The 144,179-nt window shown below is 36.5% G+C and overlaps 3 protein-coding genes across 5 annotated transcripts; 2 read left to right on the top strand and 1 right to left on the bottom strand.

The window, feature by feature from the left end:
* The first annotated feature begins 2,779 nt into the window (after positions 1–2,779).
* LOC140171521 (uncharacterized) lies at positions 2,780–50,116 on the top strand. 3 transcript variants are annotated; one of them, XM_072194789.1, is made up of 17 exons: positions 2,781–3,260; positions 19,408–19,500; positions 23,490–23,579; positions 31,642–31,860; positions 33,634–33,756; positions 34,405–34,809; positions 35,452–35,847; positions 36,201–36,328; positions 37,373–37,522; positions 38,246–38,374; positions 40,199–40,397; positions 41,741–41,940; positions 42,973–43,155; positions 44,896–45,005; positions 45,634–45,896; positions 46,536–46,602; positions 47,288–50,116. In XM_072194789.1, exons 1-17 carry the CDS (start codon positions 3,149–3,151, stop codon positions 48,150–48,152), a joined length of 3,732 nt encoding a protein of 1,243 aa, XP_072050890.1. In that variant the 5' UTR covers positions 2,781–3,148; the 3' UTR covers positions 48,153–50,116. The 3 variants fall into 3 exon arrangements, with proteins under 3 accessions (XP_072050888.1, XP_072050890.1, XP_072050889.1); XM_072194788.1 differs by having other exon boundaries at positions 34,405–35,016; XM_072194787.1 differs by having other exon boundaries at positions 2,780–3,260; positions 34,405–35,847.
* A 10,282-nt stretch (positions 50,117–60,398) lies between these two features.
* Positions 60,399–70,245, top strand: LOC140170886 (uncharacterized). The gene is made up of 4 exons (XM_072194090.1): positions 60,399–60,630; positions 69,133–69,372; positions 69,740–69,841; positions 70,046–70,245. The coding sequence occupies exons 1-4, from the start codon at positions 60,399–60,401 to the stop codon at positions 70,243–70,245; spliced, it is 774 nt and encodes a 257-aa protein (XP_072050191.1).
* A 7,651-nt stretch (positions 70,246–77,896) lies between these two features.
* Positions 77,897–108,441, bottom strand: LOC140170885 (uncharacterized). The gene is made up of 25 exons (XM_072194089.1): positions 108,438–108,441; positions 107,024–107,398; positions 105,686–105,934; positions 104,471–104,602; positions 103,361–103,507; positions 102,740–102,865; positions 100,982–101,128; positions 99,722–100,048; positions 97,042–97,109; positions 96,605–96,815; positions 95,013–95,306; positions 94,610–94,903; positions 89,131–89,436; positions 86,525–86,739; positions 84,863–84,950; positions 83,412–83,488; positions 82,721–82,757; positions 82,449–82,546; positions 81,359–81,516; positions 80,387–80,522; positions 79,419–79,553; positions 79,162–79,261; positions 78,572–78,648; positions 78,081–78,215; positions 77,897–77,947 (listed from the first exon to the last, which is right to left on the bottom strand). Exons 1-25 carry the CDS (start codon positions 108,439–108,441, stop codon positions 77,897–77,899), a joined length of 3,987 nt encoding a protein of 1,328 aa, XP_072050190.1.
* Positions 108,442–144,179: the final 35,738 nt, after the last annotated feature.

Raw genomic sequence — 144,179 nt, 5'->3', positions numbered from 1 at the left:
TGGAAGGTATTTCATCCCCGCACCAAAATAATTGAGGGGGCTGAGCCCCCGGCTCCTAAGCATATGAAATAAGGTTCTATGATCATTTCCTAGGACCGTTTAGTCATTTCTGATGAAGTTTCCCTGAAGTCTCATGTGTGGTGGGCTCCAATCCATACCACCGAGTGAAAAATGAGAACGCCGTTTCTAGAACCGTTCTTGCTCTTAAGGCGTGGGTATGAGCGTTTGGACAGTATTTATTGTGGAACATTAGAGCACATCAGACATATCGAATTGCATTCTGAATACGAAGAATGTCCTTCTGATATCAAACAATTTTGATTTTTTGAAATTCACAATGTAATACAGATTTTATGGCAACTAAAAATTGATATGTTTGATATTTAACAGTACTCGAAGTAAACTTTATAAATCTGATGATATGTACTTAAAGTGTATGTAGGTGGGATGAAAAGCCGACGATCAATTGAAATCAAAATGTGCAAATGATCGTCGGCTTTTCCTCCCAGCTACATACACTTTAAGAATATATCATTAGATTTAATTTGTCATAAAATTTGTATTATTAGTGAATTTCAAAAAATTATTTGATATTAAAAAGACATTCTTCGTATTCAGAATGCAATTCGATATGTCTGATGTGCTCTCATGTCCCACAAAAAATACTGTCGAACCGCTCAAAACGCTCATTCTAGATCCCTTAACGATGAGCATAATATGCGACAACTCTCATTTGTCTCCCTCACATTAGGCCAAATAAAATAATTAAAAAAACGTGTTTCATGCCCCTGCCTCCCGCGTCCTTTTTTTTCTGAGATTTCTTCAATAATATTTTTTATTTTTTGAATGCCTTGCTAATAGACAAGAAACAGTTTTTAAAGGGTTTGGGATAATTACAGGGGGCCTACCTCTCAGAACAACACATAGAAAAATACCTCCTCCTTTTTCCAGGCATTATTGTATACACTAAAACAGCTCTAATTATGGTAAATCCACTGTAGTCCTTTGATAAGTTCATGATCTAAATCTAGTAATAACTTGATATTAAAAATCGTACGAAAGAACTTTAAAAAAAAAACACCACCAGACAACTTTTACTCTGTTCATGCGTTTAACAAAAAATAAATAAAAGAAATGAATGAATAAATAAATAAGGTTTGTCTCAAAGCTCACGAGTGATGTTAAAACGAATGCGAAATGCGATTTTTTTTATTGTCTAGTAATAACTTGATAAATATTTGACGAAAGAACTTTAAAAAAAAACACCACCAGACAACTTTTACTCTGTTCATGTGTTTAACAAAAAATAAATGAATAAATACATAAATAAATAAATAAATAAATAAATAAATAAATAAATAAATAAATAAATAAATAAATAAATAAATAAATAAATAAATAAATAAATAAATAAATAAATATATAAATAAATAAATAAATAAATAAATAAATAAATAAATAAAGGGAGGGGGTACAATGACTTTTATAAGGCCAATCAAAAAGCTCACGAGTGGTGTTAAAACGAATGCGAAATGCGATTTTTTTTTATTCCCGACTTGGTATTTTTATGGTATTTTGAGAAAAATGATTTTCGCCGGAAAAACTATTTTTTTAAATAAAAAATAATTTCCACATTTCTTTTGTTTTCTTCAAATCTCGCGATTTTATACAAATGCGCGCGCAAGCTTTGAGAAAACCCCTTTTTTGGCCTAATTAGCCTATGACGTGTGTGCCCCTGGTGTCTGTTGTGTTCTGTCATGTTTGCTCAGATCTTTTGACTCGTATGGCTTAATATTTTTGTGTTTTTTCTATTTTTCTGTCTCGGTTAGTAGCATGAGTGTTTTGATTTGCACTGCGCCGTGACCCGAAAAAAATTAATATGAACTGAACTTGAGAACAAAAAGTTGGTGGTTCATTTGGCGCTTCGGGCAATCAAGTCCGTGGTCTGTTGATTTTCAATAGGGACATCCAACGTACGAGTATACGGTGACGTCAAATTCAGTTCTATTGTGATAAATATACACAGGATTATTATAGTCTATTCAGGAAATAATAATGCCCTCACCTTGAGGGAACAATTGTGTTCAATCCGGTTATCACTGATTCGGAACAAGGTTATGCGACAATAGCTGCTTTCAGTGAAAACATTTGGATAAAACGAGCGATTTGTTATGAAGAACTGTAACTGTTGTGTATTAAAATACATACATCGTTAATCACGCACACAAACTTCGACGGAGTAAAATCAAAGTTAAAACAAATAAAAACCCAGCAAAACGAAAAAAAACTAAGTAAACAAACAAACAAAAAACAAAACAAAAAAATAAAAATAAAAACAAAACAAAAACAAAGCAAAACAAAAACATATAAAACAAAACAAAACAAACAAACATAAGACAAACAAGACAATAAACAAACATGTTTTGAAAGAAGAAATTCGAAAAATAAATAATAATAAAGTATTGGCGACATCATAATTATTTTCAGTGCACGAGTGATGCAACAATCCGAAATTATTTTTGCCTCAAATGCATTTGGTCTCTGGCAAATGGGAAAAGGAGATGAGAAGATGGGTCAGTGATTTACAAATTTTTTTCCCATGATGTGCATTATCGCGCATTGATGCACTGAGTCAGTGCATCAATGCGCGGTGGTGCACATCATGGGAAAACAACTTTGTAATGCTCAAGTACCGAGACCTATATGTTGGACAGGGCAGCTATTGCCAACAAATAAGTGGTTCAGTCTTGCACGTCCTGTCAAACTCATAGATAGTGCATGCTACCGAACGTGTTGCCAAAACCAATGCTTGTGTCAACTTTGTGATTGATATTTTGAACTTGAACCAGACAATATAATAGTAAACTGAGTATAGCAAAATCTATTGTGTTCCCTATGTTTGGGCAGTTTCCTTCGAGTCCACATAACTCTAGTGGTGAATCATTTTAATTTATATAATTGGTATATCGCTATACCACAGCACAGTTTAACACCTCATACAGGAAAGAGATGGGCGGCCAATAAGTGTTAAATATGAAACATTGCGAAATGCGTGGTAAAAAGACAACAAGTGAATAATTGGACTGACGCTAACTACCTGTGTTACTATTTATACCAATCAAGTGTATGAATACATGGATACTACATAATGTGGACTAATTATATGGATAAAATGTACAATTGGATATATAAAATGGAATATATTATTGTGTTGATGGTTTTATTGACTTTTAGTGGAACTTATGTTTTGGGGCAGCAAGGTAAGCGAGATAATTTTAATATAATTATAATCAAAAGAAGGAATTTAATCTTAAAGCCAAATCAACAACATGTTATGTGGGGTTATACAGTATTGCAGTTCCATTGGAATACAAACGTATTTAAGAATGTGTGCTATTGACGCTGAGTCGTTGATATAATTTATTTAAATGTAGATTTTAATCATACAGGCTTTACTTGTTAAAGCCATGTAAGATCTTTTAAAATGCATTTTGGTTCAATTTAGCGTAATATTTACACATGTCCCGACTCAACTGAACATGATTCCATCCATAAGCTTCAATATTTGTTTTGTGTGTAGGACATTGTAGGAATTTTGAATTAATGTCGTAATTACGACAATTAATGTCGTAATTACGACATGACATAATAATCCCCCATATAGCTCCACATATTATAGTAAGTGGGGTTTCGCTCATTCGCCTCGTTATTTCAGAATAAGTTGAAGTGACCAAGTTTAAAGCCTTAAGGTTAGCAACGATATTTCAAACTTTTGCGATTTGGTAGTTCACATCATATTGCGAATGGTAGTGAGATTTGGCACAAATTGCATTGATCATTTCATAGCGAGGGTGTACATGGTGTAGGAGAATTCAAATATCACAGATATAGGCCTACTTTTGTAGGTTCCGTGGTTCCTGAGTTATGGTGTAAAGAGGGCCAAAACAACAACACCTTTGTAAAACGTACATAACTCATTAACAACAACAAATCAAGCAAGTTTTCAAAGTATATGATTTGTAGAATGAACTTTTGCAAAACGTCAAAGTATTATTTTTCAATTGTGTATTGAGTTATTGAGTTTTTTCTGGCTGCTTCGACCAACAATACCTCGTCTACCCTTAATATACGATTCCTGTCAAATTTTAATTTGGTTATTTTTTGCCAAATATTATAAGACTGTCAGGTAATTTTGTTGGTCCTTTAAAGCTAAGAGGTAAGATGATATAGCAACCTCACTTTTATCCACATCTTATCCGCTTAACAATGGGGGATTTTAACTTAAATTTCAACTTGCTTTGTTTTCCTAATAATACAATGAATTCGGCTGAACCCAGTTAGGTGTTACTAGTAGTTGGGATCCGGGGTTGGGATATGTGTAAACATTACAATTATGCCACAAAATCCGGTTGCAAAAAATAGCCCAAACTCATTTTAAAAGCTCGTATCTTATGGCTAGTTTGATGGTGTGGGAATTAATATGAAATAATTACACATTGGAATAAAATCACACCGAAGTGAAATCTGTAAAGCAGTATTCAGACTTTTTATTGTACGTAAAATATTGTATGTGGCCGTGTGTCCTGAACTCGCCACCCTTAGCGTTACATCATAAATATTATGAATTTTTACACCAACCGGGTTTCTAATTAGATTATCTCGACAATCATCAACCCTAAACTAGCAAAAGTATACATTTTTGGAAAGCTGAAGGCATCAGCAATTCCAATATATACATTTTAATTCATTATACAGGGTGACCTGCAAGTTATACAGGGTGGAATAAAAAGATTTTGATAAAAATGGGTCACTCAATCCATTGCTTATTACCAACTTACAGTAATAAACTGGAAGTAAACAACATTCATTTGGTTAGAGGAAATGGAGAGCCAACTGACTTCGGAAGAAACCAAAATCACAGCTGTTTGGTAATCTCGGAATATAGGGTGTCCCAACGTATGTTAGATTTTTTTACAATTCAACATATTTTGAACCTAAACATTTTCCCCTAACCCATACAGGAAAAATATGTCCATATTTAGATTCCTCGTCAAATTTCCCTTCAGAAAATCTATACTTTGACTATGATAGGATAAGTAATTAAAATTTTACAGTAACTTTCAGATTTTGAAGACATCTGCATTACTTACTACAGTGTATAATATGACAACGGGTAGTTTTGTATGGAAAAGTTTGCATTTTCTACACTAAACCAATCATAAATGATTAAAAACAATTAGTAGAATTGTTTTAGCTGTAAGGCCGTGAGTCGTTTAGATGCTAAATAGAGTCCAAATCCAATTTACAGCCTTTACAGAAGCAGATTACGCACTAAAAGGACCAATCCCATAGAGTTTGTGTGTACCACATCCCCCACCACCACATCCCCCACCACCGCCACCCTGCCCATTCTGAATTATATGAAGCACAGTGTCAGTATTAAAGAAGTTCAAGTATTTCTTTTTACAGGGTTGAAAGTGCATTTTATTTAGCAATAAAATGAGACCACAAGCATGACAATAACTTCTTGCTTGACAGAGATATCATTATTTGTTTTGAGTCGACTTTGGCAAAATGTAACGTCGCCACCTTTTTTTGGTGGCGAGCTCAAGACACACGACCATGTAACATATCTACATTGTTTAATCTATTGCTGTTTGATGACGTAAAATCGATAATATATTTCTGCTAGATATTGTATGTAACATATTATCGATTTTTCGTCATCAAACATTCGTTAGAACTTAAACATTACTGGAAATAGAATGGCAATAGATTAAATAACGTAGATATGTTACATACAATATTGTACGTCTAACTAATACTCGGAGTCTGCATACTGCTTTACTCTTGACAACTATTTGTCAATGCTTTATTTAGTCATGATTTTCTTCCCAGTGCAGTACAATACAATATAATACAATACTACAATACAGAATATTATTATTAGGTTAGCATTGATTAAATGAACTTTCAGGTACTTTCTAGGTCGACTAGATACCCGATATGTCTGTCATATAATCTACACTGATGTGTTGTTGAATACATTTACCTATTTATTTTTGTGTTATCATTACTTGCTACGTGACAGGTGTAAAAGTGCCAATTTTTACTACGTGAAAATCGTGTATTATACTATAGCAACCAATATGTAAACATTAACATAAACTTAAAGTTAGTAACTATTTTCAACTGCTGTGATTTGGTCGTTTGAAACATCCTGCGAATAGTAGTGAGCTTTGGCAAAAATTGCATTGATCATTTCATACCGAGCGTGTAGAAGGATTAAAATATCACAGATAATTATACATTTGTCTGTCCTGTGTTTCTTGAGTTATGTTGTAAAGAGGGCTGAAACCACATCACTTACATGTAAAATGTACATAACCCATTCACAACAATAAATCTATTAAGTTTTTAAAGTAAATGATTTGTAAACTAACCTTCTGCAAAACAACAAGGTGTTATTTTTCAATGATATATTGATTTAGACAATGAAAATCGATCTTTTTGGATATTTCGACCAATGGGAGAAATTAGATAGGCTGATGCAAGTTTCTGTTTTCAGGTCGAGGATAATATATTACAGTAGAGCTTTATTAAAACCCAAGTAGGCCTATCCGGAATTACAGAGGATATATATATCTTCCGATAGTTTCCTATATACTACACCTGGGTATTCACTATATAGGTTACTATATTATCACTTAAACCTAGGCCTATCTACCTAGGACTGGTGGAATCTAGGATTGATTGCAGATATCAGAACTGAGATGGGGATGGCCCCCTTCTCTGTTCGAATAGCTCTGACACTTATTAAGTGCACAGCGTTCAACACTTCCTGCACCCGGTTGGTCTACATGGTGTCCCAGAATGAGTTACACCGGGAAAGTTGAATTTTTTTTTTATGTATAAAGGGCATTATTATTGGTAGTATTGTTTTAAATTCTAAAATTTACATATATTTAGCTTTCGTAGGAATTTTAGATTTTAGAAATTGGTCGTTTCTTATAGAGGTTACAGGATATTGCGTAAAAATGGTGAATTCAAAGTTTTGACAAAACTACCTATTTTGAAAACCTGTAAAATTACTAACCATTTAGCACAAAGTTATTTGCACAATGTTATGCAGTAGGCTATATCTGTTATGTCCTGTTCTCACTTCTACTAAATAGTCGATATCTATCGATTATTAATGATATCACGCCAATGTCACGCGAAAACAAATCCAGCTATTTCCATGAACATGATGAAAGTCACCGTAAATAAGTAGGAGACAGCCTTTAGTGTGAGGGCAAAGACAAGTGTTTGTTCCCATTTGTCAATTTTTCGTTCCGCTTTTAGTCATTTTAATTTTTATTCTTTGTCGTCCCATTTGATCGTGAGAAATTTGTGGGGGATTTCCCCCCAGCTCCCTATGGGGACAAACACTAGTCTTTGCTCTAAAATTGCCGTTGAAAGTTCTTTAAGTTGTTTACTAGATAAAAGAGGAAATATATTATGCCTCTATCAAAAACAAAGAGGGCATTAAATTGTATTAATTCCGTTGACAAAACAAACATGCACGTTATTTTTATGCCACACTTCGGAAAAACAGATGTGAAACGAAGTACAAACGGACTATATCAGTTATAGACCAGTCAAAATTTGAGAATTTGTGCTTACTGGAGGCATTTCGTGTTAAAAGTGGTTAAACAAGCTTTTTTAGATAATTCGAGGGTGCTGAATTTGAAAATGCTGTTTAACCAGTTCAGTTTTGGAGTCTTAGCCCTCAAAATTCAAAACACAAAATGGCCGCCATTTTCAACATATTTTTGATAATAACTTGAATTTTAAACAGCATAGGAGGTTAAAAATGGTGGCAATATTCATGTTTATGATGCAGAGGAACCCAAATTGATTGTTACTGAAGTTTCAAGTGGTATGGTTTTGCCGCCATGTTGAATTCCAAAATGGCCGCCATTTTCATCAAGTTTATGCATTTCCTGCTTTAACTTGGATAGTAGGCAGCATAGAAGTTTAAAAATGATGGCAGTACCCATGTTTTTAATACCAAGGATTCCAATTTATCTGTTACCTACTATCTGTTGTAACTAGTCATGGTTGCCACCATCTAGAATTCCAAGATGGCCGCCATTTGCATCAAGTTTCTGCATTTCATGTTATAACTTGGATAGTAGGCAACATAGAAGTTTAAAAAATGATGGCAGTACCCATCATTTTGATACCATGGATTACAAATTATCTGCTACCTACTACCTGCTGTAACTAGTTAGGGTTGCCACCATTTAGAATTCCAAGATGGCTGCCATTCATTTAGCAATTTCTGGGCCGGGTGTATTTCAAAAAACAAAATTGTCATCGTTTTTATATAAAGGGTACATTACGTTCTGTGGCTAAATGCACTTTTAATTTAAATTTAATATTAAATTAGTTTTCCCTATTATACTTTACACCGTACAACTCATGAAACTGTCAACATTGGCACTTAATGTTACTTACGGCTAATTGTTCCCTTAGGATCTTGTAACTATTTGATTCTTTCTATTTGACCTTTCACTTTGTAGTTCAGTGATTCCTAACTTTAATTGATGCCTTTTAAGGCAAGAGTGCAGAAACAAGAGACTTGAAAGTCTCTTCTGTTTCTGCACTCTTGTTGGCTGTTAAATGCACACGTATGCACAACCATCTGTGCATGTTAGTTTAGCTTTCATGCAGCTGCAATGTTTATACATCCATTGGTACATTTGCATGTTGGTGGTAGATTCTCCTGTGGACAACCCTTTGAGAATAGTATCACACGTGCCTTATCGCATCTGTGCACATCATCTGGCATGCACCTTGCAAATGAATTGTGCTAAGAGCTGTCAACAATTGCTTGAAACACCTCTGTCTTTTTGCTGTAGCCAGCAAGCTGTGACACACTGTCACAACCAGTTATGAAATAGAAGCAAAGCTTCCACTTGGCAAGGCAGCAGTTCCTGATGGATTTTGTGGATTGGGATGTATTTGGGCTTCTTACAAATCCTGCCTTCATCCACAGCTGAGTGCATAGCATCTTGTCAAAATAAGCAGCCAGCAAGACAAGTATGTCAGTGTCACGTACTGAAACCAATACAGCTTCAGCATTTGTGTTAATGCAATGAAGTACAAAGTGAGTATCCGCCTCCTCATGGCCTCTAGGGCTGTTGTGTCCATCCCTGAATCTGAAGATCTAACTTCTGTTATATGCGCAAATCCTCCAGCCACTACAAGTGTTGTGGGTGCAATTGATACAACATTTGTCATAAGCTGTTGAGATAGGAGCGGCAAGATTTGCTTTATTCTCTCCAAGTGACAGAAAGTTAGTCCAGTTATTCGGTAGAGAACTTTGTGGTTTTCTATTACCCGGCATACTGGTCGATAGCCCGGGTTCGTTTTGTTCTGGTTCCAGTCTTGATGGAATCATGCTGTATCTGTCAAAGGTTACCTCAATCCTCTGAAACTCAGCCGCCACTGCTTATATGCAGACTCCCATTCATGGTAGCAAGTGAAATTTGAACAGGCATAAGTTCATGCTGCAGAATCTGGTCCACATTGTACGTCCTGCCTTAGAGGCTGTCACAAATCGCTCTAGAATGTTTCTATCTGCCTTAAGGGCCGTATTAGTGGTGTTGTTTATGGTGTCAAGTGCGCTGAAGATCAGGAGTGCCAAGCACTTTACATTGGTAAAATCGACCAATCCCTGCAGAGTCGCATATATCCCAACTTAGACGCGCTAGTTCAAGTGGCAACGATTCAGCAGTCTACAAACATCTTGAGGGCAGCGGTCACAGCTTTGACATTGACAAAGTTGTCATTTTGGACCGTGAACTATGTTGGTTCGAGCAGGAGTCAAAGAAGTGTGGGTACAAGCCGAACAACCGTCCCTCAACAGGAGCGGGGGCTTTAGAGTGAATCTGTCACATGGTTGGGATCAGGTCATCAAGCAACTTCCTCATCGATTGACCTGGGATGACCCTAAATCATCCATGGGGGGATAGGGGGGATAAATTCCCCCAATATTTTTGCCAGTTGGTCCATACAATCATCCCCCTCCCAATGTTGACGCCTGTATATGGTCGAATCCAACGAAAAGTGTACACGGCATGTTCAGGGCCATAACTTAAAAGTATTAATCAATTGGCATTCGTTTTTGTATTGTGTTTATTTGCCTTGATCATACGCTTCGCGCCATATATAATAAGACCCCTTCTGTGAAAAACTTAGACACAGAGACCCCAAAACATGCTATTTTTACCCATTTTTTCAAAATATTTCTTAAAGTATTTTTAAAAACATCTAAATTAGTTATGAAAAGAAGTCATTGGATTGAATCTAAATTGATTTCCTGAAAGGTGTGTATTCAAAGATTGCCTGTTCAATTTGTCACATATTTGTACATAATTATGAATTTTTTGTGATAATTTTTTGAGTGGTATTATTTTACATTACCTACGAATACAATTTTTCATAGCACTAGATATATCTTTAAAAAATGGAAATCACTAATAAATGCGCAATTGATACAAGCTTTCATATGTCCAATACTGAAATGCATTGCATTCGGACATCTTTATTATTGTGTTTAACTGCCAGAAATTCTAAATGGCACAAAGGTAGGTTTGGTAAAAAATATGCATTACCTTCGAATACATGTTAAAAGCTGTGTCATTTCCACGAAGTGAGAGAATAGTAAACAATAGTTAAGCAATAGGTGCAGGGTAATACACTCTTTATTTCTACCAAGTTTCAATAGCCTGCGTTTAAATATTTCTGAGATGTCAACAATAAAAGCAAGTATTCGTAGGTAAATTTCGGTAACCGAATGTTATCTACGAATACAATTTGACATCATAACAGTATTGTGAAACACCGCCATTCATGCCAATGCCCATATTGGTACATAACGAAGGCCTGTATGTTTGCTCTCAAATCATATGTCAATGAAAGTTGCGAATTCACACACATGCCCACCATGCAAACGTGAATACGGCTTAATTGTTGAAAAATATGTACTGAAATAGACGACGGTCTGCTCATTTGAAAGAAAAGTCAGATCCAAAGAAGATTAGAAGGGGATAAATACTTGGATTTGTCAACTGGTATGTGTGCTTCATTTTAAATGTTTACCGACCTTCTGGTTTCTGAGTAATTTGTGTCCAAATTGATTTATTCGAAGGTAACTTTTGACGTTTTCGCTAATGTTACCTACGAATACCATGGAAAAAAACGACTGTTCTCATTGCCTCATGATCTAGACAACACAGTGATGGGCCCTGGTATAAAGCTAATTGTAGTTGCCCTCAAACGAAAGGCCACACGACGTAACTGACTCCAAGATGGACTTCACAAGTCTGCAATAACGGTTTTAAGCGATTTGTGTGCAATTAAGCAAATTAAAGTCACTTTAGTGCCTTTGTTTCTTCCTTCAATCCTCTTTCAACAGCTGTGAACCGACATTATTAATACATGATAGGGTCTAAAGTATCAATAAACGCACATAAAGAAAATAATACATTCAAAGTGCTTTATAAAATGAAGTTTTGATTGCGATATCCACCAAAAGTCTAATTCTTACCTACAAATACTGAAATATTACTTACGAATACAGCATAATACATGACATGTGTAATGAAGTGTCCCTAACAATGAAAATTAATTGTCAAAAACTTTAAGCGGTACCCCAGGACACTATTATTACCCATATACGGATTCATTCAACAATTATTTATTATGTAAAATTGCTGATTAACTACTTGTATATCAAAATGAAGTGGTCAAAATCTTGCTAAAAGCATCAAAAAATTTTTGATCTAAGGTAATAGCATTTATTCATTTGGACGTACCATCTGAAAGAGATCTAAAACTACCATTTTATTAATTCATTACCATAATAGCAAAATTTAAACCTCTAAACTCAATATAGATATTGTTAAATCGCTCATGTTACCTACGAATACCCGGGTTTCTTCACCTTTTCATTGTATAAAGCGTTAGGTGTATGCGTATAATTCCTAATATTCTTGAAAACATATATCCTACTCGTTCTTATACAATGTGTAAATTGATTCATATTCATTTGATAAATAAAATACAGAAACTGACCTAAACTTCATTTTCAAAAATAAAGTAGCATAAATTGACTAAGATCATATTGATCGCGTTATAAAAATAAAAACAAATATTTTCTGGTTGAGCTAGCATTTTCCTGACACCCTGTGGTCTACATTACACGAAAAAAGCGTTAATGGGAATATTCCATTTGTTTTAGGTTGATTAGTATTGCGATAGTGAAAGCATCCTAGTGGTATTCGTAGGTAACATTGGGTTTTGATATCACATTTACTATCACACGTCCTGGATTTATTTTTCAAGATTAGTAATGGCACTTTTGGTTCCTATAAGGCCAATATGTCATCAATCAATGGGCAAAAGGAAAAAATTGTGGAGACATTTTTATTTCGGACTTTTATTTTTGGCCCGTGGACACTTTTGGTTGGATTCGACCATATGTGTGTTTCCAGCCAAATTAACATGATATTTGGCCATTTTAGACTAAAACTGTATAAAGTGCAAATGTTTGCATGCATTTGTCCCATCATCTTATTCTGTTGCCAAAAGGTGCTGGATTCACTATACTTCAAGAAATTTTTCGACCCCCCCATGTCGTCAAAAAGAAATCTATGCCACTAGCACTGGCCAAAACTTTGGTTGCAATATTCTACAGTACAGGAGATGGTACCCCCTTGCTGAAAACTTTGAATCATCCGAAAGCTGAGACGACTTCTCCTCATCGAGGTTGTCACGCTGGATGGTGTAATCTCGTTGTACACATACTAACTTTCCAATTGGGAGTGTTCCATCATCAGCACTTGCCTAATTTACTTGATAGGCAAGTTCTCATGTTATATAAGAGAGTACCCATCTGCCTAATGCAGTGATACTTCTTGTGATACCGTACCTACAATCCCACCGCTCCTCTTCCCAGTACCATTCAACCATTCTTGGCTATAATCAGGGGATACTTGGTTGACTTTCCGCCCGGACTCCTTTACAACGAAATTTCCTGCCTGGAATTCAAGGAGGACTTTTGGTGGACATGGTGGAAGGTAGCTCATTTCTGCCATATAAGTGGTACCCCATTTGGCATAGTGGTATGATCATACCTAAAAAAGAAAGTTAGCATCCTACTGAAGGCATACAAGTGGAGATCCCAGACACTATCACGGTGTGCTCGGATGAAAGCAAGAGAATGCTCACCATGTCCATATATTGCCAGATGATGTGGACAGATGCGATAAGGCACGGGTGATAATATTTTCAAGGGTTGTCCACAGTTGAATCTACCACCAACATCTGATGCAGTAAGGCTTCATACAAAGTATGCACATTACCAGGCTTGTATTTGGAAACAAGCAGTCACCATTTCTCCAATTGTCCCCAAAGTAACTGACATGGGATGGACCTACATAGATAGAACCTGGCTCCACAACTGATGACACTACCTCCAATTCCCAAAGCATGTCGCGAGATTTCGCGAGTTTCATGCATGTATGAATGGCAATTGCAGTTGCAAAAAGGCTAAGCACATTTAACAGCCAACAAGAGTGCAAAAACAGAAGAGGCTAAAGCCATTAATCAGAGTTTGGAATCACTGTACTATGAAGTGAAAGGTCAAAAAGAAAGAATCAAATAGTTGCAAGATCCTAACGGGAACAATTAGCCGTAAGTAAAATCAAGTGCCAATGTTACCAGTTTTATGAGTTGTACGGTGTAAAGTATAGGCCTAGTAGCTAAAAAGCGGCCATTTTGAAATCTTTAACCTTTTAAAATGCACTTGGACAACTAATTCAATATCACTGTTTTTGTTCTAAAGAAATTAAAAGTGCATTTAGCCAGAGAAAGTAATCTACCCTTATGAAAACGATGACAATTTTGTTTTTCTGAAACACACCCCAGAAATTACCGAATGAATGGCGGCCATCTTGGAATTCTAGATGGTGGCAACCCTAACTAGTTAAACAGATAGTAGGTAACAGATAATTTAGAATCCTTAGTATTAAAAACATGGGTACTGCTGTCATTTATAAACTTCTACGTTGCCTACTATCCAAGTTATAGCAGAAAATGCAGAAACTTGATGAAAATGGCGGCCATTTTGGAATTCAACATGGCAGCAAACCCATACCAGTTAAAACTTCAGTAACAATCAATTTGGGTTCCTCTGTATCATAAACATGGATATTGCCACCATTTTTAACCTCCTATGTTGTTTAAAATTCAAGTTATTATCAAAATATTTTGAAAATGGCGGCCATTTTGTTTTTGAATTTTGAGGCTAAGACTCCAAAACTGAACCGGTTAAACAGCATTTTCGTATTCAGCACCCTCGAATTATCTTAAAAAGCTTGTTTAACCACTTTTAACACGAAATGCCTCCAACCTTTTAATAAAGCACAAATTCTCAAATTTTGACCTGTCTATTATACTAATCCTGCTAATTCATGGCAGTCTCGGGGAAATAGCCCATTTTAGCAAGACTATCCATGCCTTCAATGTGAAATATTATACTACTGTCTGGTCATGGTCTGGCCTGCTGTATGATTGTTTCCCTGGGAATCGATGATTTCAAATGTTGATGTTTAAAGGTTTTTTTTTAAATTTTATAACTTCCAATAAACGCAGAAGTACCTAGATGCATGTATGAATCTTTTCACATCATACAAAATGGAAGCGCCATGTTCATATAATTTCAATTCATAAATGGCAAGTCTACGGATTATCTTAACTTCAAGTGTTTCATGTTTTTGTTATTTTTGACGAAAGGTGTGGTTATCATGGTTGTTTATATATGAGTATACCGATTATGAATTTGCAGGGAAGGGCACTTCCCTGGCATTTGAGGGCATATGTTTTAACGCGTTTACCGAATGTTACAAAGGAAATTTAGTTGTGGTTAGTAATAACCTTGGATAAGGGGCGCACCATTAAATTTCCAGGGGGGGCATGGTTGTTAAAAAAAAAAAAAAAAACTTTGCCCACTAGTGAGACGAAAAAAAAAAATTTTTGCCTCACTGATGAGTAAAAAAAAAATTTCCCCACCCAACTTTGTATAAAAATGTACATTAAAATAGAAAAAAATTAACTTCGCCGCCGAAGGCGGCGAAAAAAAAAATTTGGTGCTCTTGGAGGCGAAAAAAAAAAATTCCGCCGCCTTCGGCCGCGAAAAAAAAAAAATTCTGCCTGACCGAAACTCCCATGCCCCCCCTGAGAATCTAATGGTGCGTCCCTAAAGGAAAGTTAAATACTATTTACTGACTATCTTTAGCAGATTGTGCAACACGTTTCAAATACATTGCAGTAAATAGTAGAATGTACAATGCATAACAAAATCTGTAGTGAAAGGGCCATTTAAAAAATCAACAAAACTATTCTTCATAAAGTTTAGAATTAAACCGTTTACCTGAACTTACTTTTACAATTTGCTACGTTGCGTCTGATTCCACCAGACTTCATCAGGCAACTTACCTTCTTGATGAAGAAGATTCATGTATCACAAGACCAGCCTAGCAGGTCAATTGCCTGATGAAGTCTAGTGGTATCAGATGCAACGTAGCAAATTGTAAAAGGAAGTTCAAGTAAAAGATTCAATTCTAAACTTTATGAAGAATTAGTTGATACCTGATGAAGTATGAATATGATGATATCAGATGCAACGTAGCAAGTTGTAAAAGTAACTTAATCCCAGTTAGCACACCTCATGTTGTATCAACGTTGAAATGTCAACCTGATTTCTAAGTTGAGATCAGATTAGGTTGAAACCTCGACGTTGTATCGACATTAAAACAACGTCGAAATCCTAAACCTGTCAACTCACCGCATTCCAGTAAAAGATTTAATTTAACACTTTATGATTTTAACGACTGGATGACTGAGAATAACACTATTTTTTTACCTTACCAACTTGTTCACTTTTACATTGACATGAATTTAAACTCTCTGTCTGTGGAAAACGTATTTCTATTTAACAACTATTTCTTTAATATTTATATTTATTTGTTTACTTATATATATTTATTTATTTATTTATTATATCTCATTCATTCGTTCATTCCTTCATTAAATCTTTCATTCATTCATTCATTCATTCATTCATTCATTCATTCATTCATTCATTCATTCATTCATTCATTCATTCATTCATTCAAATTTACTAATTTATTTCTCAATTTCAAAATTATTAGAAATTTAAAAAATTGAATTTATTGTTGTAATATTCATTCCGGGCAACCAAACCTGACAAAAGGACTTTCCGAGGTGATCCGGAAGTTGCAAAACCAACACAAATTAATTCAATATGCCTACAGATCCAAGTTTACGTGTTGATATGTGCCGCAACTATTTCCAGACTGAGATCAAATATTTTCACATTTTATAAAAAGCAGTCCAATACCATACTTGTATATAATATAAAATCGACAGTATTCTGATTGATCTCACTTGACCAAATCGGACAAAGTTTAACATTTGGCCCCATTTGACCTTTGATAACCTCAAATTGATTTTTTTTTTTTTCATCAAGGGTTACTTGTACTACGTTTAAGCCAAATCGGACACTGATTTCAAAATTTGACCACTCCCACCCCTTAGCGAAAGTTTTCACAACCCTTTCGCACATTGTCCTGGTATACACTGGTATATAGGCTTCGGCCCCCTATATTCCACTGATACCGGGTCAAAATTAACCGGGAAATTGTGTTCCTCTCCCCCCCCCCCCACTAAGACCAGGAAGAAAATGTTATTTTGCTGCTCCCGATCAAGAAAGCTGGCTACGCCCCTGTATGTATCACAATGAAAAGCCCCATAATCACGTCAGCCTGCTACGCTTTTTGCCAAAGTCATTTTTTTATAGTTTTGAGAACAAAGTACAAAATATGGTTCAAGCACGCATTTAAACATATTTAAACATTTAAACAAACCTTTGCACAAGAGCAAATGATAATGATACAAATGAGAATAATCCGAAATAATTAGGGTGATTACGTAACTGATGCAGGCTTGAACCACATTTTGTTCTTTTTTCTCAAAAAATACAAAAAAATGACTTGGGCAATTAGCGTAGCAGGATGACGATATGCATGTAGATATGAATGTAACACAGGATTTGCCAAAATAAAACTTCCATGCTTATAATTTGAACTCAAAACGAACTATTACACTGCCCAACACAGTTTTTGGTGACTTTGGTTTGAGACTTGTTTTTAGGTAATTTGGGGTCGCTGATTTCAAATATAGCATTATTTTTTGCATATAACGTCAAATTTTCACTCTATGGTATACCCCTATTTATATGAGAGGGGCGTATTATCTGGGCCCATAAAGTTACTAAATCATATAAACCCAATTGAAAGTCAAAAGGTGAATGCATAAATATTGGCATGATAATATAAACTACAAAAAAATACCACAGAATAAGTCTTAATTTGGCAAGAAGATATACCTTGGAATGTTTGACACCCCAAAAATGACGGGTATAGTGTTGCAACCCATGAGAATAATATTTTTTTTAATTTTGATGTTTATGGAGGCCAAACTTAATTTTTATGTCAAAGTAATTAGTTTTATGAACATTTAGCAAAAAACTGCATCAAAATCGGGCGTTGCTAGCATTTTTTGGTCAAAATCTATCATTTTAGCCATCTTTCAGGATTTTTTCAGATTCTCTACGATAATGACGTCATTGTGACGTCATATGATGTATGTTGGTACTTATTTTGGTATCGTTGGATAGAGTAGACTCATAGCTATTCATAGGTACCCAATATAAGGGTTTACTGTAGAAAATCCAGGGGCTGCAACCCTTTGGTGGATGTGTTAAGTGATTCATGAAATTTCACCATTTTTCATAGAAAAAAAACTTGACGTGATAGGGCAAAACTGATACCATTTTTGAAATCAGCGACCCCAAATTAGTTAAAAACAACTCTTAAATCCAAGTCACCAGAAAAAAAGTTTAATTTTGTTGGCCAGTGTTATCAATCCATCAACATTACCATAATAGAAATGTGACTTTGCGCTAGGCATTACAATTGAACATTCTCTGTTTGCATCGGATGTTATGGCAATTCCACCGTGGTTGCCAAGCAAACATTAAACAAAAAGACCTGGAAAAAGTAGTTTCGAATTTGTACAAACTTTAGAACTATAACTGTTCTATTTATACATTTTGTATGTATAAGGTCATACAATTTGGGTTATGCTTGGTTCTTTTTCATACATTATTATTCGCATGCATACTCTCTGGCAATTAATTGTTTCCTTGATGAATAAAAGTTTGCAGTACAAAATGATTTTGTAAAAATATATTCAAGACTGTTGTAGGTATACGTAGTTATGCGATTACATGTAGTAGATATAGGGCAGGGCAGGTGCACCCAAAAAAGGTGACAGAGTCTCACTGTTTTTGCATCGATTGGTAATTAAGGGTATACGAGGTATTGGGCTATTCCATTTAAAACACACACTCCCCCTGTGGAATATTTTGGAAATATCTTCAACAGTGGGAGTATGAATTTCAAATGGAATGACCACATTAGCAGCTCCATTTGAACTTTATACACCCTCTGAGAAAGATTCAAACTGAATCTTCCACTGAGGGAAGGTGTGTTTCAAATGGAGCTGCTAATGTGTTTATTCCATTTGAAATTCATATTCCCCCTGTGCCAGATATTTCCAAAATCTTCCACAGGGGGAGTGTGGATTTTAAATGGAATAGCCCATTGTTGGTCGTCAGAGCCAAAAAAATTGATTTTCATTATCTGAATCAATATATTATTAAGAAACACTTTGGTGTTTTGCAAAAGTTCATTCTACATATCATATACTTTGAAAACTTAATTTATTGTTGTTAATGAGTTATGTACGTTTTACAAAAGTGTTGTTGTTGTTTCAGCCCTCTTTACGACATAACTCAAGAACCACATGACCTACAAAAGTATATTTGTGATATTTGAATTCTTCTACACGCTCGCTATTAATTGAGCAATGCAATTTTTGCTAAATCTGACTACCATTCCCAAGATGCTGTGAACTACATTTTTTTCTGCTGCTTCGATCATTAATACATCGTATACCCTTAAGTTTGCATAACTCAGCGAGTGCATGTGTGGAAGAATTCTAACATCACATACATACTTTTGTAGGTCTTGAGTTATAATGTAAAAAAAGGGGAAACAACAACACTTTTGTAAAACGTGCAATAAATCAAGCAAGTTTTCAATAATATATTGATTTAGACACTGAAATCGATTTTTTGGCTGCTTCGACAAACAATACAACATCTACCCTTAACCTTTATGTTTGTATAAATTTTATTTCTTGTCTCAGAATTTGAACAAAGCAGCACCGTGGTTGCCGGTAACGATGAGCAAATTGCAGATTACGCCATGGATGGCCAGACTCGCACGTGCTCCGAAACACGTAAGTAAAACTGACAGTGGCGGCGCTACAGGGGCTAAGGGGATATTTGCCCCCCCCCCCAATATTTTTCTTGACCTCCCCCAGTAGAGAACCAAACAACCAATGTAGGTGCAGGCAAAGTTCGATGGCCAAAAATTGCCAATTAGCCCACAGAAGTGTCAGGAAAACAGTACAAAAGTGTACAACGATGAAAATCACTGTGCACATAACCCAGCAAACACAAAAACGTTTTAAAAACGTTTAAAATAAGTTATATTTTGGCTTTTGGTTTAGGTAAAAACGTTTTAATAACATTAAAATGTCGGGTTATATAAAGGTCATGATAACGTTTTAAAACGTTTTCTATGAAAACACACTACAACAATATTTTTAAATGTTTTCAAAAAATGTTATTGTAAACTATTTTTGCAAACATTTTTGCCAAATATTGTGTCAATACTTAAATAACATTATGCTAAAATATTTGAACCCAGCAAACACAGAAATGTTCTTAAAATGTTTTTTTCAAAACCTTTTAATAACATTTAAATGTCGGGTTATATGAAGGTCATGAAAACGTTTTTAAAACGTTATTGAAAATATTTTGGGAAAACATTTTCGCAAAATATTTTTTCAACCCCAAAATAACGTTCTGTTTAGAATGTTTTGTATCAAGTTTTCAAGAATGTTTTTGGAATGTTATTATTATTTTTTTATTACTTATAATCTTTATTCAGGGTAGGCCCGAATCAGCTAACCGCTGGTCTTACCCGGGGCCCTGCAATAATACATATATACAAATTTAAAACAACATAGCATAAAATATTTAACTTCAACCACCATATCAACATAACATATCAACCATATTATAACAACAATATAATAAACTCAATACAGTGAGGCAACCTGCATAAGCACCACACAAAATATTAATTAGTGCTGTTTAAAGTGATGTCTCTTATACATCTCCTTAAAAGAAAGCAAATTTAGAGAATTTCTAACACATAGATCAATATGGTTCCATACTTTAACACCACTATAACTAAAAAGAATGTTTAAAACACTCGATATCATAACCATTATTGAGTGGTGGAAGAGCTAGCTGACCAGAAGTAGCTTGTCTAGTATTACGATCATGGTTATCACTTACAAAATTGAACTTCTTAGATAAGTACTGCGGTGCTAGATTATGCAGAGATTTATATACCATAAGTGCTTTAAAATACTGATTGCGGACTGAAAGCCGCTCCCATCTAAGTTCATTAAACATGTAATCCGAAGGAGTGAAAAAGTCAACACCTAAAATAATTCGCGCACACCGTTTCTGTAATACATCAAGTTTAGCAGTGTCATTTTTAAAGCGACCAGTTTTAATACCCTTTATATAACCCGACATTTAAACGTTTTCTGTCAAACATTTTTGTTTGTTGACGCAAACTGCTATCAGGGACAGCAGTTTGCGTGGTACTGTACCATGCAGTTTGCATGGTACAGTGTGTTGCTGTCTACCCCTGATAGCAGTTTGCATGGTACAGTGTGTTTTGCTATCTACCCCTGATAGCAGTTTGCATGGTACAGTATGTGTTGCTATCTACCCCTGATAGCAGTTTGCATGGTACAGCGTGTGTTGCTATTGACCCTGATAGCAGTTTGCGTGGTACAGTGTGTGTTGCTATCTACCCCTGATAGCAGTTTGCATGGTACAGTGTGTTTTGCTATCTACCCCTGATAGCAGTTTACATGATGCATTGTATGTTGCTATCCACCCCTGATAGCAGTTTGCATGCTGCAGTTTGTGTTGCTATCTACCCCTGATAGCAGTTTGCATGGTATAGTGTGTGTTGCTATCTACCCCTGATATCAAAAAATGTTTTTTAAGGTTAAAAAAACGTTTTATACTCTTAATATACTCGACATATATAACCCGACATTTATACGTTTTCTGACAACCTTTTATAACCTTTTGCGAATGATGTCGAAAACGTTTTGTGTTTGCTGGGAAGCAGACAACAACAAACAAAAACCGACGTTTCGAGCAGATAAACTGCTCTTCTTCAGGGACAGGCAACAAAATATAAAATCAAACAGTGAAAACTACATGCAAACAAATTGAAGTCAAACACTGAAGGCAAGTTCAAATAGAACTCGGTAGCAAACACGACAACAAGCTCAAAGCAAAATAAGCTGTGTCTGTACTCTTTGAAAGCAAGTTTACTATATAGTTGGTTTTTTTTGTTGTTGTTGTCCGCTTGTGCACAGTGATTTTCATCATTGTACACTTTTGTACTGTTTTCCTGACACTTCTTTGGGCTAATTGGCAATTTTTGGCCATCGAACTTTGCCTGCACATACATTGGTTGTTTGGTTCTCTATGTCTGCTTACGTGCATAGTGATTTTCATAACTTGTTCCAGTGCACTTTTGTATTCCTATTGATCCGTATTGTTTTTGCATGTTTAACACTTCTGTGGGCCTTGGAATTGGTAATTTTTGGCTATCGAACTTTCCCTACTTCTATGCCTACTTTTGTTGTTTTTTGTCCCCCTCTTTATACCGTCTAGTCTGTATTTTGTTTCCCCACATCAAGTTGGTATACCTTGTTGTCTACGGACTGTAATTTTATTTGCTTTAAATGTATATCAGTGCCTTAGTATAATTGTTTGGTTTTAGGCGCTTTATTAATTTCAGTTATTGTTGTTGTGGTTCTTGTATTCGCTATTGGCTCTACTGTAACATAGTCCCGGAACATAGTTTGACGTTTTTGGTATGTTTTGCCGCTGCGACAACGTGGCGGCTACAGAAGGTGCACGTATAGGCGTATCAACATGACGTTATGGCGCATCTACTGAAGATGGCTATTATGTGTTATCTTCTCAAGATGACGCTACTGAAGATTACCTTATGTGTTATTTTACTAAAGATAACTTCATGTGTGTATCTACTGAAGATAACGTGTGTGTTATCTACTGATAATGAATTATGTGTTATCTATTAATGTACCCTTATGTGGTATCTACTGAAGATGACCTTATGTGTATCTACTGCAGATGACATAATAGGTTATGTGCTGAAGATCTATAAATGTATTACCTGCTGAATATGGCTTTATGTGTTATTTACTGAAGATGACATAATGTGTTATCTACTGAAGATAACATATGTTCTCTACTGAAGATAACATATGTTATATACTGAAGATAATATGTGTTATCTACTGAAGATAGCATATGTTATCTACTGACGATAGCACGTGTTATCTACTGAAGATAGCATGTGTTATCTACTGAAGATAGCATGTGTTATCTACTGAAGATAGCATGTGTTATCTACTGAAGATAGCATGTGTTATCTACTGAAGATAGCATGTGTTATCTACTGAATAGGAAGTGATGTGTTAGGCCTATCGACTGAAGATGGCCATATGTGTCATCTACTTGAGACGGTAATTTGTATTATAGATACGATTACATTATCTGCGGTCGATGCATTGCTACCTATTGTTGCATAATACTGATTATCATACTGGCCTATTTACTAAAGCTATCTTTATCTGCAATTTAATGAGGATGTTATCTTTATGCTATCTACCGAACATAATTTAAGTGTAATCAACTCTTTATTCTTACGTTCTCATTAAAAATAATTAAATAAATAGTTAATTAATTAAATAGTTAATTAAATAATTAATTCATTAATTCATTATTAATGAATTAATGAATTAATGAATTCATTCATTCATTCATTCATTCATTCATTATTAATTAATTAAATTAATTAATTTATTAATTAATTAATTAATTAATTAATTAATTAATTAATTACTTATTAATTATTAATTAAATAATTAAATAATTATTATTATTTATTTATTTATTTAAATCTATTTATTTCTATTTATTTTTTTCTATTTATTTATTTCTATTTATTTATTTATTTATTTATTTATTTATTTATTTATTTATTTATTTATTTATTTATTTATTTATAAATGTTATTTCTTTGTCTTAATAGAATTGGAGTCAGATCCATGGTGGAGAGTTCGATTAGAACAGGAGTACCATGTTACTGCAATCAAAATAACAAAAAACGCAAGAAAAGCAGGTAAGTATACTATAACCATGGAAGAAAGAGATGAGAAGGAACCACAACGACTTCGATCGGCCAAGTTTTAATCCACTGATCTATTGACGCATGAAAAGAAAAGCTATCAATGGTACTTACTTTCATGTATGATCCATTTACCGCGATCGATGCTTGGCAAAATCATTACTGGAAAAAATTTATAACAAACCCATCCACGAACAAACAAACGCTACCCAGAAGTAAGATTATGAAATTTCACTGATGCTCTGAACATGTAGAGTAGCTTTGTTTTGGGATCTACAGTCAAACTGTTTTCTTGATCGTGTTGTGTAGAAAATGTCCTATAAAACATCGAAAAGGTAATCAAAATCGGCCGTTTTTTGCTGAGTTTCATCTTTAGCAAATAAGGTAAGATTTTGGTGACTTTTTCGATGAAAAATAGATGTAAAATGTTCTTAAATAATGCACAATGTTCCGGTTGAGTCCGGTACATAAAACCTGTTTAATTTAATAGTTTATATGTGTATAATCGTAACTAGCTAACTCGTTTCAGTGCCAAAGACTGCCAACTCTGAGAAAAAAAGTCATCAAAGTTCGGGAAAATTGGGCAAAATGGAAGAAAAAGATGTAGGCCATCAATGACCGATGATCACGTCACCAAAGAAAATCCTATAGGGTGCTTGCACGGAAGGTCATTAGTTCAAATCATCCTTCACACACGCTCCAGAAGACATGCAAATACATGGAATACAATACCAATCACCTATTTAACGCGGGGTATTGATCAAAGTAAATCCTCATGAATAACAATGTCAACTAAATGTCGGTAAAGGGAGTGGACAAAGTGAATGCGTTCGTTGTGGTTCCTTCTTATCTCTTTCTTCCATGCTATAACGCTTCAAAGAAATCGTAAGATTGATTGATTCATTGATTGATTGATTTGAGTCAGAATGATAAATATGGTCATGAATTTCGCATAATGACGAATATTATATTGTGCTATTCTATTTGAAGACCTGAGCGCAAGAAGACCGTAAGTCCACTTGGCCCCTCAACATGACACACTAAAGCTACGTATAGTTTCTTATGGTTTCATGATGTTTAATACATGTTCAAGGGTGAAAACATCATGAAAGGTTGTGAAAGATTTGTTTTGGCCCCTGAACATGTATAAAACATTACCAAATTGTACGATCTTATACGCAACTGTAATGTATACATGTTGATGGGCCAAGTGGACTTACGCTCTTCTTGTGCTCGGGTCTTCATTTGAAATCTGCCATACCCATGTGGAATAATTACTTAGGGTCTTCCATGCCTTTACCTATATATTTTCCACAACTGGAGTGAGTATTTGAACGTTACCCACTATTGTCTATTATATTTGATGCCCATACTCCATCTGTGGAATATATTAACTAAAGCTTCCACAGGGGGAATGTGGAATATCCCATTTCTATAAACGGTCCATATACATGCTATATCCCGTGAAGCGTTTGTTTTTCTGTGCCGAGTTTAATGTTACTGATCCGTCCAATCAAAATCTTACCTTACTATTACCATTTGGCTTGCTCGAGAAAGTGACGTCAGTACATGCGTAAGCGCGTGTAGTATTAAATTTCATGAGTTAACTCAAACAACCGGAGTGTTTACACACGTAATCAAAGGCGGTACATCGGTACACGCATAGACATACCACCTGTTTGTCTGGGGGTACACGCATGAAGTTACTGATATAATTACTGACGTCACTCTCTCGAGGAAGCCAAATGGCGCTTTTATAAGACCATAATTATGTATAGATATTTAGAAATGTGCACTTCAATTAGTTAGTTGTTGTTATAGTTAGTTAATTCAACTTAGTTAGTACTTTAGTTATACGTACTTAATTTAGTTAGTACTTATTAGTTAGCCTCTACGTTATTAGTACCTTAGTTACATAGCTACGTAGTTATAGCTGGCTATATCATGATATCATGCATTATCGACGTGTTTTTGACGTAATTTTGCCAATATGCCCTTGTTTTTATTATAATATGAGAGGGAAGTGATCGTTTGTCCAGGTAAGATAAGATTAAAACATTTTCAGCTACAGGACTCAGCAGATTTTGTATGCAAAGGCCACTAACTGGGGAATCATGGGATAGAAAAAAAAGATACAACCTATATTATAAAGAACCCTATAAAAATAAATGATAACCGTTCCTTATTGTTTACTTTTTACTTGTTAAGTTGTTGACGCGAGATCTTAGGCATAATTTTATGTGACTGTGCCGCCTTTCAATGCACATAATTTACTTCATACCGAGCAATAAAACCATACCATTTTCCACCCTTATGGGGCAGTGACGTAGGTGCGCATTTCATTGAGCGCAGCTTCAAATCGCAGGCGTTCACTCAAAGCGCTGGCGCGGCGTACACACGCAAGCGATTAACGCCGCACAGATGCTGTCACGTTACCGTGCTCAGACACCAGTACAAGGTCTTGAATCTTGATGAAATCTTGCTGAAACGTTCAAACTAAGCAACTGCCAGGTCTTATAGACCAGGTTAAAAGTGAGCTAAGTACCACTTGGAGAACGAGAAATTCTCATATGGTTTATCTGGACCAGTTTTGCATGGGGAACAAGAATTTCTTGGGTAAAAAGCCCGTAACCTGAGAACTTTTCCGTGAGGGCGCTTTTTTCAAAATGGCCGCCAAAATCCATATAATTATATGGTTAAATTAGTCACATTAGGGGCATATTTAACCAGATTTTGGATTTTTATTGATAGCAATGATGTACTACTAAGTCATGTTATTAATACGAATTAATGCGGCCATTTTGAAAAAAGTACCCTCAGCTGTGACCTCCTGTTACCTTCATATTAATAACCTGACTTAGTAGTACTTTATTGCTATCAATAAAAATTCAAAATCTGGTTAAATATGCCGCTAAAGTGACTAATTTAGCCATATATATGTTTTTCATTGAGTTGGCGGCCATTTTGAAAAAAGCGCCCTCACGGAAAAGTTCTCAGGTTACGGGCATTTTACCCAAGAAATTCTTGTTCCCCATGCAAAACTGGTCCAGATAAACCATATGAGAATTTCTCGTTCTCCTGGTCTATTACCAATTTGTTGTTTTATTGCTGCCGTTTAGAGCATAATCCCTTATACTGATATACTCACATTGGTTTAAGTGATATACTTATTATATAATAATGTAAGTAATAACCATAAACTGTCTAACGCTTATATCGCTCTCTATTATTTTTGTCCGTATTTTACTGCACCCAAAAAGTATCCGAACACTTAAAACAAAAGCAATATCTGAACGACGTAAATTACCAAATAAAGTATGAATTCTTTTAATTGGTTCTGGATATTTTGATACCACATTCGGCATGGTGTCACTAATTCCACAAGTTATATTAATTTGAATGAAAAAAGAGCACGTGCCGAATGACGTATAAAAATTGGGTTTTTGCTTGCAAATTCTGAATTTTGAATTATATTTTTGCTAAAAGTGCTTTGTATTTAAATTTGATGAGCTGTGTTGGTTAATTATTTTATAATTGTTAATATGGGTTAGTTTGCCCATTTTATGTTCATGATTGTGTATGCCCATATATATTTATGGATCCTATTGATTTAAATATTTTGTAAAATGATTTTGATGTGTATTTTGATGTATATTTTAATGTGACCCCTGGGCCTCATGGAAGAACAGAGGATACCTTAAGGCAGCTGTGTACTCTAGACATTGTTTCTTTCCCAGAATTGAGTTTTTTTGATATGTTTGTACTTTGTTATGTTTTTTATAAATACAAGGAATGAAAATCCAGATTTGTAAAATCCAACTGCAATATTTTAAGGATTTTATTTCACTATTCCACTCGTGTTTGAAATTAAAAAGGAAAGAAAATCTTTGCTGTACCAGCAGGGTACACGCGCGCAACAACGCATCGCGTTGCGTATGGCGCAATTTGTTAACGCAGAAATACGCTACGCATACGCGACGCTTATCTGCATGCGCGGCGCATCTTATGGAAACACCACGGAAGCACAAAAACCTAGTGGTCAAATGGCTCCGTTTTAGCTGATAAAATGTGGGTTCAGTTTCAAGTTCTTTCCCCGATTTAAATATCAAGTTATGAATGGATTTCGCTCAAACTTCTCAAGTGGCCGTGCATTTACCCGATGTTTATGTAATGTAAGGTAGAAAAATAAAAACTGCCGCATTCTCCTGCGAGATTCGATGAAAGTGCAAAATGTGACCATTTTAAACTTTAACGGCCATTATTTCAATGTTCATTTTCTCGGTAAAATGACGATTTAGGTACACGATAACTCAATAAATACAGCATCTATAGGTAAGCAAATATGATCATCGTAAAAAGCATGATCGACTCAAGAAACGGTTTTCTCATTTTTTTATATTTTAATCTATTTCCGATTTTAGGTATCATTTTGTGCAAATAGGCGTTTGTGAATTTTGAAAAGTTCAATTTGATGCCTTTTTGGAATGGAGCCTCAAGATTGAGCTAAAAACAAAATAAAATATTTTGGAAGAGTGTTTTTTTGTAATGATGTACCTAACAAATATTGCCAAAAACTCACTTTTTTGTGATTTTCTTCATAATTGTTGTTTATACCCCAAATCTGTATTTATATTAAGATTTATTGATGTCTTGCCTTCATAAAAATGTATACTTTTATATGTCTTGCGCGAATAATTACAAAGTTATTGCGCTTTTACTACATGCATGTCTGAGAGTACACAGCCTCATTAAAACATCCATTGAATGAGTAACCCAGGCAACAGAAGAAATAAAACAAAACAAAACAAATCAAAATGTGCAGAAGGAAAGTATCCATCTGTTACATTCTTCATCATTTGGTAATTTAAGTTTAGTGTTTTTAAGATATCATGCTTTTGTTTTAAGTGTATGGATACTCTTTGTGCGCAGTATATAATGTATATATATGTATATATATTAACTATATTGTAATCACTGTGTATTGTAATCATGATATCGCCTTATATTAGCGTCAGTGAACAGCGTGATTGGCCACCGGCTACCTCATTGTTCACATTTTACAACTTCTTGCACTTGCAATGCTTTAATAATAGAAGTAACCCAACCTTGTTTCTCTATTAATCAGTCTATATCGCACTGAACACACATTCGTAATCAGTCTATAGGAGACTGAATATTGAGTCGAAATTACCTCCTCTGTTGGTCAATGTTGCATTAAGGTTACTCTTGTGTTCTTGCCATGCAGGGCCCTTATCTTATTATTGGAACCTTATTAGTTGCAAGTCCCCACTATGGGAGTTTCCGGCCTCAGCCCTGCCGGGTTTGCGGCCTTGATTTTTTTTGTTGATACTGGTTAAAAACATCAATGCAGCAAGCCCGGAAACTTCCAATGGCCCCGCAGGGCAAGAATGCAAGGTGAATGCAACAACCATACCCCTGATCAGTATCCTTGACTCTACCCCTAAAGCCTACTCTCTAGAGGTAAAAGAGTGAAATTGCCTACATGTAATCGCTCCACGGTGGCGTACAAATTCACTCTTTTGAGAATAAATTGCACTATTTCCTGAGTGAACGTCTTTCCAGAATGAATTATACTCTTTTCAGAGTTAAATTTACTTAAGTTTTACTCTTGTCATTTAACGCCATTATAGAGTTAAAAGTCGTCTTCTTCACTCTTTTACATTTAGCATGTCTAGAGAGTATTAATTTGCAACGATTAAGGGGCAATGCACTCTCTGAAATGCAGTAACTTAATGCGATCAAGCAAAATGAGTCTGATGTCGAACAAAATCAAAATTCAGGTTTTAATTTTATTACAAAAGATATTTTGCTGAAAACCCCCCATCATATTTTGATTAATAGTTTCAGAGATATGATCATTTTAATGTTGCTCAGAGCAATGAAATATAAAGGAAGTTGAACACTATAGGGTCCATAACTTATAAGTTCCCCCTAATGTTTTTTGAAAGAAATTTTTAACTATTTAACGAAATGTAAAATTGTAAAACTTTATGGGTAACCTTATTTGTTTTACAAATCCGGACCAATTTGGAGTGTCATACACCATTACGTTCGGTCACAATGATTCATTATGTAAAAAAGAGGCAGTTTGAAAAGTTGAACCTTAGTCCATAGGAGTCAATTTTCAAACAATTTAGTATGTCAGGTTTGTTCATGTGTTTGTAATGGAAATAAAAATTAAAGTCTAGATGTTCAGTAGGGAATGTGTCCTCCTACACTGTGAACAAGTGCATTACAACGTCGGCGCATGCTGTTTATTAAAGTCCGGATCCGTTGCTGGTTTCAGCCAAATTCACTATTGACATGTCCTGATAAACAGACGTGACGTGACACGGCCACGAGGTGCTCTCGGCTGATTTTTCTCTCCTCCTTTCACCTGAAAATTTGTACTCAATTTTCAAATCGCGCAACTCCCATACAATGAGCAATTTCATTGACTGGTACATTTTCATCCCGCAAACCTATTGGTCGACCGCGAAGGAAATCGGGCAAACGTGGCATTTTAAAATTACTTTTCACATGTGATGAACTATTTATCATTAAAGAGAAAAGAATTAAACACCTGTTTTGCTTTAAAAAAAGAAGAAAAACAAAGATTAAGGTTTTTTTTTAAACAAACACATGAATATTCCTGGCGTACTATATTGTTTTAGAGTTGCCTCCTATGGACTCGGATGCAACTTTTAACACTGTTAAAAACGGTCTCTTTTGTTTACATAATGAGCCATTGTGACCAAACGCAATGACGTGTGGCGCTATAATTTGGACCATATGTGCAAAACAAATAAGGCTACCCAAACCATTTACACGTTTGCATTTCGTCAAATATTTTTTCAAATTATTAAAAAAATTATTTAGGGGGGAAACTTATAAGTTATGGACCCTATATTATTGGATATATCTCAAAATCAATCTTCCCGACATCCGACTCATTTTGCTTAATCGCATCACTATAATAACTATGATAGTTTGGTTCCGAAACCCCAAATATCGTCCTAACCCAAATGTAGCGTCCGCACAATGTTTTTGTTGTTGTTTCTATATCCTCAAGACCTACTGAATCAGAAACTGACGGGTACCACCTTAGCACCCTTGGTTATTTTGAGGTATCCATGATGGCCGCCACAATTGCTACCATCACACTCACCATGTGGAAGATTTTGGAAATATCTTCCACAGAAGGAGTATAAATTTCAAATTGAATGAGCACATTAAAAAGTAATATCACACACCTGCTGAGAAAGATTCAACATGAATCTTCCACAGAGGGAGGGTGGGTTTCAAATAGAGTTGGTTAATGTGCTAATTGCATTTAAAAATTGTACTTTGTTCGGCTGCAGCCAGCCTAGTTGATGCAATCTGATTGTGATGATTCACTATGTCAGCGAAATTACAGCGATTTGATCCCTCTGAGATCTGGGAAAAGGCGCTATATAAAACACCGCAATAGTTTTATTCAATATATAGCTTTTATATATGTTATGGCAACCATTTTGGCGGCCATCCTGGATATCTCGAAATGCCCAAGGGTGCTGAGGTGGCAACAGTCAGCATCTGAATCAGTAGGTCTTGGCGATATAGGCCACCAGACTATTTTTACAATTTTGACTAAAAAGACATTTTCAATCCAAAATGACCTTATTTGTTCAATAATTAAAAAGCTGAGGCCAATATCAGTTGTTTTAACCGTTTTAAGTATTTTCTTTTAATTTACAAATATCTATATTACAGATACTTATAAATTAAAAGAAAGAAAACTGAGAAAGTGTAGCAAACTGCCCTAAAAATTCGTTCTTGTCCGAGCAACTCGTTAATGGGCACACATATGCTTATCAACGATTTTTTACGGTATTTTTACGAATAAGGGTACACCATCTGACGCTATAGCTAACGCAATATTGTATCTGCATTTATCTCGTATTTTACTTAAGACGATACTTATTAACCACTGCTAACCGACTCTCATGTTCTCAAATATTTGATTTTTTTAATGACATTTTCGTTCTATTTTCTTTACATTTCCAATATTTAACAGACGAGTTACAGGGTGCGGAGTTTCGGGTCGGCTCGTGTACCGCAGAAAACGGATTATCAGATAACAACACCCTCTGTGGTACAATAAATAATCAAGGACAGGCCCCAACAATCACGTTGAATTGCCAAGGCTCAACGTATGGGCAGTATCTATTCGTAAACCATCGTGGAAATAATAAGATAATATCTCTTTGTGAAGTGGAACTAACAACAACTGAAGGTAAGATAGAGAGTCATTATTTTGTTACACCCTCCCCTAGCACTACCTGCCGATCTAACATTGTTTCGGATTGGTCAATTAAATTATATCTTCACTTTAATTACCCCATTTTTTTTGCGAAGTGAAGTTATTCTTAACATATTGCTGATTGGTCCAATTGATAATGCAAACTTCTTTCTGGCCAATCGGCAGGTAGTTCTCATAGGGTTAAGATTAAAATTGTCGTCTGCCGTTCCCGAAAAAACAGGTGCATCATGAAACAATTTGAATTTTTTGAGATTTTGATATAGTAACAAAGAGTGATCACTATTCTTTAAAATGAAAACAAACTTTGTTTACCCCGTGTATACTATCAAGACTATCAAGAAAATAAGTCGAGGGCTCTTTAAATAATGAGCAGTTGAGTGGCAATGTAGTTCTACAAAATGGCCTCAATCCAGATAAAAGATGTCCACCCCAGATATAATTTAGTGGTTTAAACTTTGATTACAACACAAAAATGTGCGTACCTGGAATTTTCAGTGGACAATTCGACTTTCATCAGCAGACTGGCAACCCAATTCAGAGGTCAGAGACCTTTCGGACACTTGACCCCAAAATTGGGTCGTACACTCTAGGTAGGATGTCAGATGTTGGAATTCCTGGCATTTTGGGTAGTTTTAAGGACCGGTCCAATATATTTTTAGTTGTGGAATACTGGTGTGCTTCATGTTTTTTCCACAATTCTAAGGTTTTTTGACACAATTTTTACTATTTTCAGGTGTTTGCTTACACTTTTTGACTGTGCATCTTTTATCTGGAATAGTCAAATAAAATATAATACATTTCTCCGATTACACAGCACTAGCTGTTGATTAACAGATGTAATAAGATTAATTACCATACTGGCGATAGCTGAAAACATTTTTTAAATAGTTTGTTCCAGCGGTTTCGATATGAGAAGCAAAAACCTGTGTAACAATGCCCCATAATATATTACATATACTTCCGGTGTGGATTACACCTATGTATTTTTTTGTTCACACCATTTAAACGAAAAATGTTTCTGGCGTTAAAATTCAGGTAGATTATGAGCAAAAAACACAAATTGATGAAGAAAAATAAGGGACGAGGCTGTCGATCGCGTCAAGGACCTTTAAAATGTTTTCGTAAACCACTTTCCGGAACAAGCAGTGCGGTTCTTATCTTGTTCTCCTGGTTTTTAATATGTTTACAGGCTTAAACTTTCAGCAAAAAAGTTTCAAAAGGGTTCTTTATTGTTCTCGCAGGAAAAACCTTCACGATTCTTAAAAAAAAAAGATCTTTGGTCACTCTGAGGAACGTTTTTGGCTGCAGAATCTGTAATGGTTCTTAAAAGGGTTACATTACAGGAACTTTTTAAGGGTTCAAGTGTAAGACTTCTCCAAGAAGGACCCTTTAGACCCCGTTTGAAACCGTCTTTTTTTCTTATATTGTTGCCTTTGTTGTTTTAATAGTCTGTTATATATTCTTTTGAGATTTATTAAGCCATGTTATGCCATTCATTATTTTTAGTTTCTTTATCGCCATTGTTTGTGTTTCTTTGTATTTAAATAAATAAATAATAAACAAAAAATAAAAAAATAAATGGTTACAAATAAATAAGAAATACACCAACATTAGTTGATCAAAATATATAGACATTAATTTGTCAAAATTGTCAAAAAGGGACGTTGGAGACAGACCGTATAACCCTTATTTTTCATTACGATAAAGCAACTTTCCTTATTATTACTATTTTGTTATCGTTTACAGTTCCAGCCAACCAGAAGTCGATGGTGTCATTTTCAAGCGCATCTTACCAAGTTGTAGAATCTGCAGGGTCATTAGACATAGAAGTTGCACGATCTGGGCGGACATCTTCATGTTTATCAGTCGGTAAGACTAACGAACATATTATACTAAACCAAGATTGACGTTATGTAAAGTCATTCTAAACGTTCACGAAAAGTAACTACCCTTTTTATATCTCATGCACTTTACAGGGGGAAATAGGGAAATAATCCACATAATCCCAGTTATATTTTGCACATTTTTGATAGTCCTCAATTTGTATTTTTATTCCAAATTATGAACCATAGCTGACAAAGTTGCGGTCATAAACACGAACATTATGAAGCACGTCATTCTTTGCCAAACTGTTTTGATTTGTGCACCCAATAAAAAAAAATGTTTTCATGCCAAGGGATTACAGCCCGTACTGTAATATTCATTTGGTTTTCCACTTTTTTATCCTATTTACTTACACTTTAATTTGCCATCAAATTTGTATCATATCGCGAATTTAAAAAACAAATATCAAAATTATTTAATATCAGAAGGACATTCCTCGTATACAGAATGCAATTCGATACACCTGATGTGCACTCAGGTCCCACAAAAATACTATACAAACGTTGCTATCCGATCCCTTAACTCTATGAACAAAATATTTCGAAATGTACCGTGAGAAATATAGGAATAATTACATAACGTTTTTATGATGAAAGAACATTGAAATGTGTAATAACCATTACCTTTTTTCAGCATTGGCAACATCACCCGACTCGGCAAGCAGTGGTTCCGACTTTGTTCCAACCGAAGAAGTACTTGAATTCGCTGCTGATGAGATAACCAAAACTGTGACAATTACAATTATTCCTGACACAATGGACGAAGGAACAGAAAGCTTCACGGTGAAGCTAGCAAATATAATAGGAGGAGAGCTCGGCGATATTCCTGAAGCTAATGTGCAAATATTAGAGTCGCTACCAACTACAATGCAAGCAACGACACCAAACGTTCCAACAACACCAGTAGCTCCTACAACAAGTCCAGCGATCCCCACTACAGCTTCGGCTGTCCCTACTACATCCGCAGCTGTCCCACCCACTACGCCAGCTCTCCCAACGACTCCAAACATACCCACTACTGTAATTGCAACTACAACAGGTATGCCAACAACTACAGCTCTCCCTACCACAACTCCAAACATCCCCACTACAAGTCCTGTTATTGCAACTACAATGGTTACAACTCCAGTTGTCCCCACTACAGCCCCAGTTGTCCCCACTACAGCTCCAGCTGTCCCAACTACTACTCCAGCTCTCCCAACGACTCCAAACATACCCACTACTGTAATTGCAACTACAACTTCAGGTATGCCAACTACACCACATATTCCGACTACAACACCCAATATCCCGACTACAACACCCAGTATCCTGACTACAACACCCAATATTCTTACTACAACACCCAATACACCGACTACAACACCCGATATCCCTACTACAACACCTAATATCCCTACTACAACGCCCAATATCCCTACTACAACACCCAATATCCCGACTACAACACCTAATATCCCGACTACAACACCAAATATACCAACTACAACATCTAATGCTCCCACCACCACACCTACCCCAATTACCACACCTGATATTATAACAACAACTTCAGTAAACCCAACAACAACTGAACAACTTATTGAGACAACAACCATTATTACCACACCTATATTGACAACAACAATGAACCCAACAACAACAAGATTCATTTCCACACCTCAAGAATTTTTTACAACAGATAAAGCCAACCCAAGTACATCCGAAGCCATAGTGGTTACTACATCACCAACTACATTGGCTCTTACTTCAAAGTCAGTCACCACCATGGAACAAATAACCACACCGACAATGCATGTAACAACAATGAACAATCCAACGACTCAGCTAACAACAAATGTCAAGAAGACCACCGACAGGTCCGAAACCACTACTACTTTAACTACACAGGCAACATCAGAGAAGACACATTCAGTTGAAATGACGTCATCCGTTTTGGAGACATCAAGCCATATAGTAGATGACTTCTGTCCAATGGAGACAACTATTGTTAATGGGTATGTTTTAACATGGCCCGAATCTGTTGCGAATGTGGAAGTAGGATCTGTTGAAAAGTGTGCCAATGAATCTAGTCAAGGTATGATTATTTTACATTATTCGGTTACGCATTACATAATCAAAAAAGTCACTAGTTTAAATTAGATGTTCTGAAGTATTACACCATTTTAGTCATAATTACACAATGTATTTAATGATGGAATCAAAACTCGACCGGCGGTTCCGCCCAGTCAGAGCCGGGTTTTTCTATTGTTCTAAACAATGGAACGCGGTGAAACCGGAGTGCTGCGTTTAAACACCGTGAAACTTTTGATCTGCTTTTCAAAGTATTTACGACAATTTCTTTAATAATTCAGGTAGTATACATCAAACATGTAACGTAATATTGGGATCAGCCAATATTTCAATTCCTTTATCTGCTTCTTGTTGCAGCTGGTGATTCTTTGGGTAAGCGTCTTTGTTTAAACTTAGATGGCACCGGGGCACAATGGCGTGAACCAACACTTCACAGCTGCACGTACCGAATGGATATAAACATTCAACTCGCTGAAATAGCAAAGGTAATTATAACAACATTAGGGACCACTGCTTGACGAGAATTGAACACAACTTGAATTCCCTCCTGGGGTTAGTCAATGGGGTGTCCAGATATCCAGGCTGTCATTATAGCTGGAGGCAGTATATGACACAAATGGGTCAATGAGTTACATAAAATGACTTTTGTGGCATTTAGTTGCCAGGAAGGTTTGCCTTAGGCAATTTGTGGTTAAATGTTGATCCCTCACTGCAAGAGTTATTACCGTCGATTTGGTTAAAAATGGAGGTTGAGACATGAACAATTCTGTTCGGGCAGTGGTACCTAATGAAATTGTGATTTTACACATTATACCGCTACGGTATGTCTAAAGTATAATTATTTATGTCCTGATATTAGGTATAGTGGTGAAGATAGCGCCTGCTGTAGTCCGGGAAATTCATGTAGTTAGGATTGGTGTTGAGGTCAGATAGAAGATAATGTTACTGTTGTAGGCAGGAGTGGTGTAATGTGGGGGATATTTCATGATAGTCCAGATATTTTGTTGTAAATTGGATATTTGGTATTGCAGTCGGAATATTTGACATTGTAGGCAGGGTCACGACTTGGTATTATATTTGGGATCATTGGATTCTGTAGTCAAAATATTTGGTGCTGTAGTCGGGATATTTGGTGCTGTAGTCGGGATATTTGGTGCTGTAGTCGGGATATTTGGTGGTGTAGTCGGGATATTTGGTGCTGAAGTTGGGGTATTTGGTGCTGTAGTCAGGATATTTGTATTATAGTCGTAATGTTTGTGTCATCAGGTATGGTCGCGTCGGGATATTTTGGGTTTTGAATATTTCGTGTTGATTAACATGGCTTTAAAAGAATTTTTGCTGTTAGATTAGTCAAGAGACGGTTTTTTAAGATACTTTTTGTGCAAATGATTAGGATTGCAAATTACAATGTACTAGCATACCGTACATATTGTGCAAGATTATTCCGCGCAAATTTCTTTTAGAATTGGGTTGGCCATACAAGGCTTCTCGAAACTAAAATTCTATTCATTATATGATATCTGACGCAGTTGACAATTACACCCGATAATGTGGAAGAGGTGTCCAGTGATTTGGCAGCAATCACCTCGGAATCGGATGATTTACATTCGGAAGGTCTCTACTCTCTACTAGAGATACTAGAACATATCGTGGATAATACAACCTATACATCGGTAGAGGTAAGCGAGTAATAATGTTTCAGGGACTTATAAAATTAGTGTAACAAGAACATCTCCCCATCATCGTCAAACGAGAGCGTCGTTTGGGAGGGACATCCTGATTGATGGATTTGTAAGAACCGGCCTGGTTACATAGAATAAAAGTGGGCATTGGGGAACTGCTTTTTAAGGAAATAACTAGTTGTAGATCTAAGTGACTTTGTAACAAAAGGACAAACATATCTTTTACGTACTATTATGAGAAAGTAAAGTTCTTTGAAGAAGTTTGAAGATGATGCAAGTGGGATAGAATGTTTCCACTTCTATTGGATCTGTATTAATGTGGGTTTTTAAACACCAATTGCGCTGGCACCCTTTATTAAATTAAAAATGGGTGGAGGGTCACACAAGGGCAATATAATGAAGAAAAGAAAGGTAACTTGCAGAGAAAATGAATAGGAGGACTTAAAGAGTGAAGGAACGTGAAGAGGCAGAAAAAAAAACGGGGAGAGAGAAAAAGATTAAAAAATCAGGACAAAGTGATCAGAGGCAAGAAAACGGTGAAAGAGAAGAGCTAGGATGGAATAAGTCCGCCCTGATGAAGATGAAATTCATATAATCAAGATCGCCTACCCGGAGCAATTGTTTTTTCTATACACCCATGACGTCGTATGTGTTGTAGCTTACTCGTAGCTATATCATTAACTGACATCATCAGTTGACGTAACCTTTTTTATTCTGTAGGTAGCAGCTTATGTGTTAGAAACCGTAGATAACATCCATGAAGTTGACGAAGACGAAATCCGTGAAGCCGAACGAGGTAACGAAACTATCAGCAATATTCTAGTCATCTTTGAAACTTTGGTAGAGAGGGTAAGTGTTCTTCTCCGGCCAAGTGCGTAAGCAAAAGAATTAAGATATTAGTTATGTTCATCCCTGTATATCCTTAACAAAGATAAATATGTCAACTTAAAACCAGCCGCCAATACCTGTACCATTTAGCTCGGATTTAAGACTTCACCTGTTGAAAATGGTTGAGAATTAAAGAAACGGTGATCTAAAACATAAAGGAAGTAACGAAATCAAAAGTTGCACTATTATGATCTAAACAACGGAAAGCACGGCATCAATATAGGGCACGTGATGGAGCATTTTGCATGTTCCTTGGGTTTAGGATCATTGTGGCTTTATTGCGAATGAGGTCTTAAATCCGAGATAAAAATGCAGCTTCTGGCTTCTGGTTCTAATTATGACATATCTGCCTCTGTTTAGGATATACAAGGGTAAAAAATAACTGGTACCTTAATTGTTTTGCAGACTGTAAAAGCATAGTGTGTAGAAGCACAGTATGTTTACATAAATAACATATCAGATAATTCCTTTTCACTTTGGTGGTACATGCGTTTAAATCAGTCTCTTCCTTAAAGCCATAGGCACAATGTACGATCTTATAACACCACAATTTAGGATTTGTGAGCAGATCTTGAAGTATTTTGAATGGTTTGTATTTCGCCTAGGCCTAATCGTAATTTTCAGGCATCCGAATAATCTGTCCGTAAAGACAACAATAGAGGTTGCTCGAAAATTGTTTTGCATCAGGATTTGCCGAAGTGAGAGCGAGTTGTCGCAGTGGTAGTTCCCTTGCCTTGCACCATTGAATACCGGGTTCAAGCCCGGTCGTGCCCAAGAATTGTATGTGCATTTCGTTTATCCGATCCATTTACGCTCTCTTAAAAACTTCACAAAATGGAATTTGAGGAGCTGCACAGATATTGGTAGATGTTACAATCTAAGTGAGGACAGGTTTGCGTCGGGTTCGACTGCAACCGGCCTTGTTGATGCGAACATTTTTTGATGATTCACCAGAAGCAGCTAAATTACAGCACTTTGAAACCTTAAATCATTTTGATACGGCTGTGAACAGGCATTATAGACCATAACTACTAAACTGAAAAATTATCCAAAAAAAGTTATCCAAATCTATGGGGGTAATGCGTACAATGTTTTAACAACCAAGTTACATTTATTATGTTATACCCAACGTGCATCATTGATGGTAACCACTCATGATAATGGGTGTCAATCGCGGGAAAAATGGGGAGCAAGGACGTGCAAAACGTCTGCAAAATTACAATATTTTGGTTTTTTTTTATCAGCCACTTTTTTCATAATCATAAACATCTCAAAAAAGTAACTAACCCCCCTTAAATAATGGCCATTATTCAAAAAGGGGCTATTGTATTGCAAATCTGTAAAATGCGTTGGAAGCAGAATTTATGTCTGCGCATTTTGACATCTCATTTGATACGATAGCCCAGAAAACAATAAAACACCGGTCAATTTAATAGTGATGTCCAGATTTTTTAAAAAGTTTCACTTACATACACGTTTTTACAATACAAAAACACTCAGATAACATTACACATATTTCCTTCCATTACACTGAATGCAAAATCAATAGAATTTACTGCAACTTTCAATTCTTGGGCTACATTAATTTAAATGTACGCTGTGACGTCAATATTAAGTCAATTGCTACAAATGAGGTGTTGTGCAGAAATAAATTCTGCTTCCAACGCATTTTACAGATTTGTAGATTTGTAATACAATCACCCGTTTTTGAATAATGGTCATTATTTAAGGGGGTTAGTTACTTTTTTGAGATGTTTATAAGAAAACCTTTATTCGTTTTCACAGGTCAGAGAAAATGGAAACAACCTGACATACACCGGTGAGCACCTCTCAGTAGAAATCAAACAGCTGCCACGTGAAGCATTTGATGATGGGTTGACATGGAAACCAGCTGAAGATGAAGAGGGATCTGGCAACAAAAGGGATGAAAAAGAAGAGGAAGCTACAATACATATTCCAGAATCGGTTTTGGAGTTTATTACAAGTGAGTTTGTTTTAATTTTATGAGTAAGATCTCAAGAATATTATGATGCATTCCTCCTGTGAGATAATTTTCGATTTCAACGGCATTAAAATTACACAAAAATATATTAGGGGAAATTACGTAGAAAGGTATTGGATAAAACAATAGTAAGGCATGAACGAATTTCTGCGCTAAGTATATTATGAACATTACCTATTTGCATATGAAGTTTATGTTACAACAGTAAAACTTCTCTATCTGTATATTCAATTTTCTTATCACCTTTACTATAATGTAGTAATACTCTTTCTACTTTATAGTTAATAATAGTTATACTGGACTCTTTTTACTTCATAGTAATAAAGGTGATACTATACTGCGCCAAGAAAGTATCCTTACACTTGGAAAAATAATCACAATTTCACAACTGAACCATATTGGGGTAACTTTGTTTTTTTTAATAGAGGCGCCATCTATTTCGGCACATTTTGACACCCTTTTGAATCCAATGTGACTTCAACAAGCAAAGTTACAAGCATTTGATAGTGACACACTGGTCTATTCAAAACTCCATGGACTAGAAATCTGGTTTGAGAGTGGTAAATGGCTAATTTGTGTGTGCCTTTAATTTAAAACAAAAGGAACAAAATAAAACTGAAACAAAAGAGCTGACAAATAAAATGTTATGAAAATTTTATGAAAAGTACAGAGAAGTAAAAACTGATATAAAGACTGCTTTAAATAAGGCTTCATTGAAGATATAAAGACTGCTTTAAATAAGGCTTCATTGAAGAAACTGTGTAGTCTCTTTGTTGCGCTTGTTGGAATCTTTTTGCGCCTTGTATAGGCCAATTTGTCACTTTTAAAACTGGGCCTTCGTCTATTGAATTGCTTGTAACATTACTTCTTGAGGTCACATTGGGTTCAATTTGGTGTCATAATGTGCAGGATGAGATAGTGCATCTATTACAAAAACAAATTTACCCCAATATGGTTCAGTTTTGACATTGTGATTATTTTTCCAAGTGTAAGGATACTTTATTGGTGCGTATATAATAAATGTGTGAATGGTACCATTTGAATTTCATTTTATAGCCAGAGGTGTAGCAAGAGTCTCGGGGGCTTATGGACAAGGAGAAGTACGAGGTCCTCTGTAATAACATCTCCTTTATCAGTCCTACCCATAACAAACTTCATTTTCGTTATTTCTGGGGCCCCTGAACCCTCTGGGCCCATGGACTTCATCCACCCTGTCAACCCGCTTGCTACGCCTCTGCATTTAGCATTAAGAATTAAGATATTATTCCGAACATATTTGTTATTTAAGTTTACAAAATGACATGTTTATATTTTTTTTTCTCCAGACGAGACAATAGGTGTGAGCTTTGTCATATACGACAACTCTCTATTATTCCAATTGCCACACGTGACAAAAGAAGAAGGCGATGAGGACAAAGAACTACGGCGTCAGATTGGTAAAGTCATTTCTGCGACTGTTTCAGACACCAAGATAGTTGGATTGCCATTACAAGATCCGGTTGTTACAACTTTTACGATACCCGATGTAAGAATATTTTTGGTTATACATTACGTTACCATTGCTTACCTCTGCTAGGTTGGTCTTAACCCTGAATATATGAAAACTTTTTGCCTCATAGCGGGCCTCATAGCTGCTAAATTATTGATCAAAAGTATGTGAAAATACGGCACTTGACAAATCCATTCGCGTTGGCGTCAAATTATGGTAAAAGTGCCAATTTTTTGGGAAAAAATGAAGTACAGGAGTACTGTTTCACTGAATGAGTAATTACATTTCAGTTCAGTTCAATTTACCATAGATTTGGCTGGGTAAGGTGGTAAAAATAATTAACCTAACCTTGTTGTGAATTTTGACAGTGTATTTTTAATCTATTTTTTTCACCCCCAATGCAAAAATTGGGGCACTTGAGACAAAGATCAGCTTACCAAATGTTGAGCAAAATGTTAATCAACATTTGTTATATTTTGTCCAATAACTTAGGCTGCTGATATTTAACCAGCTAAATGTTCAATGTTTGTGTTACCGATAAGAAACGCTTAAAATAGTTTTGAATGTAATGGTGGATGCACTGGATGGTATTGTTTTGGAATTGTGATTCATTTCACATTTTGCAATAATATATAAATAAATCTAAAATATTCAAATACTAATATGCTTTGTTTCATATAAATGATTCATTTGTGGTGCGATCAAGCAAAATCAGTCGGAACTTGGAACTATTAATTTTCAGTTTCGTATAGGATAGTAAACAGCATTTACAAAGCTGGATTTTGCAGAAAACCCCATTGAAATTGATCAACCAGTTCCAAAGATATGAGCAATTAAAGGGTTTTCAAAACAAGAAGAAACAAAGGGAAATATTTCTTTTGTTTGACTATATCTCAAAATCAATATTTCCGAGTTCCGACTGATTTTGCTTGATCGCATCACAAATATGTTGTATTCGAGGTATTATTTCGAAACTGAAACTAGCATTTTGTTTTGTATATTGAAACCACAGTAATATCGGCTAATCTTTCTCTTTAAAAAACACCAAACGATTTTAACACATTTCAGAATACTAACGACCGCAACGAAGTTCCTTTTGACAAATCGTTGCTGCAGTGTGTTTATTGGGACTTTGCCGCTGACAACGGTGATGGAGATTGGTCTACTACAGGATGTCAACTGGTTTCATTAGAAGACAATAATGAAGCAGTCTGCCATTGTATTCATTTGACGAATTTTGCCATTATACTGGTGAGTTCATTAATAAAAAATTTAGTTCAGGTATTTTGAGTTTCGATTTCATAATTCATACGAATCGAACGTTTCATATCGATTGTGGGTGTACAAAATGGAATGACGGATTTGTATGCAGGTGTTGTTCCCGTTTTGGCAGGATAGACTTTTAAGTGGGTACTACATCCCTGTGGTAAATTTGTGACTATTTTTGCATTTTTCTCAAAAAACAATAACACACTGGTAACAAAAGTTATGTAGATTATTGGGGCAAGGAATCCAATTACTACACTGAAATTTCAGTGACTCAAGACAAGCGGTTCAATATATATGATAGGAAATGAGGTACATCCCAGCAGTACCTTATTTCTTATCATAAATAACGAACTGCTTGTATTGGGTCACTGAAATTCCAGTGTAGTAATTGGATTCCTTGCCCCTATAATATACATAACTTTTGTTACCACTGTGTTATTAGTTTTTGAGAAAAATGCAAAAATAGACACAAATTGATCGAGGGGTGTAATACCCCCTTAATGGACACACATTATTATGCATAAAAGTATGGCAATATAAGTCCAAAACCAGTGTATATTGTGGTGAATTATTTAACTACAACCAATTGCAAATGCCACAATTTTCAGAATTTTCTCATATTCAGACCTCCCATAATTAAAAGCAAACAATACCAAATGATACCGCGATGCCATGAATAAGGGAAGAATTGCAGACCAAATTGTCACAAAAGAGGAAATGTACCATTTCAAAACACCGACCCCAACTTTGTTAACATGGTGTTTTTCATTTAAAGCAGCATTTTAGCTACAAATAAATAGTTCCTCATCTTATTACATGCATCGCACAGACCCATAATAATAGTAAGGTGGACCATGGCGGTGCTTAAGCTAGTGCCTCATTAAACTTTAAATCTTGTTATTAAAGTTCATTGAAATGCATAGATGTGAGTACTTGAAATCCTATGCACATGATGCAACTTGTTTTCTGCATCAAATTTCATAAATGACTTTATTTTCTGCTGAAGGACAAAAGTTGATGTTGCACACAAAAGTATCGCTACGTTTCACACTACAGGGTGTATCGAAATGAGTGGTACCCATCAGCTTTGTCAGCTAATGAAAAGCCTGATTCTACCAAATTAAACATATCCTCTTTAATTCCTCTGCAGTTTATAGTTTTATGGCTTTTTATTACATAAATAAGGATGTTAAACTCTATTTTATTTTGATGATGCATTCTTGTCTATACACACTGGATATTGATGGGTACCAATCATTTTGATACACCCTGTAGTAACCAACTCAAGGGACCTGACAGGTTTTTAGTAATGCCAACATTTATGACGAGGGATTACATTTTTGGAACCGAGTATAACAATATGGAAAGAAAAGTGTAAATTGTGTTCTTTTTCGGAATAAACAATATTGACGAATTGTCACTTTCAAATGACGTCACGGATGTAAACATCAATCTCCTAATTTGGTCTCCTATATGATGCCTATATGGTGTATAACATAGACATATAGATTAGAATTGACAGGAAAAATAAGGAAAATAATAAGAATTTTGGATGCTTTTTCACTTATGAGATATGAATGCCTTAATCAATTTTAGCTAATGAGGTGTTGCAAAATAAGCACTTCTGGGGTTAAATAACCATATGTCCTGAGTTACTGTATAGACATGTGTGATTTCTTTTTGTTTCCATAACCTTCCAAATGTGTTTTGTTATGTTTCTAGGATGCCAGGGGCGGAACTCACGATCTTGTGCTGGAATTAATCAGTAAAATTGGCTGTGCTATTTCCATCGCTGCCCTAATTATAACAATTCTTACCTATCTAAACATAAGGTGTGTTATTATTATCTCTCTATTTAAAAAAAAAAAAAATTGCACATGAGTAGATTTTGGATAAAACTGATGAGTATGAATATTATAAAGAATTAATAAATATTGTTCGTATAAATGGCCTTATACCTGTATACCTGCAATAATTATATAAATATTGTTCGTATATGGCCGTATACCTGTATACCTGTAATAATTATAGCTTTCTTGAACACTCTTAGAAAAAGGTGCAAGTTGGAACACAAAGGTTATTAATATGGAACCATCAAGGGTTCTTCCAAGGAACCTTTACATTAGGGTTCTTTGAAGAACCTAAATACTCTCATATGTTTACTCTTTGTGTTTATGTGTTTACTTTGTGTTTACTTTGTCGTTTAGGTGTCCTATACCTTTACTGTAAATGAAAAATTAAACACCTTGTAGTGTTTAAAAAGTGTTGCAGAAACCCTAAACACTTGGATTTACAGGCGTTTGATCACTAGTGATTTTTGATCTCACGCTGTGTTTGTTAGTATGATATGGATATATTCAATGTCAATCTTCAGAAACTGGACAATAAATTAAACACCAAATATACCAAAGATTCATACTTGCAACAAATCATTAGAATATAATTTTTTTCTTTTTTAAGGAAACTCCGGGACAAGCAGCCTCAGCGCATTCTCATTCATCTGAGCTTCTCTCTCCTAGGACTCTACGTTGTGTTTCTTATTGGTATTGAACAAACCCATTGGAAGCATGGATGTACCGCTGTAGCTGGGTTGATGCACTATTTCACATTGACTTCAATATCGTGGATGGCAGTGGAAGCAATTAATATGTATTATGTGTTCATCCAGGTCATGAATTCTCAAGTGTCTAGATTTATGTTGAAAGCATCCATTTTTGCATGGGGTGAGATGGTTTCTTTAAATCCTAGTTAAAGTTTATTCTATAAAAGGCCCATTCAGTGAATTGCTCATCCGGATGATCAAAAAAAATCATCAACATTCAGATTTTGGTACCTTTGTCATTGTCTTTGTCATTGTTATAGATGTGCCGTGTATAATTAAGACAAAATAAGGCATTTACATGCAATCTGTTATTTATATACTGTTAGTATGAATTAGCTACATGTATTTGAATGGCGCTTCAAATTCGTCAATACTACTGTTTTCATCGTTTTTTGCCAAATTTGTCATTTCAAAAATACCAAATGACAATTTGAATGACTTTAAGCAATTTATAAACAATTATAAATTTTTTTACACTTGCGCTGGGTTCACTGAATGGGTCGTTAAGGGATTGGTTGGTCTTACATCCTGGTTGCATTTCGCTAAAATTTACGACGCGCTGAAAGTCCCTCTTTACCCATCTAAAGGGGGTGGTATTTAATTTTCTTCGGATGTCTATTTTTGCCGAAGAGCTCTCGCTCGATCGGAGCGCCGCAGCCGAAAGCGAGACAGAGCTTTGACGCCGTGATAACGAGAAGAGAAGCGGCTACCGAAACCATACCATTCCAATTGTAATATGTTGACACTTATTTCTCCGCAGGTTTGCCTTTGCTAATAGTGGGACTCATCGTTGGACTAGACCACACTCATTACGTCAACGAACACCAGTAAGTGTCCTCTCAGAAGAACACACGACGGATCTTTGACAGCTTTTTAGCACTTATTCATGTTCAAATGTATAAAGGACCTGTAAAGTTTCGAATGCAAATACTTGATCCTTCTATGGACAAGAGAACTGATACTATAGAGTTTTCTTATAATCGCCCCTTCTAGCCATTGATAACGTTTTGGCTCGGCTAACTCCAATCAGGCCGGAATTAGCAAAGTCAGGCTACACAATCGTCTTCGCTTTCTGCTTACAGACTACACAATCGTCCTCGCTTTCACTTTTCCGCTTCGCTAATTTCAGCCTGATTGGAGTTAGCCGAGCCACAACGCCATCAACGACTGGAGGGGCCATAAGAAAACTATATACAGTGCTATATTTGCAGTACACATAGTCATACAGATAGATATTGTCATAAAATTAATGATAGGATTTTGGAATCTGGTAGGTCTGTAGGTCCGTAGAAAAAAACCAGTTAGGTTCTAGGCTCAAGGCAAGCCAAGCTTTAAATCTATAAAGCTTACTGGCACGCAAAGACAGTAAATACATTAAAGAAACGGTCACTTCCAAGAAATGAGTTGTTCTCAGTCTTTGAGTGAAATCATCTCAAAATAGCAGCCTAAATTTTGTATTTTTTTAAAACAATCGTTGTATTTACATGTACCGTTCTCTCTTTTCTTCCATAGCTGTTTCCTCCCACCAGGCATTGTCTTTAGTTTTGGTATCGTCTTCTACATAGTCCTAGTTCTCCTGTTTAACTTCGTTATATTCTTCATGGTGATGCAACGTTTAACATGCGGACGAAAGTCGAAGAGAACCAACAAGAAAATGGCGCGAGAAACCTGGAAACGCCTCCAAAACGCTGTCACTATAAGCGTTCTTCTTGGTTTAACCTGGATCTTTGGATTTTTCACGATCATTGATTCAGCAGTTTTTGAATTACAACTCGTATTTTGCATATTTAACTCACTTCAAGGGTTATTTATATTTTTATTATTTTGCGTGAGACCAAAAGAGGTACGGTTCGCCTGGCGCGCATGGTTCTCTGGTTCAACAATCAGACGATTTAGCATGAGTTCCTATCTCAGCAACACACGAAAGCGCACTAGTTCTTCTGGTTCTAGTGGCACAATTAGGAACAGACTGAGCAGTGGCTTAACTGGACTGTATAGAACCAGAGATAGCAAAGGGAATTTGACCAAGCTAAACTTAGGAGAAATACACCACCAGAACGACAAGAGCGTCGCAAATTCACTACCCGTAGTGGACAATGATTACAAAAGGTTTTCAACATTTAAAGAAGACGAACATTCAATAAACGAGGAAGCTAAGACAGAGAATGAAACAGTGATAAATGACATGAATGTAGATGAAACATTGAATGAAGAGAACGTGCAAGTCATGGATGATAATGTCCAGTTAACCCAGGAGGAGGATGGGAAGGAAGAGGAAGTGGAAGAAGAAGAGAGAGTGAGTCTCGACAGTGGTATTCCAAATGGAACTATCGTTGAAGATTATGATGGGAAAGAAACACTGATTGTTTATGTGTAGATTCTTATAATAGTCTTTTCGGAAAGATTACTCGAGTAAGACTAGTTATGGCATGTTACAACATGCTAAATTGCTATTTCGAACAGAGTATATACGATGAAATAGAGTGTTGAACAAATCTTAATTTCTTAAGTATGTAATGTGCAATTCCCCATGGCTGAATATTGCCTTCATATTTTAAGGGGTATTTATCGTAATTGGTTATATATCTTCGTTATATAGGGGCGAATACAGATTACTATAAACCATATTCAAACCTAACATATCTTACCTATGAAGTGTCTTACGCAAGGCGCTGAGCGCGGGCAGCGATAATGGAAACAGTCGATAATGTCGCCCTTATCGTGTGGTACTGTGGTACAAATGAGCGGTTTATACTTATCTGCAATTCGTTGCTATGAAGCAGTGGTGTAGCCAGTAGGAACCGGGATACGCTGTTGCTATGAAGAAAATCAAAAGTACTATGAATTTGAGAATGTATTGAGGCAAGTCAATGTTACATGACAGTTCAGTGACGCTTTAAATAATGAAAAAACAAAAAACAAATGCAGTAAGCCAAATAATTCAGGTACCAGTTACGTTCATCCCCTGTATATCCTGAATAAAGGCAGATTTGTCATAATTGGAAACAGGAGGAAATAGATGCTCGAATTTAAGACCTAATTTGTTGAAATTGTTCAAGAAACAAAGACACGACGATCCAAAAAACCCAAGGAAGGTGCAAAATGAAAAAGTTGCAGTTTGCCACATTGCATGCCCTATTGATTTGTACACAAAGCGTTCGCAAACAATAAAAGTAGCGCCGTGCTTTCATTGATTAGCACGAAAAACTAGCGTCGTGCTTTCATTGATTAAAACACAAAAGTGCAACTTTTTATTTCGTATCTTCATCAGGTTTTGGACTACCGTTTCTTTATTTCTCAACCAATTTCAACACATAAGGTCTTAAATCAGAGCTAAAGAGTACAGGCATCGGCTGCTTGTTTTAATTTTGACACATTTCTCTTTATTTAGGATATACATGGGTGAACACAACTGCTACCTTAATCCTTTTGCTTACTGTAGTGTACTGTAAATATTTGAATGATACTGTATATAAAAGGACGAAAAAGTAATATTTTGATTTTTATATTGTGAGTATAATTTTTCTAAGGCCATATAAGAAAACCAATGCAATTTGTACAAAGCATATGCAAACTTGTATTTTGAAAGTTGTAGTGTAAAAAGCCAAAGAAGTGACGAGACTTCGTTAATATAATTGCAGGCACGTTGTATCTAAAGATATTTGTAACAACGTTAAAAGTGCAAAAAATCAAGTAAGATATTTTTCAAATTTGCAAACTCATTTGCAAAGTAGATAGGCCTTGCTATAATCACATTTGTCATGCATTTTGCCATTCTATTAAGCATGTTAAGCAGCAATTTAAGCTTTAAAAATATGCCTGTGACTTTTATACCCACTTATACAATACATTAGTATTAAATTCATTGTCCATAACATTCCGATTTTTCTTGAAAAGCATGGTTCTTCCCATTTCAAAATTGGATCCACTTAAAAAACAGACTATAGTCCGTATACCTTCCTCAAGTCAGTAAAGTAAAATCACATTTTGAGATTTTCTAAAAAACTTTTGATTTTTGCCAGAATCTGTTATTTTAGTGGAAATCCCTGCATCATTTCCTTTTTAAAAATGTATACTATTATACTTCTCATCTTTACATTAACAGATACAATAAAATATCTAAATTACTGACTCGAGGATGGTATACAGACTAAAGTACGGTTTAGGGTTTGTTACATGAAAAGTGTACACATATAATGGTATATTCCAGTTGATATCTACACCTTAAGGGATCTAAAATGAGCGTTTATTGCGTTTCGACAGTATTTTTTGTGGGACATGAGAGCACCTCAGACCTATCGAATTGCATTCTGAATACGAAGCATGTCTTTCTGATATCAAATAATTTTCATTTTTGAAAATCACAATATAATACAAATTTTATGACAAATTATAAAAATTTGATATTTTTCAAATTTTGATATATAACAGTACTCGAAGTAAATTATATAAATCTAATGACATATTCTTAAAGTGTATGTAGCAGGGAGGAAAAGCCGACGGTCAATTGAAAATTTTGACCTTTCATATTGAAGATATGGATTTTTGAAGATAAAAAAAAAAATCCATATCTTCAATACGAAAGGTCAAAATTTTCAATTGATCGTCGGCTTTTCATCCCACCTACATACACTTTAAGTATAAATCATCAGACTCCAAGTACTGTTAAATATCAAAAATATCAATTTTTAATGATTTAATTATTTGATATCAGAATGACATTCTTCGTATTCAGAATGCAATTCGATATGTCTGATGTGCTCTAATGTCCCACAATAAATACTGTCCAAACGTTCATACCCCAGCCCTTAATGTGGGAGATTAAGATAATGTTTTCTTTAGGGGATGTATGGATTTCAATTGGAATAGTCCAAAGTGTAAGAATGCTTATGGGATTATGATAAAAACGTTTTAATAACATTAAATGTCGGGTTATATAAAGGTCATGAAAACGTTTTAAAACGTTTTGTTGGAAAACACACTACAACAACATTTTTAAAATGTTTTAAAAATGTTATTATGAAACATTCTTTGCAAATACTTTTTGCCAAATATTTTATCGACACTTAAATAACATTATTATGTTAGAATATTGCAGTAGGTTATGCTAAACAAATATGTCAGGCGGCATAGGAAGCGCAACACGTGACGTACGAGGCTGGCGAAGATACAGGGCTGACAGCCCCATTCAAAATACACGGTTAGCAATTACAAATGGAAAATTAACATACATGCAGTGTGGTACACGGTCGTACCCCGACGGTTTTAGAGTAAGATAATTTTGCTTTGACACCACATAACAAATTTAGAATTGTTTATAAAGATTTCATGATTATGTGTTAATCCAATGGCGAACTCAAAATTGGCGATATCGCTTCCATCACCGCCTGAAATATGTTTGGTATGTTTGGCTGCCCTCAACCGACCGAGCCAAATAATTGGAAATCTTCGGTCGGTTTTTTTTATTCAATCACTTTTTTAGAAGAAACCTTGAATTTGGACAGAATCAAGGATTTTTATATTTGTTATTCACTCATTTTATTTATTTAATGCATATTTGATTGAAAACAAGAAGCATTTCCATTTAAATCCAGTCCAAAAACACACATTTTTTCCATAAAATGATCCAGCATTTGTCAATCGAGGAAACCATGAAAAAAATAAACAAATAAAAGATCGACCTAACGACCCTCCAAATTTTTGTCTCGGAAGGGCAACCGAACAATTTTTTTGGCCTAAGCGAATGTTTTGAAGGTTATAAAAACGATGTATACCCTTTATATATCCGTTTTATAACCCGACATTTAAGCATCATAAGCACAGCATAGTATTTTGTCAGAATTCTACGATTCTATAATAATTAGTATAATTGGGTACATATCATTTGAACTCACTCTGTTTAAATGTGTTTGTTCTAAGTAACTAATAAGTTGCAATGTAGCCTAGGCCTATATATATTGCATTCCCAGCAAACACAAAAACGTTTTAAAAACGTTTTTAATAAGTTATATTTTGGCTTTTGGTTTACATAAAAACGTTTTAATAACATTAAAATGTCGGGTTATATAAAGGTCATGAAAACGGTTTAGAACGTTTTGTATGAAAACACACTACAACAATATTTTTAAAATGTTTTCAAAAATATTATTGTAAACTATTTTTACAAACATTTTTGGCCAAATATTTTGTCAACACTTAAATAACATTATGTTAAAATATTTGCACTTAGCAAACACAGAAATGTTCTTAAAATGTTTTTTTTTCTTTTCAAAACGTTTTAATAACATTTAAATGTCGGGTTATATAAAGGTCATTTTGGGCAAACATTTTTCGCAAAATATTTTTTCAACCCCAAAATAACATTCTGTTTAGAATGGTTTGTATCAAGTTTTGTCTTTGGAATGTTATTAAAACGTTTTATACCCTTTATATAACCCGACATTTAAACGTTTTCTCTAAAATATTTTTTGTTTGCTGAGCAGTAGATTATCAAAAAATGGTTTTTAATGTTATGAAAACGTTTTATACCCTTAATATACCCTTTATATAACCCGACATTTAAACGTTTTCTGACAACCTTTTATAACCTTTTGTGAATGATGTCGAAAACGTTTTGTGTTTGCTGGGTTAGTAGGTTATGCGACAGTCCTGAAGACTGATAGGAGTTACTGATGGGAACTAATCATTTTGATACAGCATGTATGACCACTTAATTGAAATCACTATGATTCGCTAAATTATGATCAGAAAATCGAAAGAAATCCATATGCAGTTAAACAGAGCTTCACAATTATCAACATTTTGTTTTTTTCCGTTTTGCTATGGGCTTTTTGTTTTACGTGCATTAAAGTACATTAGATGACCAGGCGGTACAGGTCACGCGTAACTTGGCATGAAGGCTGGCGACACTTTTTAGTTGGAAGTCCATTCGAAATTAACGTTTAATTAAAAAACAACATAACCCGGCAGATCTTGTTCTCGAGCTGTAACGGTTTTAGAATAACGTAATTTTGCTTTACATGTTAAACCTGTGAATATTCTCAATCATCCAGGTAGATAAGCAAAATAAAATAAGTATTAAATCTCTTCATCTGGACTTACTATTTTTGATGGCGACAGTATCGAGTCTCATCGAAGACGCATCAAGAGGCGGACTGATCAGGCACTGAACTATTGACCTGTGACACAGCTGAAGGTATGACGTCACAGGATGATAAGGATGTGCTAGTGATCGACAGGGAAAATAAGTGGTTTGAAAGAGGAGTCAAGGAGGCTATACATGTCTGGGGGAAGGAACCTTCGCTCAATCGAGAAGGGGGACGTTGCCACAACCTTTCAAGGACCTACCCCGACGACTTTCCTGTGATGTCATACCATCAACTGTATCTCAGGCGGGATCTCAGGTCGATAGTTCAGTGCCTGATCAGTCCGCCTCATGATACATCTTAGATGAGGCGCGATACTGTCGCTATCAAAAATAGTAAAAGAGGAAGAGATTTAATACTCATTATGCTGATTCCTCTTTAATAGCAAGAGTGTATCAATGCGTACCAAATGGCTTTAATTAGAGCGGTATTTTGACACACAAATTACAACTTATGAAGTAATTCATTGGTACATCTAAGATTCTAAGATTTTAGACCCACATGTTTAAATATTTTCTACTCAACCAACAATGGGGCAAGAATGTGACAAATGATTTCAACTGATGCAGTTCATCATTGCAGTTTTTTTGCCAAGCTGAAAGGTTGAGGGGAAGAAATTTTTGGCAAGCCGAAGGGCTTTATGGTAACCTCTTAAATAAGACGGTTTAAAGACGCATTGTAATTTATATCCAGGCCAGTGTGTCCCCAAAGTTTGGGTCGATCCTTCATGTAATCATTTCGTGTAAGCTAATCCTAACCCTAACCCTAATCCTAATCATGACCCTAATCCTAGTCCTAATCCTAACCCTAATTCCATCCCTAAACTAACCCTAAACCTAACACTAACGCTAACCCTAATTTCCGTGAGAAATCACATGAAGGAATAACTAAATTTTGGCACGTGCAAAAGGGTGGGGGAGGGAGGGTGGGGCTGGGCAAAAAACGTTTTTGACAGATCGAGAGAGCGGAACGCATGTTTTGACACGCCGAGAGGGGCAAGCGCAAACTTTAGCAAGCATCATTGATATTTTACCCCGGGATGGATCACATAATGATTGCACAGGACTCCTCTTATATTACTTTCTCTCAACTAATGATGATAATTTTAAGGATTTTAATCGGCCCATATATATATTAAAACAACATGTATTTTCCGAGTAATGATAACTAAAGTAAAATACTGAAATCAAAGTCTAGTTGCAATATAATAATATTATGTTTTTTCTGTACATTATTTAAGCATAAGTTTTTACGCTACTTGATAATAAACCAATTTCGGCAGGACCGAATATGGTAATCTTTTGTCTGCGTGCTTAATAATTAGAAGAATTGCAAAAGTAATTTTCATTTGATACCAATGCGCACAATTGGGCGCATATGCCCTTAAAAACTCCAAAGGAACCGATTTCCTTCAATGGATGCTGAATACAAGGCAATAGGATTTTCACTGCAATTTTCAAATCTTGGGTTGCGGTAGTTTAAATGTACGCTACGACATCAATATTGGGACTATTACAACATATGAGGTGTCACAATGCGTAGAAATAAATTACAATTTGAATGCATATCCCAAATTTGTCATAAAATAAACCGTTTTGGAGTAATGGTATTTCTGTCATGTAAAGGAAGCCATTGGCATCACCATGGACCGACTGAAATACGACCCAACTTCAGTTGAGAGGTTTTATTTAAACAATGATTTTAAAATTCTTCATGTTTGAATCCAACCCGGTACCTCTCGGTTCTTAAGCCCGGATAACAACTTCCTATCCTTGATAATACTTAACGGAATAAATCAATACTAATGTATGATGTCCTACTATATTAGCAATCGATCAATCTGTTCACTTAATCATCACGTCGTTCAAATAATCAAAAAATATAATAAATGATAAATAAATAAATAAATAAATAAATAAATAAATAAATAAATTAATTAATAAATTAATAGATTAATAAATAAATAAATAAATAAATTAATTAATTAATTAATTAATTAATTAATTAATTAATTAATTAATTAAATAATTAAATAATTAAATAATTAAATTATTAATTAAATAACTAATTAATTAATTAATTAATCAGTTCTCTCGATCCCCAAAACGTCATTAAGTAAATAAATATGGAAATAAATAAATAAATAAATAAGTAAATAAACAAATAAATAAATAAATAAATAAATAAATAAATAAATAAATAAATAAATAAATAAATAAATAAATAAATGAATAAATAAAGCAGCATCAGAAAAAAATATGTCATAGCAAGGTTTCGAACAAGCGACGATCAGAACAGCAACGAAGAAATCACAACGCCTTAGACCACACGGCCAACGAACCATACATCCTACTCCATGTCAGAGAAATATATTCACCTCTAGCGTTACACAATAGTGGCACATGCCTCGGACATATGCTTGTAGGCAAAGATTCTACGTAATAGAAAAGCACGAAAGGTGCATAAGGCTGCGTTCACATAGAAGTATACTATTCGGGTATACGCCCGGGGTATACGGTGCACGTTTTGCAGGTGCACGCGTATAGCTCAAATCGAGCAAGGCAATTTCATAGTACCGGGTCACATAAGGCTACGATCGCATAGAAGTATACTATTCGGGTATACGATGCACGCTTTGTAGGGGCACGCGTATAGCTTAAATCGAGCAAGGTAATTTCATAGTACCGGGTCACATAAGAGCTATTCGAAAAGGCCGTATACATGCGTATAGTATAGTATAGTGGGAATCGTGCGTGTTCGATTTTAGTGCAGCGTATACCGTCCTAATTTAAAAAACCTAAACCATATGTGGGTAAATTCATTTTTTAATAGATGCACTATCTAATTCTGCACATTATGACACCTCATTGAATGCAATGTGACCTCAAGAAGTAAAGTTACAAGCATTTGATAAGACGAAGAAAATGGGTAACTGATACTCGTTATTCGCTATATGAATACGCTCATTCGATCAGGCTGAGTTCACATAGTATACCCTATATGAATTCAGCCTGATCGAATGAGCGTATTTCGTATAGCGAATACCGTATACCGTATACTTCTATGTGAACTCAGCCTAAAGGGTCTATCCCTTGAAGTCATACTAACCAAATAAATATATAGAGGTCATTGACATGTAACCAATTCTTTGTATACCTTGATACAATCAACATATACAAAGAATTATATTATTAGGCGTTGACGCAATTATCAATGCGGGAAGTATAAAACCGTATTCGCCACTCGTGCCTTTTTTGAGTCTACGGCTGTTCCGAAAGCAGCCCTGAATTCAGAAGTAAATTTTGGCTTGTTACATGGAATTCAAAGTAATTATATCATGAAAAACCCACCGAGAGGACTACGATATTTATTCAGAGCCAATCTACATTATGTTATTCGCAAAAGCCGACGATCAAAGTAAAATTAGAAAAGGAGGAGGACCAGAAATCAACGTTAATTCCAGGTAAAACCCATCAGTAACGCCAAAATGCAGTCACAAAGTTTATAATATTACTAAATCACCAAAACGAATTGTAACGTAGGTATGCAGTAAAGAGTTGTATTAGCAATAATAAAGTATGTTCAAAAAGATTTGCCTTTGCCTTGTCGCCTTCTTGAAATATCACCAAAATATCAAATTTCTGAAAAAAAAAACCGCCCCAAAATTTAATTCTAACATGAACCTCCCAAAATAAATGCACATTTGCACTTGGTTACCCGGTCATTACCTGGCGTTGTGATTTGGGATTCCTCGTCGCTTTCTCTCTCTAGTTACCAGTACTTTGAGTTTGCCCTTACCCCAGCCCTTAAATGCTCTGAAGAAAGCATTTGCTAGGGTACCGAAAGCTCTGCTCTCTGAAAAGGACTTCTCTGGAGAAATATTAAAACCTACTCAAGAGGTGCGTTTGGTGTCAGTGGAAGTTGATCATTTAACGCGTCAGACCCACATCAATATTTGCTCATGTTTATATTACGTCATCTTCCCCCACTATGAAAACTTATAGCGTACCTATATTTCATACATGAATACGCTTAAATTTGTAGCAAATGTATCGACACGTTATATAATTATTAATTAGGCGTACTTAAATTCTTCACGCTATTCTTATCTCTTTTACACAGTTTTAGTGATTGACTTTTTATTAGTTTTTAGTTTTTAGTGTATTATTTTGAGTTACATTTTTGAACTTTTCCTTCAGATTTCCTTCAAAGGATACTGAATACAAGACGATAGGATTTTACTGCAACTTTCAAATCTTGGGTTGCGGTCGTTTAAATGTGCGACATCAATACTGGGACTATTACAACAAATGCGCTGTCATAATGCGTAGAAATAAATTCCAATTTGAATTTGTTATAAGATCTCCGTTTTGGAGTAATGGTATTTCTGTCATGTAAAAGAAGCCATTGGCATCACCATGGACCGACTGAAATACGACCCAACTTAAGTTGACAGGTTTTTAAACAATGCCTTTAAAATACTTCATGTTTGAAGAGGACCTATACCTTCTATATTATGACAAGCCAAAAGGCCCTTTACGTATTGAAACAACGCGTTGCTTTTGCCAAAGCAACGCGTTGCTAAGCCAGCCAATAGAAATAGAGCTTTTAGCAACGCATTGCTTTCCCAAGCAACGCGTTGCTTACATACTCAATTCAGAGGCATCCAAGCCTTAGCCAATCATATCGTCGCTTATTGAGCTGTTGGTTATGTCCATCCCGCCTTAGTGGTACTAGATATCCTGTAAGAGTCCCCGTGATTGGTTGTCGCCACAAGACGTAAAGAATGACAACAACGTGTTGTTGGCGAAAGCAATGCGTTGTTTTCAGAAGGCGAATGCAACGCGTTGCTTTGGGAAAGCAACGTGTTGCTAAAAGCTATATTTCTATTGGCCGGCTTAGCAACGCATTGAATTCGAAAGCAACGCGTTGCTTCCCAAAGCAACGCGTTGTCGCAATACGTAATGGGCCTTTTGGCTTGCCATAATATCATACATGACTACGCCTAAATTTGAAATAAATTCATTAAGGGTGGGGTATGAATCTTTGGACAGTATTTATTGTGGGACATTAGACCACATCAGACATATCGAATTGCATTCTGATATCAAATAATTTTGATTTTTGAAATTCGCAATGTAATACACATTGTATGGCAAATGATTAAAAATTGATATTTTTGATATTTAACAGTTCTCGAAGTAAACTTTATAAATCTGATAATATGTACTTAAAGTGTATGTAGGTGGGATGAAAGCCGACGATCAATTGAAAAATTTGACCTTTCGTATTGAAGATATGGATTTTTTTCCCAAAACACCTAAAAAATTAGGTCTTTTTGGGAAAAAAATCCATATCTTCAATATGAAAGGTCAAAAATTTCAATTGATAATCCGCTTTTCATCCCACCTACATACACTTTAAGTGTAAATATTTACTTCGAGGACTATATAATTATCAAAAATGTGAAAAATATCAAATTTTAATAATTTGTCATAAAATTTGTATTATATCGTGAATTTCAAAAAATGAAAATTATTTGATATTAGCAAGACATTCTCCATACTCAGAATGCAATTCGATATGTCTGATGTGCTCTCATGTCCCACAAAAAAATACTGTCGAAACGCTCAAAACGCTGATTTCAGATCCCTTAACACGGTATATAAATTATGAAATACTTTTTTACCCTCACATTTCTAGGACGGATCGATTAAACTGTTTACGTTATTCTTATATGTTTTACACTGTTTACTGATTGACTTTTTAGTGGCATAGTGTATTATGTTGAGTTACATTTTATGACCTATCTGTGCTATGACGACCGGGTATGACGACGACTTTGACAACGGTTGATTTTATTATCTCACCATTATCTAAAGATATTTCAAAGACCTCCCGCTTGGATCGAATATGAGTACCCCTAAATAATTGGTTTGTTGGTGGTAATCACATTGTCAATGTCACATAATAAGTGTGACCTGCTTGGGTAGAAAGCCAGGGCGCAATGTTCAAGTGTATGGAACATATTTTCATTAATTCACAAGGTAGGATATATAATGACAAATTCAACGTTGGAAAAACGTAAATTTTGTTTTTCGGAAAATTTGATAAACAGCCATGTGGCAAAGCCAGGGCCAGGGATGAAAATAAAAGGATGAACTATGCAAAGGGTTCGAAATTTTGAAGATCAAAACAGGCTCGAAATGTTAACAAAATGGACTCGAAATATTGATAATCAATGGGCAGTGTTGCATGATGGGAATGCAAAAAAATCAAGCCATGATTCATGTGTATGAGTGGGGCCGGTGGAAATTTATGTATATAAGTTTGTGTGGGGCGGTAGGGCAGTGGCATATCAAGTGGTACAGTGACGATGACCGTATTTGCCCAAAGCCCTAACACTAACCCTAACCCTAACCCGTTCCGGCAAATACGGTCAACTCGCTACTGGAGTGACAATGTTCCGCTCCACCTGTTCCAAAATTTAAATGGGACAGACCGTGCATTATCCGCGGGCTGCCCAGTTTGATCTTTGACCGGGACAAAAAACTTGCGTGATATTCATTAAACCTAGTGCATTGTTCCAAGATGGGATGCGGGTCATCTTCGCCAATGTATGTTAGTAATTCACCACCAACAACATCAAACAGTGACAGCACTCGACAAAATGAACCCACCACCTCCTTTAAAAGTCACAGCATTATCCTGGAGAGCAAAGACAGGTTGTCGATATCGTCATCCGTGACGTTAAGAAGCAATTTTTCCTTGATGTCTGAAGATGAAATGAAAAGACAAATCGATTCTGTAATTAATTATTTGAAATTCTGTGAAGCAATAGATAATGCAGAGTCCTTACGGGCGATTGAGTCATTGATGAGCATGATCACGCTGAGCTTCGAAAATAGCGAAGACTTTCCACTAGAAAGATTCATTGTTATAGAAGATTTTGTATACGTTTTTACCAAGGTCGTTAGATCGTACCACCAAACTCCGGCACAAAGTCCAGAGTGTGAAGACTCATCTCGAAGCTGTCAGGATAATGAACGACAAAATTTTGGACTCTAATATCGGAATTGACACAATTTGGAATTATAGAATTGCTACTACAAGAACTACAAGAGGTATACACAATAATGCGCAGCGATGCTGACCGAGCCCAGATTTTGCTAACGCTTTTGATCTTAAGTAATTGTATTTACGGACATCTTCACAATGACGATGGTAGATATGTACGCGAACATTTTCGACAGGGAAATGCCTATGAAATCTTAATGCAATTCCTGAATTCAAATGATAACTACTTGACAACATTTAGTGTTGTTTTACTCGCTTTTATCGTTGATGACACCGAAGGTGACGGGCTTGCAAAAACTGACCGCGCTTTTTCTCAGTTAGTAACTACATTAGAATATACAGTTGAATCACCCGATCACAGAATCAATTTCTATGTAAACTCAGAGTTTTACTTCTACGAAATGCTAGGTATTCTGGACACTCTTTATAAGTTAATAAACAATGACTCGTGCAAGAAGGACTTCGTCATACATGGAGGTGTAGGTGTTCTGGTTCGAATTCTTCAAGATGGTTTCACCGAGAATGCCAACGAATTGCAAATTACCGTAGAGATTCTGTGGAAGTTAACATTTGGGGATGTAGTTTGTAAAGAGATGGTGAAGAAGAAGATGGTGAACGCGGACTGCGTACAAGGTTTGTGATGTAAATAAACACAAGAAAGTATTCCAAAACCTGATCTTGTATGGCAATTTGATTGATACGGTCGTATGCATAATCTATATTAGCTCCAATTTGACACCATTTGCTACCAAACACTCTAAATTGAGAAAAAATGATACCCAGTATATGAAACTTGGTGCATTTACAGAGGTGAATTGCGGAGCATGACCATTGACTTAGCCAGAAACAACCGCTAGGTCATATCGATCGCAGCATGCCCTAGTCTTCAGCAGTAAAGCATTGTATCAATCTACGCCAATAAAAGGATTAGGGATTAATCTAATGTGATAATCACAACCAGGCACATGTAGCTTCCACGAGTGCAGAGACAGAGAGAGAGAGAGCCCATCCAGGCTCAGTGCACCTTAAGGGCACACAACTATGAATCAACTGGCGTAACTACCTCTTTCTCTCTTTTGTTTTTTTTAAAAAAAAAGATCACTTTCCTCACAAGGAAGTGAGGATAACACTACTAAACAACTACTACTAACAACTGACTTGCAGAAACCAATCTAACAGCTTATGTGAATGAAGACACTGCTGGTTAGAACACTCAAAATAGGCAATGTGCCAACAGTCAATAACATCAACAGTTCAAGAGTCTTTTTGTCTGCAATGACAAACTGACATTCAACATGAATGTAAAATGGTTCAAAGTTCAAAGAAGTAAACGTCAGTTCCAGAGTTTTCTTTTAAAATTCCAAATGACATACGTAAATCAGTTCAAAGTTCAATGAAGTGACCATATAGGAGGACACCGATGATGGATTAATGTCATAGTACACATTGACCTGTCCATTTAGTTTAACACATAGTCTTTCAGGTGCTCAGGAAGTTTGTGAGGGCGTGCGGAACGCCTTTGTGTGAGCAATGGTGGCATGATCTCAGGGCCAACCATACTAGCTTGGGGGATACTTTCACTAACCTCACTGCTGTTACCGGTACATGGATTAGACTGTGCAACCAAACCGGAGGTATTGCTGGAGCTATGACTGCTATCGCGCAAGGGATCGCGAGGATCTGACTCAGAACTGGGGTGTGAGTGATTAGCATTCCTGGGCAGGGGGTTACAAGTAGCAGGTGTGGACAACTCGCCAGGTATGAAAGGAGGCTCTGGAGGAGTACATTCAGGGACCACTTCAACAAACTCGGAATCCTCGGTGGGTGGAGACGACTTGGGAAAGGGACGAGAATCCAGGTCAGGATAATACTGGACCTTAAAGCACTCAGATTTCTTGATACGATAAGAATTATTCCGAAGCTGAGAACCCACAAATTTGCGGATGTTGCACCATGGGCCTTCGATAGTAGTGACTAAGTAGCGATCTCTAGCATGAGATTTCTTGCGATCTGAGTAGAGGTAGACAAGATCACCAACCTCCAACTCTGCTGCTGGGGAGGCAGAGGCTAATGGGGCCTTTGAATGAGCACTGTGTGGGTGGTTGGCTTTTCGCAAGGCATGCTGGGCCTGAATCATTTGACAATCAGTGAAAGGAACCTGCTCATTGGTAAACTGGTCTCGCTGAAACCACATCTCACGGGCTGAAAGACCTCGGGATCTGATGCGAGTAATAAGGGCTGCAGTAGCAATGGCAAGTGATAATGCTGTAGCCGGACCACCTGTAGAATCTTGTCTGAGCAACTCATCTTCAAGCTCACGAATGGCTTTCTCAGCAACAGGATTCTTGTTATTATTTTTAATACGACCGATCTCAACCGATAGATGGTAACGTGTGAGAAGTTTGTCATTGGCGAGTCGAACAAACCCTGGTGCTGGGTCAGTACGAATGACTGCAGGGGGCCATCAAGTGGACGAAGTTCAATGCACAATTGAATCAGGGCATCACGCAACGTGCCATGTTGTTCATTCTCGACAATGCAAGAAGCTGTGTAGGACGTTGAGGTTTCGCGCAGCACAAGGACTAGCTGGCGGCTGCGCTTCAGGATATCAGCTGCAAAAAGAAATGCCAACTGCATCGGGAGGGTCACTTGAGGACTGCTCGATCAATGTCTTAGGGGCATTGGACAGAGAAGCACACTGGTGACAAGTTGATGTCACTTGATCAATAGCCTTGTCCATATCAAGAGCATAAAAGTAACGCTGGGTCACCAAACTGAGCTGATGTTTGGAGGGATGGTCAAGTTGGATGTGCAGGGCAGTGAGAAGACCATTTAAGACCTGTCTGGGAACAACAATACAATCGCGAGTTGGGGACAATGGTTGATCACGACGAACAACAAGTAGGCCATCTCTAGCGATAGATGCAACCTGCAAATAGCGCTTCACATCTTTGACAGAAGTAGATTCCAACTATGATGAGAAACGTGTGGAAGTCGGTTGTAGTAGTGCTGTGTGTTTCTTCAAAGTACAAAGATGATGTCATATGCCAGACAGGTAAGTATCATCATGATTAGAGAGTACAGTTAATGTAATTTCTTGTGGACCGGCGGTTACCGGCAGTTGAACCACGTTCCATTGTATAGACAATAGAAAGTGGCTTCAACCGGACGCGGACGGAACCGCCGGAACCGGCGATTGACCACCGGTTGAGTTTTCATTTTGTATCATTCTACACTATTTTCATTTCACTTCACACTTTCAGAAGCTATTTATGCTCAAGAGCTGCGGAAGACAATTGGGGCATTGATTATGGAGGAAGACTGCCGACTAGATGGATGGTTTGGAAAGCTACTAAGACAGCGCAAAGTGTATAATGTGTACACCGATGATTTAATGAAGAAAAATATACCGGAAATCATTGACGAATTCGGAGTTCAAAATGGGGCCTTTGAATGAGCACTGTGTGGGTGGTTGGCTTTTCGCAAGGCATGCTGGGCCTGAATCATTTGACAATCAGTGAAAGGAACCTGCTCATTGGTAAACTGGTCTCGCTGAAACCACATCTCACGGGCTGAAAGACCTCGGGATCTGATGCGAGTAATAAGGGCTGCAGTAGCAATGGCAAGTGATAATGCTGTAGCCGGACCACCTGTAGAATCTTGTCTGAGCAACTCATCTTCAAGCTCACGAATGGCTTTCTCAGCAACAGGATTCTTGTTATCATTTTTAATACGACCGATCTCAACCGATAGATGGTAACGTGTGAGAAGTTTGTCATTGGCGAGTCGAACAAACCCTGGTGCTGGGTCAGTACGAATGACTGCAGGGGCCATCAAGTGGACGAAGTTCAATGCACAATTGAATCAGGGCATCACGCAACGTGCCATGTTGTTCATTCTCGACAATGCAAGAAGCTGTGTAGGACGTTGAGGTTTCGCGCAGCACAAGGACTAGCTGGCGGCTGCGCTTCAGGATATCAGCTGCAAAAGAAATGCCAACTGCATCGGGAGGGTCACTTGAGGACTGCTCGATCAATGTCTTAGGGGCATTGGACAGAGAAGCACACTGGTGACAAGTTGATGTCACTTGATCAATAGCCTTGTCCATATCAAGAGCATAAAAGTAACGCTGGGTCACCAAACTGAGCTGATGTTTGGAGGGATGGTCAAGTTGGATGTGCAGGGCAGTGAGAAGACCATTTAAGACCTGTCTGGGAACAACAATACAATCGCGAGTTGGGGACAATGGTTGATCACGACGAACAACAAGTAGGCCATCTCTAGCGATAGATGCAACCTGCAAATAGCGCTTCACATCTTTGACAGAAGTAGCTTTCTTTGAAGGGCGAGTGCCCTGAACTAGATGAGCATGTGTTCGTCGCAGATCTGGGCATTCCTGCTGAATAGCATGCCAGGCTGCTTTGCTGGCAAAGGGGAGCTTAGCTTTCCCGGACAGAATGTCATGTGCGGAAACACGAAGGAAAGTTGCTTCCTCTTCACGTTTGATAAAGGAGCGTATTTGACAAGTGGGCTCAGTGCAGTCAGGGGCATTACGACTAGCAAAGTCTGAGGGGGTGTTAGCTGATCCTGCAAGATGACGAACAGATGCTTGGAAACGACTGACAGTGGAGAGGAATGTGGACACGCGAGGACTGGCTGAAAACTCACCCCGGCAGAGCTTTTCATATGCCTGAACACAAGGTTTGCTGTCAGTGAGGATACATGTCTTGTGTTTGGACTGAATAACATAGGGACTGAAGTGCTTGGTGGAGGCAGAAATAGACAGCGCCTCAATTTCGTAGGGTAACCATGTTGGCTGTCGATCACGCAATTTAGCACTGAAGAACCCGGCGAGGAAGAGTTTGTCATTGCGGGAAATATACAATGTCGACCCAATGCTATGTTTCTTCACGGATCCATCAGTAATGATCCAAAGCTGATCATTGGGATGGGGAAGTGTGACTGCCCTAGCGGAAGACAGTGCTGCTTGAGCCTTGTGAAAAGCAGTAGTGCAGACTATCAGACCATGTAAGCTCTTCAGTTGATTGGTGCCCTGCAATAGCATCATCTAATGGGGCTACCAGACTGGCACAATTCTGAATGACACGGGCCAGAACCTTGTATGCACCGATGAAGGACCGCATGCCACCAACTTTGCTTGGAGGCGAGCAGCTGGAAAGTGTGGCGATGCTATGGGGGCTAGCACAAAGGGTTCCATTTGACCAAATCCAACCCAGAATTACTGTCTTTTGGGGGCAAATGACTGTTTTGGAAGCAGAAAGACGTAACCCAGACTTAGACAAAGCTTGCAAAACTTGACGCCAATTCTCAACAAGTTCATCCACAGTATTACCACCACAGTACAAGTCATCAGCGAGTTTTGCTACGACACCTTTCTCTAAGAGGTCACCAAGGACACGACACATCAGTTCCTCAAGGGCTGTTTCAGAACCTGGCATACCCATGGCACACCGTGTATACACACGCACCCCACGAAAGGGAGTTGCGACACCACAGTATTTCATGGACTCATGGGATAAAGGGATTTGGTAGAAAGCACTAGTCAAGTCAGTGGCAATCAAATACTTCCATTTGGCAATTGAACGCAATGTTGAGTCCACATTGGGCATTAGAGAGGGTTGTGGCTTGCTATATCTACCGACATCAGCAAATGCAGTAACCAGACGAAAGCCTCCATTAGGCTTCTTGACAAGAAAGGACGGGTTAAGGTATTCGACACACACACCGACATCTTCAGGTCTAGCAAAGACGCCTGCTTGTTCAGGCTGATCAAGCTTTGATTGCAGCGCTTGGAGTTTATCCTGTGCATACAATGGGAGACGACCTTTGCGTTGGGGGGGGTTGGACCGGTCCCATATTAACCACAGATTTGAAAGGGCCGACAGCACCATTGTAACCTGGGAAACTAGGGTCAAAAACCTCATCGTACTCATCGAGAAGACTGCGGAAGTTGGATTGCTCACAAGTGCCAAGTATACCATCTGGGTCAAGGGCAACAGCAGCTGAGTAGTTAACCGGTGAACTGGGCTTTGGGACACTGACTGATGCTGCTGCAGCAGTGTGTGATGGCTTAGAAGTTAGTGATGGTGAAAAAACAGTGTGTATCTGGCCAAGATGTTCATGCTTTCTGATGACAAGTGGCACACCAGTATTGTTGGGAATGCGAACCCTGCCTGCAATACTTGTGATAACATCAGGCTTGGGCCAGGCTTGTTTGGGCGGTAGGAACCTACCGAGCGGGGTATCAACACGGGGCTCAATGGCAAAAGTAGCATCTGATTCAACGATGTCTGCAGGGAGATTTACCTCAACGTATGAGCCTGGCCATATGGTAGTGTTTTGAGAAGGTCCACGAAGTATATGGGCACGACGAACAGTGTGCTGGGATTTGGGGCTCTTGTTGGCGCCATAAGTGATAATTGTACCATCTGTCAAGATGATTTGGTTCTTAGCAGGGCGAATTGCGACATCATTGCATTTCATGAAGGGAATACCTGCAAGGATTTCTTCGTCAAGGTCTCTAACAACTAGACCTTTAAAGACAAAGGAGTGTCTGTCACGAGTAAAGGTGAGGGTTGTTTCCCCAACTACCTTAAGAGGGGATGACCCATCAGCTTGACGGGCAGACTGCGAACTCTGATGAATGGGGCATCCTAATCGTTGGACAGTGTTTTCGCGAATGAGATTACCAGTGGATCCACTGTCAATGGTGATGCGGACCGCATGGTGCTTGTGGAATGCATCTACATAAGGAGACTGATCAACATGAATTCGCAGCGCTGTCTGAACATTGGGCTGCGCACAAAGGTCAGATTGGTCAACAAAGGCGCATGCTAAATCTGAGTCGCTGTCACAATCATCAAGGATGTTAAGCTGACGAGCGCGGGCCAGGTATTTTCTGTCCTTTTCAGGGAGGTACGAGCACTCGCTTAAGAAATGCGCATGGTCATGCCGACCAGCTTGCTCACACAGAGGGCAGGATTTCCCAAATGATTTCTTAGCTTTCAATTTAGGCATCGGTCTACGCTGACTACTAGTGCGCATGCTGCGAGCAGCATCGTTTGAGCTCAGCTCATCCAGGAGCGAATCCAGAGCTTGAGAAATTTCGGCTTTGATAGAAGCCAAGGTGCGGGATCTTAGCTCTGTACCGTACCGCTGCTTTACTAATCGGGGCAGATCAGGGTTTATAAGACGCAACCACGTTAACACTACAAAGTTTTCGAGTGTAGGCGTAATCTCCTCATCTTCATCGATGACTTGGTCATGGTGACTGATGCCGCCTCCTTCACGCATGAGGTTGTCTTCGGTGAATGCTACTAGACGCTGGTACAAGTCCTCTGGCCGTTCATCAGGGCCAAGGGTAATATTGTTGAACTCTAGGAAGTGGCCACCTGTTGTTTGGAAGCCAAAATGGAGACGGATGGCTTGCCATATCGTTTTCAGGCTGGTGCAGTTTTTGAGTATTGTATTTCGTGAGATAATTGGACAATAGTTGGCTATTTGTCCAAGCATAGAAAGCTCAATGCAGCATTTTTCTGGACTGCTGTTTTCCTTTGGGCTTCCTGTATGTCCTCACCGTCGTTAGTGAGACCTCGAAGAGGGGAAGTTTTTGACTTTTTGCCCCATACCGCTCCTTCATCCAAGTAGGGAGAAAAGCTTGGGTCTAATGACAGTGTATACTGGAGGTTATGTTTCCAGCTTTCAAATGAGTTTATTGTTTCGTTCTTTGTTAGAGGCCATTGCTTCGGCGCACGATGTGTTGTGGCCATTGCTGATTGTTTTTACACTCGTGTATGTGAACCAGAATAAAAGCTAATATGCAGCCTTGCAGGCTTAAGCTTACTGTTTTAAGCTTACTGGTCGCTCACAGTCTTGTGAAAGATCACACATTTAGGGTTCAAGATGACCACCAATTTCGTCAGGAAGGTCAGCTGAGAGACTTCAGAGATGACTGGTTTCGAATCCAAGCTGTCTCCACGCCAATAAAAGGATTAGGGATTAATCTAATGTGATAATCACAACCAGGCACATGTAGCTTCCACGAGTGCAGAGACAGAGAGAGAGAGAGAGCCCATCCAGGCTCAGTGCACCTTAAGGGCACACAACTATGAATCAACTGGCGCTATGCTATTTAAATTTAAAAACAAATGAATAAACGGGCACTTGGGATAGTCGACAGTGGCCCAACGCGGGCAAGCAAACTTGACCACGTTCAGCAATTTCGAGCTCGGGGATCGTTTCGATCTGCTACTTTTGAAAATTTACCAAATTTCATAATCAATCTTTGTCAACTGTTGGTAGTAAAGTTGGTATCAAGAGCTAACAAGATTATACACACGACCGTATCAATCAAATTTTCATAATAATATCAGTTTTTGGTGTAGGATGGGTTATATAAGTTCGGACTTTCTTTATGTGTTTATTTTTAGGACCGTACCACGAAAATATGACGTGGTTATTTTGATCATAGTGACGAATTCCAGATTACTGTAAATCGCCAATTGCCACACTACACTGATGAGTGCGGCGTAATCGATTTTTTTTGGACATACATATCTTGCGCGAGGCCCTCCATCACCCCCTTTTAATGGTTTTCGGTATTCTAGTATTGATTTTCTTTACGTGATAAAGACTGCCCTTCAAATTGTACTGGCTTGGAGTGCTAATTTCAAATTGAGGTAACATGATTTCCATGACTTTATATTACAGCAAGACTGTTTGGGCCTAAGTAAAGGCGTGTCCTTTTACTTATACGATTTAGAAAACGATGACAATGAAGTAAGCGTTTCTTCATGCAATCAAAAGAAGGTTTCTATCTTCTATCCTTGTAACGGGCAAATTTGAGTTGGTACGATATAAGTTTCACAGAAATATATTTTAAAAATCACCCACCGAGTTTTGCAACAACTTATCAGTGTAACAATCATTCGACTGCTCAGTGCCAAAAGTGGGTAAGTGCAATAGCTACCCTGTGCACATTTGGCAATTAACACACAGTATATTGTACACCTCCACATAGCAGCTACACACATGGCAACTATTTCACTTACCCACTTCTGGCACTGAGCAGTCGAATTGTTTTATCACTTGCTTCCGTTCTATCGTCCATTTCAGTGTTATTACGGTTGAGATCATCTCAAATGCGGTCTCTTCGAGTTGCAGGTACAGCGTTGCTATGGAGATCCGGTATTGTTGATTTAAACAGAACCATGTTTGAATCGAGATCGTTTGACTTCACCAAGGACAATTATGTGTACATCAGCTGCCAATCTGATATGGTTGACCGTCTTTCAGAAATTAGAGATGCACTGTTGAGTGTTGGATACAAAATTTGCGAGAGCCAATCTGAACTCGGTAAGAAAAGTAGTTGCTTTAGATCTATTCTATTCGAAGATCTATTGTGGAATGCAGGGTGTACGCTTCTTAGCTGCACGTTCCTGTATTGGTATTTAATGGTTTGTGGAATAATGTGGGGCCGCAGTGGTCATCGACAACCTGTAAAGTGTGCTGAGGCTTGTGGATTAACGTCTAGGCGTTGTGCCTGTGCGTAGCGCACTATAAATCACTGCGCTTTTTTTAATGATAAAGTCGGTACGTTACCTGATAGCTCTTATCATAAGGCGGTTAAAAAGGCCATAGATGATTAAAAACCCATCGTATCTAATCAAATAAAAGCCCAAATCCAAAGTAATTGACTACTATTTATTTCCATTATAATCAGACGGAAATAAGATTCCAACTATGATGAGAAACGTGTGGAAGTCGGTTGTAGTAGTGCTGTGTGTTTCTTCAAAGTACAAAGATGATGTCATATGCCAGACAGGTAAGTATCATCATGATTAGAGAGTACAGTTAATTTCTTGTGGACCGGCGGTTACCGGCAGTTGAACCACGTTCCATTGTATAGACAATAGAAAGTGGCTTCAACCGGACGCGGACGGAACCGCCCGGAACCGGCGATTGACCACCGGTTGAGTTTTCATTTTGTATCATTCTACACTATTTTCATTTCACTTCACACTTTCAGAAGCTATTTATGCTCAAGAGCTGCGGAAGACAATTGGGGCATTGATTATGGAGGAAGACTGCCGACTAGATGGATGGTTTGGAAAGCTACTAAGACAGCGCAAAGTGTATAATGTGTACACCGATGATTTAATGAAGAAAAATATACCGGAAATCATTGACGAATTCGGAGTTCAAAGTGGACTTATCCATTATGTGTGAGACAGGCCTCTCTCTCTCTCGAACGGAAATTAAAACTGAATAATTTTCTTTCGGGTATCAAAGGACATGGCTAGATCAAACCACTTTGTGTAGAAATAATCATTTTGACGGTCAAAAACCAGTAAGCCTCAACTCACGATCACCTGCTCCCACAAAATGAGCATAAAGTCTCCAGGGCACTATAGAAGATACAGTCATGACAAATTCCATAGAAAATAAAAGACATTGTGGAGGAAATGTTGATTTTTGAAGACCAAAGCAAGAAGTCAACTTTATACTCATTTTTGAGAACTGGTCATATTGAGATACGGCTTTCTGGTTCTGAACCATCGATTTGTTCCTTACATTTGACTTAATGTAAGTGCAAACCCATACATTCTCTACAGACAGGGCTGTAACTAAACGCTCTCACCAGTTTCACCACGCCTCTTAAATCCGCGTACCATGGTAAGTTACACATCTTGGAATAGTCCGCGGATGACGATACCCAATTTGTGGCCACATTGTAGAGCAGCAAGGGGGAGCAGTATAGTGTAAAAAAACCTTCGTGTAAGAGAGATACATCGACCTACATTATCATGAGCTATTTAGAGGTCAACATGTCCGTTAAGGCCCAGGGTGCAAGCGCATATATCAGATGTCAAAAGAGCAGAGAAAAGCCTCTTGTTGGTTTCTTGTACGACATGGGCAAGTAAGGACGGTGTCTTGGATGGGAGACAAAGTTGTGCATATGGATATTAGATTGGACCGACTACTCTGTTCGTGGTCACCAGAGATGCTGACATTACATCTGAAATATGCTTACTGTGCAATTTGTGGCGGTGGCAATTTGTGGCAATTCAGTTTTATTAAATGACTTTAAACTAATCTTGCATTTTTCATGTTTATTGCAGTTATTACAAAGCAAAATCACAAATATATTTCTTATGGCAATCATACTGTGCAAAGATTCTCGCATTACGTACAAAGTATGTGGTAACAGACACATACATGTTGTATAGTACAATAAACACGATGTCGTAAATGATATTAAATTCTTGTAAGTGACAATAAAATCAATTGTCGTAAGTGGCAATAAAGTGTCGTAAGTGCCAATAACATTGTCGTAATTTATCGTAACAGTTAGGGCCTAAACATAATGTCATGAAAGACAATATATTACTTACAATTTTCTTACAGTATAAAGGTGATGTGTACACAAATAAAGAATAAATGAATACAAACTATTTCAAGTAAGATTATCTATACACATTACAAAAGAAAATTAACCGGAATTCGTTTGCCCAGACACGTGTTAGACATGTACACGTGGTGCAGCAAGTGGGGAAAGAGAAAATATACGACATTCAATCTTACATTTTGTACTTGTGTCAAACTTTAATTTATTTCAACCTTATCATGTAAAGTTTAATCTCTTTGGCAACAAAATCTTGATATTAAAAAAGATTCAGTACAAACAGTATAAATACATGCTTATTGCAAGGGTGACGGGCTGGAAGCCTGTAGTACAAAGACCATACTTGTCATGCTTGGTTCTATATATTGATGTTGTTGATTGTAAAATATTGTTGGGGTGGGCTAAATGAGAAAAGTGAAAGCTGTGATTGTCAGGAATATCAACTTCCAAGTGTCATTTGACATTTTTATAGGAAAAAAACAGTATTTTTTATTTTTATATCATTGTTAAAAAGTGTTTGATGTTTTTTGATTTTTTGGGTCGGTCGTGTCTGGGCAAACAAATACTTTGTTTGGGCTTAAAAGGCTACATATCATTTGGATAAGGGATGGTTCGGGATGAAATAAAACTCGACCGCCGGCTGACCGCCGGTTACCGGCTCCCAACCGGGCCGAACTGCACGGAACCGACGCGGCGGTCGATCAATGGTCAAGTTTTGATATCATCCCTAAATCGCCAACATTGCTGTTAAGTACGATTGCGGAAACTAATTGTACTAAATCACCTAAGGTAGTGCTATATTCTGGTATAGATAACAGCAGGTTAGTTGAATTTTGTTAAATCGCATAAGTTTTAGTACCAAATTTTAGAACATTGCGTACAATTTTGCTAAATGACATAGGATGTGCTTGAATTACAAAAAGCCTAAAGTAGTGCTATATTCTGAGTACTAGATGATAGGAAACAGCAAATTGTGTTGATTTTTTCTAAATCACTGAAGATTGTGGTAATTTTCAGAACATTATCAGAACATTAAGTATGGAAATTTTCATCACAAAGTGCCAAGATTAGTCTGGAATTGGTCTGCATAAACCACACGGGTTATTAAATATTAATTGGGATGTGTCGAAAGATAGTGTGAAATAATTGTTTGATAGAAAATATGCTTTTCTTGAGTTTACATTATGGTGGTCATAATGTAGTGCATTAGCCTAAATTGGCGGATATAAGTAGACTGAATTTGAGTTTTGTGCGTTTAAAATTGTCAAATTCCTGGACATTATTCTGATATTATCAAATTTATTGAAGTTTGAGGTGATATGTACTGAAACTAAATACCAATAACTGTTGATCAGAACTGAAATGCACTTGTAATGTACCAGTTTTGAACGTGGGAGAAGCTTTTGAAAAAGTGGCTCTTAAAAGTGGTACTTACCTCAAAAGTTTGAATGGCTCCCAGGGCCAAGTGTCATAAACTTACTGTGCACAAACAAGCAGCATGAGTTCATTGGACAACCAGTAATCCGCACAGTTGTTTGTGTGCCGTAAGTTTATAACAATTGACCCCTGTGTGGGGGACATTCAACCTTTCTGAGTACGTACTACTTTTTAGAGCCATATTTTACATGTTTTAAGCTCCTACCATTTGCAATAGAAATTGTACATTGCAAGTGCATTAAGCTCTGACAAATGCCAATTGCTGACGAAATTTCGGAAATATCACCTCAAACTCCAATAAATTTGAGCATTAATCCAGAACAATGCTGCATAAACTCCAAAATTGTGTCCCCCACAAAGCTCAAGCTCAAGCTTCTTCGTGAAGAAATATTCCATACTTATTAATGTCAAGCCTGTATATTACATAATATTGGTCTATTGTTTTTTAGTCACAGCAAAGTAGTAGTATTTAAAAAATTCTAAACCCTATCCTGACAAATCAGTAAAAATAGTGCAAAATACGTGCAGCTTCCCAATATTTCCCCAACGTCTCTAATAATGAAAAATTGGTAACCGGTTGAAAAATCCGTGAAAAATATGTGTTGAATTACAGATTTTTCACGGATTTTTCAACCGATCACAGATTTTTTCTCCAAGCTGGCAAGTCCGTCCGCCCGTATTTCGTCGCCTGACTCGCATATTACATAACACCCCGCATAACACGCAAGCAATGCCACGAGTATAGGCTACCTTGTCCCTGCTTTACTGAACATATCTTGCACTAACGCTCTTTTTATATTATTTACATTTGAGAAGTTGTTCAACTAACTAATTTATTGTAGATTGCATAAGCTTTTTTGTCCAAAAATACTGCAACATGTCCTGTGTATATAAATATATAATCATTACTGAATACATAAGTGATCAGTTTCATGTTCAAAACAACAAACAAATTGTTATTAAAATATATACAGGTTGCTTTAAAGACCTCAGTAATCGATTCAAAAATAAAAATAAATCCCTTGAATGTAGATCGATGACGTCCTATAAACGTAACTAGTTTCGTTTCTCAGCCGACCCCCTCCCTCCCTGCCAGAAACGCAATAATGAAATGTTGAAAATTTTGACATAATAATAATAATGACATATTCTTCAGACCGATGTTTTTGTACAAACGTAATCGAGCATTTTTACCCCCTCCCCCCTAAACGAAACTAGTTTCGTTTATAGGACGTCATCGATCTTTTTGTTTGTTCCCTTAAAGGAATATACGTTAATCGAAAGAAAATAAAAGAGGAGAGAGATAACATTAAACATTTTACGTTAATATAGCATTTTTAGCAAGGGAAACTTTGATGATCAGACACTGGCTACCCCGTGTGCCAAGTATTACTGTATTAGTCAAGAATATTTCCTTTTCATATGAGACGTTATTTATCATTGTTTTTGTCACAATGGTTATTTTAGAATATATTTTTGCTCAGTATTACATAATGTAACATTTCTGAGTACATGTATATAAATGTTTGTTTAATACGATTGTTGGTCGATTGGATCTATTTACAGTCCAAGAGAATGCCAAATATGGAACATGAGTTTTGCATAATAATACCCACCTATATAGGACAATGGCTATATTGGGTTAATCTAATTATCTCCCTTTGTGGTAAGTTTACTTTTTGGTTGATTTAATTTTAAATAGATATTTTAATGTAAAGCTTTATTCAAATTCAAGAGGAAAACCAACTCCAGTTATTTTGGATAATAATGAAATATAATCCACTGTTACAATTGTTATTATGTTGATATAGAAAGGTCACAGTAATATGATGGTTACAAATTCGAATTTTAGATCATCACATGCTTTTGTACAGCCAATGTTACCAAAAGTTCTTACTTTCTATAGCTGTAGGCGCGTAGCTATGATATTTTTGCAAATGGTAGGGGTGAGGTGTACAACAGTCTAGTGAAAAATTAAAAATATTATGCAACCGTAGGTTTAAGTTTTTCAAAGGGATGCCAATATTACCGCTTGGATTGTGTTACAACTAGTTGCGGGCCAATTCGTAATTTGTTACGTGGGTACATATGGCATATCTTGAATGCATGATACACACGCACGGTTATGGTAATGGTAATGCCTGGTAAATGTTCGGGCTGGGATCGTAAGATTAGTGTTTTGGTTTTGACACGGCAGATTTACAGAAAGTGCATACTGGTCAAAAACACCACTGAAACTGTTTTTCTCACGTATACATCACACCATAATGAGGAAATGATAAATAAAAAATTAAAAAACTCGTCCAAGTAAATGTATCAACTGAAGCTTCGATGGAACACAGTTCATAATAAAAATATTAATACAAACAAATGATCAACTTCTAGCTCTCAATATTAAAGCTTCATTACTATGTGTAATGTGAGCAGTTTACAGTTCTAACATTTACGTCGTAAAATTTGCGTAGTCTTCAAACCCCGAAGATACACTCAGGCCATCTCATAGCAGAACTTGTACTGTGCCTGCGTAACAAAGTAGAATAAATGTAACAGATGAAAAAAAACAAGCAAAAAACAACAACATTTTAATGGTTTAATGATTTAATTTTATCATTAGGTCTTTTTTTCATCAGAAGACTTTTTTATTTCTCCGAGACAGCTTGCTGAAATAAATAGTACGTGTGCTTGATAGTATAAAGTGACATAAATGTGACGTCCCAATCACATATGCATTGAAATGTAGACATGATCTAAAGACGTTTTTACATATGCAAGGTAAAAAACAATGCCACCAACTTTAACAGATAAACAGAATGTTTTACTTAAATTTGACAAGAACAAAATATCTACTTAGGCATCGCCGCATATTGCAGGAAACAATTGTCGTCGACATGGATGAAATGTCTGTAAATATACAGATGGCTAATAGCATAAAAAGACGGCTAAAATTCAACCTTGTACTTCCAAGATGCATCTTGGATGGCCAAGATGCAATCTTGGACGCCTAAGACACAATCTTGGTCGTCCAAAAATTCTCGGTTGACTTAAATCGACGAATCGCACAACCAGAAATCACAAATAGACACAAAACATCTTGGACCTCCAATAATGAAATCTTGGACGTCCAATTTAAGTAAGGTATAATAATCTTAGGCGTATTTTGATCCTATCGGCCATCCATACAAATAGAGACCTGCCATTATAAGCCCAAGGCTGATAATGGTCGTCCGTCTTCTTCATCGTTTTCCCGCAACAAATAGAAAACGCGAAGCGGTTGCAACAGACATCTTCTTTCGCAAATGTTACTTGAAGTCAAGCAATAATACAAGCAAAGTAATACAAGCAAAATGAAAACCAATTTACCTCAGTGTGCACTATGTCGTAACGAGCCGTGCGCAGACGTTTCACGGCTTGGAAAACGTCGACTTGCTGTTCCTCTTTGATCTTATCCATTATTGATATTATTGCACAGAGTATACCACATCGACCGACACCATCCCTGGAATACAAAATCAAATTAAATCAAGAGCAATTGTATTGACTGGATTGCACTGTTCACGTTCACAGAAGAGTGCCCCTTGTCAACAGAGAGTCTTCAGTGAATGGCTCTTTTCAGAGCCACCAGAACATTAGCAGATAGGCGAGATCTGCCTGTTGAAAAGGGACAGTCTTCAGTGAACGGCTCTTTTCAGAGCCATTAGTAGGCAAGAGGCCGCATATATGTATCATTCTTAGGTACTTTACCCTGAAGAGGTCAGAGCTACTCCTGACGAAAGCTTGACAGTTCTAAACTTGTCCGACCGCGAACCCGATAAAAACTTACTAACTATTAGGAAATCCTTCTGTAAAATGCTATCCCACAATGCAAACTTCATATTAAAACTGTTTACCTATTGAATTCAGCATTAATTTGCTTATGAATATGAAGTGCTTGTAAAATATAATGTTTCCGTATCATGACTTTCTTACATGCACATGACAGTCATTCGCTGGTCTCCACTATCACGTCGACCTTCCTCAACGTGTTGTAAGAGCTGCAAAAAGGAGTCCGACGACTTGGGGAGTTCTCGTTTATCGGACCAATCATTGTATTGTATTTGTGTCACATCAAAAACTTCTCCCTATGGAAACAAATTATGACCGTTTGGTGTTAACTGCTACTATTGGACCGTTTTATCGTCACAGTTTTCGTATCTGTTCTCGTTCCCGCATTATCTTTGTTTTGGTGATCATGTGCCATAGCCATGATAGCCCATCGTCCCTGGAAATACTTTGGCAATTTGGAAAACCTGTTTATTTCTGCATCAAATTTGTATGCTTCGTAGTTATTTCAAATCTTCATGTGTTGAATGACGCTGATCAAACTAAACAAATGTAAGTTTTTAAATAGCCCATTAATACGTAAACGATAAAAGGACCCATAATAGTGGTAAAAGGGTATAATGGACCTTAACTTTATAGGCTTTGATATTGTTACGAGTTTAGTGTAGGCGCCTTAGATCGTCATTATTTTGACATACCTTGGTGTCTCCTCTGTAAAGCTTCAGTTTCCTTTTCACAACATTGTCGATGCGTTTCATGGATGTAGCTTCAATAGTAAACGCACCACATGTGAGAATTCCTTCATCGGGACAATAATGCCCACAGGTCTAAAGTAAATGAATAACATGACTAATAATTATAGACAAACCACCGCAACGCCACCACAAAAGTGACAACCCTGGTATTCTTGCATAGTAATCCTGGATGACACTCTTCATAGCTTTACACTGATCTAACCTGTTGCCCCTGGCTGTTGCCTTATTAACACTTGTTAGTGTAGCTTAAGCCTCATCATTTAGGGACGCACCATTAGACTTCAAGGGTGGGATTGGAAGTTAAAAAACTTCACCCACAACATGAGCAAAAAAAACTTTCCCCACCAAAAAAAAAAAAAAAGGTCCACACCTAACTCATAGTGTATAAATGTATGACTTTTTTTTGATTGTGTTAAATCCTACGAATTACCGTGGAAGGATCACCTTGAACAATAAATGAAGATTAAGCGGCCACACTCTGATCCCAAATCCAGAGACCACAAGGCACACTATACTAATCCAGAGAGATATATACTACATAAGGTGAATTTTCCCCAGCTATGTGCCAGGCGTGCCTATCTTAAAACGGATCGAAATATGTTCTGAACGTGATTTGAATTTGGATAAAAGCTTCGTATAGCGCTTACCTTGTCCTTTTTCTTTGGGTCATTGAGAGCAACTATGGTGTGGCATTTGTAGTCATACATCATACACCAGAAATCATTGACTGTGTTTTGTAATGGTACCTGGGTTGCCAGATACATGTTATTCTTGCTGTATCCCTGGGTGTGGGAGAACAATGTAAGGGGCATGACAAGTTATTTAATTACCACTTATTTTTATTGCATGGAAATGTAGTGTTCTGTTATGTCCCGTGGTACCTGTACAACGTTTCAGTTGAGTAACCTTTATGTTTTGAATCACCATAATCTTCTCCTCTTCCTGCTCCTCCTCACCTCCACCTCCACCTCCACCTCCACCTCCACCTCCTCCTTCTTCTTCTTCTTCTTCTTCTTCTTCTTCTTCTTCTTCTTCTTCTTCTTCTTCTTCTGCTTCTTCTTCTTCTGCTTCTTCTTCTCCTTTTTTCTTCTTTTTCTCCTTCTTCTTCTCCTTAGTTACACAAAGGGTTATACATTACATTGCAGAAAGTTGCATTGATGTAGTTGTTGCCTCCAGAATCACTGGTTGACATCAAATATGGCCTAGAAGAGTCAGCTGAAAATTTTTAAAAAATACCAATGTCAAATTTAAATTTGTGTAAAGACTTTTTTTTTTAAAGTATAATAACTACTTAATAACGCAAAGTCATTTAAGTACTATAAGAAATAATTTTAAACCCAAGTCTCCACATGCGTAAGTTACAGGTAGTGAAACAAAATCACCGACCATCCAGGATTTGAACCACGGACCTTCGGATCACAGGACCGATGCTCTACCAATTGAGCTAGTGAGTCAGATGGACAGGAGCATTAATGTTATTATCTATAGCTTTCAAGTTAACATTAGGTATTATTATTCGTTTTATTATTGCTTATTGGACAGGTTTGGGAAAGATAAGAAAAAAACTATAAAAATAAAACAGGTTCACAGGAAGTCAGAAAGAGAAAGACAACAAATTAATAATAAATATATACGAGTATACAAACAGATCAACATTCATGATGGAAAAATATGGGTTTGGTTAAAAACAGAAAAAAGTAGTTACGAACCAAAACAGATAAGACTTACGTGGGATCCGATCTGGATACCGATTCTTTGCCACATTTTCAGGCTTTGTAGCACCTGTACATCTCTCTACTGAAACAGCTGGAAACATGGCTTCAAGGGCCTGAGAAAGTAAGTTTACAAAAAAGCGGGTTACTTCAGAATTATGTCATTTCCCACTTTTAGCTAGGGGTTCTGTATAACAGGGGTCCTCATAATCTGCGTTACTATAAAATATGCAAAAATGACCACGTAGTTTCACGCGCGAACAAAGTACTTACGCCATGTTGATTGGACAACCACGTTTCATCTCTATTCACTCTGGCCCATGTTCGCTCCATATCGGCATTCTCTATCGTGGTGCCAGTACAAAATAAAGCTTCCAGGAGAGCATCATGGACGAATTCGTATTGAGGCTGAAAATGAAGAGGGTATTATTATCTACATTACGAAATTTATTTAACACAACTTTGTTGACGGGCAGTCTTATCAAACGGCGCAGCAATAGGTCGTCATTACCGTAGACAGATGAATATCTAGACCACCGACCGCCCATCCCTATCCACGGCGGAAAGGGAATGGGAAGCCACGGTGATTTTGGGAGTTATAACGTATAGGCGCGGAGAAATAGAAGCCCCTTAATGCATACATGTCTGTGACGAAAGACCGGCTCGTTTGCGTCTTTGTTAAACTTGATACTATGCAGTGTTGACTTCACTATATGTACACAGAAGTTGGTAGTCTAGATATTAGTTTGTCTGCGGTCGTTACCACATACGGACGAATAGCAGGCAACTATAAACGTCCACGTCCGTACCCGTTTGTATTATACAGAGGGCGACGTTGTCAATAATGTTAAAGTTCAGGCGATATAGGATACGCGACACGTGACGTTCGAGCTTGACGAAAATACAAGGCCCATTCAAAATAGACGGTTACAGTTATAAGTTGAAAAAACAACATACTTATAGTGGGGTACATTGTCGTACCCCAACGGTCTTAGAGTAAGATAAATTTGCTTTGATACTATATAACAAATTTATAATTGTTTGTGAAGATTTCATGATTATGTGTTAATCCAATGGCGACGTCAAGAATGGCGATATCGCATCCGCCACCACCTGTTAAAGTGCAAAGGTTTTGTCAACGGCGAATCGCCAAAGGCACTCAACGGGTTATTCTGATAAAGTTTAAAGTAATCTTGGATTCGTCCTTACGCGATGCTCACGACGGATGAGATTATGCTTACCTCTGTTTGAATCATGTGGACACGCCTAGACCGCATCTCGCACACAAAATTGAAGATGTCCAGTTTACCTTCCGCTTTCGCCATCTTCAGCATCGAGTCTATCGTAATGAATGTTCCTGTTCGACCAACACCAGCACTGAAAGATTTAAACAGAGCTGCAGTTAGTTTTTTGCAGATATTAAAATAAGTAATACGGTATTTGTATACGATATTAATAATTACTAGGAGTGTCGGCGCAATGGGCTGCAAATTATCATGTTGCCGCCATAGACAGGGTCCTATATGTTTTAAATACCCAACTATGGGCTTATTCAAGAGCTGCTTTTTCCCTCGTTATTTTCACATTTTGACACCCTTTTAAAATTGCCACCCTATATAATAAACATATATCATATTGGGCTCATTATTCAACGCAGGCATGACAGTAGTCTCGATCCCAGCCGATTTGTGCTCCTTCGTCACTAAACAAACCGTCTGGCGACAACCTCATAGTACGTCTTTCCTGATTGGCTGAATTAACTCATTAAAATATTGGGTTGCCAAATAAGGCAAGTTGATGGACAGCCGTGCGGTGATATAAATCCCCGTAAAATCAACACAATGTATGTGAGTACGCGCTGCGAGTCGCTGAGATGAAAGGCGATATCAGACGATGTGCGCCTCAGTGGCTGCAAGCTAGCGTACATTTTGCGTTTGCGGTATCTACAAAGTACGATGTTTGTGTCACGCCCTAATTCATCAGCCATATGGGTTCCATAGCCAATTGAAAACCTTTTTATTTGGAAATTCATTAACCAATCAGCGATCGTCATTTTGGGGTTGTCGCCAGACGGTTTGTTTAGTGACGGAGGAACTCAAACCGGCTGGGACCGAGACAAGCATGACAGCGGTTTATTTTAACATTGGAGATGATAATTGTGAGAAAAAAACTTCAAGATTGCAATATAAATAGATAATTTCTTAAGTGAATACCTGCAGTGAACTACAACGGGCCCGGCACTTGCGGGATTATATTTGTTAACTTCTTCCAGCAGTCGCAGTACAGGTCCAGCAAATTCAGGTGCTTGCATGTCAGGCCATCCAGTGAAGTGAAATTGTTTGATTTCACGCTTGTCAGCGTCATTTTGTTTCTACATAGCAAGACATAGAAACCGAGAGGAAATGGGTTGAGCTCAAATTAAAATTGTCAATATTACAAAACTACACTGCTAATACTTTATTACTCTATTAAATTCGTTTTACCAAAATTACACAGCGCTGTTTAGCTCAATCGATAATTTGTATTAATTGTATTTCCGATTCATGGTTAGCGGTTACCAACTACTGCTAAAATGTTAAATTTTGCATACCTTATCAATGTTAGGTATTTGTTTTAATATCAGTTTCTAGATTCATAAACAGCGCTGTGTAACAATTTAAACAAAAAACAATATTCGTATTCATTTTCGATTTATCGACCATGTTATTTGATAATTTAGCCTCACTGTGTTTAAGAAATCGTTTTTTGTTTTAATTAGTGGAGTGGACATATGGAAAGTAACGGTACTTACGTTTGTAACCAAAAAAGTTCGAATTGTGTAATTTTCCCTTTCTTCTTCTGTCTCATTTACTACAATAATGGAGCCGTACTTAATTGATTTTCCATAATTCGGCCAATATTTCTCGCATTTTTTCTGAACAACAAGAAGAAAAAAAATCCTGGTATAGAAATATTGTGTTGTAAATACACACATACTCCTATACAAAGAGATGAACAGAAATGGGTGAGACACAGCCGCAACGTTCATCTTCCAATGCTTGAGACTACAGCTAGCTAAGTGTAACACTACAACCGGAAGACAAATATCTTCTGCCAGCTGCTGGCCACCACAACAATACCAGTTTTGACAATACATTGACGAAAATGTAACCCAAACAATATGACTTTAGCTTGGTTTTGACGATTTATTTAGTTATTATAATTACCAAACCTGACCAAACATATAATCTCACCAATAAAAAGAAATCAATCAAACATACAACTTTACTCTTTTGGGGGCTCGATCCGGTCAGTTAATTGTACCTTAGGTCCTTCGATACATTTGGTAGCCATGATAATTGTCTGCGTGTTCTCCTGCCATATCATCCTCCACATATCGTTAACAGTTTGAGAGTTTGGACCTGCGAAATAAAGAATTTAAAATTGTGGAATTACATAGTGGCCGCAACTTGAGTACGTAATTGAGTGCACGTTTCACTAATTTCATTTTTACTCTTACATAATATATTTTAATAACATGACCATAAAACATTATTATGGAGTAGAAATGTAAATCTGTAAACGTAAAAACATACCTTGTGAAGCAATGTACGCGTTTGGCTTTCTATATCCCTGTAAGTAGAACACACAATAATGTCAATCATTTCAGCTCAATGACTAAAAAAAGCGCAGTAATTTATAATGCGGTACTCACAGGCACAGCGCCTAGACGTTGATCCACAAGCCGCAGCACACTTTACATGTTGCCGTTGACCATAACGGCCCCACGTCATTCCATAAACCATTTAACAACAACACAGGGACTTTGCAGCTTCAAGAGCGCACACCCTAGACAATCCACGGATGAACATCGCAACCAGGGTCAGCTCCCCGAGTTTCGTACGGGTTACAACGAGGCAATTAGCAGTAAGTTCTTTGTCCAGGGGAATTTCAAGGTAACTCAACTTTCCACGAGAGCGTACTAAACCACCGCCAGGGTTCGAAACCGCAACCTCTCGCACCATAGTCGAACGCCTTATCGATTGAGCTAACTTGACTGCTACAATATTGACTACATTGATTACTTATAAAAACAATATAATATCAAATAATTATTTAATGATATGTGTATTTCATATCATTTTGAGAACTGTTGGCGCAATTTTCCTTTACACAAAAACAATTCATATTGAGCATTGCCCTTCGCTCCACTTCATTTTCTCATTTTCAACAAATTGACTTTTCATCTACCTAACGGTAAAGAATATCTTATCAAACTTATCATACATCGATATAAGAAGCGTTGATGTAGTCCGAATGTGGGTCACCTTCCAACGGTTCCAAACACACTCTTGAATGGTCATCTAATGGAAAACAAAGTTCAATGACAGATAGTTATAGGCTGCAATCATTTACATATCTTGGGTCCATTTCACTCAATTTTATACGAAGCTTCGTAAGTCTGGAAATCGTTCGTAACTTACGAATATTCCCAAGTTTCATTTCACTAAGCTACGGTACCATTCGTAAGTAATAGGTATTTACTACAGGTACCCTTCGTAAAGTTACGTCTAGAATAATGGAGTATTTGAAACTTTACGAACGGTTACTTGAGTTACGAAGGGTTAAAGTTTAATGCATTCCAGGTAAGGCAAAAGTAAAGGTCACTCATGCGAGACCAAAGGTCCAGTTCACTTAACTTTAAACCCTTCGTAACTCAAGTAACCGCTCGTAAAAGGTATGAATTCCCAATACTACACTTTGATCAGCTCGTAATCGACGGGCCTAATAACATTGCGGATTAATATCAAAATATTTTATTTTGAGAATTGTCTTGTGACATCTCGCTAGAAGCATCACAAATTTTTCATTCAAGTCCTATACTTTGCCTACTTTCTTTAACACACAAAATATAGACAAGACAAGTCAAATAATAACACTCTTAACGTGGGTCTACTTTTCGGCGTAGTAATAAAAGCCTAACATTTCCCGCCTGTTACGAGCTGGTCAAACTATACTACTTTACGACGGCTCCCTGTAGTAATCCCTCTAATCACTATTACTTAGAAAGTTTAGTGAAATGGAACTTACGACTCGTCGTAAGTTACGAACGATTTCAAGACTTGATAAAGTTTAGTAAAATGAACCCAAGGCTCCCAGACACAAGTGCCCATCTCTATTTCCTTGGCGTTTGGCATGTTTGGACCAAACTCGTCTGTTCACTTCTTGTAGGGAATTACTCACCCCTCCAGCACAGCGAGTTAATTTTACCTTCCCAGCACCACACATGCCGATACCCATCTTTTATACCTGGGTTGAGGTTAATGGCCTTGTCTAAGTGAACAACATGACGGCACCGTTGGGGTTAGAACCCGCAACCTCCGATCATGTGTCAGAGCCCTTGCCTCTGCGCTATCGTGCTCTCTTCTAATGAGGGTGTTAAGTCAATAATCACCCTGTTTCGCAACAATAACAATATTATCAACCTTTCACAAATTTGCTTAATTATTGGTTAATATCCTCGAGACATGCATATTTTAATAAACTAGCAAGTACCGGTATGCCGTTCCAATTCTTTTAATTTACAATAATTAAATTACGAGGGAAAGCATTGGTGTTACGGTTTTTGATAGGAATAATAACATGAATAACATGATCATAATTGACTCAAAATCTAATTTACAATTATAAAGCGATAACGCTGGTATATAAGTCCTAGAAAAATGTCATGTTCTTACAAGTGATTGTATTTATGTATCTATTTTTCGTCGCATTCTCCTCTTTCTTGGCAAATGTCATTGCACTTTGCTGGTGAGTTGGCAATGCCTGATGGAAAAAAGAAGAAGAGAACAATGGCGTTCAGATTCTTTTTATTATACAGCCTGTCTCAAAAAAATTGTGCAAGTAAAAAGCGGCCTCTATGGCAATTAGAGAATACCGTTGTGACATAATGCTTACATCAACGTCACGGGCGCAGTCTTAGCTCTCAAATGCCATTTGTTCTGTTCAATTTGCTTGTGCCAATTTCCAGATATGTTTATTTAACAACGAAAGGGTAAATTCACAATTGTGCCACTTTTACTAGGGAAGAGGCTGTACACATGTAAATCAATGCTGATGTTGATGCGTCTAATGCACTCCTCCTTTCGGGGCGCATGCATTAGACGCATCAACATCAGCACGCGTGCATTATTTTGTCTAATATATCTCCCAACAAGTAATACGCGTTCATTAACCTATAACATGTATAAGTGCGCAATGTTTGTTTGTCTTTTAACATGTCTTAAGTGACTATAGAGAACAGCATTTACCATGATAAAATCATTGACATACACATGTATTTAATTTTTACAGCAGAATGTGAAATATTTATTTATCGTTTAATCTCTTTTAAGTGGAAAATAAGAATCATCATTCCTGCATCATGATAAAACAGTAAAAACAGTCAAAAGTTTGTATTGTGTAATTGATGCATTCTTTTGATTTCACGAAGGAACTCTTGATAAACTTGATGCTATCACTGTTACATGTAAAGCCCTCTTCCCTACTAAAAGTGGCACAATTGTCATTTTACCCTTTCGTCTTTAACTAAACATATCTCGAGATTAAAACAAGCAAATTGAACAGAACAAACGACATTTGAGAGCTAAGACTACGCCCTTGACGTTGATGTAAACATTATGTCACAACGGTATTTTCTAATTGCCAGAGAGGGCGCTTTTCACTTGCACAATTTTTTTTGAGACAGGCTGTAGTATAATTCGAATAATTGGTCGACCAGTATATTTACAAAGTGATCTCATTTGTTAAGGATATGTATAAACATACGGAAATATAATGTTTTCTTGATATAGTACGTGGTGGCACGAGAATTGTTCCTGGGAGGCAATTAATGTGGCTAAAGTGAATTAGATGGGGCCGGGGGTAACCGCCAATTTGTCTAAGATTATGCAAAATTTTAGTGGCCAAAATAGATGAATGATCCTCTTGAGGAATGTTTACCGGGAGGCAAAACTCTAGATGAGGATATTTCCGGCATGACCCCTTTTCATGCAGTTGTGGTCAATACAAGTTCTTATCAGGTAGGCCTATATACAAGTTCTCATCCCTGATTACCTTCATTTAGGAGTTGAGCCTCAACGTTATTTGACACGTTTGACAATATTTGACGTCATTGGATGCTTTCTGGCACAAAGAGGGAACTCCTTTTTAAATGTCCACTTTATTTTTTAAATGATTCCTTTTGCAAATGATATTGTCCACGTCAGGGACGGCTTCAAACCTCAACCACCGGTTCCGACCGGTTCCATCCGGTTGAAGCCGGTTTCTATGGTTCTAAATAATTGAACGCATTAGACGTTAAAACTTATATATAATAATTGTCTGTTTATCTTTGATACCTTATAGTCAAATGATAATTCGTGATCCGGTGCATCAAATCTCTTTGTCTTCACATAGTTAATGAAATCTTCCACTAAGACTGGTTTGTCTCTTGGATAGGACACAATAGGAACAACTGGTGTAACTATCGCACGAGGCTTCAACCTGTCGTCATCAGACGATGTCTCACCGAATGGAGCCACTTCGTCATCTTGCAATGCCACATTTACGCTGGCTGTAAGTCCGGGGATTAGTAAAGTGGAATATATACAAATGTTCAGTGATTACTTATGTGAACATGTTTTTTGTATTGCCAATCCAATGTACATAACCTTGTTATAATAAACTGAATAGGCCTACTGCTGTAAATGTGATAAAATAGACACATTTCATTTCTGTTGCTTATACAAACAACTTTGTTAGCATGATGCTAAGGTTGTTTAAAGTCATTAAGCTCAAGCCATACATTCCATCTAATACGTATCCCTGTTGCATTAGCCAAAAAGTGTCAGTGGATTTTTTTATTTGCGTAATCATTGGCACTAAACCAAATTATTGCACAGATTCCACGCATGCTATTTGATCAAATAGTCAAACCTAATGAAGGACAAACTTCAGTACTTACGAGAGACTGTCATTCGCGTAATGTTCTTGTTGTTTGAAACGTCACTTGTACTAGTAGAAGATGCGCTCATTTTCTTCCTTCTGAAAGTTATCCAAGTAAATAAGATAACCCAGAGTACCTGTCATACTTCCTCTTTCTTTAATTTAAATCTACCTACACATGACGAATAAAACCACCACTTCCTTCAAAAATGCCTGAAGTAAGTTCAAGTTAATTACTACGCATCAAACCGGCTTTGTACTTACATATTCAGTTCTTTATTGGTGGTGTGTGTAATATCAAGAAGCCTTTAAAAAATTGGGACCAAATTTGCACATCAAAACCTTTGGTCTATCATTGATTATGTTTAATACCTTTATATCAGATCTTTTACAATATGGAGAGATGTGTTACCTTTTCAGGAATACTACAGCAAGTAGGATACATACTAGTACAAAGATGACGGTGAAACTCACACCTATTGCCAAAGCTGTCGACCCTTTCAAGCAAAAAGTACACGTAAATGTTCCTTGTAAATACCGTATGTGACTAATTCCTTATAATTACTGACATTTATACAGCGTTATACTGATAATCTGCAGTGTTTTTTTTATAAATGATAATCATGTCAAATTAGAGATCCTATTTTTCGCATTAAAATTGTCTCCATTTTATTTTAACTAATTCTTTAGGGGATAGGCTTGCTTATATATATGTTTTCATGTTCTTCCTATCATGCTTGGCAAGATAGTTCATGCTTTGTATTTATTTTTGCCCTTTAGGTATTTCTTAATCTTTTGTTTTATTTAAGTGTATATCATTATGGCGTCCACTATATTTTGATTTATTGTTCCTTATTACCCACAATTCTCGGGCAAAAAAATTGGTAACCACAGATCGAAATATTCGGAAATACAAGAGTCATTCAAAAGTTCTACCTCCATCATCGCATCTCTATTATCTTACTTGTCAGGATATTGAAATTACCCATGGTTATACTCTTTAATCTGGGCTACAATGTGATTTTTGGTTGTGTAGATATGTTGGTTAAATCGAATACAGATTTGGTATGTCGGAAACGGTTAAAACTGAAGACAAAGGTTTAGTAAGCATCATATTGTAGCTTTGGATAATCTCCATAAAAATGTTTTTAAGATACAGCAGTCCAACTGCTTACTCAGGATAAATATTTTGTTCCTATTTTAGGTCCCTGGTATGTCTTGGGGCTTCAAAGCAAAATAAAATACGTTTTGTATGAGAAGAAATCATCGCCAGCTTTCGACTAGATCATGTTTAAGGGTAATTCGGAATTACATCCTTATTTTAAGCAAAGGGTACATTATGACGTAGAAATAAGATGAACAATTTGTTAGTAACCTTGTACATACTTACACAATACAAAAAACAAATAAAACTTATTTGACCCAATTAATACGACGTGAACCAACAAGTGCTCATCCGATCGAAGTCATCAACTTCAATGGAAAAGGTCAACATGAAGGCTATCCTGTACATGTATCGGGTTTGTTGTGCAAAAGACATGATACCCAGTAAAACTGCACTACCTGCAAGCATTAGATATTGGTTAAATTATTTAAAAAATAAATAAAGCAATTTAATCATTTTCAGAAATAAATCTGCAATGATTTCCACATAGATGTGGCCTACCTTTTTAATCAAACTTAGCCTTTCTTTTCAGACAGTTTCCGATGTACCAAATCTGTATTCGCTTTAACCAACATATCTGAACAACCACATTTTAATCAAATAACTTTGATTGTGTAGCCAAGATTTTAGAGTATAATCATTAGTAATTTCAACTTCCTGGTCCTTAAGATAACAGAGATATGACGATGGAGGTAGAACGTTTTGAATGACCCTTGTACATCGCCCACTCATCAACAATGAGAAAAAAAGGGGGGATGAGGCTGTCGATTGGATTACGAACCTTTAAATCAATTTAGACAATTAATGATATTGGTCTAAAATGACAAATTAATGATAAAACTATATCCATAATACCTGAAGAAGACGTTCTGGCGATTATAAATTGACTAAATGGTCCAGGACCAACTGAGGTGAGGGCTCTGATCCGGAACTGAAACTGTGTGTCATATGGTAAGTCTTCAAAGGTGGCATATGTGTCTTCTGTTGTACCGTTGACAGCCCAATCTGTGACCATGGCTTCTGAGTAGATATCAAACTGATATTCATACAGGGTAATGACACCATTGCAATTGTCCTCAGGTGGTGGTTGCCAACTGAAACTCAGCTGTCCTTTGGTATTTTCATCACCAGGCTCAATCTTTTCTGGTGGTGCATCAGGATCTTTGTGTAAATAATGATTTAAAATATTTAATAAGAAACATTGTACCAAAAGTGCTATAGCACCCTGAAATTAGTTTAGGCATATAATTGAACTATGTATAATTCTCAACAGCGTTTGATGCAACCTCTTTGAAATATTGGTATGGGAGATAAGCCCAATCTCTTAAATTAGTACATCATTTTTTCTAGATCATCACAGACCTCTGAATAACTCGAAGTCCATATGATATCAAGGAGGTCCCCCACCTGACCCCCTCAGATTTGCTTTATATTTTAGTCAAATTTGAGGTCTGTAGCCCTTACGGATTTTCTGTGGCAGCCATTTAAAGTTGGAGCAGGGGGGTCTAAATTTGGACTCAAAAGTTGCCCTTTAAATAAATGTCATCTTTGGGAGTCTGTGACTTCTTTACAAAGAGAGAGGGAGAGGTCTGAAACCTTGTATACACACTAACTGCATGTCCAATTTGTCAAAAAGTAAAAAAAAAAAAAATCTGTACTTACGCGTTGTGTCACGGGGTCATTAAATATGCAAAATGTAATGTTTTGTAAACTGGCAAGTTTACCCCCCTAAATTCACATTTTTTGTCAGATTAATTATATTTTGTTCTCACTGATGCAAAATCATCATCATCATCATCAGTCGGCTGCGGAGCAGGCAACTACAAGCTTTTTCCAACTAATGCGATCTTGGACAAGCGAAACAATTTTGTGTGGCTGCAGCATCCCTTCAGTATCTCCCAGGAGGTGCTGGACATACTGTAAGTACAGTGTGCGCGGCCGTCCAGGTTTCCTCTTCCCATGTGGTGGAATATAAAGCGCATATTCTTTCACAGGCTCGCCATCTTCAAGACGCAATATATGGCCGAGAAATTTGAGTTGATGAATCTTGACTCTGGCAACCAGTGGAGTGGTGTTGGTCAGGCTGTAGATGGTTTCGTTTGGAATCCGATCCATACGCTTGATGTTTAACATGACTCTGTAGCAAGATGTTGCAAATGCATTGATATTGTTTTTCATGTTCTTGGTAATTACCCATGACTCGCACCCGTACAGAAAGACAGTAACACACGTTGTCTGAAACAGCTTGATTTTTGTTTCGATTGGCAGGGACGGGCTTCTCCAAAGGCGTTCCAGTTTCCAGAAAGCTGCCCAGGCTAGTGCTTTTCTTCTTTTAGGTCTCCAACACTAGAGCCCATCTTGGAACCCAAATACCTGAAGTCTGTGACATGGTTGATGGTACTACCATAGACTTCAAGTGCTGGTTGGGCGTTACAGTTTGCAGTCATATATTCTGTCTTAGGTGCGCTGATTACAAGGCCTAGATCTGCTGCTGCAGTTGCAGTCCTAGTAAGCTGTGACTGTGCCCGTATATGCAAAATATGCAAAATATGCAAAATTTAGCATAAATGCAAAATATAGCATAAATACAATGCATATCTAAAAAATTGAGCTCACAATTCATTTACATTTCGAACAGCGCCCTCACGAAGATGAAATTTATTGCAAATTGAACATTTTCAGGGGCCCAAAGTCGATGTGGTCCACCTTCAAAATTTTTAAAACATCACTTTTATATGACTACTAGTCTTAAATTACAGCTTAGCTAAGTTCCAGTAATTGTCTATGTTGACTTCATATAAAACGACAAGCCCAAAGTTGACCATTTTCTTATGATTGCATGTACTGCAAATGTGCCGAATTTGGAAGGCTTAAAAGTCAAATTGGCCACAATATTGAAAATAAACGATTAGATGCGTAGTTATTGGCCCTATTTACTTTTATTTTCATTTTATTTTCAATATAAAGATTTTCTGTGGCAGCATTTTAAAGTTGGAGTAGGGGAATCTAACTTTGGACCCAAAAGTTGCCCTTTGAATAAATTTCATCTTTGGGAGCTTGTACCTTCCTAGTAAAAAGAGAGAGAGGTCTGAAACCTTGTATACACACTAATTGCATGCCCAATTGGTCAAAAAGTAACAACAAATAAATGTCTGTAATTGCGCGTTGTGTCACGGAGTCATTAAATAAGCAAAAAAAAAATGTAATGTTTTGCATACTGGCAAGTTTAGCCCCCCTAAATTCACATTTTTTGTCAGAATAATTGTTTTTTGTTGTCACTGATGCGATATATTGGACAAATGCAATGCATATCCAAGACATAGAGGTGACAATTTATTTACATTTCGAACAGCGCCCTCGCAAAGATGAAATTTAAGTTGCAAATTCAACATTTTCAGGGTGCCCAAAGTCGATGTGGTCAACCTTCAAAATTCATCATGTTCATAAAACATCACTTTTATATGACTACTAGTCTTAAAGTACAACTTTGCTCAATCTCAGTAATTTTATAAGTTTACTTCATATAAAACGACAAGCCCAAAGTTGACCATTTTCTTGTGATTGTATGTACTGTAAATGTGCCGAATTCGGAAGGTTTAAAAGTTAAAATGGCCACAATATTGAAAATAAATGACTAGATGCGTAGTTATTGGCCCTATTTACTTTAATTTCCATTTTATTTTCAATATTGGGGCCAATTTGACTTTAAGCCTTCCGAATTCTGCACATTTTGCAGTACATGCAATAATAAGAAAATGATCAACTTTGGGCTTGTCGTTTTATATGAAGTCAACCTAGACAACTACCGGGATTTAGCAAAGTTGTATTTTAAGACTAGTAGTCATATAAAAGTGATGTTTTAGAAATTTTGAAGGAGGACCACATCGACTTTGGACCCCCTGAAAATGTTGAATTTGCAATAAATTTCATCTTCGTGAGGGCGCTGTTCGAAATGTAAATGAGTTGTGACCTCAATTTTTTGGATATGTATTGTATTTAACCTATATTTAGCATCAGTGACAACAAAAAATAATTAATCTGACAAAAAATGTGAATTTAGGGGGGCTAAACTTGCCAGTTTACAAAACATTACATTTTGTCTTGCATAGTTAATGACCCCGTGACACAACGCGCAATTACAGATTTTTTTATACTTTTTGACAAATTGGGCATGCAGTTAGTGTGTATACAAGGTTTCAGACCTCTTTCTCTTTTTGTAAAGAAGTCACAGACTCTCAAAGATGACATTTATTTAAAGGGCAACTTTTGAGTCCAAATTTAGACCCCCATCATGCCCATACTCCAACTTTAAATGGCTGCCACAGAAAATCCGTAAGAGCTACAGACCTCAAATTTGCAGGTTTTTAATATTTTTACAGGTACAACATATGACTAAAATATAAAGCAAACCTGAGGGGGTCAGGTGGGGGACTTCCTTGATATCATATGGACTGACAAGTCTCTATATTACACTGTTTTGTACGCGTTCGAAAAAGGAAATACTTCCTTCATGTTCATGACACCACGAGAAGGCTAAATCCAACTACACTAATCACCAGAACATTTGACAAAAACTCGCACAGAAAACCCAGAAAACTCCATTAATCCTTTCCGATTTATTATTATTTTTTATGAAATGTCAGCATTTCTCTACCTAAACTTTAACTGCTGGAAATGATACACATGCAGTAGTTCCAAGTAGTATATAGTTCTTATTATCTCTCATGTAAGGTATCCATGCAGGTACTTCTGGTGGTTAGTGTATATAACCCTGATTTGTTTTGCGCAGGCTCCCTACTTGAGTGGCGGATCCAGAGCAGTCAGGGGGGGGGGGTCAACTTCCGAAAAAATGTAAGTAGTGACCTCAAAGCGGCCATCCCGGAGTGCTTGCGCGACGCAGGGGGTATCTGAGGGGGCATGTGGCCTCATAAATTAGAAACTTTTGGAAAATGAAGATAGTTTGAAAAAGCCTAAAATTGGCGAAAAGATAGCCCAATTGAAGCCATTTGTGGACAAGTTTTGACTTTTGACTTTTTGTAAGATGAAGACCTAATTGAAGCCATTTGGTGGACTATTTTTGCACTATTATTTTGTAAAATTTTAAATTTGAAAAGGCCGAAAACTAGCGAAATGACGGACCAATTGAATCCATTCGTGGACAAGTTTTGATCTTTATAAATGACCCGATATTGTTTTAGATAAAGTTGGGCACGCAGGGGTGTCTGAGGGGGGATTTGCTCCTTCAGTGAGAAACTTTTGCAAAATGAAGACCTAATTGAAGCCATTTGGTGGACCATTTTGGGACTATCATGGTGTAAAATTTTAGTTTGAAAAAGCCTAAAATATCAAATTTGCAAAATGACAGGCCAATTGAAGCCACTTTTTTCTCTGTTATTGGTTTAAACATCAAGGGGTGTTAAATACAGACACGAAAACGGGCACTTGTTTGTATACGCAGGGGGTGTCTGGAAATTTTTCAAAATGAAGGTCCAATTGAAGCCAATTGGTGCATCATTTTTACACTATATATCATTGCTTTTTAAAACAAAAAAGGGCCCGAACTCAATTTGTAAAATTTTAAATGTTACACTGACACTTTATAGGCCTAAGACTTGAGATTCGCAATTAAAGCATGCATGGATCGATGTTGAATTGAAGTCAGCAGGGAGTCCGTCAAAATAGGCCTACTGACTTTGGTGACAAAAAGTGACGGGCCCTACATATCGGCGGGCCCCCGTAATTTTCACATGCTTTTGGGCAGAGGACCCCCCTTCAAGCAAAATAGTCATAGGCCTATATAGATTAACCCGATTGCGATGTAGGCATGGGTCTACTATAAGTGCAATTTAACCTTTTCCCTTCTCCTTTTCTCCCTTTCGCTTCTTTTTTTTCTCCTTTTTTCCTCTTTCTCTTCTCTTCTCTCCTTTCCTCCTTTTTTGGGAGGAGTGGGGGGCACCCCTGAATCCGCGCCTGCCCTACTTAAACTTATCATGCATATCACGATTAGTCAGGCGGCATAGGTCACGCAACACGTGACGTTCGAGACTGGCGAAAATACAAGGCTGACAGCCCCATTCAAAATACACGGTTAGCATTTATAAATTGAAAAATAACATACGTACAGTGTGGTACATTGTCGTACCCCAACGGTTTTAGAGTAAGATAATTTTGCTTTAAAACAAAATAAAAAATTTAGAATTTATTGTGAAGATTTCATGATTATGTGTTAATCCAATGGCGTCGTCAACCGCCTGCGATTAGTGGTGCATTTGTACTTTTATGAGTAAAACTGAAATAGCACTTCTTACCTACCTGCAAAACCAGACTGACTTACATGATTCCGGCGTAGTAAATTTTGTTACTTCGGAATAAGGACCAGCTCCCACAGACGTATCTCCTCGTACTTGAAATTGGTATTCTTTGTAGTAATCCAGATTAGCAAAGGAGGCCTCCCTGTTGTCTGGTTCTGTCGATCCATATGTTGTCTCTCCACCTTCTAATCCAAAGGCGTATTCATATTTAGTTATCACTCCTCCTCGTGAGCCACACACGGGTTGCTCCCAGGTACATGTCAGCGTCATATCCTCTGATAAGTCTTGAGTGATGTTGCTTGGCTGTCCTTGAGTAGCTTAACATAATGGTAACGGTATTACAAAATTATTAAGCAACTTCTTTAAAAATAAACAGAATATCATTTAACACATTTAAAGCAAGTATATTCGAAAGTAGTTTGCTACCTGTTTCATTGGTTATCCCATTGGTAATCTCTGGTTCTCCCGAAACACCGTCAAATGTAGCAGACACAGCTATTTCATATGTAGAATATGCTTCTAGTCCATCTATATCAACACTCGTAGCCTCTGTTGTTTCATTTATCCACTGACCTTTCTCTGGTAGACATTGATCACGAAGTGTGAGTCGATGTGAGACAACGTAGTCAGTGATCACACAAGTTGAAGGGTGTGTCCAAGTAACTTGTAAGATTTCAGAGGATGTAGATATGACGGACATTGCTGATACTTTCTTCGGCGCTGTGAAGGAATCCAATAGACATAATAATAATTATACAGTTGTGTAAGTTCATACGTGCAGGTAGTAAACAAGAAGTAAACAGATTAAAACATTCAACTGCACTCACCAGGTTATGTTCCCAAATATTTCGGAACCAACCGGTTCCTTCCTCAGTGGGTGATGGTGTGTGATATGCTGATGAGCTAGATCAGTGTTTCTAGAAGATCTTCAACTATAGTTGCCTGTTGGTTTCATTGATTTCAGCAAGCTGTTGTACACTGATCTCAGCAGCATCTCACACATCATCACCCGCTGAGGAAGGAACCAGTTGGTTCCGAAATATTTGGGAAAATACCTTGGTGAGTGCAGTTGAAAGTTTTAATCTTTTTACTTCTCATAATAATAATTGTATATTTTAATGAAAATAAATAAAGCTACGGGGGGGGGGGGGTACTGATATAATGACATGGCTCCATTAAATCAACGGAATTAAAACATCACAGTTTTGCAGTATCTTTCAACCAGTTAAGAGGTGTTTCACATTATCATCCCTAGAATTAATGAGCCATATTTTGTAACACGAACAACGAAGAGGGGGTTGTTGCGACCCCCCTTAATTATCAATTATAAACGTCATACGGTATACCGTTATATTTCCTCTATTCAGTGATACCAAACGAACTACAAACATTTCCCACATAATGTCGCTATGATTTCAACAGCTAAATATTGCGATTTTCACCAAATTGTCTACAAAATATAAAAGTTAATGACTATTTTTACCCCCCAAGAGCAAAATTAAAATCATCGGGGCCTCAACACTCCCCATCCCTCCATGGTCATCTTTGATGACCGGTCCTACCCACGAGTAAGGTGCTAGGGTAAAAATTGTATTACCAAAATATGCGCAAAGGATGTATTTACGATTAGCTGAGGTTGTTTGGTTGTAAACGCGTGCGTTTTTTTATGACGGATAAAAACTTAAATATGATACCACACCTATAAATAGCAATTATGTATTATATTAAAAAGCAAAGAATTATAGTCCTGATTGAGCACATGTGTTTGAATGTTTAGCAAACATGGACATTGAGGAAGTACGGAGTTGACGACAATGTATCTCGATTCTATATGTTTATACACACTAAAAAACAAACGATATTTAAAAAAGCAGCTTTTTATACAGTAAGTCTAAAATGGAGAGCTAATTGTTGGAGCGTGCTCCCAGGTTGTACGGCCGGATTGAGCGACATTGCGTTTAAGTAGCATGCTTTTCTTTGAGTAGTTTTTAATAAATTTATATTTTTAACAGCCTTACCGGTAGTTGCTGTTCCAACATTGCTTTTAGATCCTGCATTGTCTTTATTTTCTGCTTGAATAGAAAACTGATATTCTGTGCATGGATTTAAGTTGCCTATCACTGCGTTCCTGGCGGTGCTATCTTCAATCTTCTCAGGTTCTGCTCCATAGGTAACGACGAATGCAGATATTCCTGATGTACATTTTATCCACTCGCTGCCTTCAGGAATCTTAAACCAAGATACCGAACGTCTTTAATTATATAATTGTTTTGCTTGAGTGCTATTTGTACCCACCTACTTGTAGTCGGTGTTACTGTTTATGCATTATTAAAAAATGTGCACTCGGTGTTGAATGCTACAGGGGAACAGGTAAGCATTATAAACGGATCCAAAACACCAGATCACCACTTACACACACACATCCCCACCCGGCTACATAATAGACTTTACATACCGTCCATTCTAATTGAACAGAATATGGTCCTTTAACAGTGGCACTAGTTATGGTCGGAGCCTGAGGTACTGGAAAATAAAACGTCATACAAATAATAGTTAGGGCTATGTCAACAGAACCGGATTTACATTGGGGGTGGGGCGTGGGCCAGGCCACATTTTCGAGGCCCCAAACTCACCACGTGGCCAAGCTTTGCTTATATAAGATCGACAGCGGCGGCGGATACATTAAAATTTAGAGGGGTACGATTGTTATGTCATGTGCCCCCAAAATACTCCATAATGTCCATTAAAAGTTATGGGTTTTGTGATTAGGTATCAATTTTCACTTGTTCTGATTTTGATCTCTATTAAGAGAATAAATCAGATTATGAGTCTACAAACTAGACCACTCCCACTGACTAAGAATGGTCTATACATGGAATGTTCAAGAAATCCAATGACAAATGCTAGTAAACAATCATATATAATGAAAACCACTAGAATGATCATGATTGCCACGGGGTATGATGAAGTGGTGGTGCTGTTACAGTAACCATGTACACATGTGAATGCTTCTGATTGGTTTGTGTTTATGTATTGAGCTATATTTAGAAATGATGAAATGTGCCCTAATATATAAGGCCTGGAGAATAACAACAGCGGCAATGTAGAGTTATACGAGGGAACACTGTGAAACTTATGTTAGCCAGTACAGTGGTGGTACAAAAACTACCATGTTCGCGGTTCTTGCATGTTAGAGAGAATTTAAAGTGGTAGCGAAAGCCAATAGTTCTTGTCGACTCTAAGAAGTGACAGACTGAAATATCTCCATCACCAAACTGTGGTATTTTGCTGGACTAACATAGTGTGTTATCTGACTGTCAAGTGGTGCAGATAGCTTGCTCAAGAGATTTGCAAACAGAGGAGCTTACGGTCAACATAGAAGACCACTTAGAAAAGATTAGCATAACAGCTATAATAGCGAAAACATAGTCTTCAGGACTTGAACTGATACTGTGGTAGACCAGGGGTTTCTCTTGGACAGACAGGCTCTTGGACATGGCCAGATCTTGCATCAAGAACTGAGACCATCAAAGGAATCTCATCAGAAAGGTAATCAATTAAGATATCCAGGCTTAGATAAGTAACCATAGCAAAAGGAAATCTGTGTAGTAATTCTTAATTCTTATATTGCGATCTGATTTAAAGTCTTAATGCACTAATTAATAAACAATATCATAAGTATATAGTTCTATATAACAAACAGTGTGTTTGATGTTGAGAGAACCCGGTAACAGGTGATTTTGGCCTGGGTCGTCTGTGTATATTTTGTTCCGATTTAAATAGAAAAAAAAAACTATTTCAGGCTATTGTAGCCCAAAATGAAGATAAATTTTGCTACTTGAAGGGCCAATGCGCATGAAGCGCGCAAAATTGTGCAATGTTATCGTATTTTGGCAAAAAAAAATCGTGTTTGTTCGGCTATTAATAGGAAGATGCATAGTGCAGTTTTTGGGGCCCCAAATTGTGGGGGCCCTGGGCCCGGCCCTATCTGGCCCAATGGCAAATCCGGCCCTGTATCAAATCAATTGTGTAGATGTTTATGTTAATTAATGCATTAAAAATAATGCATTGTACCTGTCCAGTTGAATTAAGGGGATCTTTAGTATGTCAAACATGTTTTGTAAACATGGCATATGTACTGAACTTTTTGACACGTGTCGCAAATATTTAATATCACCTGCTATAAGGGGCTCTGTGATTATAAGTCCTCGGGGAGAGTAAAATTGGGAACGAATTATTTTGCAAGCCGGTAAAAAGTGGGCAAGCGTGATTTTGGCACACATTAAATATTGCTTTCAATTTCAAAAGGTTCATATTAAAGTTTGATATGTGCTAAGGCGGGTGCGGGGTATTTTTTTGCAGGAGTCGGTGCTTATATTTATTGAACATGCCATAAATTCGAAACATTTATTCAAACCTAGCAGGAGATAACTAAAGTGCCATTTCATCATATTTACTCCTTAAGGGATCGGGAATGAGCGTTTTGAGCGTTTCCACAGTATTTTTTTGTGGGACATGAGAGCACATCGGACATATCGAATTGCATTCTGAATACGAATAATGTCTTTCTGATATTTTTTATAAATTTGATATTTTTCCTATTTTTGATATACAACAGTCCTCGAAGTAAATTTTATCAAACTAATGACATATTCTTAAAGCGTATGTAGCTGGAAGGAAAAGCCGACGATCAATTCAAAATTTTGACCTTTCATATTGAAGATATGGATTTCCCCCCCAAACAGACCTAATTATTTTTGGTGTTTTGGGGTAAAATCCATATCTTCAATAAGAAAGTTCAAAATTTTCAATTGATTGTCGGCTTTTCATCCCACCTACATACACTTTAAAGTATAAATCATCAGATTATAAAGTTTACTTCGAGTACTGTTAAATATCAAAAATATCAATTTTTAATCATTTGCCATAAAATGTGTATTACATTGCGAATTTCAAAAAATCAAAATTATCTTCGTATTCAGAATGCAATTCGATATGTCTGATGTGCTCTAATATCCCACAATAAATACTGTCCAAACGTTCATACCCCACCCCTTAAGACATGGGCATATATGTGTGACAGCAAAACTATTTTCATATTTCCTACAGGTTTGGTAACATTATACATCACTAACCTCCACATGTTGTTGTTGCACTGGAAATAGGCCCCATAATTCCTTCGTATGATTTTTCCGACATGTCATCAGAGATAATGTTACGAAATACAGTTAGAGCAAAGTCATATGTTGTTTCATGCCAGAGACCAGTTATTTCTTCTTCAGTATTCGTACTTTCTGCAACCGGCACTAACGTTTGTCCTTGTTGTGCAAGGTAGATTTGATATTTCTCAACCGGTCCAGTGCCGTAGTCAATGTTTGCATCCCAAGCATTCCATTGTATTGTCAATGTAGCACCACTTACTTTGATTATCTGCGGTTTGAATTCGTAAAGTGCAGGCAATGCTGAAAGAAATATGATTGTATCATTTTAAAATGAATCTATATCAATACTTTCGTTGCACCCCTATAAAATGAGATATTTTGAATAGTTTAACATGAACAAGTGGTCCCATTGGTCCTTCTTGGACACTTTTTAACCCTGAAATTCTGCGTTTTTGTAAAATGCTTAGGTAACGCCTTGTTAAAATCGCAGAAGCACGCTCTCGTCAAAGCCTTACAGCAAAATGCAATAGTTGATAATGTGTTTAAACAAGCTCGAGATTCTTGTAAAAAGCAGTTACAAAATCTACCGAGTAGCAATCTAGAAAACCAGCGATATTTGCAAGGAAGGTGCTACAAATTCGGCTACTGAAGAAGGAGTTAGAGAGTTAGAGGATTTCGCCAACGTGGGCAGTAATTTCAAAAGGGGAGAGTATAGTTGGTCTTCGTCGTCGTCTGGTTTGAAAGATTATATTGTCTGTCAAGTGGAATAAAGCGGGTAAACTGGTCCTCAAGACAGGAGTGAATGGCGAATGTAACATCGTGTCAGCATTGCAAAATAAAAATATATATAATGTTGTCCAGTCTGCAGTGTACTGCTCGGATACGAGTTTGGAGCTGGGCATTATTTCAGAGAGTTGTCCGGAATTTTTAGTGCAACAGAACATTGTAACAAGAACAAGAAGCTAGTGATATTTTAATATATTATGTTGTAGCAAGATCTGCGATTGTTGTATGATTGATTATGTACACACATTGTCCACTCTTTCATTACAGATTTAACTTTTCTTGGCCTGTACACCCAGTGGAATTTGTTGCGCCTCCTTATGTGTACTTGGGTAAAGATGTTTTTGGCGTAGGTCTTTCTAGAATCTAGATCGTGTCGTGTTACTGGGAAATTTCAGTTAGTGATATTGGATAAGCGAAAAAGTGCAGTATTCGTAACATTCGACATACCTTGTTGACAGTCGTTGCCTCCCCAACCATCAGCGCATTCGTAATCGGCACATACACCTGTCGCCTTGGTGCAAGTGTTATAATTCTTGCAATGACATTGAATATCGCATAAGGCGCCAGAATAGCCAACTGGACATGAATCTGGAACTGCAAATACGACAAAAATTTGAGTATTCTAGCCACTAAACCCTTCAATTATGAACAAAAAAGTTAACACGTTAGGCTTAAAAAAGTTATATCTCAAAGCTCACGTGCGCGTTCGTTTTTCTTAGCGCGTCCATGTCAGCTGAAACGGCATATTCATTTTTTATTTTTTCAAAAAAATTTTTGATAGTTTTTTGCCGCAAAATCATGAAAGTTTGAGACAAATTTGGAAGAAAAGTTACTTGATTCGATACGCTCATTGTTTAGGTATAAAACAATTGATGTTTGTACTTCAACTGTGTAAGTCAACCACAATTTCATACTGTGTACTTTTGAACACTCGAAAATGACATCTTAGTTCATAATTTTGTTTAAAAGAAATCTAAAAAAACAACATCATTCCGCATTCGTTTTTGAGATTACCATGGGCTTTGAAACATAGCATTGTTTTTTTAGCCTTATATTTCGTTTCCGATGTTAGGTTTAACCTATCAAAAGAATTAGCTTTTCCTGGTGCACTAAAAGGCTAAAATAAGAGGTAAAATTACCTAAGTAATCCTAAATAATCATAAGTCCATCCTTCATGCGGGTTGGTGGGTCCAGGGTAATGAACCCCAGCGACGCTTATTTTTGCTCTTACAGCAAAAGTCTAAGTGCTATTGACATCAAACATTATATTTAGATTAAATGTTTGTGATTTCTTTTCTAGTGGCAATTGCATGTTTGTACGATATGTGTTTTGGTGTGCAGCCAAGAATATTCCAATTTTGCATCACTGTTAAAAGGAGATTCATGAAAAAACAAAAACACCACCACCAACAACAATAACAAAACAGCATGGGGATTTAACATATGGGCGTTGTATCAACGCCCCATGGTAAAGCATAATTGGACGAGTTATTAACAACTCTTCTTATTACTTTGTACAGGATCAAAACGTTGTTAATTTGAGAAATTACAAATCTTCTTGTAAGGTTTAGTAGCATTGACTAAATTTGTGAATATTCAAAGTCATCCAGATAGATAAACATGATAAAATGAATATCGAATCTGTTCATCTGGCCTAAGTGTCTAAGTGACATTTGTCATGAAATAACCATGTGAATCAGACGATCTTTAGATTGTTTTCGTTGTTGAATGTTTCACCGTTGTTTATCACCATTAACAACTAGCATCCGACGCGTATGCGTGGTTTACTTTGCTCTTTTTCTGCCCTCGCGAAGTAAACCACGCAGACGACGCGGCCGTATCGTTGTTAAATATTTTTAATAAACGGTGTTGAACTATGATGAAACGTGGTTGAATTGAAGAAATGTCAAAAAAAGTAATTTTTCATATCATTTTTTAACATCTTATCTTACATCATCCCGTTATATTTGATTCGATCAAATTTTGATTTGTAAAGTGAAAAGTTTGAAATGGGTGCGCTTGTGTTAGGTCTTTATAAAACGGTGGTTTACTTTGTGCTCAAAGAAAACACCGTACATTATAAAACTCCAGAGAAACTTTCTTAGTAACTTAAAAATGTTAACAGAAATTTAGGTTTTTCATAGGACCTTATGGTTTGTACAAAAAAGAATTTGATACATTAGGAATAATAATGCTTATACATACCTTGACAACGATCACCGCCATATCCATTGTCGCATTTAGCAGCAACACCACAACCTTTTGCGTTGTCACAGTTGCCACAATGACATGTCAGTTCACAGTTAGCCCCATAAGATTTCGGAGGACATTCTTTTTAGAAAAATGATAAGAAAAATGCAAAGATTTTATTTTGAATATCTTTTTGGTTATCCATTTCTCATTAAAGTGGACGCACTAGTAATTGTGCAGGACAAAAAGAATGTCGAGTAATTATTTATTGTCATTAAGATTTTAAAGGGAACGTTTTAAAAGGCATAGTAAAATGCTTTCTATGTATAAATGTTGCAAGCTTACAAGATAACATTGAACCTAGGCATCTCACTTGCTTTGTTGATGTCGAGTCATTTATTCTAAACGATTCACAGTTATACTGGTTCTCAGAATATAAGGTATTCCAGAAACTCAAACAGTGTACCATCATAAGTTTTATACATATTCTGGTTCGTGATAGTTATGGTACACTAGCAGAGTTTAAGAACCATGACTAAGAATGCCATTAAAATATGATATAATCACATCAATTGTCAATTAACACATTTAACAGTGGATATTTTGCGTTTGGTTCATCCATACAGTATACATTACCTGCATCACAAATCTCGCCCATATATCCAGTGGTACAGGAACATCCAACAGGGTCAGGTACGCAAAATAGTCTGTCCCTACAATTACCGCCGACATTGTTTGTACATATTATTGAACATGTTCCTCCAAATAAGTTGTTACCACATGCTTTGAGACAATAAGAAAATTAGTATAAAAAATAAATAAATTTTGGATTTATAAAGCGCCTTTCTCCAGATCATAGAGGACTCAAAGCGCTGTAATTTCGCTGCAATGGTGAATCGTCACAATCGCATCAAAGAAATTATAAATGTCTACTACTTGGTATTTTATATAATACTACTAGTAACTACATGTTACCACTACCACTGCTACTAACATGGGTGAAAACAAAAGAAGTACCTTGACATTGTGTCCGACATTTCAGATAATAGGCTTACTTGTGATTTGACTTGTTTTGAACTCGGATCTCATAGGCTCATTACCTCGGTAAATGTTGGCAAGATATTCTCATTTGTCAGCAGGTACAAACTACTCAAGAAATTGAGGGAACACATTGAAATGACCATCCGATCAAGTTACACGGTCTGGAACGCTGGGCACGAGCCGGCCTGTGGCTTACTTCGAATATAAACCCTACATCAGTTTGTGACGTACCCGCCGCCTTGCCATCTAATTTTACATCACAATGATATCATACCCTTCGCAAGTTATCCAATTTTCCAGTTGACAACAATTGAATTTTAGGTCCAAAAAATCTAAACATCAGATTTCATTGGTGTATCGGTTTAAATAGTAGGAAACAACTATTTTAATACACATCTTTGGATGGCAACCACTCCATGGCCTTTCAGTTTGAAAGTATATACCCTACCCCGGGTAAGATAGAGTTGTCAAATTTTGTATTTCGTTACAATGTGCGCAAAGGATAGTTCTACAATTATATAGAGGCGTTTGGTCACTTTCTATAAGGTTAATCGTCAAACGAGGGTTAATCGTCAAATTCTGTCTCTTAAGATAATTGCATGGTTTCAGTGTATGTGAGGAAGTAAAAGATTTCCCATGATATAAATAAAATGAATGGTTATCATTTGGGTCTCTGATCTTGGTGGATAATAATACTCTACCTACGTGTTTCACATTGTTCTCCTTGGAAGCCAGGACGACAGACACAGACACCAGTAGATTCTTCACATATTCCGCCGTTATAACATGTGTCGCAATCACTGAGGCAATCTGAACCATATTTTCCTTTGGGGCAAGCTGTTGTAAAAAACAGGTATTGAAAACGTGTTTGAAAATCACTTGCTTATACATCAGGCACTTAAAAAGTAAACTGTGTCATGGTCATTCACGAACATTTAATGCGTTGTATTTACATGTCCAAAAGTCGCGTTGTGATATTGGACAGCAGTTGGATTTGGCAACCAACATCATCAATAATTGTGATGCGATCAAGCAAAATCAGTCGGAACACGGAAATATTGATTTTGAGATATAGCCAAACAAAGGTAACGTTTCCTTTTATTTCCTTTTGTTTTGGAAACGCTTTAATTGCTCATATCTTTGGAACTGGTTGTTCAATTATAATGGGGTTTTCTGCAAAACGCAGCTTTGTAAATGCCTCTTACTATCCAATAAGAAACTGAAAATGTAACATTTCCGAGTTCCGACTGATTTTGCTTGATCGCATCACAATTAAGCAGTGGCCATTCCATAATAATAAACATACATTAACATGGCACACAACCCGAAGGGATATGTCCATATTATTTTATGCAGAATTATAGCAGAAGTTAATTTCATCTACCACCTTCCGAATCTTGTGAAAGATTTTTTACGGCTGGATTCAAATCTCAATTCGTAGAATAAGATTTTTCTAATGGTTCGAAACACGAAGTTGTAGCCCTTTTTTATACACATTTTGTCTAACCAGCGTGGTACTTTATATTGCATTTCATGGACAATATTTCAGGTGTAATGGTTGCACACTAATTGTGAAAAGATAAAAGATCTATTAAAATATTATTTTGTATGCGTTTACCCAATTCTTAATATAGTTTACACGGTCATACACAGTTTTAATTTACGTTCGGTTTGATGTAACCTGTCTCCGAAAGACATCCAGTTTAGGTCATACAGTATAGTCAAAATTTCGGTTATGGATTTGTCGGAAAAACTTCATTAGACAAGCCAGTCGTTTACGTTTTAGTTCCGCATCTATTCATTTATGTGGCGACAAAATGTATCTGTATACGGATTATCCTATACGGTTGGTTACACATTTATATTTAAAAAAAAGCAAATACACCCCGTCCAGTGCCAGATATTTGCAGGCAAACCTACCTCTCACTATTAGCCTCATGATAGCATGCAGGCCATCCTCACGTTTACCATCTTGATGACACTCGTAGATACCAGCATCTGCTTTTCTAACATGAGTTATAGTCACTGTTTTCTTAGAGTTCCATGCTATTATAGGTTGCTCGTTGTGTCTCCATCTCAGATCACCAAAAGGGATATTCGTGGACACTTCAAGATCAACAGAGTCCCCTATGCTGACAGTTTTCGTGTCAGTTGATGATTTGATAGTGGCTGAATTAATACAGCAGAAAAAAATTATTTCGAAAAATTTGCCTGACTATAGAAATTGTAGTGCTATTTTAGGCTATCAGGAATATTTGAGCTTTTAAATGGAGACTCCTAATTAGAAACACGTACTATTAATAGACAATGGTGGGGTAAAACTGCGTATTTGAATCACATAAACATTACCAGTTGTTCACCATAATGATGTTATTGATGGCTATGAATAGGTGAAACCATTTTCTCGATTGTATGAAATAAACAATGAATTTACGCCCATCTTGCAAAATAGCTAACATTATTTTGCAAGATGACATAATATGTGGGCTCACTCTTTCCACGCACGGCACCATTTATGACGAAATACCACGACGAAATTGACATAAATTTGTAAATTACATCTTCCTTTCAGTCTGTTTTGGACCTAAATAGGATACGAGGAGTACAATAATAATTATCGGAGGAGTTACATACGATTAACACTTTAATACTATGACATGTTCATAGGGGTTACATTTACTTAAAGAATGTTCATTCTCTATAAAAGAAGCATATAAATTTGTCGACGGATTTTTCAAATGTAGAAAAGCATGGAAATTGACAGAAGTTGGGTGAACTACAAAATATCAAGTAAGTTGGACATATTGGAAAGAGAAAAGTTGGAGTTGGCGTCGGGGAAGGTATTAAAAGGACTTAAGTAATGTTGAAACTTTGTTTGAACTGAAAAAAAAAAGGAATTGAAAGAACGCAAAAATCAACCTTGATTGAAGTTAAAGTCAGTTTCAGATCTGGTATCTTTATTGCGCAAAGTGTGTTCTCGTTCAAAATACATCGTGCCTCTGGGAGTTAAATTCGGTATCGTAGTAAAAAGGTGATTATTGGATGTGATTTATACAAACGTTCAACTTTTTTTGCTCACCTTGTAATACAATTTGTAAATGTTCAGATCGTACAAATTTTATTCAGTTTGGATCATTCCAATTTTCTTTGGTATCATATTGCAACTAACATCATTTTCCACATGTTAATGAAAACATGAAATGATTAACTGCACTTTGCCTCAAATCGCTAAGCACAATTCAATAAGTATTTATTTACCTTGTTTCAATCGTTTTATAGTAGTAATTTTGACAGTATCACCACCATCTTGTGCCACCGCTTTTACATAAAAGGCCCCTATTCGTTCATTCCCTTCACTGTCACCTTCAAGTATCACATTGATTCGTCTGAATTCAGCTGGGGCGTCGTATGTGACTCTACTTCCTGATGGAAATCCTGCGTTGTCTATATTATTACTTGGCTTTTCGACTTCAGTACCGCGATCACCCGGCCCTGTATCACTAGTCCTACCAATATTAAAGGACCCACTCCTGTCTGCATTTGACAGGAAACCCTTGTATACTGCATCTGTATTAGAAGCCAAATCTACCAACAACGGAGATGTTTGTAAAACTGTGACATCTATTTTGTGCACTAAAATAAGAAGGAAAATATTACATGTTTTACATTGATTGTTGTCGAGTTTCTACATACGGTGTCTACGATGCTTATTGAAAATATTATACTTTTAGGTATTCATCGTAACTATTCTAAAATGCTTCAAATTATATAAAGTCTTCCTACCTGCTGGTTGAACTGACAATGGGGAGAAAATCCCAGCAAAAATAAACGGGAACAATCGATACACGTAGAGCTCCATGATTTAAAAAAACTTCGAATGATTTGAACTTTGGAACACGGAAATGCAAGGCAATGTGGACTTCGTATTAAAGGGGCACTTCGTGATCGACAACATTGTTCCCTTAATTTACTTCAATATTTTTATACCGTCCGAAACTTAGGACTGCAAAATGTATATGTGCAATGGACATCGTGCATTCACTTTCTTGTAGATTCGGTAGTTTGACAAAGATATCGTCCAATTTGTATTTTGCAGCGGCTTATGTGGCGCTGTAATATATACATGTAATTATGTGTAACTTGCAAATTCAAGTTTTTTTCGGGGATATCTTTTGCATACCATAAAAAAGGATGTTAAAATCACGAAATACCCCTTTAACACAGGCATACCACCGCTGTTCAACATGAATGTAACTACTGTATGGGATCGCCGTCCAATGACTGTGCTGTTTATAATAAATTGTATAATGAAAATAATTTTCACTATAAAATTTATATCGCTTACATCATTTAGGTAAACGTATTATTGATTGATTGATTGATTGATTGATTGTTGTTTGTATAATTATGTATTATGCATGTAAGGTGCACTATATATATATATATATATATATATTGTTATTCTTCATATATCTTTTTTAAAGAAAGTAATGTTATAGTAATCAAAACATTGCCGTCATTTTAACTATGTTAATTTAAATTAATGTCAATGTGGTCAACGATAAAAAGATTAGTTTTAATACTTGATTTTGATCATTTCTTGATCAAATTAGTTTTGCAAGTCAGTAATTATTTTTATCACCCTTTCACTCCGTATCATGTGTACCCGTACCCATGGTGCAGTTTAAATTTTACACTTACAGTGATGCGTTAGAGTAACTTTAATTGTACAGCCCGTACCTTCTTATTTGCTAAGAAGATAAGAGCTATACAGTAATATTATATGTATTTACATTTCGAAAACTACATATGTGACATTTTTGATAAGAGTATCGTTTTGAGTTTCAGTGGTTTCAGAGTAATGTTCGTCTAACGCGGAAATAAAAATGGTGTTATATATAACAATCATTAAATTTTTGTCATTAATAATTATAGATTTGAAAATTAGTAGTTACTCGAGAGTTACACGGATTTGGTGCACCCGGTGGAAATCGCGGAATGAGTGAAAGAGTTGCAGATAAGACTAATACTAGTTAAGTCAAAAACTTCAATTTGGTGACCACTCTCTGGTTAGTAAGGTTTGACGATTGATTCGACTTCCATGGACCATTTAGAAAAAAAAATAGCGCCCATGTCCCTCGCGAAAATCCGGCATTTTTCGCTAGAGCCCAAAATCCAAAATGGCCGCCGCCACCATTTTGAAAATTTAAGTTTTGAACCAGAGCACCTATAATCATGGACAAAGACACTTTTTCGGTACAAGGATTCCGATTCTGACATTAGTTTGACATTATGGCATCATTTTCACCCAGAAATCCAAGATGGTGGCCAGCACCATCTTGAAAAATTTAGTTTTGAACCAGAGGACCTAAAATCGTGTACAAAGACACTTTTTGGATAAGTCGACCACAAGGATTTCAAATTTGACATTACTTTGACATTACGACCTCATTTTTACCCAGAAATCCAAGATGGTGGCCGCCGGCGCCATCTTGAAAAAATAAGTTTTGAACCAGAGTACCTAAAATCGTGTACATAGACACCTTTTCCGGTAAGTCGACCCCAAGAAATCCGAATCTGACATTAATTTCACGTTATAACATAATTTTTGCCCAGAAATCCAAAATGGCCCCCATTTGGTAGAGCGTAAATGTGATTTTTGAATGAGAGCAGAAGCATAAGTGTGTCATTTCCGCCTTATCTGGGGTTCATGTCCCTTATATGGGATTTAAACTGCCTTATCTTGGGTTTACATCCTTTGTCTAGGGATAAGGCGCCTTATCTGTGGTTTAGACGGCTTTATCCTGGGTTTACGTTACTTACCTGTGGCTAAGATGCATTAACCTTAGCATATCGCAGTCTAAACCCAGATAAGGCATCTAAACCCCAGATAATGCGCCGTAACCCCAGATAAGGGACGTAGACCCCGATAAAGCAGTCCAAACCCTAAATAAGGAAAATAAACCCCAGATAAGGCATCTAAACCCCACATAAGGTGCCTTAACTCTAGATAAGGGTCGTTAACCCCAGATAAGGGTCGTAAACCTCAGATAAGGCATCTAAACCCAAGATAAGGCGCCTCAACCCTAGATAAGAGACGTAAACTCAGATATGGCAGTCTAAACCCCAGATAAGGCGCCGTCTGGGGTTTACTTCTCTTATCTTATGTTTATGTTCCTTATTTAGGGTTAATGCGCCTTATTTGGGGTTGGGACTGCTTTATCTGAGGTGTACGTCCCTTATCTGGGGTTACGGCGCCTTATCTGGGGTTGCATTCAATAATATAAGCCTACGTATACTTTAATTTTACTGTCACAAATATAATTATATAAACTTTTTCATAACCATTTTGTACTAGTATTTTGATGTAATAAATATCAGTATAATTTCGAGTTCAACTGAATGCGTTCATCATGATTAATAACATATTTTTATTTATCAAAAATCGACTATGGCATAGTCTAATACTAGCCTGTAATCATGTATAACTCCTAGTAGATACTGATCCAATAAAGGTTATATACCACTAATAGGCCTGGGTGATACATGGAAACACGACGAGTAACTCTTTGTTTGCATGGCATCTGAAAACACTTCATTAAAATCGCTGAAATTGATCACAAGAAAAGTCTCAGGTCAACCTATGTTGAGTTTTTGATCATTTGGCATCTAAATCATATAGTTTCACCTACTATTAGTGGCATTTAATTGTAAGAATTCTGAATATGAGAAAATTCCACCCGAAATTAGCAATTTTCCCATTGAAACCCGTGTTACATAATTAGTGGTGTTGAACCAATAGGAATGAGAAATAAATAGGAACAAAAGCAACACAATTGTTCTGAATTAAAACTTCATAGCCAATCAGTAACCTCATACAATTACACACACAAATTGTAAAATGTATAAAGCCGTATGCAGACTTTTTATTAGACGTAAAATATTTGATGTAACATATCTACGTTATTTAATCTATTGCCATTCTATTTCCATTAATGTTTAAGTTCTAACGAATGTTTGATGACGTAAAATCGAAAATCGATAATATATTTCTACCAGATATTATACGTAACTGGAAATAGAATGGGACTAGATTAAATAACGTAGATATGTTACATCAAATATTATATACGTCTAATACACGGAGTCTGCATAATGCCTGAGACATACTCATTGCATTGCTAAAGCACACAAAGCTGCTCCAAACGGTGAATAACAAAGAAAACTAAAATAAAGAGGGTATGGTGGTAATTTTTAATAACATATTGTTTGTAATGTGAATGAGACATTATTTAAATTTCTGTCTGGTAGAAATGTGTATGTTTATGTCAGAAATTTTATGACGACCGTAAGGTCTGTGGCGTCGGTTCATCTTAGGCTGTCGGTAAACAACTGGCCTTGGCTATCAATAATCGACAATAATTGTGTGTGAAATGCATGTGCATGTAGGCCAAATCTGAAGGCAAAACATATTTCCGTCAATTGAGCAACAAGTTTGTGCACCCCCAATCCGAAAACAAACCTGGCTACGCCACTGCGTAAGGTACATGACTCAAAAAGTAAAGGGAATTCCCCTTTAGACCTACCTTGTTTATGTACATTTGCAATATTGTGTGCGGCGGTTTGCGATAATAAAGCGCCCAATCTTCAATTACTCGTCCTTCTATATAAAATCATACTGAGAACCAACTCTCACACCATTTTTAGAGAATAATGACTTCATAAGTCATAAAATTGTAGAAGTTCAAAGACGTATCATTTACAACCAAGTATACTGACAAGTCTCATATTTTATCAAAAGTAGACCCAGGCGGCATAGGTCACGCGACACGTGACGTTCGAGGCTGGCGAAAATACAAGGCTGACAGCCCCATTCAAAATACACTGTTATCATTTATAAATTGAAAAATAACATACGTACAGTGTGGTACATTGTCGTACCCCAACGGTTTTAGAGTAAGATAATTTTGCTTTGACACCACATAACAAATTTAGAATTGTTTGTGAAGATTTCATGATTATGTGTTAATCCAATGGCGACGTCAAAATTGCGATATCGCTTCCACCACCGCCTGAGTAGACCCAGGGCCTGGTGTTTACTCAGTGGCGGCGCCAGGAATTTTTCCGGGGGGTATTTTCGGGGGTATAATTGGCAAATTTAGCGCAAAAATGCCGCAAAAGTGGAAATTTACGTGATTTTGGGGTTTTGCCTCAAAAATGGGGGGGCAAACTTGGGGACAAGAAAAATATTGGGGGGGGGGGGTGGGGGCAAATGCCCCTTCCCCACCCGTAGCGCCGCCACTGTGTATACTCCTGCCAAAAACTGTAATTTAAAAAGCCCTCCTTTTTGCGTGATTTGGCAGTGTCCCTAGTCTATTGACTTTATGCTAATACTGTTACGTTATCAAGTATATGGTATAATTTATACATTTATGGTGTGAAAGACAAGGTACATTCTTTGTGTGATCATCAAGAAATTCCATCTAAATATTCAATATAAGGGGTCAACGTTTATTTACAAACTGACCGACGCTCGTATCTCCTCTTATCTCGAGATATAACCTGTTACCTATTTAAACTTTGACTAACCCTAACTATAAACCCAAAATTATAACAAACACTGCAAACGGTATACAAACACACCCCCACACACACCCAACGTATGAGAACCGCATCTGATTAAAAAACAACCCACTGTATAAAGAGCGTAGTTGGCAAATGGATCCCAATTTGGCGTCAAAATTGTGGTATTAATTGGCAACACTACGATATCTTATCATTTTGTTGACTGATAGTTCTATTTAATCAAGTTCTTTGTTGATATGTAGGTTAAAGTATATTGTAACTACAAACGGGAACTAGAATTACTAGATGTATTGTTCCGGGTCATTGTTTTCTTGATTCCAGTTTCGTTGTTTCTAATGAACCAACTGAAATATTGCCAGAGCACATATTTAACATTTCAGAAACCTGATCTCCATCAAAATTAAATTATGTTTTCTAAAATTTACTTATAGTCAGTGATGAATATCAGTGGCCAAATTTGTCCAGTTTTATCCATTTAAATAAATAAATTTAAAAACAAAAAACAAAGCTGCAGTGCACTTAGAAATGAGGATCATTCAATAAGTTCTACTTGCTCGTATCACTTTTGTTCTGTGTATGGCAAACTCTCCAAACTCAGCATACACTGGAATAGCAACTACAGCGTGTATCAAAATGATTGGTACCCATCAGGTCTTATTAATTATAGACATGACTGCCACATCAAAATGCAAAACATCAGATCCATCTCTTTTGTAGATAACCGTTAGTAAGAGTCCTAAAAAACTGATGGGTACCAGACATTTTGGTACAGCTTGTACAAATGAGGGCAAACGTATGTTGATATCTTTTTCAGATTTTGTAAGTGACTTTAGATTCAAAACAAGATTTGAAACACCGGAAACTGTGAAACTTCGATATGCAAGTGTTATGATTATGCTAACAGATTATATAACTGAATCAACATTACACGTGTAGCCAGACCTAAAGATGTCTAGTAATAAAATGGATTTTAACAAAATTATTACTGTTATGTCTGAGTATAGGAATCTGCTTAGATACAATCTGTATACAATGCATTTTAAGTTATGTCTCAGAGCGGAACGTTTTTAAATAAAGACACCCAACCACTTTTGGTGCCATTTCCATAGCAGGTTAAAATGCTCCAAGTAAGTCCTTTTTGTAATACATACAATTTCTGAATAAATCTTTTCGAGCATTTTAAAGAAAAACGTTAAATTTGATAACAGTTCTTATCTGCTCTTATCTTTGCTTCTTGTCGGTGTGAAGCAGCGTTTTTGCCGCACCCACCCTGTATTCTCTGACTATTGACCTACTTTTTCACATGCCGCAGTGTTGAGAAAATATTCGTGCCGGTTATATCCCAAACACCCACAGAGGTGATAGTTTACGGCGAGTTTTGTAATTATTACTTGATTTTGATATGTAAATAATACGATAAAGTCGTCATAAGCAGTAATGTGTTTGTATTAAAAGAAATAACAAAAATAATTATTTAAGTAATAGAAATACTATTTGGAAATTGCAGCAAGATTTGCAGATGTTTTTATTTGAACAGTACCAGTTCACCAGTTTTGCTAGTTTTCCTAATCTTTGGGCTAAATTAATAGCATCGTGAAGGTCATATATATCATTTTATACTGACAGCTTCGGCATGTACTTAAATACAGCTTGTATGTGCATTGTGTTCAGTGTGTACATAGGCTATTTACTTTTCAAATCTTGTGACAAATAGTGCTTGGTGATGCTTATATAAGGTATTATAGACAAATTATTAGAATGCATGTGCACCAGTAGAAATGGCCCAGGTTGAATAAAATAAATAAACATATGAATGAATATTTTATTCCCTGGATTATTTTTGTTGGGACAAAATAATGATATAGTTTGACGCTTTGAAATACAGTTATGTTAATCATAATAAAGTTACAAAGTTAAAACTAATATCGAAATATTGTAAAATCAAACATTTCCCCTCATAAGTTGCAATACAACATATTGAGGAAATTGATATGACAGATTTTTAAACTTTGATATGGAAAGATACCCTAGCCCTGTTGTCTCACCAGAGAAGATGAGCAGAAGTCTTTCTATCTGATGATAAAAAAAACCCTCTAGGTATGATTACGAAAATGTTTTAAATAACTATTATCTACAAACGTTTTATAACCATGTTTTATATAAAATGTTAACATAAAACGTCTTGTGTTATGATGTGAAGGGTTAATATAAAAACAGGGAAAATCTGTTCCAACTGACCAGCAGAGAACAAAGGATAAGCAATAGATCAGATAAAATCAGGGAAAATATGACACAACCTCCAATGGGGAATAACAAACGTATAAACGTATAAAGTTAAAAACTCTTTTAACTTTGTTTATACGTTTTGTGTTATTCCCCTATTGGAAATCGATGTTGTGTCATATTTTCCCTGTTTTTAATTGTGAACTTGACTTACTCATTCTTTCATTTCTCTTGACAATTTTTCATTTGCCCACCCTATTCCTTTTAAAGGAATGTTTATTGTAATTCTGCATACTTTGCAATGGAATGCTTCTTTTTATGTCAGCTTTGATTTAAGCCATCTGAAGTGACCAAATAGTATTTTATGGTCAGTCTAATTTGGTCTACTATGTTTTCTTTGTAGATACGAGGAGCGGTCATTAAGTTCGTAGTCTAACAAAAAGGTACTTGAAAGAGGACTAGCCAAACTGTTTCTATCTCACTCTTGAATATGGTCACTGCTTACCATAATGCACCCATCGCAATGTTTCTTCACACCTTCTATGTCAACAAAATGACGGTCTAATTCCAACGGCTCCATGAGCCATTCTTCAAAGTATTGATCACCAGCATACCAGATATTATGATGGTAGGACTTAAAATTCTAAAATTGGTTTCACTAACTAGAGGCCCTGACTGGACCACAATATCGTTCTTGTTTGCTTCTTTAATTATTATCAATGCCACTGTACCAGCACGTATATCATTAGTGGTGACGTCAACAAGTCTTTTGGACCTTGGATGATTTTCAAGTATGCGCATTCAATCCTTGAACTCTTATGATATTTCGTTGCTGGTGAATATCAAGGATTTCAATACCATTCACTGCAACTGTACATTGTTAAATTGCATTTGAGTTTTTATCATCGTCGGGAGAAAATTCCAGAGGTAGACTTCCTCGGAAGAATGCCCTACCCATAAACAGTGATGCAAAAATCTAATATTTTTGCGGTAATGTTTTGAAGGAACAAGCTTTCAAATGAGATCAAATTTAATACCATGTGACAAAGTAGCATACCTCGTTCTACGAACCTTTTGACCGCCCCTCGTATGTACAGATTTTCGCCATTTCTGCGATAACGAATTCCGATTTCATTTTTCTTCGATTATAACAAATGTAAATATATATTAAAATAAAAAGTTCTCCCAAGCTAGACAGTCCCTAGGTCATAATCATGAAAAGGGTTTCTAAGTTATTTGCAGAAGCTGATATATGAGAACTTTTTGAATGACCTTCGTATATTTCTGCATACCTTTCAGTTCTCGAGTTAAGGCCCATAATATATAAATATTAAATTTTTCGACATTTTGCCCCTCCCGAGAAAAATCTCAAGCCATCTCTCTTATGTGTCAGCTTCATTTGCCTCAATAGTTGAATACACATACACATACACATAAACCCCACCTCAAGGTGCATTATGGGAATTTCAATCACAAAAACACACGACATTATAAATACGCTAAACAACGTTATTATTTTGATCTTGTTGTATAAACACACCATTATCTTATACAAAACGAATCAATATGTATACAGTAGGTGACAATAATTAACGAATAATATACACAACTTTGAACAAAATTATTTATAAACCATGTTTAAGCAATACTTTATACATACGATAAGTACCATAGAAAAATCTCTGGGAAAACGGGCGAAGAATAACAAGGATTTTACTAAACGAAAAGAGGTGAAATTTACATGCCCATCTTTCAAGTAATATTTTTAATATGGTGTTAAACTTCTGGTGTTAAATATCTATGTGATGCGTGTATTGATTACGAACGTAAATAAGCTCTGAATAGATCTATGGGTGATGCGTCGTTCACAGTAAAGATATGTATGTGATATACGTACTAATGAATGGGTAACCGTAGCTTACGTCGCTGAATAGCGCTGTATGTGAAACACAAAATTAAGAAAAAAAAGAGCAAATAGTAGTAAACTGTAGTAAAAATTAAAATTTGTGTGACAAGACAAAACATGCAAAAAGGAGGCAATAACAAACAATAGTATACAAAAGAGATATTTACAGATGACATAAAAAATGAAAGTAGCAGAGGAAATAGCGTAAGATATAATATTGCCCACAAAAAGTATCCATACAGTAAAACAAAAACAATACTTTAAATACACTAAACCTAAATTACCAAATCAATACTTTTGTTCTGCATATTTTATACCAATTTGAATTTTAAAAAAAGGAACATTTCAAAAGGGACATATTTTGCATATTTCATCTTTCTGGGCGATTCCAATGTCTGGTTATATAAAGGGTATACAATAAAGGGTATAAAACGTTTTAATAATATTCAAAACACATTATTGAAAACTTGCTAAAAAACTTTCTAACATAATGTTATTTTAAGTTTTGACAAATATATTCTAATAAAAATGTTTGCCAAAGAATACTTTTTTAAGTGTTGCTGTAGTATTTTTTTTTCAAATAAAACGTTTTAAAGAGAAAACAGCCACTAGTGGACTATTGCATATGGCTCATTGTCATTATTTTCACCATCAATTGCCATCTCTTCGTAATTGTGTTTGTCCTGTACTTCATTAGTCACTACGGCATTAGCATAAGTGTGTCTCATTGGAGGATAAACATCCTCCGAAGCAGGTGGCTTGTTCAATTCTTGGTATTGACTATTTGACTCGATGGCGGGAGATGGTGCAATGTATTTGGCATAACCGTCGGTGGATAGCGCAACTGGTGAAGTTGAATTCTTTACTTCTGGTAATGAATCGTTTTCCTCAGGTGGGTTAGAAATATTTCTGCCAAAATAAGTACACCGCACAATACAATATATTATAGATGGGGAACTATACGTTTTAAAATGCTAATACCCTTCCCGGGTTTTTACGGATGCTCCGTTGTCTTTGTTGATTCTGCGTTTTATAACAAAAAGAATGCTAGCTAATGCTGGTAAAGACAAAATAAAATGTTCTGCGAAAAGCAGAAATATTCTCCAAAAAAACAGACATTATGTAAACAAAACAGCCAATTCTGTACAGACACCCTGATAATTATTTAAAGAACCTAATAATTACAAAAGTTTCATCATCATCATCATCATCATTATCATTATCATTATCATTATTATTAATATTATTATTATTATTATTATTATTATTATTATTATTATTATTATTATTATTATTATTATTATTATTATTATTATTATTAAAATTATTATTATTACTATTATTATATAGTGTAGCCACGCTCTACTGTTTAAAGATAGAAAAAAAAGAAATACTCTATTCACACCATTTTACTTACTGTCTTTTCCAACAAAATAAAGCTAAAATGATGACAGTAATCACAAGAATACCAACGGCTATGCTGAGACCGATAACTACGGCGTCATCTGAAATAAATTATAATATGATGTTGATGGATAAATATAGTCACCTGAAAGGAAAACATCAAATATGAATCTTGAAAGTAACCTGTCATATATGTTATATCTATCTTTGGTTTTGATGTATCTACTCGAGCGCTGTCTAAGTGTGTAATTATCAATGGTGTACCGGATAAAATTACAAAGGTGTGCAAATTGTAAAATCCCGCTACAAAATGCCCTTCTCGGGGTGCATGCGCAAAAAGCGCGAAAATATTTGCAATTTTAAAGGCTAATTAGACGCTCAAAAGTATATGTCAGGTTTAATTGTTACTTATGAAGGGCATGGCGTTATATGGCCTCGAACGCCATTAATTAGGGCATCATCCATATAGATACTTGACAGCGTTATGTTCACGAGCAGGCTAAAAATCATATTATGTAGTATTATTGTTGTTGTTGTTGTTGTTGTTGACTTTGTAACTATTATGAGTAAAACTGACATATCAGTTATGGCCTAGCTTGTGTGACACTCACTTGATTCAGGCTTAGTAGCTTTCGTTACTTCAGAATAAGGACCAGCTCCCATAGACGTATTTCCTCGTATTTGAAATTGGTACTCTGTGTATTTATCAAGATTTGTAAAGATGGCCACCCTGCTGTCTGGCTCTGTCCATCCATATGTTGCCTCTCCACCCTCTATGTCTTTACCAAAGGCGTATTCATATTTGGTTATTACTCCTCCACGCAAACCACACAAAGGTTGCTCCCAGGTATATGACAGCGTCATTTCCTCTGATACGCAATGCACGATGTTGCTCGGCGGTCCTTTAGGAGCTAAACATATATACGATCTTACAAAATTATTAATCAACGTCTTAAAAATAAATAAACAGAGTATCATTTAAAACGTTTAAACCAGTATTCGAAAGTATTTTGCTACCTGTTTCAGTAGTTATCCCATTGGCAATATCTGGTTCTCCCGAAACCCCGTTAAATGTAGCATATACCGCTATTTCATATGTAGAATATGCTTCTAGTCCATCTATATCAACGATCGTAGCCACTGTCCTTTCATCTATCGGTTGTCCTTGCTCTGGAAGACATTGATCACGATGTGTGAGTCGATGTGACACGACGTAGTCGGTGACCACACAACTGGATGGTTGTGTCCAGGTAACTTGTAAGATCTCAGATGATGTCGATGTGACGGACATTGCTGATACTTTCTTCGGAGCTAGAAAAGAATAAAATAGACATGGTGATAATTTGTACTCCTTTTAAAATCTGTACTCCTTTTAAAGGAAAAAATGGAAACTACGAGTACAATTACCCATTTAGCATGGCAGTTGTGCAACATCAGAATGATCCACCAGTTTGATCAGCAATCAATTACGAGTTGGCTTTCCAAGATTAAATCTTATAAACAAGTACAGACTTGATATTTAATATGTCAATTCCAGACCAGTATTGGAATTTTGCGAACAAATATTCCATATTAAATGTCAAGTCTGTATTTGATTAAATTTCAAAACTTGATTTCATTCAGGAATTGTATAGCTATTCATGGTTGTAGCCCACGACAGTATTGTAGGGTAAACAAATGTTTTTTAATGTAAATAGGTTCCATATGTTTCTTCCCACCAAATATTTAATTGAAAAACATATTTTTATACAGTAAGTCTAAAATTAAGATGAGCTTATTGTTGGTGCGTGCCAGACTGAGAATATAGAAATTTTTTTCACTTGCCTCGCTCTCATCTTTTCAGTCAAAGCAACTTTTGCCAAAACACGGCAAAACGCAAATAGCACACCACGGGGTTTTATTCGGCGCTTTATCTTATCCGCGAACTGCACAATTTTCACCACCTCGCGCGCGATTAAGTATATTGACTCTTATTGAATTGACTGTTTTTATAAACTTACCGGTAGTTGCCGTTTCAGGATTGCTTTTAGATCCTGCATTGTCTCTATTTTCTACTTGAATAGCAAACTGATACTCTGCACATGGAGTTAAATTATATATTACTGTTTTCCTGGCGGTGCTATCCTCAACCCTTTTTTCAGATGCTGTTCCATAAGTAACGACGAATGCAGATATTCCTGATGTACATTTTATCCAATCACTGCCTTGAGGAATCTAAAATTAAGACACCGAATAACTTGAATTAAATATTTGGGTTGATTTACTGCTCTTTGAACCCACTAATCGTAGTTCGTGTACTGTACATTATTTTTAAGAAGTCGTTGGTTAGAAGTGCTGTAATAATGCACCCGGGTTGAATGCTACCATGGCTATAGGGACAGGAAAGCATTATAAAGGGATCCAAAGTCGGCAGTGCACAATACCCACCCACCCCACACACCCACACACCCCAGGATACATGTGGGGTACCTGAATATAGGGTACGGCAGATATCCATTGAGGAACAACAGACTTGACGTTTAGTATGGAAAGTTTTTTTTCGCAAAATTCCAAGACTGATCTGGAAGAGTCTGCATAAACCGCACGGGGTAAATATTAATTGGGGTGTGTCAGGAGATGGTGTAAAGAAATTGTTTGACAGATAATGTGCTTTCCATTAGTTTACATTACGGCGCTCATAATGCTGTGAATTTGCCTAAAAAAGCGGATTTAAGGAGAATGTATTTGATTTTTGTGGGGGTAACATTTCTGAATTTGAGCAACATCATTCTGTTATTATCAAATTTATTGAGGTTTGATGTGATATTTACTGAATCTAAATACCAATAAGTGTTCGTCGGAACTAATATGCACTTGTAATCTACCAGGTTTGAAAGTGGGAGGAGCTTTAAAAATATGGCTCTGAAAAGTGGTACGCAGAAAGTTTGAAAGAGTCATATTTTAAGCTCCTCATATGTTCAAAAAATTGGTACATGGCAAGTGTATTTCAGCTGTGATGAATGCCAGTTGCTGACAAAGTTAAGGAAATATCACCTTAAACCCCTATAAATTTGATAATAAATGAACAATGTTGCATAAAGTCCGAAATTGTGCCCCCCCCCCCACAAAGCTGAAATTCAGCCTCCCCAAATCCGGCATTTTAGGCAAATTCGCAGAGGATGATTTAAGCACTTCCCAGCACTCCACTGCGGTTAGCAGCTGTGTGAGTGAACATGGCACCACTGTCCGGGACCACTGCATAAACGTGCATGGTTAAATTTGAATTTGGACTGATGTATTTACAATAAAAACATATTCAAAATGTCGGTCGATTTCACATTTTATGTTATCTACAGAAGGTGTGAATTATCCTTCATGCATACATCACTTTAGATCTGAAATCGACCAAGTAATAATGACACACGGGCAATTCTAAAACAACATCTTTTGCACAGACTTCAATTGGATTCGAGAAGTTAAGTGGTAGTTGAAACTCGCGTGATAACACTTTTACAGTGCATGATGGGGCTTCCTTAAATCATCCTCTGGCAAATTCGGTACACTATGAGCACCATAATGTAAACTCATGGAAAATCATTTTCTATCAAACAATTATTTTACAACATCTCCCGATAATTAATATTTAGCCCGTGCGGTTTATGCAGACCCCTTCCAGACCAGACTTGGAATTTTGCGAAAAAATATCCATACGAAATGTCAAGTCTGTAATATACTTAATAATTTACATAGTGTCCTTGTGGGGTATATACAATGTGCCCCCCCCCCAAAAAACCCCAACAACAACACAACAACAACAAACAACAACAAACAAACAAACAAACACACCAACATAATCATCATTGCACCCCCTTTTTCTCCTATTTTTTAAAAGTTGATCAGATATATTTTGGTATGTAAAGAAACATCGTTGGCTTAATAAACCAAAACAATAATTTCTATCGGCTCACAATTTTTGAAGATATGTCTTTTTTAAAATAAATCATGATGTCCACGGATGAGGTTTGGCTACATCAACGATTAAAATGAAACACACGGTTAATGACATAGAAAGATAATAGTATTAGGCTTTGGAACATATTCACTATGAGCAAGGATCACCAGCTAGCCTTAAACATCTTCGCCACCGTATAATTGCTCCATTAGCAAGTATCCGGCGCACAACAAGGGTATGCAACGCAATTGATGCAATGGGGACCTTGGCTGAAATTTGTATTCATCAAGGATGCAACCAGGTAGAGGGCATAGCAGCCGTAAACTCACTTCAGAAGAACCAAAGACAAACCAAACCGCCCTTTTCCAGGCTACCTTTTATCCCAAAAAGAGAGATGACTTATGTTGTAAATAAAAAAGGTAAGAAACCACAAAGTAAGAAAATAAGAAATGTAATAAAACAAAAAGGCATAAACAACCAAGAAAAAATCAGTAATTGCAAGTACAGCAAGAGAAGTTCCATCCCACATCCATTTTGCCGATAAGTTAATTGCTATTAATGACACTTAACAAAATCCAAATCCCATAAGACCACCGGTAAAGTCCATTCCCTAAATAAAGTTTGTTATTTTAATAAAGTTATCATTGAGGAATATTTGATATTCTTGCATGGTACGTGTACTTCTTTTCAGTCTTTGAAGTAGCCAAACCTCCTCCGTGGACAGAGTGAAAAACTGGTACATTTCTGTGCCGATTGAAATATTTTTTTCGGTTTATTATAGCTAACGAATAAAGATTTTTATAACTATCAAATATATTTGATCAACTTCAGAAATAGGAGAAAAAGAGGGCGCAATGAGTTTTTTTTGGGGGGGGGCAACCTGTATAAGCAGAAGCACTTACGAATTTTCTTTGTTTTCTATATTATTTTCAAACATACATACACCTCCAATGGGGTATCTCTAAAAATGACATTTGGGTTTTTTTTTCATGCCCTATGGGGTCCTTTGAGGTACTTTTCGTTCAATCCCACGAAGTAAAAGTTCCCCACAAGGGGTAGGCCTATGTAGTATGTACATAATTCCCCACATGAATGCTAGTACATGTACAGACACCCCACCAGGCTTCATACCGTCCATTCCAATTGAATAGAATATGGTCCTTCAACGGTGACACTAGTTATGGTCGGTGCCTGAGTAGGTACTGGAAAATAAAACGACATGTAAATAATATTTATATAACATCAATTGTGTCGGGGTTTATGTTGGTACATACATGTACCATTCAAGTTGAATTAAGGATTTTAAAAATAGAACTATTATATCCGCCATCAATCCTATTTACTTAGGTTGGGTCACACTATACAGCACTAACCTCCACATGTTGTTGCTGCACTGGCAATAGGCCCCATAATTCCTTCAAATGTTTTTGACTCAATGAAGCGAAACACACTCACAGCAAAGTCATAGGTTGTGTCGTACAAGAGACCAGATATTTCTTTTTCAGTATCCGTACTTTCTGCAACCGCAAGTAATGGCTGACCTTGTTGTGCAAGGTAGATTTGATATTCTCAGCTGGTCCAGTGCCATAGTCAATGTTTGCATCCCAAGCGTTCCATTGTATTTTCAATGAAGCATCACTGACTTCAACAATCTGCGGTTTGAATTCGTAAAGTGCAGGTAATGCTGAAAGAAATATGATTTATATGAATATAATATATCATTTTACGCACTTTTTTGTCTCTTTGGTTTCTTTTTTTTGTTTATCTGTCTACTACGTGCACAGTGATTTTCATCACTTCCAGTGTAATTCTGTACTGTTTTCCTGACACTTATGTGGGCTATGGAATTCGCCATTTTCGGCCATCGAACTTTGCCTGTTTTTGTGCCTACATTATTTGTTTGATTTATCGTATGTGCATGTGCACAGTGATTTTCATGTGCACATACAGTGATTTTCTCAGTCTGTGGGCTTTGGAACTGGTAATTTTTGGCTATCGAATTTTTAATACCTACATCTAATGCCTACATTTGCTGTTTTTGTCCCCCGTCTGCGAGTGTTACTTTTTATCGAGTTTCGAGTTTCGAGTATCGAGTTTCGAGTTTCGAGTTACAATTTTCGAGTTTCAAGTTTCGAGTTCGAGTTTTGAGTTTCAAGTTCGAGTTTCGAGTTCGAGTTTCGAGTTCGAGTTTCGAGTTTCGAGTTCGAGTTTTCGAGTTCCGAGTTCGAGTTTCGTGTTCGAGTTTCGAGTGCGAGTATCGAGTTCGAGTTTCGAGTTCGACTGGCACCTCCAACCTTCTCATTCAATTGCATTGGCTTTTTAAACTTCTGATTTATGTTTTTAAGTGCTCTCAGGGCCGTGCCCCTAATTGTGAGCTTCTTTCAGCCTGTGCTCCCGGAAGAGAAGGATTGAGATCTTCTTCCGATAAGACTCTGCTTGGTCAGCCTAGGGCATGTAGAGCTGCTGGTATACCTTCTCTGTCTCTGGCCCAAGGGAATGGAATAAACTCCCTAAAGCCATCAGTGAGTCGCCATCAATGCCATTTTTCGTTCTTTTGTTCTTTCTTTCTTTCTTTCTTTCTTTTTCTTTCGTTCTTTCACAATGTCAAACTCGAAATTCTTTCCTTCTTTCTTGAACATTGTGAAAGAAAGAGTGTGAAATGATCATCAAAGAAAGGATGAAAGGAAGAAAGAACGAAAGATTGAATCATCAAAGAAGGAAACAGTAGGAAGGAAACAGAATGAAAGAATTAAATGAATAAATAGAGAAAGAAAGAATGTAATGTGAATGATAATATTATGATCCAATGTTGATAAGGTTACAACTCGAAACTCGAAACTCGAACTCAAAACTCGAACTCGAAACTCGAACTCGAAACTCGAACTTGAACTCAAAACTCGAACTCGAAACTTGAAACTCGAAAATTGTAACTCGAAACTCGAAACTCGATACTCGAAACTCGAAACTCGATAAAAAGTAACACTCGTTTAGGAGTGTGTTCAAGGTTCAAGGTTTGCAAAGCACTGGTGTTGCTAAGACCCTGGGCGTAAAAATCGCCTGAACACAAGTTGAATAACCACTCATAGTGATGTCATCATTAGACGTACAGGCGGGGGCATTTTCATGCTCAGTACACTCAAACACAGCGTTATGGTCTTAACATTCAAGATCTGGTGAAAAATCTATGTCGGGTGTATTCGGAAAGATGGAAATTCCCTCTCATGTAATCACAATAAAAAAATCAGTCAGATTCATTAATATTATCATTGCATTGCATCATGTGAAAAAAAAACCCGTTGCTTGATATGGATTAGAAAGAATGAGCTTTAAATAGAATGGGGACTTTTGTTTGGTAAATTATAAAATGTAAACATGATCTCGTGGCAGATTTTATTTGAAGAGTGGTTGTGCAGTAATGTGATATGCCTTCAAAGAAAAGTACCCATGAGTCAGTCATTTTGCATATAGTAGCCAAAAATGTCACACATTTTCCACATTTCTACTACAGATTTAACTTTTCTGGTCTTATACACACATTGGATTTGCTGTGCATCCTAACGTGAACTTACCTTGTTGACAATCGTTGGCTCCCCATCCATCAGCGCATACGTAATCGACACAAGCACCTGTCTTGGTGCAAGTGTTATAATTCTTACAGTGACATTGAATATCACATAGGTCGCCAGAAAAGCCATCTGGACATGAATGTGGAACTACAAAATAATAAGAAGAAAATTGTGAATATTCAATAATGTGTGATTTGCACTAAGAATAGATTCTTATTAAAATGTTAGTTTACATCTTCTTGTAATTTCGAGCCAAAGAAATGAGGTATAACGAAGAAAATTGAAATTTCATTCCAGAGTACACAGCTTCAGGCAGCTAGGATGTATAAGGGAGTGTTCCGAAATACTTGGGGGGCTGGAAATGTTTTTTTTTCGCGTGAAAATCATTTTTACCCCCCTCCTCTTTGTGAAGCCAAAATTTAATGGACCCCTCTTAATGGACCAAAAAGTTTTTTGACCGCCCTCATACTAGGTACAAAATATTTTGACCCCCCCCCCCCATTCATCTCCATCAAAGGATAATGGAAACATATTAATTTAACGATACTGAAACTTGTATTCATCTGCAGTGAAATTGTACCCATGTCATTGAAAAAGGTGTGGAATTGTGGAAATGTTTTCTCATTTTATAAAACAGATCAAAACATGCATGATGCAGTCATGTCTACAGTAGAATTTACCACGACCTTTGCAGACCTTTTGCAAACCATGTAAACCCCATTAAAAGCTATTACATCAGATCTTCTCTGGTTAAATCCACACTCACATGTTTCTGCTTTACCTGTGCAATGAGCAATGAGCTGGTATTATAGTTTCAGTTGGGTGAACGATTATAAAGCAAACGCCAGGTAACAATTACTGTGTGGCCTTTGTTCACGAAATGAGACAATACTGTGTATATTGTTAACCACATTCTTGAAAATGAGAAACATAATGGCTGTGGGTTGTAAACACGGTTTGGAAATAATTTCTTCATATTTTTTGGTGTTATCTGTCGTTTACATATCCTTCCTAAAACACCAAAGTGCGAATATTTCCAAACACCTAAATTAGCTAACAATTTAGGACATGTTACAAAACTATATTTTCTAGAATTTCAGAGGAGTACTTTAAATATTGGCCGGTTATTTTTCACACAGTGACGTTAACTAGGCAATGTACTATTACCTATAACATACACTAAAACACCAAAGTGCGAATATTTCCAAACATCTAAATTAGCTACAAAACTATATTTTCTAGAAGTTTAGAAGAGTACTTTTAATATTGGCCGGTTATTTTTCACACAGCGACGTATAACTAGGCAATTACCCATACTTTAACATGCACTATTTGCAGAGGTTATGCGTCAATGGTAAGAGCACTGTGTATTGTGTATAGGAAAACGGACAGTAACTGCAGTATGGTTTTATTTGTGCCAGTATTATATAAATCATCCATTAATGATTTGATCAGGTACTATATTTTGATAAATCGTTCAATACTCCGGGACGGGTACAGGGCGTTAGTCCGACACGCCGCTAGTCGACACTCCGCTATTCCGACACGCCGCTAGTCCGAATCTAAAATACACTCGGCCAGTCCAACACGCCGCTAGTCCGAAAATGAAAACCACTGCGCTAGTCCGAAACGGAACATCACTGCGCTAGTCCGAATCTGGAAAACACTCTTCAGTCCGACACTGCGCTAGTCCGAAACTGAAAACCATTGCGCTAGTCCTATTTTGAAAAACACCGCGCTAGTCCAAATCTGAATTTGGGATACACTGCGCTAGTTCGATATTCGGACTAATGCAGTGTTTTTCAGATTCGGACTAGCGCAGTGTTTGTCAGATTCAGACTACCGCTGTGGTTTTCAGTTTCGGACTAGAGCTATGGTTTTCAGTTTCGGACTAGCGCAGTGTCGGGCTGAAGAAGTGTTTTCCTGATTCGGACCAGCGCAGTGTATTTCGTATTCGGACTAGCGGCGTGTCGGACTGAAGAAGTATTTTCAGATTCGAACTAGCGGCGTGTCGGTCTGTTGCAGTGGTTTTCATTTTCGGACTAGCGCATGCTTTTTTTCGGACTAGCGCAGTGTTTTTCATTTTGGACTGACAAGTATAGGGAATTTGTGTAGTCGGACTGGCGGTGTGTCGGACTAGAGGCGTGTGGGACTAGCGGCGTGTCAGACTGAGCGGTGCACCCCGATCAAATACTCTTATCTGCCATGTACGTTTGTTGTGGTTTTACTGCTACGAAAAAACCCAAACCTTTTTAACCCCCCTGTTCAGAACTCCAAAAATTGTATGACCCCCTACACGTATTTCTGAACACTCCCTAAACAAGACGCAAGACGAATAGTGATGTGTACACAGTTTATACGTCAACACGTAAGTCGAATAGTGATATGCATACAATTTATACGTCACTGATTCAATGATTCAATAAGGCCAAAAAAAGGTGTTTGTTTGCCCAGACACGACCGAGCCAAAATATCAGAAAACATCAAACACTTTTTTTTTTAACAATGATATAAAAATAAAGAAAATGATGTTTTTTCCCTATAAAAAATGCTAAATGACACTTGAAAGTTAATATTCCTGGCAATCACAGCTTTCATTTTTCCCATTCAGCCCTCCCCAACAATATTTTACCATCAATCAACATCAATATAGAGAACCAAGCATAACAAGAATGGTCTGGGATTTTGTACTCCAGCCCGCATGCAACAAGCATGCATTTTTACTGCATTCATACTGAATCTTTGTCAAGATTTGTTGCGAACTTAACTTCATATGGTAAGGTTGAAATATATTTATACACTCCTATTTCAAAGCAACCAATTAGAAAAGCGGTTAGAAAAGTACGCGGAGTGCATTGATTGTGTATAATGTGCACTCTGCGTACTACGCGCAGTGCTTTCGCACGTTTTCACGTCGCGATCGCGTAAGACTGATTCATTTTTGGGGCGGGTTCATGCATTATTTTTGTCTAATTTTTCTCCCAAAAAGCAATACACTGTTCATTAACCTATTTATAGTTTGACAAAGGTACAAAATGTAAGACTGAATGTCGTATTTTCTCTTACCCCACATGCTGCAACACGTGTAAAAAAAGGAAATCGACCTACCGACCCACTCCTTTCTACCCCATGTCTGGGCAAACAAACACTTTTTTTTTGGCCTAATAGATATGAACGCGATGTGTTTGACTGTAATCGGTCGGTGAATTCGTGATAAAACCGGTGATATCCGGATTTAATATAAAAACTTATATTATTTTACTGTAATTAAAGCACTTCGGGTTTAGTCTTTCACGTAGTATTTCAGTTCACCACTGGCTAATTCAAAGTCAAACTCTTACAACAATATTCTAAGAGATATTGACTTCAAACGTGATATTAAGATTAAATTTGTGATTTCCTTTCTGGTAAAAATCGCATAATTGTTTATATACAATTGTTGTTTTGGCTAATTATAATTTGTACATCGACACGAATTTCCCAATTTTCCCAAAGCCAACGTCAAAACGGTATTACGTGGGAACTATTGTATCACCGAATAGGTGAGACCCATATATAAATATTCTTTAGTACAAAAAACAGCATGTAGTTTAATATAGATGGCCATTGGATCTACGCCACCTTGTTAAAGCGTGTAGAACGAGCGAACTAAGAAACGTTAAGGCAATAATATTTTTGAGAGTCATGAATACGCTAACAACAAAATCTTATGAAATTAAAGACAACTGCTAGAGAAATTAAAATTATTCCGTGGTATACAAACAAAACACCATGCGTTATAAAACGCCATTGAAACCATGGTAACTTAAAATGTACCTTGACATCGATCACCGCCATATCCGTTGTCGCACGAAGCATCAACACCGCAACCTTCTGCGCTGTCGCAGTCACTATTTCCACAATGACATGTCAGTTCACAGCTAGCCCCATAATATTTCGTAGGACATTCTTTTTAGAAAAATGAAATTAAAAACTAAAAGCTTTTATTTTGAATATCTTAATATCTAAATAATTTAACTGGGCGGATTATTAATTATGGCAGGACAACAAGAAAGTCGAGTAATTATTTATTGTCATATGATTTTAAAGAGGAACGTTTTAAAATCACATTATATAAAGACATAGCAAAATGCTTCTGGTCTGGTTCAATACTAAATGTACTTCAAATAAAGCTGACATATCTTATTACTACAATCAAATTATTTGGAACAATGCATGATGCTGTAACTGCTAACAAGAAAACACTTTTCTATAGAGACTGGATTTATGGTGGCTTTATTTTTATAAAAGATCTGTTTGATGATGATGGTTCAATCTACTCACTTGAGTATTTTAGGCACCGCATTCAGCGCAACATTCTATTTCAGTACTTCGATCTTTGCGATGCTCTGCCGAATTCGAATGATTGGAAGAATGCACCAATTCTAGACCAAATCAGGACTGAATTGTCTTTGATGCATTCCATATAGAGGGCTGTTCTTCGAAGATGTTTAGACATGCCATGGTTAATAAAACTTATGTTCCACCAATTTGTATGTACTATTGGTGTAGAAGATTCCCCAATTACAATTTTAATTGGGAAATGATTTGGGGTTCAATACCATGTTGTAACAGCGAGTTCTGGCTTATTTCACTTAATTGGAAAATTATTCATAACATTTATCCTACAAAAGTTATATTATGTAAAATGGGGAAAGAAGATACAAATTTGTGCAATTCTTGTAATGCTGTTGATCATCCAGAGCACTTCTTTTTTCATTGTATTAAGACTACTCCTATTTGGGAATTTGCTAACAGGGTTATTACACAAAGGCTTGGTAAGAACTTTAGGCTTTCTGTTGAAAATGTTTTATTTAACTATCATAATGACATTACCAGTGCTCGTTCAAAATATATCAATTATGTTATATGTGTTGGCAAAATGTGCATTGGTAAATTCAGACACGGGGGTCATCCTTGTCTTCTGTTCCTCTTAAGGCAGGAACTTCGTATGAGAGGTTTGGTCTGCGATGACTTTAGCTAGTTGATCGCAGATGAACAGTTACTTGGATGACTTCCATGTCTGTTCTTGGCTCTGTCAGTTTGTTTAAATTATTTTGATTTTCTTATTATATATGTAAATTTGTATTATAATATCTAATATATATGGACTATGTGTAGTGCAATAATTTTGTTGTTGTAATATTTATAGTGTATTTAAGTGAATAAAGGCATTTTGCCTGACATACAATGTCAAAAGATAAAAAAAAAATATTAAAACAATTCTTCATATGTATAAATGTTACAAGCTTACAAGATAGTATTGAAGCTATACGTCTCACTTGCTTTGTTGATATCGAGTCATTTATTCCTTACGATTTACAGATGAATAGTTATACTGGTCCTCAGAAAATAAGATATTCCAGAAACTCAAAGAGTGTCCATCATTAGTTATTATTTTGGTTCGTGATAGATATTAGGTCTATACACTAGCAGTCTTAGTAGCAGAATTTAAGAACCATTTCAACTAAGAATGCCATTAAAATATGATACAGGGTGTCCAAAAAAAAGAAGCCCCTCATTGCGCCCTCTTTTTCGCCTATTTTTGAAAAGAATTTTTGATCAAATATATTTTGGTATGTAAAGAAACCTTTAATTGTTAGCTTTAATAAACCAAAACAATTATTTCAATCGGCTCACAACTTTTGAAGATATGCCCTTTTAAATACAAGTACTCGTTTTTCACTCTGTCCACGGATAGCAAACAGAGTGGATGGGATGGGTCATGCTGTGGAGTGGCCTGCAAGATCACCAGACTTTACACCACTTGATTTCTTCATTGTGGCAAAATCCAAGATCTTTGCAAACGTATTACTGCCATATTCGCAAGTATCCAGCGCACAAGACTGGTACGCAACGCAATTGATGCAATGAGGACTATAGGGCTGAAACATGTATTCGTCAAGGAGGCAACCAGGTAGAGGGCAGAGCAGCACAGTAAACTCACTTCAAAAGAGCCAAAGACAAACTAAACAGCCCTTTTCAGGGCTACCTTTTATTCCAAAAAGAGAAATGACTTATGTTGTCAATAAAAAGAAAGCAAGAAACAATAAAGAAAGAAACATAATAAAACAAAAAGGCATAAAATAACCGAGAAAAACATAAGTAATTGCAAGGATAGCAAAAGAAGTCCCATCCCACATCTATTTCGCCAAAATTAATGACACTTAACAAAATCTATAACCAATAAGCCCACCGGTAAAGCCCATTCCCTAAAATAAAGTTGTTATTTTATAAAGTTATCATCGAGGAATGTTTTATATACCATGCACTTTTCAATCTTCTTTAAAAGGGCATATCTTCAAAAGTTATGAGCCGATTGAAATAATTCTGAAATAGGAGAAAAAGAGGGCGCAATGAGGGGCCTCTTTTTGGGACACCCTGTATCAACATCAATTGCCAATTAACACATTTAACAGTGGATATTTTGCGTTTGGTTCATCCATACAGTATACATTACCTGCATCACAAATCTCGCCCATATATCCAGTGGTACAGGAACATCCAACAGGGTCAGGTACGCAAAATACTATGTCCCTACAATTACCGCCGACATTGTTTGTACATATTATTGAGCATGTTCCTCCAAATAAGTTGTTACCACATGCTTTGAGACAATAAGAAAATTAGAATATTCAAAGAAATAATAAATATCTACTACTAGGTATATATCATATAATACTACTACTAACTACATGTTACCACTACCACTGCTACTAGTACTAAACATGGGTGAAAACAAAAGAAGTACCTTGACATTGTGTCCGACATTTCAGATAATAGGCTTACTTGTGATTTGACTTGTTTTGAACTCGGATCTCATGGGCTCATTACCCCGGTAAATGTTGGCAAGATATTCTCTTTTGTCAGCAGGTACAAACTACTCAAGAAATTGAGGGAACACATTGAAATGACCATCCGATCAAGTTCCACGGTCTGGAACACTGGGCACGAGCCGGCCTGTGGCTTACTTCGAATATAAACCCTACATCAGTTTGTGACGTACCCGCCGCCTTGCCATCTAATTTTACATCACAATGATATCATACCCTTCGCAAGTTATCCAATTTTCCAGTTGACAACAATTGAATTTTAGGTCCAAAAAATCTAAACATCGGATTTCATTGGTGTATCGGTTTAAATAGTAGGAAACAACTATTTTAATACACATCTTTGGATGGCAACCACTCCATGGCCTTTCAGTTTGAAAGTATATACCCTACCCCGGGTAAGATTTCAAATTTTGTATTTCGTTACAATGTGCGCAAAGGATAGTTCTACAATTATATAGAGGCGTTTGGTCACTTTCTATAAGGTTAATCGTCAAACGAGGGTTAATCGTCAAATTCTGTCTCTTAAGATAATTGCATGGTTTCAGTGTATGTGAGGAAGTAAAAGATTTCCCATGATATAAATAAAATGAATGGTTATCATTTGGGTCTCTGATCTTGGTGGATAATAATACTCTACCTACGTGTTTCACATTGTTCTCCTTGGAAGCCAGGCCGACAGACACAGACACCAGTAGATTCTTCACATATTCCGCCGTTATAACATGTGTCGCAATCACTGAGGCAATCTGAACCATATTTTCCTTTGGGGCAAGCTGTTGTAAAAAACAGGTATTGAAAACGTGTTTGAAAATCATTTGCTTATACATCAGGCACTTAAAAAGTAAACTGTGTCATGGTCATTCACGAACATTTAATGCGTTGTATTTACATGTCCAAAAGTCGCGTTGTGATATTGGACAGCAGTTGGATTTGGCAACCAACATCATCAATAATTGTGATGCGATCAAGCAAAATCAGTCGGAACACGGAAATATTGATTTTGAGATATAGCCAAACAAAGGTAACGTTTCCTTTTATTTCCTTTTGTTTTGGAAACTCTTTAATTGCTCATATCTTTGGAACTGGTTGTTCAATTATAATGGGGTTTTCTGCAAAACGCAGCTTTGTAAATGCCTCTTACTATCCAATAAGAAACTGAAAATGTAACATTTCCGAGTTCCGACTGATTTTGCTTGATCGCATCACAATTAAGCAGTGGCCATTCCATAATAATAAACATACATTAACATGGCACACAACCCGAAGGGATATGTCCATATTATTTTATGCAGAATTATAGCAGAAGTTAATAGCATCTACCACCTTCCGAATCTTGTGAAAGATTTTTTACGGCTGGATTCAAATCTCAATTCGTAGAATAAGATTTTTCTAATGGTTCGAAACGCGAAGTTGTAGCCCTTTTTTATACACATTTTGTCTAACCAGCGTGGTACTTTATATTGCATTTCATGGACAATATTTCAGGTGTAATGGTTGCACACTAATTGTGAAAAGATAAAAGATCTATTAAAATATTATTTTGTATGCGTTTACCCAATTCTTAATATAGTTTACACGGTCATACACAGTTTTAATTTACGTTCGGTTTGATGTAACCTGTCTCCGAAAGACATCCAGTTTAGGTCATACAGTATAGTCAAAATTTCGTTGTGGATTTGTCGGAAAAACTTCATTAGACAAGCCAGTCGTTTACGTTTTAGTTCCGCATCTATTCATTTATGTGGCGACAAAATGTATCTGTATACGGATTATCCTATACGGTTGGTTACACATTTATATTTAAAAAAGCAAATACACCCCGTCCAGTGCCAGATATTTGCAGGCAAACCTACCTCTCACTATTAGCCTCATGATAGCATGCAGGCCATCCTCACGTTTACCATCTTGATGACACTCGTAGATACCAGCATCTGCTTTTCTAACATGAGTTATAGTCACTGTTTTCTTAGAGTTCCATGCTATTATAGGTTGCTCGTTGTGTCTCCATCTCAGATCACCAAAAGGGCTATTCGTGGACACTTCAAGATCAACAGAGTCCCCTATGCTGACAGTTTTAGTGTCAGTTGATGATTTGATAGTGGCTGAATTAATACAGCAGAAAAAAATATTTCGGAAAATTTGCCTGACAATAGAAATTGTAGTGCTATTTTAGGCTATCAGGAATATTTGAGCTTTTAAATGGAGACTCCTAATTAGAAACACGTACTATTAATAGACAATGGTGGGGTAAAACTGCGTATTTGAATCACATAAACATTATCATATACCTCATATATAGATTCCTGTCATCTGATTGGTTGAAAGTGCAGTCATTGAATTAACTATGCCCGCAAAATGAACTATGGACCGGTCCATGGAAATGAACTATGGACCGGTCACGTGCGTCACGATCAAACTGCGCGTTTTTCCCAGCGTAAAATGATATTACGCACGCGTTAATGTTTTCACGCGTTATAATTACGCAGAAATCGCAGATTGTAATCTGTGTGCCGTTCGCATTAAAACTATTGATTTCTCTTCCCAAAATCGATGCTTTTAACCAAACAGATGACAAGAATCTTAAGATTTGGTATATAAAACAAATATTGACTGCTTTTTATTCGGGGCATGGTTAAAATTATAGGCCCGCGGTGATCTCAAAACCATGACTATGCCCTCGGCTACGCCTCGGGGCATAGTCATGGTTTTGAGATCACCTGGGCCTATAATTTTAACCATGCCCCTCATAGCAGTCAATATTTGTATACCAGTTGTTCACCATAATGATGTTATTGATGGCTATGAATAGGTGAAACCATTTTCTCGATTGTATGAAATAAACAATGAATTTACGCCCATCTTGCAAAATAGCTAACATTATTTTGCAAGATGACATAATATGTGGGCTCACTCTTTCCACGCACGGCACCATTTATGACGAAATACCACGACGAAATTGACATAAATTTGTAAATTACATCTTCCTTTCAGTCTGTTTTGGACCTAAATAGGATACGAGGAGTACAATAATAATTATCGGAGGAGTTACATACGATTAACACTTTAATACTATGACATGTTCATAGGGGTTACATTTACTTAAAGAATGTTCATTCTCTATAAAAGAAGCATATAAATTTGTCGGCGGATTTTTCAAATGTAGAAAAGCATGGAAATTGACAGAAGTTGGGTGAACTACAAAATATCAAGTACGTTGGACATATTGGAAAGAGAAAAGTTGGAGTTGGCGTCGGGGAAGGTATTAAAAGGACTTAAGTAATGTTGAAACTTTGTTTGAACTGAAAAAAAAAAAGGAATTGAAAGAACGCAAAAATCAACCTTGATTGAAGTTAAAGTCAGTTTCAGATCTGGTATCTTTATTGCGCAAAGTGTGTTCTCGTTCAAAATACATCGTGCCTCTGGGAGTTAAATTCGGTATCGTAGTAAAAAGGTGATTATTGGATGTGATTTATACAAACGTTCAACTTTTTTTTGCTCACCTTGTAATACAATTTGTAAATGTTCAGATCGTACAAATTTTATTCAGTTTGGATCATTCCAATTTTCTTTGGTATCATATTGCAACTAACATCATTTTCCACATGTTAATGAAAACATGAAATGATTTACTGCACTTTGCCTCAAATCGCTAAGCACAATTCAATAAGTATTTATTTACCTTGTTTCAATCGTTTTATAGTAGTAATTTTGACAGTATCACCACCATCTTGTGCCACCGCTTTTAAATAAAAGGCCCCTATTCGTTCATTCCCTTCACTGTCACCTTCAAGTATCACATTGATTCGTCTGAATTCAGCTGGGGCGTCGTATGTGACTCTACTTCCTGATGGAAATCCTGCGTTGTCTATATTATTACTTGGCTTTTCGACTTCAGTACCGCGATCACCCGGCCCTGTATCACTAGTCCTACCAATATTAAAGGACCCACTCCTGTCTGCATTTGACAGGAAACCCTTGTATACTGCATCTGTATTAGAAGCCAAATCTACCAACAACGGAGATGTTTGTAAAACTGTGACATCTATTTTGTGCACTAAAATAAGAAGGAAAATATTACATGTTTTACATTGATTGTTGTCGAGTTTCTACATACGGTGTCTACGATGCTTATTGAAAATATTATACTTTTAGGTATTCATCGTAACTCGTCGGCTGTATTCCATAGTGGCGTATAGTGATTTTTGGTCATTTTTTTGAAAATTGGCACATATGTTTTTAATGATGTTCTCTTTCATTTTTTCTAAGTCTCATCAGTCATAATTAGCTAATTAATTAGTAATTAATTAATTAAATGTGGCGTATAGTTACAAAGTGACATTTTTGTATTCCATAGTGGCGTATCGACCATACGCCACTTTTTATACACATTTTATAATTATGAAATATCGGCAAAAATGAAAAACATCGTATGTCATAGTGGCGTACGCGTATCGGACCTATACGCCACTATGGAATACGAACGACGAAAAGTAACGCCATAGGGATTACACGGCGACCGAGGTGGCGTACGGTTAACGTAAGGTTAGGGTATTGCGTTTTGTTCGTTTTCCATAGTGACGTATAGTTTTATTGTCAGTTTGCCAGTAATAGTATGTATTTATTTCTTTTGAAAAATATATAACAATAAAATCTATTTAGTTTACTACAGAAATTTCACATCATTTACAAAATATAATGAATGTCTGATTTACACAACTCGATTTTAAATTGGCATTTCTAGGCAAAAGTTGTTTATTCGCGGCGCCCCACTATACGCCACTATGGAATACGGACGACGAACTATTCTAAAATGCTTCAAATTATATAAAGTCTTCCTACCTGCTGGTTGAACTGACAATGGGGAGAAAATCCCAGCAAAAATAAACGGGAACAATCGATACACGTAGAGCTCCATGATTTATAAAAACTTCGAATGATTTGAACTTTGGAACACGGAAATACAAGGCAATGTGGACTTCGTATTAAAGGGGCACTTCGTGATCCACAACATCGTTCCCTTAATTTACTTCAATATTTTTTATATCGTCAGAAACTTAGGACTACAAAATGTATATGTGCAATGGACGTTGTGCATTCACTTTCTTGTAGATTCGGTAGTCAAGATATCGTCCAATTTGTATTTTGCAGCGGCTTATGTGGCGCTGTAATATATACATGTAATTATGTGTAACTTGCAAATTCAAGTTTTTTCGGGGATATCTTTTGCATACCATAAAAAAGGATGTTAAAATCACGAAATACCCCTTTAACACAGGCATACCACCGCTGTTTAACATGAAGGTAACCACTGTATGGTATCGCCGTTTGTATATGTATTATGTATGTAAGGTGCACTTTATAGAATTTTGGTTAATCTTCATAATATTTTTTAAAGAAAGTAATGTTATAGTAATAAAAAATGACCGTAATTTTAACTATGTTAATATAAAATAATGTTAATGTGGTCAATGATAAAGAAGATTAGTTTTAATACTTTTGATCATTTCTTGATAAACTTAGTTTTGTAAGTCAGTAATTAATTTTTTGTACACTTTCATTCCTTATCATATGTACCTATGCCCACGGTGCAGTTTAGATTTTACACTTACATTGATGCGTCAGAGTAAGTTTAACTACACAGCCCGTATCTTCTTATTTGCTAAGAAGATATGAGCTATACAGTAATATTATATGTATTTGCATTTCGAAAACTATTATGTGAGCATTTTTGATAAGAGTATCGTTTTTGATTTCAGTGGTTTAGGGTAATGTTCGTCTAACACGGAAATAAAAATGGTTTTATAAAACAATCATTTAGAATTTTTGTCACAAATAATTATAGATTTTAAAATTAGTAGTTACTATTAGTTGTTACTCGAGAGTTACGCGGATTTGGTGCACCCGACAGAAATCGCAGAATGGGTGAAAAAGTTGCAGAAAAGGCTAATACTAGTCTTTAATCCTGTATAATCACTTAGGAATTACAAACACAACCAATCAGTAACCTCATACAACAACACACACAAATTGTAAAATGTATGTGACATACTTTGTTTTTAAATATTGCATTGCTAAAGCACACAACAGCTACTCCAATCTGTGAATAACAAGGGAAAATAAAACAAAAAGGGAATGATGGAAATGTATCCCTTTCAGAGCTACCTGTTAAATGACATTATTGTTTATGAAGTGAATGAGACATAATTTTTAATTTCTGTCTGGTACAAATGTGTATGGTCTTATGACGACCGAAAGGTACGCGGCTCAAAAATTAAAGGGAATCCCCGCGTTTAGACCCACTCTGTTTGTGTACACTTGTATCATTTGCGCTGTCAATTCAGCGCCCAATCTTCAATTAAACTATGGCGATAAATAGCCACTGCATTCACTTGCCCTTATTGTCCTCTTATCTATAGATATAACCTAGAACTTTTTAAACTGATACTAACCCTAACTATAAACTCAAAGTTACAACAAAAACTGCAAACGGTACACAACAAAATGTATGGGTAATGCATTCATTTAAAAATCATTAACCCACTGTTAGGACGTAGTTGGCAAATGTGGCCCAATTCGGCGTGTCAACTGTGGTGTTGGCAACACTGTGATATCTTATCATTTTGTTGACTGATTGTAATCAAGTTCTTTGTTAATAGCTTCGCTAATGTCTATAGGAACTAGAACAGGAATAAAATTACTACATTTATTCTTGTTTCGGGTCATCGTTTCCTTTTAGATTCTAGTTTGATTGTTTCTAATGAACCATTTTGAAATAATTGATATTTTAATATTTCAGGAACCTGATTTCCATCAAAATTATATTTTCTAATATTTTATTATAGCGAATCATACAATCATCATGATGGATTTCAGGAATAATAATAATGATAAAAAATGCAATGCACTAGAAATGAGTCAACACCGTAAACGAATGCAAAAAAAAATATATATTTCGGTCATCTGATCCACTTTCCCGGCTAACAAATTTAAGTGGTTTCCGGTGTTGCTTAGTCTCTTATAGCCGGGAAAGTGGATCAGATGACTATATCAGTCATAACTGATGAAGTCCTCAGATGAGTAGGACGAAATATTGTAGTGAGAAAAAATTCGCTTGATTTTGTCAAACAAAATCCAAAATGTATATTTACTGAACAAACATGATGAATCTGTTCAACGAATGCATACATGCTTCTCTCACTCCGACTCAAGTTGGTTGCATTATGGACATTTCAACCAAAAAAACAAAAAAACAAACAAAAAACAAACAAAAAAAACACGACATTTTAAATACGCTAAACAAAGTTATTAATCTGATTTTATTTTAGTCTTGTTTTTTTTAGACACACCATAATCTATACAAAAAGAAACAATCTCTGTACAGTAGGTGATAAAGATTAACGAACAATATTATAGACAACTTTGAACATTAATTTTTACAAAGCATGTTCACGGAATACTTTACACATAAGATAGAACTACCATAGAAAACTAGGCAAAGAATAATGAGAATTTTACTAAAAACCTCAAGTATAAGAAAATAATTGTAGTAAAATTCAATTACAATATTATTGTGTGACATCTCAAAACATGCAGAAAAGAAGTAACAGCAAACAATACTATACATACATTAAAGAGATATTTACAAATGTCATAAGAAATAAAACTAACAGAGCAAATATACAGCGCTACATATACTGCGTACAAAAAGTATCCATACTTAAAACAAAATCAATATCTTAAAGACATTAAACCTAAATTACCAAATCAATATATGGATACTTTTGTTCTGCATATTTTTACACCTCATTCGGCATGATGCCACTATATTCCCATTGTGACACATTTTGCATATTTCTTCCTTCGGGGCGATTCCCACCGGCTTCCGTACCGGGTTCATAGCAGCGTGATAGATCAGCACTCACACGCCGTGTTCGTAATTCCTCGTGTTTTGAGAGAGATGTCTCTGTAAATCTTTGTCACTTTTGAAATGTTCTCTTGTGTCATTCAAATTGGTGTGCATTGATAAAATAAAGTTGCTATATTTTTGGTGGTCTAATTCTAATGGTATAAAGGTCCTGTGATTATTCAGCTGTTCAACCCGGGAATTTCACAAGAGTCGTGATCAGGTTTAGCTTAATTATGTCGATATCAATATTGATGTCGTAAAATATATATGTTCAACTGTTTGTACTATAAGTAAATAGACCGGGTACCCGTCAACTTTCGGATGCAAGTTCACACCATAAACATGATTCAAGAGATACTGATATCAATCCGCAGGGCTATTAGGCTAAACTATTTCGTAAAGGCTCTACTCATTTTTGAATAAAATCTTGTCAAATTGGACAAGAGAATCTATTCAGATGAGGACATAGAGATATTCTCTTTAAAAATCGGATATACTTATCAAAAAATCAAGAAATTTGATAAGATATTGCCTTGTCATTTAAAAAAATGAATAGGTTCTTGTCAAAAAACGACCCAACTTACAATATGTGAGCAGTTTGAATAAAAATTTGAATAGTTTGTCTTGTCAGAGGGGGACATAACATAATCTTGTCAAAAATGAAATGTATAATCTTGTCAAATAATGAGTGGAGATCTTGTCATTTTCACCGCTCCGAGTCGCCGAGTATAGTTAAACTATAAAAAACCTCAAATGTTCGACTTAATAGAAGCTGGTCCCGTCCCTTAGAACTCGAGTAAAGACATGACCACCTTTAAAGAGGAAAAAACAGCCACTAGTGGACCGTTGCGTATGGCTCATTGTCATTATTTTTACCATCAATTGCCATCTCTTCGTAATTATTTTCATTGTTTTCGTCCCGTGTTTCACTTGTCACTACATCATTAACATAAGTGTGTGTCATTGGAGGATAAACATAATCCTCCGCCGTAGGTGGCTTGTTCAAATTACCATCTGACTCGATGGCGGGAGATGGTGCGATGTATTTGGCATAGCCATCGGTGGATAGCGCAACTGGTGAAGTTGGATCCTTTACAGCTGCTACAAAATCGTTTTCCTCAGGTGTTTTAGAACTATTTCTGCAAAAAGTACACAGCACAATACAGAATGCAATAGATGTAAATATTACACAATGTTTTAAGGGGGTACTACACCCCTCGATAAATGTGTGTCTATTTTTGCATTTTTCTCAAAAACTAATAACACACTGGTAACAAAAGTTATGTATATTATAGGGGCAAGGAATCCAGTTACTATAATGGAATTTCAGTGACCCAAGACAAGCGGTTCGTTATTTATGATAAGAAATGAGGTACCGCTAGGATGTACCTCATTTCCTATCATATATACTGAACCGCTTGTCTTGAGTCACTGAAATTTCAGTGTAATAATTGGATTCCTTGCCCCAATAATATACATAACTTTTGTTACCAGTGTGTTATTATTTTTGAGAAAATGCAAAAATAGTCTAAACTTAACACAGGGTGTAGTACCCCTGAAGTGACAGTGGTCAATTCATCGTTTCATGATATAAGACTCCACCTAATCTATGCTCAAAATAATAATCGTGACTCTATTTCAATCTCCGATGAGACCACTTTCTAATGTATTAGCCAGGAAATAATAATAATAATAATGAACATGTTGCCAATTACATTATAGATTATGATATGATATTTTGAAATGATTAATTATTAGTACATATTGCAGCAAACTGTTTTTTTTTTCACTCATGACATATCATTTTGTATATAAAGACATTAGGAAAGGATATATAATGTCCTTTATATTGCAAATATAAAGTTCCACTTAAAGGTTAAAGTTCCACTACCTCCTACACTAGGCCATTTCAAAGCGATGTGCAATTTAATTATTTAATTATTCAGGTTGTTGCATAATGGTCGGCTGCGGTGTGGACTCTGTCTGCAGGCTGTCTTAGAAGCCTGCTGGCATTGCCGCACTACAGCTGGCCAGCACAGATGCGCTTCCTTGGTGTGTTTCATATATGATGCATTAGTTAAATCCATGATATGTAATTCATTTGTATGTATTTCATTTGTATTTTGATGTATTTTGTTTGACCCCTGGGCCAGACTGGAAATCAGTGTGGACCACTGAGTTTGTTCCCCAGGAAAAAATAAGATCTAATAATACAAATAATAATAAAATAAAATAATAATATTTAATATTAATCTTGATAAGATTAAAAAAATGTGTTTTAAAAATGTTAATAAGCTTCCGAGTTTGATCTGGAGAAACTGCTGGAGAAACTACTAACTGAAATTTATTCATTGTTTTTGCGGACGATCTGTCTAAATGTTTATATTAAAAATTTTTAAAAAAACCAACAACAACAACCAGACAATTATTTTTGTTAAAACGGATAATTTGGCAAAAAACGGCCAATTTAGTAAAGAAGTGTAATCAAGCTGAAAATACTCTATTCACATCATTTTACTTACTGTCTTTTCCAACAAAATAAAGCAAAAATGATGAAAATAGTCACCAAAATACCAATGGTTACGCTGAAACCGATAATCATGGCGTCATCTGAAATAAATTATATCGTGTTGGTGGATAAATATCGGCATTGGGAAGGAAAACCTCAAATGTGAATTATACTTTTGAAATTAAAAGTCAGTGTACTATGCACATACAAGGTTTCAAAACTGTGTCCACACTCACATATGTTTATACAATAAAAATGAACAAATGCACATATAAGATGGCTTTATACCACCACTTATATTTCAGATTTTAAATCAATATTTGTCTTGTTTGTTTTCTTTCATCTCTATACACTGTGTCATCTGTCGCCGATTATTATATCAAAGATTCATCGTTCTTTTTCATATTATTTAATTCAATAATTATTGACATGTCAAAATCTTCGGAGAAATCTCCGGAGAAATCTGATGGCAATCTGTTCCTTACCATTATGTCCTGGTTCTTCACTTGTCTGAAGAGTTTCTGCAATAACTTCATTTGAAACTGGCCCTTCTCCACCATTTGTAACTCCGTGTACCTTTTTTGGGCACGGTAAAGTGAGAAAAAAGGTCCTTTTTGACTTTGACATTAAAAATATTAATATCTGCTTATACGAGCCTATATTAATATTCAACTTTCTTTCAGAGTAGTGGCTTGGACGTGCTACCCAGCAAACACAAAACAAAAATCAAGTAACAACACTTATGGGGAGATTTATTATCGACAATAAATACTAAATTGCTCCTACATACGCAACGAATTCGGCTGGTGCAAGTTTGAACATTCATGTGTAAACATGTACAAATATGCCAAAAATATTTCCAAAAATTAAGATCGTACATTGTAGCTTTGATTAACACGGAAATAACGAAAGGGTTGACATGTAGAGAGGGAGAGGCAAGATGGTTAGGGTAGATTATTTTGAATGACCCTAATAATTAATGACTTGTCCAACGATATTTCACCCCACAATCCCAGCCCAAAATCCAACTATTGACAACATTTTGTGGAAAAAAAGATAGTTTAAGCTATTTCAACATTACTTACTGTTATTGTGTAGATAGATCCTGAATTTAAGCCAATCAAATAATCAACAACAACATCTTCATCCAGATTTGACGTAATTTCAGTTGTTATTTCTTTATTTCCATCTCGTCCAGTTATTACATAAGCTGTCAATTCTCCATTCAACTCTGATGGCCGCTTCCATTTTAATTCAACTTCGGCCGTTAAATTCTTCACAACACCTAGATCCATCGGTGCCGAAGGTGCTACAAAATGAGAGTTGGGACTTATCAAAATCATCTCAATGTGTGTTTTTTATGATCTTGGATTACTTCAGACTGTACCGATTGTATTATTTTATTGAGGTTAGAACAATGAGTGTCACCCTGCTCGGAAGTTCGGAACACGCTGAAATTGTCGTTTGTTTGCAGGTAGTCATGTGACTAATTTTACAATTGGAAGTAATCA

Source organism: Amphiura filiformis, chromosome 15 (genome assembly GCF_039555335.1).
Source record: "Amphiura filiformis chromosome 15, Afil_fr2py, whole genome shotgun sequence".
Lineage (NCBI taxonomy): Eukaryota > Metazoa > Echinodermata > Ophiuroidea > Amphilepidida > Amphiuridae > Amphiura > Amphiura filiformis.
This window is presented reverse-complemented; position numbering and strand designations above follow the sequence as displayed.

Excerpts from the sequence above, each read along its gene's own strand:
- LOC140170885 (XM_072194089.1), bottom strand. Across the intron at positions 103,508-104,470 it reads AGGAGAACAATGTGAAACAC|CATGTGGTAACAACTTATTT; the intron begins GTAGGTAGAGTA and ends ATTGTCTCAAAG. Across the intron at positions 78,649-79,161 it reads GTATCCAGATCGGATCCCAC|CTGACTCTTCTAGGCCATAT; the intron begins GTAAGTCTTATC and ends AAAAATTTTCAG.
- LOC140171521 (XM_072194787.1), top strand. The coding sequence starts at position 3,149 with ATGTGGACTAATTATATGGATAAAATGTACAATTGGATATATAAAATG. Across the intron at positions 33,757-34,404 it reads ATCTTCATGTTTATCAGTCG|CATTGGCAACATCACCCGAC; the intron begins GTAAGACTAACG and ends ACCTTTTTTCAG. Across the intron at positions 40,398-41,740 it reads GGTTTTGGAGTTTATTACAA|ACGAGACAATAGGTGTGAGC; the intron begins GTGAGTTTGTTT and ends TTTTTTCTCCAG.
- LOC140170886 (XM_072194090.1), top strand. The coding sequence starts at position 60,399 with ATGCTAGGTATTCTGGACACTCTTTATAAGTTAATAAACAATGACTCG. Across the intron at positions 69,373-69,739 it reads CGAGAGCCAATCTGAACTCG|ACGGAAATAAGATTCCAACT; the intron begins GTAAGAAAAGTA and ends CATTATAATCAG. Across the intron at positions 69,842-70,045 it reads TGATGTCATATGCCAGACAG|AAGCTATTTATGCTCAAGAG; the intron begins GTAAGTATCATC and ends TCACACTTTCAG.